This window comes from Opisthocomus hoazin, chromosome 4, assembly GCF_030867145.1.
Source record: "Opisthocomus hoazin isolate bOpiHoa1 chromosome 4, bOpiHoa1.hap1, whole genome shotgun sequence".
Lineage (NCBI taxonomy): Eukaryota > Metazoa > Chordata > Aves > Opisthocomiformes > Opisthocomidae > Opisthocomus > Opisthocomus hoazin.
The window spans coordinates 27,767,599-27,909,529 of NC_134417.1; the positions used below are offsets into that span (position 1 = coordinate 27,767,599).

The 141,931-nt window shown below is 47.3% G+C and overlaps 3 protein-coding genes across 4 annotated transcripts; 2 read left to right on the top strand and 1 right to left on the bottom strand.

Annotated features, from left to right (window-relative positions):
* The first annotated feature begins 8,772 nt into the window (after positions 1-8,772).
* On the top strand, positions 8,773-88,014 carry VEPH1 (ventricular zone expressed PH domain containing 1). Of its 2 annotated transcripts, XM_009939985.2 has the most exons (13): positions 8,773-8,910; positions 10,909-11,124; positions 15,366-15,540; positions 29,865-30,031; positions 31,675-31,884; positions 39,089-39,309; positions 45,891-46,100; positions 47,026-47,420; positions 62,662-62,801; positions 66,719-66,853; positions 72,203-72,320; positions 84,215-84,351; positions 87,720-88,014. In XM_009939985.2, exons 1-13 carry the CDS (start codon positions 8,773-8,775, stop codon positions 87,954-87,956), a joined length of 2,499 nt encoding a protein of 832 aa, XP_009938287.2. In that variant the 3' UTR covers positions 87,957-88,014. The 2 variants fall into 2 exon arrangements, with proteins under 2 accessions (XP_009938287.2, XP_009938288.2); XM_009939986.2 differs by lacking the exon at positions 66,719-66,853.
* Positions 20,942-25,514, bottom strand: PTX3 (pentraxin 3). Its single transcript, XM_075417395.1, has 3 exons — positions 25,367-25,514; positions 24,427-24,960; positions 20,942-21,555 (listed from the first exon to the last, which is right to left on the bottom strand). The coding sequence occupies exons 1-3, from the start codon at positions 25,512-25,514 to the stop codon at positions 20,942-20,944; spliced, it is 1,296 nt and encodes a 431-aa protein (XP_075273510.1).
* Positions 88,015-117,591: 29,577 nt separating the features above from the next.
* CCNL1 (cyclin L1) lies at positions 117,592-130,685 on the top strand. The gene is made up of 11 exons (XM_075418415.1): positions 117,592-118,030; positions 118,233-118,307; positions 118,486-118,595; positions 124,446-124,566; positions 124,991-125,055; positions 126,401-126,500; positions 126,638-126,742; positions 126,946-127,087; positions 128,565-128,676; positions 128,829-128,927; positions 129,900-130,685. The coding sequence occupies exons 1-11, from the start codon at positions 117,758-117,760 to the stop codon at positions 130,246-130,248; spliced, it is 1,551 nt and encodes a 516-aa protein (XP_075274530.1). The 5' UTR covers positions 117,592-117,757; the 3' UTR covers positions 130,249-130,685.
* The last annotated feature ends 11,246 nt before the right edge of the window (positions 130,686-141,931 follow it).

Below are 141,931 nucleotides of genomic sequence, written 5' to 3' on the forward strand. Positions count from 1 at the left end.
GCTGTGCACCGAGCCAGCAGCCTCGCATACCAGAGGCAGGGGGATGGAAGGGGGGACTGACAACTGTAATGGATTTTATCAGAATTTCTCTAAAGAGCGACAATTTGCCTTCAATTATTAATGTTTTTCAGAGGTTCCTCTTCTGAGAGGTATGAATAACTAACTTACATATGCATTCACGTAACATTTTCAATAATGAATAAATTACTGCATGGAAAGAAGTTGAGTAGCAGATCCAAATATTAAATAATGGAAGAGTTTTTTGAGAGTGTAGGAAACGTAGTCTTTAATAGTGTGACTGTTACTGTTTTTTCTGTGACTGCAGGAGCTGTGGTTATTATAATGTATAAATGTATTGCAGTGATGTTTGTGAAAAATGTTTTAAGTTAGCTTGAAGTGCCACAGAAAGGAAAAGCAGTGCCTGCGTGTGGTGGTGTGCGACGGCATGTTCGTTAATCCTGCAGTGCTCTTGGCTCATTCTGGGGCTCAAAGGCATTTTGCTTTCCTGCCCATGCTCTGGACGCACTTTGTGCCTGGTGCTGTAGAATTGTTGCCTGATGTTAGGGGAACTTTGCAAGGCTAGGGAAGCCGTCGGCCCTATTAAAACATGTACTGAAGAGAAACTGGAGTGGATTGCCAGGTACCTGGGAGGAACCTTAGGATATTCAGTGACTGTGATGCTATTTCAGGAGACTCGGAGGGACAGTGACTTTGAATTTATTTCTTGCTGTAATCCAGTTTTCACTTCCAGAATGTCATTCTTATAGACTCTATCCTGTAGTCACTCGTGCTCTGTTCCATTTAGTCTTTCACTCTCTTTAGACAGAAATACATATTTACATGTTTTGTAAAATTTTATAATGAGTTCTTTTTCTGTAACATCACTACAGCCTTTAAAACTTGTCACAGATATGAAAGCTCGTTAAGCCACATTGAAAATCACCAGCTTTTGACAGCATCACCGTGACAATGAGTGTACTGGTATTTGTTATATGAAGCAATTTATTCCATATTAGCAGTGTGTTGTTTATTTTAGCGTAATGTTTTAATATCATTAAGATATTTAGAATTGAAAGTCTTACAAGTCTGTCTTATGTTAAAAAATGCAAAGTCTTATGAAGTGTTATATATAGCATTGGTGTGTTCTGACACAGCAGTCAAATAAAAACCTTTGTGATTTCTTATATATTGAAAATTAGAAAGCTGTCTTGACAGCACATAGGTTATCAAGTAGATACATATATATATATATAAAATTTGATCAAGTTATAAACTGTTGGCAAAAGCAGCACTTAGCAAGTTTGTCAGTACATTCTTACCACTCTGCATCAGTTGGTTCTGCAAGGATTCTGCGAAATGTGGTTCACTTAAAGCAGCATCTGACCTATAAAACCTACTAACTAAGCCAGTTTGTTGCAGGGGAGAATACTCACATGCCAGTTTACACGTCTAGGAAGAACACTGAACTTTGCTCAAACTGAGAATGGTAGTATAGCCCTGGAATTCTGGTAGAAGAGATGGGTCTTAAAAGAGGCTGTATAATTCCTCTGATTATTTTGCAGTTGCCTGCAGTAAGAATACTGCTTCCTTGTATACAAGAACTGGATGTTGGGAGCAAGTCAGTTCACAGCTCACAGGACTGCAGCAAGGTGTTTCATTAGCAAAAAAGCATTTTTAACCCTAGCCTAATTAGTAGACTTCATAATTTATTGTTTCATCAGCCGGTCCAGCTCAGCATCCATGGGATTTCTAGACGACATGAAGTGTGGAAACCTGTCATGACAGAAAAAAACCAGAGAGGCTTGTAGGAAACAATGGTTGTCTTGTGGGAAGAGTTTAAATATATGCAGCTGATCCCATGGGAACTGCTGTAGTCTATTCACCCTGTGTGAAAATGATGCTCTTTCAATATAATCTTTAATCCTTTCACTGAAAAATGTGAGAACTTTATTTAAAAGTTTTGAAAGTGTGCTCTATTTTAGTAAATGCTTTTCAAACATAAAAATAAATCAAATTATTACTGTAACATGGAGGGGAAAAGTTCTCTGAAATACCTTGCAATATTCTGTGCATAAATTGCATATGTGAGTGTTCTTGGGAAAGTTTCAGGCTGAAAATAACCAGGAAATGTATCCAGGCTTTTTTTTTTTTTTTTTTTCTAGATGGGCACATGTGGGGAAGGAATTATCCAGCAGTCTTGGAGATATTACAAGCTTCTGTAACTGTTCGAGACATACTTTTTCCAATTTCACAAAACCAATTTTTCCTGTGAGATGGGGGAGAAGGATTTAAAGAGAAAGGGAATCCTATCATATGCACAGAATAAAAGTTTGCTTTGAAGATGATTCTAATCTTCCTCCTATTCATGGAGAAGTAAAATAAAACTAAATATGCAGTTGTTGAAAACATTTGTCCCCACCCTGAGAGAGAATGGAAATCTAAACCTCGCTTTGTTCAATCCATGCGCGTTTGAATAACTTCATGAACTCCCACAGGGTTTAGCAGAGCTGCTGTCCTGTTGGTTTTTTTTATGGGACCATGTCCTAAATATTAAACCCTGCTTAGTGAAATACAGGGTTGTATTCCTGGAGGTATCATGCAGCATGTATTTTATAGTCTGCACACAGAGTGCTGAAAAGGCAAAGAGTTACTAATACTATTTCGCTTTTGCTTTCCTATAGCATCTTTCATCCAGGGCATCCAAAGCACTTCATACAATCCAGTGTATTAAGCATGGCAACATGTCTGCGAGGTAAGGAAATTGATTTTTTTTTTTTTTTTCTCTTTTTGTTTTTATAGATAGAGTAGTCAAAGCATTGGGCTTTGATCACCCAAGATCTTGCCCAAGCAAGACCTCTGGCCTCTCCTGCCTTTAACACAAGTCTCTCCGTTTAAGGGGCATTCTCATATCACCTTCGTCTTCTGTGTACTTTACTTGACACTTCAAGCTAAGTTACTTTTTTGAACCAGGTGCTCAGTTTATACCTTTTAGATTTCTTTCTTTTTAATATTTCAGGAAATGAACGTTATGTTTTGTTTATTGGAGAGCTTTAGCACCTGTGGTAGCTTGGTCCTTCTGTAGAGAACAAGAAACTCCAGCTGGGAGCTGTGCTGCAGCATTTGAGGAGAACCACGCATGGTGCCCATGGCAAACTGAGTGTTACAGAGCAGAGTGGGGTTTGGGAAGCGCTGAATGAATCTTGGGATCACTCGGGAGCCCTGGCTATGCGGTGGGTCTGGAGTATCATCTGTGCTCGGTGGGGCTCCAGTGAGGGGATGGTTCGTACTCACAGCCTGTGTCTCTCAATGTATTCAACGGCAACTGGCCAGTGGCTTTGAGAGTCTGCAGAGACTATCCCGGATGGTGGTGGGTCATGGATTTTGCTGCGGGGTGAGTTAGCTCAGCACTTAGCACTGCGCATGCTTACCCTCCTCCTGAAATGCAGGATTATGGAAGTTCATGTACAAGATTGGTTCAACAGTACAGGAAGGATTTAATTGCCGCGTGCTTTGCAGTGAGCAAACTAGAAGATACTGTAAGGTTCACTCAACATGAACTCTAGGTGTCCTGCGTTTCCTAAAATTCCTGAGATATAGTGAGGGGTTTCAATTTATGTTGCTTAGCATGGAACTAGATTAACAATGTTATTGCACAGTTCTTTGAAGGTTGCACTTTTGTTTTCATGGGATAGCACCATCCTGTAAAATGGAATAATCATACTTACATTTCCAGTCTTTTGAAAGTTAAGGAAATTATTCTAATTTCTTGTAGAATTTCCTTCACTTTAAATTTAAAAAATTTTATCCTCTCCACTTCCTCTTTGATTTGAAAGATTGTGGGGTTTTTTGTCCTTCTAATGTCATTCTGCAGAATCTGAGTTCCTGATAAAACCTGAAACAATCAGTCTTTTAGTTCAAATTTCAATTGGCTTTTGGATGCCCTTAGGTCCAGCTGCCCTTTTACGTGGAATTTTTACTGTTAATCTTCTATTATTGGGGGAATTATTTTGCAAACAGACCAACTCAATTGCTTCAAGCTCTGAAACCTGTCAGGCTAGCTTTTATTCTGATTGCTTCTGATAAGGAGCTTTGGTAAGAATGCTGTGCCTCCAGCAAGTTGAGAGACACCTTGGAGGGGAACAGTTTCAAGGTCCCAGGGAACATACTGCTCTTTCAGCTTGTCATGAAAAGGGAAACTAGGTGTTGAAAATCAGAATCAAAATGTTGAATTAGGTGCGGGACTCCGCTGTGAACCAGTGGAAATGGCCTGTGTTATAAGCTGAGAATTTTTTTTCCCCCTGCATAATGATGACTTGAAGTTCGCTACAAGAGTTGGAGTCACTGCTTTGCTTCCCAGGTTTTGACTATCGGAAGGTGTGGATCCCTGCTGTGAGCCCCCCAGACGCTGCGCCGATGGAGGTACAAACTGTGGCGAGACCCTCTGCCTCTTTTCCATTGCTTGTGTGCATGGGACACAAATATGAGTCTGATCCATCTCAGACACGGATCTGACAGATGCAGTAATCTCTGTCCTGTCTGAATGAGCAGATGCTGATAGGTGGTGTGGAGGCAAGGTGATGAGACATCTCAGGAACCATACTCAGAAGCAATTTTATTGTCCGACGTGACCCTTTTTTAAAAAAATAAAGACATTTTAGAAGACATGTATTATGTTTTTTGCTTTCCCTCAGTGCAAACTACCTGTTAGTAGGAATCAGTACAACCTTGTAGAGGGCAAGGAGGTGCTTAAGGGACAATTTTTTCCTTTGAAGATCTCTGCAAGAAAAGTATTTTCAGCACTGTTACATAATGTAACTATTGAGAAGATTTGCTGTAATTCCATTTCAAAGAGCTTATAGTAAGTAAATGCTTTTCTGTATTGTCCTTAGTGTTGTCTGAGCAGCTCTGCAGAAACACATCGAGTAGAATATCATCTGCAAAAGGCCAAGAAGGGGCTGCTGTGTTTCGGTGCAGCTGATCAAAGGGAGGGTTCAAATGAATCTCCGTTCCTAGAGCATTTTTCCAGATTATTTGTGCAGATTTTGTTGTGCTATTTGTGAGTGTAAGGTTAAAAGCCAAGGCAAACTTCAGACCCTCTTTTGTATTCGTATAATGTGTTACAGAATGATAGCATTTATTCATTTGGACAGAAAATCTCTTCTGTAGTAAGTTTGTTCACTTGTTCTTTTTCTTCCAAACAGTGTGAGTTTACTGAGGGTATTTTTACCTTCTTCCCAGGGAAGGATAGCTTTCCACTAACACAGAGAGTTCTGTTTTCTCTATTTAAAAACAACTGCCCTCAAGTGGAGTAGGCTTTGTGTTTTGTCCTAGAAACAGAGTGTTTCTTTCAGAGATAAGGCCTCTCTGCATTTAGGTTCCTTTAGTCACCTGACGGAGCCATTGGTAACTTTTAGGCTGCTTTAGTCTGCATTCCTGAGATGCCTTACTCCTGGCACAGCAATTAACAGCTTCAGGTTCACTGCTTGCCACCGGTTCCCCAGCTTCCCGCTTGCTGTGCCCTCCGATGACGCTGCCCGGGGTAGCGGGAGAGCAAAGGAAATGGTCAGGCTTTCTTTCCAGGAACCTGTAACCATCACTGAGGATGGCATTGTGGGAGCGTGAACAGGTAAAAACAGTTTGTGTTCTGCGGCTTTTTGAACTCTTATTTTTGAATTTGAGAATTGCTGAGTACGATGGGCCCAACTTACTCTGTACTTGCACCATGCCCTGCAGTTCGGTGACTGGTGATTCATGCCGTAGCGATTGTCAGGAGGATCTAGCCTGTTGTGCTTCGGGGTTTGCAATCTTATTAGCTCCTTTCTGCTTCTGTCTTGTTGCGAATAATCAAACTAGAAGTCCTGTGTAACAATATTGATAGATTTGGGAAAATTAAAAAAACCTTACAACTGGGCTTATGGTTGATCAAGTGTAAGGTGCTGTCTGTGCTATTAAAATAGAGATTGTTTCACCGAGTTGTTTCCAGAAGGTTCTCAGCATTTTGCATCGGGTTTGACCCTTATTTGACATTTTGCATTTTGTTTTCTGAAAAACAGCATAAAATAGAGTAACAGGGATTGAGGATACTCTGTATTTCAAATAATAGTTATAACCGATCCAGTTTGTGACACTGTAGTACTTTCTTCATCAGCTCCAGAGAAGAACCTAGAGCTGGCTGTGAATCCACACAGGCCATCTGGAAGATGTGCTTGGTAGATATCTTCCTAGCCTCAGGATCAGTAAATATTCTTTATGAGATGAGTAAGTGAAGACAGAGGGAGAGTTTTCCTTCGTGACATAATTTTTGTATTTTAATACGTGTTCTCGTGTCAGGCTATGGCTGTGTTAGATCTGCATCTGCACAGAGCTGCCTGCAGCCACCCCATGCTCCAGCAGGCAGGCAGCAGTGGGCAGGAGCTCTCTGCCTGCACCTCATGGCACGTGCCATCGGGGTGGCCATGGCTGCACGCTATGGCGGGTTCATCTCATGCAAGCCTGTGTGGAGCATGTGGTGATGTTGGAGTCATTAGTTTGTCACACTTACTCAGCCTCTTCGTCACGCCGTCCAGATTACTAATAGCCTATTTCTCATAAGATTTCCTTTTCTACTATATTTTACTTCAGGTATTATATGTCAAATCTCAGACATTTTTCTCCTCTATATAAAGCTACAGGGAAATTTTACTCATTGGAAACACAGACTAGCTCATTTCAGCGATGTGCACAAAGTCAAACTGATACAGTTCTAGCAACTGCTTTTCCAATGCGTAACATTTGAAGCTAACTCAAACTGTTGAATTAATGTGTCATATTTAATGTATGTCTACCTTAATGTTGTAATTTTGTCAGCTAGATAGTCATGTATCTGCTGTATTCCTGCCAGGACAGCCACTAGTGGCTGAGCTGAAACTTTGTTTAGATTGTTGCATATCTAAATGTAAAGGACCTACCTATATACATGTATATTATATGTAGGTCCTTTACATTTAGGTATGTTTACTTCAATTCAGAAAGATGTTTTGATTCATAAAGCAACAACTAACAACAGCCTGCTTCACACTTTCTTTGAATGATGCTGTGTTTATCTCCACACGCTTCATTATGGAGAAAGTACTGATGATGTGGACGACGTTGGTGTTGAAGGAGTGAGAATGATCACTGGTGTACTAAAAGATGGCCAATGCAGATGCAGCTAAAGCTGAAGGGAGCTTGAGGTGGCCTTGTGTGGGGTGAAGACGTTGAGCTGTGCAGCAGCTTCGCTGGGCACGGAGACATTCCCATATGTAACCTCTCCTTTCGTAAGCTGAGCTTACTCAGGGCCACAGCACCAAGTGTCTTTGTGTCCTCTTTGGCTGGCAGAAGCTCAGTGTACTTCTGTCCAGCATGGCTGCTGTGAGTGCTGGTGAGGGTCCTCTGTGTGGTTCAGCCCTTTCTCAGCAGGGTCTCGAACGGCAGGCTTTTCCACCACCCCTCTTCCCTTGCACCTCTGCCTGAAGTGCTAGCAGCTCGTGGAGGGCCCCGCAGCTAGAGGTGCTCTTTGGGGCTGAGAAACTGTGGCTTGCTGGGTTTCTTTGTCATCATGAAAAGTGTTGGTGGGAAAGGGTGGAAGAAGTGCAGTACAATCGGGAGCTGAGGGAGGAGGGACTGCCTTTGGCCTATTCCTACTGGTAAGGCCATCATGGAGACTCTTGGAAGACTCAAGGACAGACATTTTCTGTCTGCATGGATTTGTACCTCTTTTGGCAAAGTCCAAGGGAGGGTGCCCAATCCCTGTGGGATGTTCTGGGCCTGAAGGATCCTGTGCTGTTTGTTCCTTTCTTGTGTGCATCGAGGTTGGCCATGAAGACCCTTGCTTCAATGGTGCATGAACAGAGGGACCCATCAGCATGAGGCAAGTCCCGGCAGTCTTGAAATAACAAATAGCACTTCTGAAATGTGGGGAAAAAGAAATCGAACTTCTATAATTAAGACAAGTGTCTCCTCTGTGGATGCTTTAAACACCAGAGTTTTGGGGCACAAGTGCAGGACTGTCCTTGTTCATGAGCGTGCGCATGGTCCTGAGCCCAGCCCCGCTTGGCTCGGCTTCTGTTAAATTCCCCAGCCAAGAAGTGCATAGTTTCAGCTCAGCAAAGTGTTTGTTTTACATGAGTTGAAAAGACTGCAGAGATCATTTTGGCAACAAAACTTACTGTTTTTTCTAAACAAAAATCATTATCGTCTCAATCTTGCTAATAGTGTACTTCTGGAGTCAAGACACAACAACCCAGAAAACAAAGTGGCTTCAACCGCTGCCTCTAGCTCCGCTCTGCTACTGATCACAGAAAGGCGGTTTGTGATCCTCATCGCTTAGTCCAGTCACCATCCTGCTCAGGTGATGTGCAGTGAAGCCACAAATATGTGTTTTTATTTATTAAAGGTTATGTATCGTTTAGCTAATCTTAGGCTATTTAGTGTTTGAGGGCAAAAGGTCCTTCACCATGGAGTTCGTGGTACATGCCTAAGGACATCCCTGGGTCGGGGGATCCTGTATGCTCCTCACACGCACCATTTAAAAATCTTTGCTAAACTAGAATATGACAGTCAATGCATTTGCTAATTTTTTTTTCTTTTTTTCTTTTTAGATTGGGGCCAAGGAAGTCTTGAAATATGCCCTGGATTTATTCTTCACATTAAATTGATCGCTAGTAGACAGGATTGTTTCCGTTCTGTCCTCATCTGAGTCCTTCATGCACATGGTGCATGCAGAGGTCTGGCGGAGTGGCAGCGAACGCAGCCATGCATCATCTGTTCAGGCTGGTTTTGGCACAAAAGGACCTTTCACGTGCAGGGGATCTTTTCTCCTTAGAGGATGCTGAAATCGAAGGAAGCCTCTCAGAAGCTCTTGAACAAATAAGAATAATTAGTTCATCTGTGGTAAGTGAAACATTGTTCTTAATCATTTTTCATGGGATTAAATGTATTGTATAAATAAAGTATTAAAGACAGGGGTATACACAATTTAAGTTTCTAAAAAAACCCTCAAGAATGCCATGCAAACAATAAGATTTAAAAATGTGGCAGCCAAACCCAGTTCCCCCTAGCTGGATTTCCTTTAAAGATATTTCAAGTTTATAATAATTTTTCTTAAATAGTTATTTAAAGCATATTAAAGATTAACAGGAGGTTACAGGTACACTGCATGTGTAGTGTGTATTCTGTTTGCAGCATACAGTGTGCTGAATGGTGGTGGGCTCATGGATATTGGTAAAGTCTTTAGAAGTGCTATCCAAAAATAAAAGCTCATTATTGTTCCTGCTTCCAGTCTGCTGAAGGGAAGGGAAAATCTTTTTTGAGCCTGAGGACATTCAATTAGCAACACACGCGGGTTCTCACATCTGCACTTTTCTGGCACTTCATACAGCGTGCGATTTTAGAAATCAACTTTGGCAATGTGCAAACCTCTGGCTGTCAGAGCATTGATCACAGCGTTGCTGGTTGCAACAAAAACTGGCTCGCCCATCAGGACAACCACCGTACACGGTCTCTTCTTGTTGGACATTTCTTTGACAGCAATTACATCTGCCCAGTCATTCAGAACATTAATGAAGTTATTTTGGCCATTGCCTCTGCTGTTTGTGATGTACTTCGACTTGCCTAACTGCAGATTATCAGGATTTTTACACAAATTCCCCCTAATGGACATTTTGAGAGAAAATGCCTGAATTCACTAGGAAATGTTTTGGCAATTCCCACCAGAGGGCTCTGGAGATCGGGGACCCGCTCAGCAGGCTGGATTTTGCAGAGCAGTGTGTGTGTTTTTTCCCCAAATGCGAGGAGTTTCGCAGCAGTACGGACAAGACCGCTCTGCTTTCTGTGTCCCCGCGCAGCCAGCGATGGCAGCTCTCACCGGGGTTTGCTCTGTGCCGTCCCAGCCAGCAGCTGTTAGCTTGTTCACCTCTTTACCAATAGGTAGTCTAATACAAAAGAAAAAGTGTAAGGATTTTCTTCTTTTAACAAGTGCATGGATTTTTTTCTGTGACCCCAAGCCAAGCTTGTAGAGGGCTAGCTGTGAATAAAGGTGGAGAATTCCTTTGGGACAGACCCAAACGTCGTGGCTTCTGCCTAGGATGCGCTCTCATGGCACGCTGCAGCTCAGAACCCCCCGAGCTGACTCTGGAGCTGCACTCCTGCAAGCTAGTGCTGACTTTGGCTCCAGCCCTTTGAAAATGACCGTGCTTTATCCAGCAAAACCAATGGCTTTTGGTTAATACTTCAAACTGTCTTTCATCTTCATTGCTTTTTAGGGTGGAACAGCATGGGTTAGACTGAGGGACAGTGATTATGTATTTTGAGTCTTTTAGTTATTGCGAAGCAACGCCGTTTCGTATCCATACAGCATCTGTGTCGGGGATTACGAGGGATTACAGGATTTTGTGATAAAGCCTGTTTAATTAACTTTTATTCATGTTACATTGATACCAATTGAAACTAACTGTTTACATCAGGGACTTGACCTGATGTGAGGTACTTGGGACCCTGCATTTGGCTATATATATATATATATTGGATGTAACAATTCCAGTTTTAGTTTTAGGACAGTTATGGGAGAAGAGGCCTGTGTGAGTGGTTCTAAGGTTTGTGGCTGCCATCCCTGGTCGGGAAGGCCATGCTTCAAGACAGACTACTACAAATCATTTGATAGCATAAGTACATACTCATTACTTTACAGTAATGAGAATGAAGACCTAAAACAGTGAATTGTCTATTGGATGACTAATTTCTGTGTTTAATCATGCTAAATGTTCATTGTAAAGGTGGAAGTGGAAAAATGGGCAGCGGACAATTAAAAAAACTTTGTGTCTCCGGGTTAGTTTTGTGGGGTCCTTAAAAAGGGGGGGCATTCACTGCCAATTATCTTTTCATTTGAACTAGGACTACCAGACCAATGACAACGACCAGGCCGTGGTGGAGATCTGCATCACTCGCATCACCACTGCCATCAGGGAGACGGCCTCCATCGAAAAGCACGGCAGAGCCCTCGTGGCTCTGTGGGAATCGTGTCTGGAGCACAACCTGAAGCCTTCCGGAAAAGATGAGGACACGCCACATGCAAAAATTGCATCCGATATCATGAGCTGTATCTTGCAGGTGAGACTGAGCTGAAAGCCAGGGAGTGTCATGCATTTGTTGGCTATCGGGTTTTATCTTTTAAAATGCAGTTGTACTTTGTTTTCTGAGGGTGCATGGGAGTGGTTGCATTTGTTTAAAACCAAAAATATGACCCCAATTATTAATGTGTATTGTTACATGCTTACGGCATCTGTTGCACTGAATCAAAAGTTTTGCTTATCTTTTGAAGTGTCTTGACTGTTTAGTGCCAGATTTCATTATCTTAAAGCTCCATTAATTCTAAGTATTTGCATTTCATGTAAATATTAAAGTGGGAGACATGGGACTATCATTTTCTGTGGTTACAGAAAGGTTTATTTGAAAGCATTTAATATCAGGGAAGAGGTTATTCTTTCGAATTATTCTGGAAGGCAGCAAAATGCCGAAGCAAGCTTAATGACATGAAATTTAGGTCATTAGATATGCCGTCAGTAAGGAGGATCTCCCATAACATTTTGATTGTGAAAACTGAGTCCAGATACAACACAGAAAACTGACTTCTGAATTAAAATCTGATTGCTGCTACTCTAAAGAGAGGACTAGAAAGAAGTTATGCTCTGACCAGGAGTACTGGAATAGTTTTTTTATAATATTTTACTAAATGTTAAAGGCAGCAAGAATAGGACTGAAAAAGTATTTAGGGCTCAAAAACATTTGCTGAAATAGGGTGCTATGTGAACTCGGTAGTCTATGAACTATCGATCCCTGTGAATGCAAGACTAAAAAGAAGATGTCAATATATAGCAGCCTTTTGGCAATAGGAATGGGCTATTCCAAGGCTTTCTGAGAAAGTAAGCTGAGGGTGAAAAGCTATTTAAGGGAGAGGCAGGAATCTGTTATTAAAACAGGGTGAGTTTGGGGATTTTTGGTTTTGTTTGTTTGTGGGTTTTTGTTTGGGTGTGGGGGGTTTATTTGCTTGGGGTTTTTTTTGACGTTTTTAGCCAGGACTGCAGGCAATATCATTCATTGTTGGGAAAGCAATAGCATGTATTGGAGAGACCCACAGAGAAATCTGTGTGCACAGTTATCTAAGTGGAAGCAGAAATCAGGGCTGTTTCCAGAGTTTCAGCTGTGGGTACAATTCAGGGTGACCAGCTCCATGTCAGATGGGGAACAGTCGTTATGAATTGCCTTTCTATACAGACTACCCGGGGGGAATGTTCGCAGTATGTCTGCTGTTTCATAGTTGCTTTCTTTACTTCTGCATCTTAAATCAGATGTGGGGTTGTTTTATTCTTTCACTGTAAAAATTCAAGTGATAGTGGCACAAGTACATCGCTGTCCCATGAAAAGTACTGTTTAGCCCCTTGGAGGATATATTGTTCCACAGGTGTATTCAGATTCCTCATCTAGTTTGGCTGAAAGTGTTTAAAGTCCTAAAGAAAAGAGTTTCAGAAAAAATAACATCAATGCTGAATTTGCTTCAATGAATTTTTACTTTACAATGGCCAATTCTGTTTACCCCTGGTCTGCCACTCTGCGGACGCACAAAAAAGTGTATTATAGCAAAATATTAAAAGAAGGAAAAGAACTCATTTTCTGAAGCCCAGGTTCCTGTTGATTTTGGCTGGGGAAGCATAGAGGTTTATTCTAGCCAGACATCTGGTGAAGACCGTGGATGAAGCTTAGCAAGATTTCTTCTGCACTGTGCTGGCATCCCTGAGCTGTGACCCATAAGCTGCGCCCCGGCGCAGGGCACAGTACCACATCCTATGAAGGTCAGCGGTATTTCAGGGGGCTGCAGCCCCTCTGCTTTCCTCTGTTCGTGGCTGGCTTTGGTAAGGGCCGTGCTTTCTGATGGTCAACGTGTTCCTGGAGGTGTTGCCTAAGCTCCCGTCCTGTCCTGTGTCCCCAGAGGTCAGATGGTAACTGGATTTGGATACCAGTCGCAGCACAGCTTAAACTTTCCAGACAAGAGACTGAACATTGTAAAATCGTATTTTGTCTTTGCAGTACTTTAGAAATCATATTTCATGAGAATACTGCAGTATGCAATGGCTTGTCTAAGCTTTCAGTTTGTGCTGTTGGCAACTGTGTGCCTAAATCAGGCTAGCCCATATCCAAATGTTTTGGGGATTGCACTGCATTGCAAATTGCTTTAAGAAAGGAGTTCACTGAAATGAAATGAGAAAGTTAGGAACGTACTTTTACTGCTCTCTGAAACAGCTATCAGCTAGTTCCTTTGCATAAAAAAGAAGGCATAAAATGAGGTTTTTATACAATACGGGAGGGATAGTTGAAGTAGTAATGAACATCTGACAGCTGGGTTGAATCTCACAGCATGTTTCTGTTGATATTAGCAGCAGGGAGGTCCTCTAGGTTTGCAAACATCGCTATATCATATTATTGAAATCTGTTTTTCATTGTCACCTTCACATTTTCATAAGTGTGCATTCATGCCCTGATCTTTATAATGTAACAAATGAAACCTTTCTCCTTCCATCTGAATTCAAACCTTTTCTTCACTAAGTATTTTATCTTTATTGTAGGAAAAAAAATTAAAATATTATTCTTGGATATTTTCTTAGATCTTTTAAATAGTAGTCAGAGGGCTAAACCTTATCTTCCTGTTCTTTCTGTGTGGAATCCTAGAGTATAACTTGGAGGCAGAATTTGGCTCCCATGCAGTAGTGCCTCTCAGCCAAATATAATGAGGCATTATGTTGATTTAAACATGCTGTTGCATAAAGCTCTGTTCATTTTATGGGCTTATCTCATTAAAGATGCAGTTTTTGGTCATATGGCAGTTGCCACGATGAGCTATCTTGACACCTAGGAGTGGCTGCAGCCCCTTCTTCCTTAGGGGCTGGCAGAAAGGGGCTGTCTGGGAGTGGCTGCAGCACCCCACTGCTCGGCACATTTCTGTTGCAAAGAAAAATCCTCACAGACGGTTAAACTTGGCTCTTTTGCATTGGTGAAGTGGCACAATGCAGCCTTAATTAGGGTCAGTCCTGCTCCCTGTGAGGCTAATGGCAAAGGCAATTACTACTGCTGGAGACAGAGCTGGCCTAGGAGGCAACATAACAGGGTAGATGGAACAACAGAGTTGTTTTTTCTCAAGTCTAAATTTACTTTTTTCAGTGCTGATGCAGAATGAGCATGTCTGAAGTCTGGACTGCATTTCTTTGTGCTATTTTCTTGCTTTCTGAAACATCTGGGTTCCAGCGGTGGCCTGTGGGTTCAGATGCTAATTAAATATAATCATATTGCAGGATTATTTTCAAAAACAATGATGTACTCCAGTTTCAAAGAGATGTTCAAAACCGAGTGAAGATGAGAGAAAAGCACTGATTAATGAGGCTCCAGAAAGAATGTAGGTCCTTGGTTATGCATAAACATATCCTAGTTTCAAGGACAGTTCTATATGGGACCTTAATGGGCAATAGATGCATATAGTCTGTGCACACCATTTCACATATACAAGTAGTTGCAGAAAACCTTTTCTGACCTTAATGTCAAAACTTAAGTGTGTGTGCAGATACTCCTGAGATCACTGAAGCTTGATGCCATTTGGAGGACAGAAGTTAGCCGTCTTGAAAAATATCTCTTGACCCCAGTTCAGAGAAATTGACTGGAGTTTAAGAAAGGAAATCAAAATGATTATTAGATTAATTTTTATTATGTTAATCTAATTATTATATTTAACTCATGCTTGAAATTAAGCTTCCCTGAGCCTTGACTCTGTGCCTGCACACTGGGCTGCCCTGCTTGGGGCTGGGCATCGGCATGGGCACTGTGACGCCAGAACGACAGGCAGCAATGTCTCTGTTGCTGCAGGGAGCAATATTCACCAGCCAAAAGCACGAGTGACTGCTCTGAGACGTTTCCTAAGCTTTGGGATGAAAATCACCGACTTTCTGTGGATGATGGATACAGCTTCTGCTGTCTCCTCTGAGAGCACCAAACCCAAAATACCTTGTTAGCAATGTTACAGCAGTTAACATTTAACTAGTGCGCTTGATGTTTTCTCCTCTTGCAGAAGACAAAAGTAAGTGCATTATTAACATCTCCTGGTGCAGTAGTTTTAAATTTCCTACTCACTCCTTCTTTGAAGTCTGCCTTCAGTGGTGCTACCAAAACATAACCTTTCTTGACATGTTTTTTGCTTTTATTCCCCTGTTGGTTTGATTTTTGTTTTTCTACTCTGATCAACATGAGACTTTATTTTAATTGTTTTTTTTCAGCTGCTTATTTTTCAGTGGTTTTTCATTTTTTTACAGAATTATAATCGACCTCCAGTAATGGCCTTAGCTGTCCCAGTGGCAGTGAAATTTCTTCAGAGGGGGAATAAGGAACTGTGCAGAAACATGTCAAGTTATCTATCCTTGGCTGCAATTGCTAAAGCAGATCTGCTGGCTGATCACACAGACACCATTGTCAAAAGTGTCCTTCAAGGTAGGAATGCACTGAGATTATGGATTTAGTCCTGCAGCGTGCCCTCCATTAGATTGGTTAGGCTGTATTAGGCGTGTGTACAAACATGTTATACGTAAAAACATGTAGGAGGCATGTATGTATAATGCATACATATGGACATATCTATAAAAGTGATAAAACATGTTAGACGCAATCTAATAACAGACTATATCAAGGAAGACCTTTCAAGAATGTGTGAATTTACTGAACCTTGTTGACTAGGTAAGTTTCATTATAGCTTGGATGACCCATAGGGCAGGACATACATCTGTGCTTGTTGGTATACTGTGCTGGTGGACTTCAAACTATAAGCTATGATATGAGCCTTGTTTAACTTCTTCATCAACGACCTGGATGAAGAGTTAGAATGTAGCCTCAGCAAGTTTGCTGATGACACCAAACTGGGAGGTGTGGTAGATACACCAGAAGGCTGTGCTGCCATTCAGTGTGACCTGGACAGGCTGGAGAGCTGGGCAGAGAGGAACCTGATGAGGTTCGACAAAGGCAAATGCAGGGTGCTGCACATGGGGAGGAACAACCCCATGCATCAGTACAGGCTTGGGGTGGACCTGCTGGAGAGCAGCTCTGCGGAGAGGGACCTGGGCGTCCTGGTGGACGACAGGTTAACCATGAGCCAGCAGTGTGCCCTGGCTGCCAAGAAGGCCAATGGCATTCTGGGGTGCATTAAGCAGAGTGTGGCCAGCAGGTCGAGGGAGGTTCTCCTCCCCCTCTACACTGCCCTAGTGAGACCTCACCTGGAGTACTCTGGGCTCCCCAGTTCAAGAAAGATGAAGAGCGGAGGGCTACCAGGATGGTGAGGGGACCGGAGCATCTCTCCTACGAGGCGAGGCTGAAGGAGCTGGACTTCTTCAGCCTGAAGAAGAGAAGGCTGCGAGGAGACCTAATATATACTTACAAATATCTGAAGGGTAGGTGTCAGGAGGATGAAGCCAAGCTCTTTTCAGTGATGCCCAGTGACAGGACAAGGGGCAATGGGCATAAACTGAAGCACAGGAAGTTCCGTCTGAACATGAGGAAGAACTTCTTCCCTCTGAGGGTGGCAGAGCCCTGGAACAGGCTGCCCAGGGAGGCTGTGGAGTCTCCTTCTCTGGAGATATTCAAGACCTACCTGGACAAGGTCCTCTACAGCCTACTGTAGGTGACCCTGCTTCAGCAGGGGGGTTGGACTAGATCACCCACAGAGGTCCCTTTCAACCCCTACCATTCTGTGATTCTGTGAGCCACTAGTGACTGGGCTCTGATCCTTTCTGTTAGTGTCATTGGCAATGCTCCAAAATATAAATGGGGATGAGACGAATCCCATTCTGTGGCAAAATAGTCAGATGTAAGATATAAAAGTTTTGTAGTGGTTCTTTAATTTTGCCTACGTTATTAGCTTTACATAGGATATTGTTACTAAACTCTGTGTATTTTACTTTTGTGGTTTAAAAAGCCAAAAATATTCATAGCTCTGCAAAAGGAGGTCTAATTTAGTTGAAGTAATAAAGTTCACAGCATTTGTTGCAATACAGTGCTACTGCAGTAGTAAAATCACTGCTTGCTTTTCTTCAAGTATGGGTAATAGCAATGGCTGTCTAATTATTCCAAGAAAAGTGTTATGAAGATGTTAAGCCCTCAAATTAAACGTGTGCCTTCTATACTTATAAAAATATAAATGGAATGTAGTTATTTTTAGATGTTTTATGGAGGGATAGCTAAGCTAGAAAGTAATTTTGTCGTTAAGACATTATGGTAAGAGTTTTTGCATATTTCGGTCTGCAGTGTTTAAGGACAAATGTGTGATAAATATGATAATGATAAATATGTATGATATGTGATTATACTAAATGAGTAAAGTCCAAGAACAGAATATTGCTAACAACTTACAAAGCCACAAGGATAATTCTTTTAAGGCTTGTGACATTAGTATTTATGTGTTAACATTGTGCATTACCCCTTGTAATGCAGTGCTATAGAAAGAAAGAAAATAAAAGAGAGAAATAAAGTGAAACAGGTTTTATGGTATAGTCATAGCTTTAGGAATAGTGATTAACACCCACAACTGAAGGTTTCATTGTGACTGTTCCTGCTTGGTTTTGTGTATTTATGTTACTCTGCCAGCAGATGTTGCTGTGGACATCAGATTTGGAAATTCCACACTGGAAGAGGGCCTCTGAATAGGCAGAATGCTCTGGTTTGCATACCAGCTTAATTGCACTGTACATGATTTGTATTTCGGGCATGAAAAGGTTGGTTTGCAGCAGGCTAAGAACCGTGCCTAAAGACCGAGTGTTTGTTTAAGGGAGCAGGGAAGCAAGAGGAAAAGCTGCTAAGGATGGATTTACAGAGCAGTGCAGAGACAAAGGGCCTTGTTCTGGTGCTGCGCAGACGGGGCTCAGCCTAATGGCACCAGTGGGACTGATAGCAGACTTTGGCCTGTCGCCGGCTAGCGTTTGAGAGCTAACTGGATTTTTTGATTACTTGGGGCAACTGTTTGGCTGCATAATCAGTTTCTTATCTTATTAGCTAAAGAAGAGCTCTTTAGAATGTATAACAACTCTGTACCAGTTAGTGTGAACTCAGCGTCTGAGCATGCAAATGTCTGTACCGTGCTCACGTCCGTTTCATCAGCATAAGGGATCAGGCAGATTTATTCCCATTTCCAGGGGACAACAGCAAAACTACCCTGCAGTCATAACGGTAACCAGAGTCCCACGGCTGCTCCACCTTCCAGAGGAGCTCAGGCAAGGGATGTGGATGTTGCATGCGGCAGAGACTTGTTAGAGAGCAGAACTGAGCTTAGCAACATACTCCAGGCACGCATGTCTTGTGCTCTCTCCTTCGTCTCTGTTTGCAGCGCGAGAGCAAGGTCACAGTCACTTTTCCATATTTGGAGCCCAAACTCCCCCAAAATACTGTTTACTTGGTGTTTTCCAAACAGTCAAGGAAAAATACAGTTAAGCTAGGAAGGAGAGAGAAGTGTGCTGATGGAAGTGACTTGTGCTGGGCAGGAGGGGACTAGACTGTGGGAAAGCTTTGCTAGTCCACAGAGGTGATAAAGGAAGAGCAAAGCAGCTGGGGAGAAGAGAGTTTTCCAGCTGAATCATTGAGAATGAAAGGACTGACTTTGCATTTGGGCAGCTGCCAAAACTGAACAGAGATACGAAAAGGCTACTTCCAAGACAAAACATTTCAGGTATGAGGTACAGTAAGAAAAGCAGCCAGGGAGGACTTCTGGTAATCTTTTTGAGGATTTTTCTTCTGCTGCTGCATTTCACTGACACTTGTTTTCATTTAATGGAAGGCACTGTATAGAAAGGGATTTGAGAGTGAATTTGCCCTTGCACAATATTGGGACCTCAAGTGTTTTTCTTAACTCTGAAGATCTGTTTTCTGGCTGGCAACAGTCAGACAGAGGTAATCTTTCATTGTTCTGTTGTTAAGGTTATTTGCAGATGTTATTTAGCAAGGGATTTTTGTTGTACTTACCACAAAGTATTTATAATTTAGATAGATTTTAATTGCAGGGTAATAGGAGAAATTCCAGCAATCAGGGCACTTCTTTTTACCTTAAACACTGTTGCCAAAACTTTGGAGCAGATCATATAAGTTTAGGTATGAAGCACAACCCCCTTGAATGGCACAGTAAAGAAGTGGAAATTACCTTGTCATAGATTTTTCTTACTATTTTTGCATCGTGGAAGGAAAGATCTGGTAGCTGCATCGTATTCAGGAATAAGCATAGCAGCAACATGTCAAGACACTTTTCAAAGTGCGCTCTTAGGACATCTGTAGAGAATGAGAAAGACAAAGAAACAAGTGAATAGAGCAGAAGGGTGTGCTGCTTCCAGTGGAAATGAGGATTGCTTTGAATAAGACGTTCTCCACGATAACTTGTTCAAAAGCTTCAGCAGGTAGTGAAGAATTGTTCTTGTCATAAATGGTTACATATCCAGCCAATAACGATTCATCATTGTCTACTTTGGCTCGTTGTTCTACCCACAAATCACCACCAGTGTCTTGGCTCTCTACGTCTGCTTCTTATGCACTGTATCCAGCCCTATATTTTCAGTGGATTTTGGATAAGGGTGCAAACTTGAGAGAAGAAAGCTGCTGCCGTCAATTCTGCCTCGTACGAACATCCTGTTAGAATCAGACAGGCTGGTTACTTTGGCTATCTAAAAGTATCTTAAAACAGAGTATGTCCTTTTCAGAAGGCCAGTATTATGCATGGGGTACTGATTGATTTCTCTTTGGGGATATCTCAAAACCAATCTTTCCTTCAGCATCCAAGCACCACGCTAGCACAGCCTCAGCTCACGGCACGTGTGACAATATGTCAGAGCATCTCTTCTGCACAAGCGACCACATCCACATGGGAGAGTGGCAGGTCCTTGCGCGTGGCAGCGTTCACAAGAGGGACTGTTATCATGACAGGCCTTCACAGCCGTCTCTGGCTAATGCTTGGATTTTGGTCCTCTGAGGGTCTCCGTATGAGATGTTGATATTTATGTTCTTTTTCTATTAGCAGCTAAACCTGCATAGTTCAAAACATGGAAAAATTCCCAACTGGTACTTACTTTCAGAGTTCCAGTTCATGGGAGGCGTGGAAAGTTTTAGCTTAGTAAAATATCTTTATTTACAGAACAACTTTACAAAAATAATTTCAATAAAATTATTGCAAAGTCAATTTACAATATAATACAGCTGCATTTTCTCAAAATGTAACATCAGAATATGGTGGCGGATATTACTTTTATATGTTAGGTCAATCTGTGGCATAAATAATGCTTTAAACAAGGAGCTAGTTTTGTCATACTCTACAAATTAGTAACAACGATTAATAAACACCACGTTTCTTGGTTTATGTGGTTCCTCTGTACAATTCACATCAGCACTATAAAAGCCAATGACTGGAGGAGCCAGGAAGATGCGCAGCCCTATGTCTGTTATGCAGAGACTGGTCAGCTGGATACCCGATGTGTTTGCTGCAGCAGGGATGCCAGGAGCACTGTTCGGGTCCGAAACGTCCGCAGTGGCACTTCTATAAATCAGAAAACACTATGCTAGAGAGCCAGCGGTTGTCTCGCCGTGGGAACAGGTTTGCCAATGTCACACCTTGATATGCTTGGGTTTTTTCAGTGTTCTGCCAAAACAGCAGGCAGAGATCAAATCCCATCTCCACAGTACCTTGTTTTGTAAACCTGCACTGCTAATCTTCCTTGGGAATCTGCAAGACGCAGGCTTCTGTGACTCTGTTTCCTTGTATGTGTTGGCATTCTGCGAGACGCAGGCTCCTGTGGCTCTGTTTCCTTGTATGTGTTGGCATTCTGCTCTTCACGAAATACGTTCTCTGCTTTAGGAACTGCCTTGTCAGAACTCAAGAAACGTACTGGGCTCCTCCGTATGGCAAAACTTCTGTGACTCCCCACCCGACGATGTTGCCCCTGATACTGCATGCATCTTCTCCGCTCTGTGCTGCTATCTCTTTGGCACTGAGCACTCTGTCCCACATGTTAAAGCCAGTTAATTTTCCAGAGAAGGCTAAAGCTTCATCAAATCCACCTCCAATGCAGCAGCCGTTCTTTTCTTGACCGATCTGCAAAATCCCTCCATCTGGAATGGCGTGAGCGTCAGCAATGTCCGAGGCCATGGCTGCGAGCTCTCCCTTCACCCACAGAGATGCGGATCCGTTCTCTGAGCTCCAGGCACCGCAGAGATGGATCCACTTCCCAGGAACAACTACATTTTTGACAGCTAACTTGTGCTGGTCACCACCAACAACAAGCACTGCAGCCTCCCGGCTGAGATAAAGCTGGATTTCATACGGGTTTAGCTTGGTTCCGTAAGAGAAGACAATAGTTTTGTCCAAAGCCTCAGTCACCTTGATCCAGATACAAGCAGTAAAGGAGTGAAGGGTCATTCCAGCAGTTGGGTGAACGCTTCCAAATATCTTTTTCGAACGCATGGGGAACAGAATTGCTGTTTCACACCCTGAAAAAGTTAGAAAGATTGTTAGGTGAATAAAAACTGGTCTGTTTGTACATGCACAGTTAGGACCCTTGTATTATGCTCACTCGCGGGCTTCTCAAAGGGAGCTGAGAGCTCAGCTCATCCACTGGGCTGGAGGTTTGGAAGAAGCTGTCAGATCTCATGGATGGATTTGCCAAACACGACGGCAATGGGTCTAGGGGCTAACCGGGCTGCGGGAGTAAGGCCTGGCTCTTCCCTCACTGCAGAAGTAGTGTGTTGTGTAGCCCTGTGCCATGCAAAGTGTCGCTGAGCTTTGATGCTGCCTGTCTGCCCTGGCGCTTGCCCTGGGAAGCTGGGCTTCCCTGAGGATCTCTGCTCTGATGCGCCTCCTAGGAGAGCTGCTCTTTTGCTGGGGCACCTAGAGAAATTAGCACTTTAGGTAATTAAAGGAGGTAGCTGTGTCACGAGTGGTTACACAGTGGCCTGCGGCTGTCCGCTGGATGACTGCGCAGCCGAGGAGGAGGGGACAGGGGCTGCAGGAAAGCAGGCGCAGGGAGCGTTGGCAGGAGCATGCTGAGATGTGTGTGTTGATTATTGTGACTCCCTTTTCTGACCCGGCACTTAGGGCTGTTGGGCACTAACTTTCATGGGCACTCGTTAAGTGTGGGAAATGTATAAGGCAACTGATATTTTCAAAACAGCTCATCTCCAGCTAATCACTATGTTGATAATAGGCATCAGATTAGTTAAAAACCACGAACAGAAATTTACGAAACTTGGAGAAGTAACTCATGATGACTAAACACAAGCTATATTTGGTATTCTATGTACTATTGCTGAGTTGTATAGAACTTAATATTCTAGATGGCATGGGGGAAAAGCAGCCCCCTTCTACAATTAAGCTGGTTCATTTCCTGTTTAAACAAGCTAGAGAGTCTAACATGTCTAAAACATGTGTGGAAAATTCTACTTCAGTGAATGAAGGACTCTTTGTGTCCTCCAGGACTGCGCTGCTGTGTTATTTCATAGACTGCTTCCTTCCAGCTCTGAGCAGATTTTACATTTCTTCACCGGCCCTTTTGAGGAGGGGCAGAGTCAGGGAGCAACTGTTGGGGGTAGTCCTTCAAATGCTACTTAGGAAAGCTATTGTGAAAAAGCCTTTAATTAGCAAGCTTTCAGGCTTTATTATCAAGGCCTAAACAAAATTAAAACCAGCCTCACTGAAGAACAAAAAGTGTGATTAGAAAAACCCTCAAGAGTGTGGCTGGCAGTAATTCAAGATGTGAGAAATTAAAGTCAGTTGCTAAAAATTCCCTTGGAAAAAAATTTCCAGAGAGAGACTCTGGAAGTACTTAAAGTGTGTCCTTTAAACTAAAAAATAAGAACATTTTATATAAAACTGTGTAGGGACCAGTGGAAATAATCTGAATTTCCACTGATAAGACTGAGATCCTTGATGCTGATCAATTTTTTTTACTCTCACCTAGTGCAGAGTAACTCACTGCGAGGCTGGCTGTGTTACAGGAGGGAGATAAAGAATGAGATCATGCTTTCTGGAAGACAAGAGTCATGTGTTAGAGAAAAAAGGAATATGCTGTAAGATCTGTTCCTAGTACACAAAAATTACTGAAATGTTATGATAAACAAAGGAGTAAAAGTAATTTACTTATAAAGCTGAATCCATGCCCTACATGAAAGGATAGATTCATGCTAGATTGTAAAACGCTTTGATGTAAACTCCTGTTGTGTTTGTGTTGTAACAGGCTTGTGGAAGTTGTTGCTTCAGCAGCTGCAAGAAGCGCTCCTCCTTGCTCACCTGTGTAAGCTCATGCTGGTGGTGCTGCCAAGGGTCGCTGGCAAGGCTGGTGGAACTGCACCCCTAATTGCTATTCACACGCACTTGCAGGGTTCTGCCAGTGTGGATTGCTGTGGGGTTTTTAAGCTGTAGTAACTTACGTTTGTGGAAAGTGTGGTTGTTAAAGACATGTCAACCTTTAGAAGACACGCAGTGATAGCTATCTGGTAGGCAGAGTTATATTCAATGTAGTTATATTGTGCATGTAGCAGTTTTGCACCCACACTTTAAATAGGTGGGGGGTTGCTCTGCCATACCCACGTTGCTCTACCTACTTTTTGGAGGTCACATTACAGCGCACAGGAAAAACTGATGCAAATTTTGAGATATGAGCTTGTCTTCTATGGCCACTGCAATGCTTGCTGACCAATGCAAACATTTTGGAAGGGGAAAAAAAACCCTCACCCAAACAATACCACAGCGTTACTGATATTTCTGTGCTTGAGGAAATATTCTGTCCTGACAGCTGCATGCAGTGAACCTGCCCTCCCTGCTGCGGGAAGCGTGCTTAGCTGGTTGAGACCAGCAGCGTGTCCTCGGCTCGAGCTCTGCTCTTGGGCGGTTGGAGCTGGTGAGGAGACAACATTTAGTTTAGGAAGGGGAAAGGATGGGTATATGCATGAAGAGAACAGGAGAGCTCAGTGGCTAGTGCGTATGTGTAGGAGTTACCAGCTGGGAAGGTAAAAGGTGAGAGAACATAATTTGCACTTTTAAAAGATGTTCATTGCTCTCTGGCAACTGTTTTGATCTGGGGGAGCCTGCAGAAGGTGGGATCCTAGCTGGCTTTGCCCTGTGCAAGGACTTTGATTAAACCTTTCATTGATCCCACGTTTGAAAAGCTCAGTGCCTCTTTTTTTGAGAACAGTTAAGGGTTTCCTCCCTGCATGTACAGGCTGCGCAAAGCTGCTGTGCTGTTTGTAAGATTGCTCTGGAGTTGTGTGCAGAGGAAGATGCTGAGGAGGAGTGTTTGTAGGATGGCTGTTGGGACAGGCCCACCAAAGAGAGCTCTCCATAAAGCATCACGCACGTGGACTTACCTGCTGGCAGCAAGTGCTGAGCTGCCCATTTCTGCGATGCCTTCAGTTCTGCTCTGGTTTGCTGTAGTTCCTTCCACAGAGAGTTCAAAATGAGATTGTCTCCTCTGGTGGGACTGAGTTTGTCCTGCTGAAAAGCCGTCTCCTGAGCCTCCGCCTCAGACCTCCTCAGCCACGCACTCTCCAGCCGGTCGAGCCCGATGGACACATTGTGGCCCAGCAGCAGAATGTGCTCGAGAACCTTTCCTCGCTCGGACTCGTGAAGCCTCTGGGCTTCTTCAGCTTGGCCACTGTTCCTCGCAAGTGCCTGCTCTACCTGTGATGTGGCGTGGGAGGTGACTTTCTCAACAGCAGTGGTGAAGGTGCCCGCGAGGTTGGCAGCAAGCTGGCTCAGCTCCACTTTCAGGGTCTGCAGGTCCACCTTCAGGATCTCGTCCACCGCCTGCAGCATCATGTTCTCTTTCATCTGCGAGTTCTCCAGCATGATGAAGAGCTTGTCCCACTTGGTGTGTTCTCGCTGACAGTCGCACGAAACAGCTGGAATGGAAGATACAGATGTTGCTGCTCCTTTGTACTTACTTTTTTAAACAGGAGGAGTGTTTGACAAATTCTGGCTCTGCGCAAGGCTTATGTGTTCCAGACTGTCAGTGTGTTTCCCTTTATATCAAAACAGAAAAGTACTGTGTATTATAGCAATTTTAAAACTAAGTGGCACCGGCAGTCTTTTGCAGGAAAACTGAAAAATAAAGAATATAAAGCAATTTCAAGGCACACCATCCGAGTGCTTTAGCATTTGCTGTCCATAATAATCTACTAATACAAGCACATGCGTCTTTCTCTGGAAAAAAAAAGAAATTATGTTTGTGGTAATAACTGGTACAATAGCTAAGCAACAAAGAATGCAATTCTGCACCTAAGAGAAATTAAGTTTAAATTTACTTACTTTCCTCAGTACCCAGAACTGGACCTTCGATTTCATTGTCCAAATTCACGTACATGAGATCATAGTCACCATCTTCATCCAGAACAGAACCAGAAGCCCTGAAAACACAGAACAGCGTAAGCAGAGAAAGTATTTCTTGGGGCAGCATTCTCTAGCCACTTCCTGAAAATAGCCGGGCTGCCTGGAGCTCACGTCGAAGTCGGGCTTCAGCAGAGACGAGCCTGCGAGCGAGAGGCAGCGAGCCCCTAATAAATGCTCCGAGCGCCTCAGCGTGAATGAATGAGCAATGCGAGCGGCGGTGTTGTAACCGGAGCGCTTCTGACTGTTGGTTTTGGCCGAGCAGAGAAGGGGCGTGCAGCTTGCTCAATCCCAGCCTTCCAGGTCTGCGCTGGGGGGACATGCACTGACTCGCGGAGGGGAAGAACCGGGGAAAGCTGCCCCTCCGAGAACAGATTGCAGCAACGCGCGGCGATGCCAGGGTGAGAGCGGGGGATGAAATCACTTGGAATTCGCTGCCTGCGAGCGCCGGCTGCATCGGTTACCCTGTTTTGAGTTATTTGTGGAAACAACAGGGTTCTCTGCAAACTCGTTTTGCAGTTGGTGCGTGCCAGGGCTCTGGAAGAGATTGGCAGAAAAGTAAACATACCTTAGTTGGTTTGGATACATGTGTATGGTTTAACCTAAATATTGTAGCTTTTTTGATAGCTATGTATAAAAACTTCTATTACATATTAGCAGTTTATTGCTTTAAGCGATAAAGTAGAACTCATAAAGACAGCTTGTTAGACTTTTGTTTTTCTAGCCCTAATTACCAATAACAACATCACAACGACATGGCTAATATGTTACCGCTAGTACCTTGCTCTGGGAGCATGTAGATTAGCAGCTGCATGATTAGAGTTGTTTCTGTTAACTGTGAAAAAAACCAAAACAAAGCACTTTTGGATTAGACATTAATCTGGTGCTAAGTATTATTGGTATTAGGTGTTAATCTGTTTTAAATTCTGGAAAGCTCATCAGTTCAATGGGCCATTAATTATTTCAGACGTGCTTTGCTTAGGTGAGGTTAGGGGTAATATGGTACAAATTATATATTGGCTGTGAAGTATTCAGAGAATAGTCAAAAAAACCCTTCTGCCTGCTCCTCCAGCCTTGTTCCACTGCACCCCAGGGCCGCCGGCTGCTGCTCCACACGCCTCCCTCACTGGTGCAAACCTGGGCTACCTGTGTGCTGGGCTGCTGGCCACGGCACTGTGCTGTGCCTCCGTGCCAAGCTGTCTCACTGTGTCACCCTATGCCTATACGAGGTTCCGCATGCCAGCTGCTCTCCTGCAAACGCAAATAACAAGTGGTAACGTTGAAGCAACACATTAGAAACCTCGAAAATTTGGTAGAGGTGAGCGTTTTTGTGGAGGTATGTGCCTAAGTTAAGTCATCCTGGGGAAAAAAAATTAGTCTTGGTGCACGGGCTTTTACCTCCGAATACTCAATCTGGAGTGAATGTAAAACATGGCTGTGTAGCTTAGAGAGCTCCTCCTGCTCGTGTTCAGTGTGCGGTGTGCTACCAGGCTCATGTATTTCACAAGGGCTCTGTGCCGCTGGGTCGGGCAGAGCAGTGACTGAGCACGAGGCAGCCTTTGCTCGTCGCTGTGTGCAAGGAGCATGGCCCAAACACACCCGGGGCAGGGTCCTGGGGCAGCTGGGCGGGCTGGCACCATCCCAGCGTGCGGTGGTGGTTGGTCCCACCGGACCTGCCTCCTCCCTTGCAGCCAGCCGTGCGAAGTCATCGAGCATCCCCAGCTGCATGTTAGCGTCTGCCTGAATTGCAGAATTCCCAGCGTGTGGTCTGCGTGGAAAGTCTGAGAAAATCGAATCTCGAAAATGTCGGGGGTAAGGGTGGTAGGGGAAGGAAGAGGGAAAGAAGGTGATTAAGGAGTTGAGCGTAATGCTTTTCCGTTCTCGGACAACAAACATACTTTTCAGGCTCAGTTTAGGCTGAGACCAATGAAGCAAGATGGAAAAAAGTGAATTACTTGGTAAGGGGCTCAGTATTGCCTCTGACAGCCCGAGCTCTGAGAATCAAAAGACTGGTGAGCTGCGTGTGGGTAAATCCCTTAGAAACTGGAAAGGTGTGACAAACAAACGGCAAGAGGTACTCAGAGTGAACTCAAACATGAAAATACAAGAAAATAGTGAATTGGGCTGTGCTTCATGACCTTTCTTAAGTTGTATGAAGAACAGACACAAACTGTGATGTCTGCTTGGATTGTTTCCGAGTTTGTATACCCAGGTTATTCAATTAAAAGTAATTCTGTGTCAGGTCATTTAAATATCACTCCAAAGTGATGGTGTTTCTCTAATTTGCCTTTGCTTTTCATTTATTTTGGCTAGTGAATGTAAACCCAGTAATGCTTGCTGTATGATAACCGGAGGAAGCTGCCCAAATTTGCGTTTGCACGAGGTGTGTTTGTTCAGAGCAGTCTCGTGGCTGCCATCCATCACGTTGTGTCATGTCAGATGGCATCGCTCCTCTAACGCAGCCGATGCCTCAAAGCCTCGTTTTCTCAGACTGAATGATTAGCCCTGCTTTCCAGAGACCTTCCGACCTGTGACGCCCTGGCTTAGGCAGTAGCATGGCTCAGGTTAGCGGCCGTCTTTCCTCGTTTAAAGCTGCTAGTTTTGGTTCGTCTCTGCTGTATTCCTACCCTCTACACTTTTACAGCTGAGATTAATTTTGCCCATGCAGGAACATGGGAATTTCATCTTTTGCAATTGTTACCATTGCTGAAATTCAGCTGGAGCTTAAGAGCTCTGTTCCATATGGGCAGAAAACCTCCAGTGGAAACTAAGCGTGTGGAAGTGCAAAGACAGGACTCATTTCTGTAAGCGCTAAATTGTCTGGAGAAGAAAATAATCGTTAGTGCATTTAGTTACAAAATTGTTCAATTTCAAGCTCAGTCTAGAAAAGTTTAAGTAAATACATCCTTTTGCCATTTTAGTTCTAACTTTGGGTGAACTGGCGCTTTGCACGAATCCCACGGTACGTTAGTGACATTCATAAAATAAAAAGTGACACATTTTTACAGACTCACTTGTAACATCAGGAAGAGATTTGCACAAAGAATGTGGCTAGAAAATGGCCAGAACTCCACAGCTTGCTAATCTGTTTAGATGTTTAGAGTAATTCGTCAGCAAATATCTTTCCTTTGCAACTGGCCTTTGTGCGTTATTCGTAGATCAGAACAAGACAGGAATTGGCTGTGTCCGTGGGACTAGAGGTGGGATCTGACCCTTGCCTTTAGCACGGCAGCGGCTGCACGAAAGGCTCAGCGCTGCCTTCAAGGAGAAGCCAGCAGCTCTTCCAGCAGGATGAATGCTGCGGGATAGGATGCCGAAGTGTGGCTGGCTGAACAGCGCAGAGGCCCCCTCCCGAGTATAAGGACCCCGTCGGGATCGTTACAAGCCGTTCGACTCAAAGTTGTCTGAACCTGCAATGAATTATGTGTTAGTTACTTGGCTCGGATGTGATGCTGAAAGACCTAACGGTGTCTTGGGGTGCGTTTTCTGTATCTGGCAAGAGCAGGATGTGGTCCGGTCTGACCCATATATCCTTTGTCTACCATCCATGAAGTGACCTGCTTATCTTCCAAAACTGTAAAGCTCAGATTTAAATGGGAGAAAAAGCAGCAGGCCAGAGAGCTAGTTCCTATTGGAAACCAAATCCAGAGAGACCTTAAGGACTTTCAAGGGTTTACAAAAAGGAGCTATACTACATTGCAATAGGCAGATGTGTTCCATATGTTGTTCAACTGAAACTTCAATGTATTGAGGCAGGCATGTAGAGCAATGTGAAGTTATATATTTTGGTATGAGCCTGGACTTCAAACTGAATTATGCACAGACATCTTAAGAAAATGTGTGAGAGAGGGTTTTACATATCTTTGTCTGTCTGCAGTTGACTCTTTCTGGCTCCTTTCTATTCCTGGAAATGGCATTCTTAACTATTTATGTTCCAATTTACTGTCATGCATGTTTAGTTCTCTTAATAACCAACTATACTTTCCATATGCTGCTTATTTAATTTGAAAGTCTGAATTTCAACAAAGGGGAAATATAGCTTTTGTGTGCTTTCTAGCTGCCTTTTTGTTGTTGTTGTTGTTAATTTAAATGGCACTTAGTTTGGTGTAGGACTCAACAGAGTATCATCCAAATCTGAAAGCTCATTAAGCAGCCTTCTCATGATATTGTACTTGCAAATGAAAATTGTAATTAATTTGATTTTCTCTTTTTTTTACACCTACATTGTTATGCCTGAAATGATTCATTCTATTTATTTTATTTATTTGTTGTCTTGGTCCGGTATATGCCTCCCTGGTTTTGTGCTGATGACTCTTAAAAACTGGTGCCTCCAGGTTTGTGCTGATTTTCTATGGCACTCTCTTGCTGTAAGGTATGTACATACGGTAAGGCCGTGGCCTCTCACTTGCTCTGTTCTCAGGGAACTGGATGCTGCTGCGTGTCCTGCCTGCGCTGTACGAGAAGCAACCGCAGCCGATAAACCTCCATCTGAGGGAGCTGGTGGCACCGATGGCTCAGCTGGGTCAAGCCGAACAGCACCACCTCTTCAGGCTCCTCCAGATCGTGGCTCGGAAAAAAGAACTGGGGGTAAAACCGTGTTTGGAAGGTCTTACTGCTAAGTGCTACACCTCCTTTTGGAGGAGTTTATTTGTTTCAGATGACTTGGCAAGGTCTGTCTGCTAGCTGCTCTCCAAACAGTGAGGAGTCCCGTAACATGCATGACAGTACTTTCCTACGCTAATTCCTCATGAATTCTTTAATTCCATTCCAAATTCTTTATCTAATCATAAAAAGAACATAACAATGACTCTGCTGGACCAAAAAGTTTGTGTTAAACTAGAACAGTTTTCAACCTTTTTGGCTCTTCCTCTGTCAGCTGAGTATGTATTCCCATAACAAAGTTTCTGTTAGAATATATGAACTGTATTAAATTATATCTCAAGGAAAGTTAAAATGAGTTAGGAATTGATTAAAGTGAACTGGAGATTAATTATCTAAGGCAAAATATATCATGTTTTGGAAACTGCATGTCATTGACGGCACCTAGCTCATTAGAACAAGACACAAAACTACCTGCTTTGTGAATTTATGAAATTCATAAAATCTTCGGAAAGGAAGAATAAACAGTAGTTAAGTATCTTCCCCCAGGTAGCCAAGGAAGCGTTATTGCAATACCCAGTCCCAGATGAAACAGAGCTCCTTTCGGAAGCAAGCAACTTGTCAGCCGGAGGGGGCTGGGGTGCACCGCTGGCTACTGTGGAGCTCCACCCTGGAGCTGCCATGACTGAAGTTGTTTTGTATTATCATTATTATGAGTATTTATTACTACTGGAATTTATTCAGCCACCCTCCTGCAGTATTTTGCCAGAGCAATAGGTATCAGCTTGCTAAAACCATAGAATCATTAAGGTTGGAAAAGACCTCTAAGATCACAAAGTCCAACCTTCAACCCATCACCACCATGCCTACTAAACCTAATAAACCATGTGGGACATGATAATCCTCAAAAAAATAACAGAAGGACGGGTCACTTTATGCTCCATCTGTTGTCCAGCCTTTCACGCTGATGCAACCATTTTGCTGAATCAGAGGTATGTTAGTGTACATGTGTGTTTATATGAAAAATAATCATTCAGCAGATAGATGTATACACTGCATCCTGTTTGTAAGATGATTTTAAGAACTACACCCTCGACCTCTTGAAAATTGTGGTGTTGTAAGAAATTGCAACTTACCTACAGCATTTTTTTTTTCAGTGAGGATCTTGCCTCTTATTTTTTATTCTGTTCCATCTATTAACCTTGTCACGTTATTTAGTTTCCGGTAGAAACCAAAAATTTCTACTAGTATTTTAATTCACTGTATCATTGGGGAAGGATAAGTCTTATGTTGCTTTAATCAATAAAGTAGGGGACTGGCCCAGAGCAAGGGAAATATTTGATGAGGGCTTTTTTTGTCTTTTTTAACAGTTGGGCATTTCCTTACTTATACATGCATAACTGCAATATTTCAAGGCTGCAGCTTACCCTTATTCCATATGTTGAGCTGAACTTCATTTGACCTCAACAATAGCTCGTGCAAAGGTCAGCAAGGGTGGAAAACTATTCTACTAAATCAAAGTCCAGTGTTTTATTTTTGTCACTCTGGTGTACAGTACCTCTTTTGGTTATATGTGTTCACAATTTAAAATATATTTAAAGTTTGTTTCTCTCTGATATTTTTTTAAATAGGTGCTGAAAGAGTGTATCCCGTTTCTACTTGGACACTTGAGAGACCCTAACCATAGTGACATTATTCTAAACATACTTATAGAAATATCCAGCTATGAACCAGCAGCCTTAGCTGCTTCTCTTCTGACACTGAAAGAAATTGGTGAGAGTTTTCCAAGTTTGATTGGGCAAATAGCAAAGATCTTTGGAGCTGTTGGACATATTGATGAGGTAAGTTTAGAAGCAAAAGAAGTTGGTGTTTGGTTTTAGGGGTGGGTGGATTGTTTGGTTTTTTTTCCTAAACTGTGTATAAAGTAATACAGCTAAGTATTCCTTTCTTCACAAGTAACTGGACTGCCCTACAAGAACGAATTCCTGGATATAAGGCCACAACAGGTCTAGATTGTAACACCACCAGTATGGCTAGGAGAGCAAGCAGCACAAAAACCAGATCTGGTATTTCAGTGACTGAAACTGCCCTCGGGCCTTCTGACCAAGGAACAGTCATGTAGTAACGAGGCTCTGCAGAAATGGGGTTCACATTAGTGGGAAAGAAAGAAACTTTGTAGAGGAGCTTAATGAGCATGAAAAAGATGAATACTTAAATTCTCAAAACTGTAAAGAGAAATATCTAAATTATTATTATTATTTGCTGTATATATCTTTCTGTGCATGTATATGTTCTGTTTGTATTAATTGTCTTTGTGGAACGGCTAAACCTCCCATTCAATAAAAGCACATAACTGTCATTATTCCAGGGGCTTAGCTAAGCTAGGCTGCAGTGTATGTATATGTGAAATGAAAGGCACAGAAAAAGAAAAAGGTACTTTGCACACCTTTTGTATCATATCATATCATATTTTAGATGCATTTAGCCTTCAGGAATGTTGTAATCATGCAGTGAAATATGAGCTTCCTTGTATAGTGTAATCCTGATATTTTGGCTTTGTAGCTGTAGTTAATTGGATACTTATATCTTTACAATTAAAGTGCTCAGTAGTGATGCTGGGCTCAAGTCTCATCACAGGAACACCTTCACTGTTAACTTGGTTTGGGATCTGAACCAAGGAGAACTTTATGTCTAAAAAGAATTTATACTGACAAACTCCTAAAAAAAAAAAAATGGGAGTTTCATGGCAGCATAACTAATTTGCACTGCAATTTCTGCTTTAGTCATAAATGCGCAGCCTGGATGCAGGAGTGATGGTCACCTAATCCAGATGCCATGGACAGACTCAAACACACTGTGTACAGAAATGGTCGAGCAGATCTCGGGTCCCAGAGCTCTCTGCCCTCCCCAAAATACCAGCTCCAACAAGCAGCCTGGAGCTCTCCACCACTTGGGATGCTGCTCGTGAAGATCCGACATCAGCCCTGTCCTGTTGGGACTGGGAAATGCCTTAGACCCTGATGAGACCCGTCTTGCCCTGCTGCTATCCCCCACTCCTAAAAATGCAGCCTGGAGGAGATTATCACCACGAGCTTGTATACTACCTGATTGCTCAAGACCCTGGGTGTCCTGAGGACACCAGACTGGTTAGGCTTACTTAGGACAGGTCATGGTTTTTAATGAGATTTTATTTGCATTCCCAGGTATGAGCTGCTGTGTCTTTCACCCCTGATTTCCTTCCACCTCAAATCACGGCTCTGTAAATGCAAAAATAATGTTCTGCTAAACTTAAAAGTGTTTCTGGTGAATGAGTCAAATTTTTATGGCTGTGACAAAATTAGCAGAAAATGAATGGTATGCAATAAATCTAACCATTTGCTGAAGTGTGGCATTGATGCCTGCCATACAGTAACCTGGATAATTTATTTCAGCAAAGAGCTGAATCCCACAGTTCCCATGTCCTTTCAGTGATCCTTGAGGCCAAATTTACACAAAGTGAACTGGAGTTTGTCTGTGTAAAGGCTAGAGATTTCACTGGAGCTTTTGCTGTTCTGAAGCAGACCGTTTGGTTGTCCTTCCTTTGACTCCACTGGAGGCCACTTTGGAGGGGGGAGGGGAGAAAAGTGGCATCGTTTTACTGTGTGGGGGAAAATCCTCCACATGTTCGTCTTCTGTCTTTAAGATGACAGTTCTTCTCTTGTTTAGATACAGATAACGATGTGCTCTCATCAGTGACAGTGGTCATCGGAGAATCTCCATAGAGACTTTCCTCTCCCAAGAAAAGAGTTTCTTTTGGCCTCTAACCAAAGTTAGTCCTTTAAATCTTGGGAGTGGAGGGTGATGGGGGGTTAGCTGTACCCCAGCTCGCCGGCAGCTGCCCGTGCGTCCGGGCAACGGCTCTGCTCGACGGCGAAGGACCAGCGGTGCAGCTTGGAGCATATCGCTACCCTGTGTAGGCACGTTGGGCAAACCCATTGTAGGGTATCAGGGTATGTTATGCCCGGTTACGTGTTGCTGAAGGTAAAACTAGACACGTGAGCAATGCAGGGAAGCTCAAGGAGAAATTTTCCTTTGCACAACCTTTTTAATAATTCAGAATTGTCTTGGTCATACTCTTAGATGAGGCAGTTGCACTAATTTCAGGGGGTATCATGGAGCGGAGGAGCCTGGTGGGAGGCAGGGAGAAGGCTGGGGGCAGCCCCTCTGCACTGCCCTTCACCGGCATGGATAGATGTCGTGCAAGTCTGATTTCACTTGTTGCAATAAGGCCAATCCTTTCTCCTCTGGCACTTAGTTTTGACTGGGTACTGGCTGGGCGATGGGTGTCTGATCCTTGTGGGTACTACGCAGGACGACACTACACTTGCCATTTCCACTGATCTTGAGCTTTATAATCATTTAAAATGAACCAGATTTGTCTTGGCTCTGTAAATCTCATTTCTGTCGTGGGGGGAGAATCCAAAATCACGTTCAAGAGTGTGAGCCAAATGAAGTTTGTTGTTCTCTCCTTGTTTACTTACATCACCCCAGCAAGATTTACCACTGTAAGAGCTGCAGGTGACCACCTTTAGTTCTGCATTTGGTACTTCAGAGTCAACATCTAGAAGCTTTACAGCTTGTGACTAGCTAATCCTCAAATGAGCTCTGCTGGGATCAGAATTTAGGGATTTAATACAGATTGTGTATTTTAGCATATTCTACGAGCTTTTCCCATGTGAGTGTCTCTGAGGCTCGTTTTCTGCCGTGTTCTGCTACTTAAAAGGGACTGAATTTATTTTACCTTTTGTTGTTGTTATTGTTTTATACCAATACCAAGAATAAGCAAGGAACCAACTGGACATGTTGTGTTTCATATATTGTTGAAAATTATAGACTACGGTAAAGTTTACAAAGCAATGATTTGCAGAATATTTTCTTCTTACATTTTTTTGTCTGTTGGTTTGTGCGGATGCACATAGCTAACAAGTATTGCACACGCAGCCTGGACAAGCCTGCATTGAATAATCTCCAGTCTGTCTCTTGTAAGCGTCAGGTAACTGGCATTATGTCCCGTGCCATGTGTCTTATTTTTCTAAGAAGCTGCAAGCTGCGGACTTAGCAGCAGACCGCATTCCAGCCAGCTCTGCCGCCACGAGCGCTGCGTGTTTGCAGAGATGGCACACCTCTCATTTGTTTGTAGTGGGCTCTGCTTTAGTGGGATCCGGAAGATCTTTCACTAGATACTCAAAAACATTGATAAAAGCAACGTGCAAAGGGTGGCAGAGGTGAGATTTCCGACGTGAGACGCGTGGCTCCCCTCCTCTCTTGTTTTTCTAAAAAGTATCCAAATAATGGAAGGTCTGCCCTGACTGAAATGTCTGAGTAGTTCCCAGTGCTCCAGGGACTTGATTTTGTTTCTGCAGTCCCCGTTGAAGCAGTCTCAGTCGTGAGGCTGCTGAGTGGTGATGTGGGGCTTTCTGATGGTTCCCCTGCACTGAGGCTACCAGAGGCTCCTGCTATCAGTGCCAGGCTTGCACAGCCCTGTCACCTGAGTGCAGGTTACACACGATGAATCCTCACCGCTGGATCTTCTCCAGAGGTTGTCCCCACTCTGCCCAGTCTTCTCTGTCCTGGGCAGAGGATCTGGAGTGGCAGAAAGAGGCTCTTAATGCCTCAAGCCAGGGAGAACGTCTTGGAGAGAAAACAAAGTCAAGCTCTCCAGGTGAGGAGAGGTCCAAACACAACACAAGAACATTATAACTGATGGTCTTTCTCTCACCTTGTAGTTCTCAGTTTTGTCTCTCTACCCTGAGGATTTTTTATGTCAGGGACCTCGAGTGCTTTGTGGCTTGCAGTTCTGTGGAGGTGTGAGAAGCTTTTTTGACCTTCATTGGTCCATGATGGCCTGGGGTTGCAGCAGACCAGACATGGTGACCAAAGGGTCCTTGCAGCTCCTGTGTGTTTCGTAACACAGTGGATCTCTCATAGTCTTCCTTTTCCCTTGTAAAGGCTTTGTTTGCTTTACTCTGACAGCCCGTTGTAGAGATTTTGCCCCCGCCATATCGTGAGCCAAGAGGTGGGTCCTTTCTCTGGGTACTCCCATGCAGATCAAGCTTTTTGAAAGGAAAAAAAAAAAAAAGCCTTTCTGAACGCCCCATGGATTTCACTGATGTGTGGGGCATCACTCACTGCAGTGCAGACACTCAGCCTGCGATAAAAGAAGTGGAAACACATCTGGCATCAGAAAAGCTGGACAGATCTTAAAGGCTAAGTATATAACAATGAGTGCACGCACAAGAAAGAACTAAAATAATACTCTGATCTAAGCATGACTGCTGAGTTGCAAGCATTACTGCAGCCAGTTCATTGATTTAGATCAGGTCCAAGTAGGAACGTGCAAGCAACAAAATGGTCCCTGCAGACACAGGCGCTGCTGCTGGTCTTGTCTTGCAGCCTACTGCAGCAATGCCTTCCTGAAAACCTCTGTTGTCACTTCTCCCCCTCTTCCTTTTCCTGTAAGGCAGCCGTGTTGCAGATACGCTGCCAGTTCTATAGGCATGAATCTGCACCCCTTCCCAGCCAAGCAAAACAAGTGGGAAATGAAACGGCAATGGGAGTGCTGGAATTTTATTCATTGACATTTTATTTCAATGGGAGGTTTACTTGGGGAAAAGAGGTGGCAAGGATTGAGGCTTGGCCCTTTCTGCTATAGATTGCAGATACGAGCAGAAAATCCTTTCTGCTGGCTTCTAGAAGCAACCTCTTGTGCTTTCACTGAGCTGCACTCTCCACCTTGGCAGCTCAGACAGACCCCTGGAGAGATGAGAGGTTTGGCTGAAAATAGATCCCTTTATTTTGAAGGCTCCCTGCTTGTTTATACACACCGCTTCTGTTGATGTCAGTGACACTCTCATGGGTGAGGCTGAAATCAGAACTTGTCCCTTAACCATAAATTTATGCAAAGCAAAACAGCATCTTGGAGCACAGGTCAGTCGAACAGTTTAATAATTGTTTTTCCAATAACTGTATGTTTTGAACCAACTGGAGATCAGAGTTACTTCTGAAAGCCTTGTGATCTCCTGAAAGCCTTGTGATCTCCTTTTGTGGTCTCCTGAGCCTGATTTTAAGACAAAGCAAAATGCTTTGCCACACCTCATTGCTTGCATTTTACATCTTCACCTACTGGCAGATGTAATGCCAGAAAATGCAAGGGATGCTTATGAAAAAATATACGAATACATAAAATATGCATTGTTAAAATAACAATGGGTTCTGTATATCCAGATAGGCTTTCTGAAAATTTTTGGATAAAAATTGTGGCAGGGATAATGGCTGCTTTCATGTTGAGCTATTTTGCTGTAATTTAGTTTTGTATAACAGTTACATATTACATTACTCAGTAGAGTTTATTGTTCTTTTACCTCACTCCAGGCGAGTAGCAGCATTGCAGCATGGCTGGAGACACTCCAGCTGGATCAAAGTGACATGAAAATGGTCAAAACTTCTCTTCCAGTTACGTCTGCTGCACAGTTTGTTTAGGAAACAAAAATGTGTTTTAAATGTTAATTGAGCCTGTGTTTATCTCTTGGAGGGAGGATCGTCTTCCAAATAAACTAGTGAATATGTAGCAAAAAGTCAAGCTCTTTCAAACCATTGAGAAAAAAGCTCGTCCCGTCACACATCTGAGGATATAGCTGGAGTTTTTCCCCGTATGGCTGAAGGGAAGCAATTTGTCTGATACGCTTTGCTCATTTATCTCTGTCACGGCACAGTGGAGCAGATCCTCTTTTGCTTAAGAGAAGTTGACTTTTTCTTCAAAAAATGTCTCGCTTGTGATGCTGAGGCCGTGTTCTGCCAAATTCCCTTGTGTATTTTTATGGCCTAGCTGTACTTGGAATCAAACTTTCAGCAATTTTTTCTCGCCTGTTACACGGTCCCAGAAGAGAAGAGGTAATAACGGTATTGCCGCGCAGTCTGAGGATGCGTATGGCGCATGACTTCCCCTCCTCTTTTGGGAAGAAGAGAATTTTATATTTTCCTGAAGTGCCTTTGTTTGTGTTTCAGCACAGGCTCTAAAAGCAAAATATTTCACAATTTCTGTAATAATCTGCAGAATACCAAGTGGGTTGCGCTCCATGGAGCCGTACCCGGCTACCCCCATGGAGGATCTGATATGAGCTCCTGAGTTAATTGCTTCTTTCTCTGATGCTTTTCCCACTTAGATGTTTTTAGGACTGTGGAACCTAATACGCTTAGGATAATTCTAACAAAACCTTGCCTGGACAAGGTCCTGTGCAGCCTGCTGTAGGTGACCCTGCTTCGGCAGGAGGGTTGGACTAGATGACCCACGGAGGTCCCTTCCAACCCTGACCATTCTGTGATTCTGTGAAAACGGAGGAACCCTAATGCGTTTCTTCACTTTCAGGGTTTGTGTTTTAGTATGTGAATTTGTGCACATACGTACAGAAATAGTTGGGACTGGAATTGTGTGCCCTTGCCAAGCAGCGATGATAAAGTATCTTTGCTACAAAATATTTGCATGTTTAATATTATGATCTGAAACGGCCCCTTTAATCCTGATTTGTGGGGGATGCGAACTGGCTGATAAATTGGTGAGATCACATCCCCCTGATAAATTGGCTAGCAAAACTTTGGCTACGGAGGGCATATCAGACTTCAGTGCGTTGGCAGTGATTGATACAGCTGCCAGACCGTGCCTTATCGTGTGTGATGAGGTCTTCAAACGAAATCTCATTTTAAACTTCTCTCTGTAGCAGTGTTAGTCACGGGTCTGATCTGAGTGTCGCTCCTAAATGAATTGCAATGAAAGGAGAGAACCCCCGTGATTTACGAGGCACTTTAACCTCTGGCCATTAGCAAGAAGAGGTGCTGATAATCCCTCCACTCCTGCCCGCTGCGCAGTTGCCTTTTTGGTAGTTATCATGGGGTAGCTACTGTTCCCCGATGACAATGTTTTAATCAGCAGCACACACACAAACCTCCCTGGCACAAGAAAACAACAAATTTATTTGTTTACAATTGTTTTTATCTCCTTGTGTTGTCTAGGAGCAAGCCAGAATATGCCTGACATATTTGGTGAACCAGCTGGCCAACATGGAGCACTCATTTCACCATATTCTTTTGCTGGAAATTAAGAGACTCACTGACACCTTCTCGAGCATCTTGGGCACCCAGAGCAGAGATATCTACCGCATGAGCAACAGTTTCACTGCTATAGCCAAGCTTCTCGTCCAACAGCTAGAGAACGACAGTGCATCAGGAGCCAGGTAAATCTAGTGTCTGTGTGATAAAGCCACAGCCATCTCTGTGCCTGGCAGCATAAATTTGTATTATATATATTGAAGTTGCGATGAATGAACAATCAGCTGGAAGTAAGATGTACTGCAGTTCCTATAAATTGCTACTTTGCCATTTTCAAATCGATATTGATATCCCTCTTGTATTGTTCCAGTACGTAGTCACTCAGCCATTGGTTTGTGTAATTTACTGGGCCAGGTAAGCATACAAAATAGTTATAAACACCTGATGGGCAACATCCTTACTTGTAGAAGTAACTCGATGAATGTGTTTCAAATGCAAGCCTCAGGACACTGAAACAGAAATCTGTAAATTAAAGGGTGGCAGTAAGAGCTGTGGCTGCACCGCAGACACCAGCTTCCCACTACCAGGCAGAATGACCTCTGAACATCATCAACAAGAATTGCACCATTTGGCACTGAAGAATAAAGAAGCTGTTCAAGTTTTAGCACTTAAAGAACAGGAAGAAAGCCGTGTCTCAGAAAAGGAGGCTAAGGCAATCTAAAAAGCTTCAGTTAAAACTAAATCAGCGAAGTCAAGCTACACAATTATCGTTGAGTTATTGCAGAAGATAACCACTGAAGCTGATGAGAACAATGACTGGCGTAGCTCCCTGATAAGGGTTTGCTAAAACAGTCTGAAAAATTTCTCAAGCTTGTATAAAATGATGTTCTGCTCACTCAGCTTCTTTTAAATGTATCCTAAGGTTAAAGCATCGGGAGCGTTGCTGCATTAGTCACAGTAAGAACAGAAGTGTTATTTAAATATATGGTGGTAGTCACTTTTAATTAGGGAGAGACTTATAATTAGCATTGTGTGTACTGAAATAGGTCAAGAGGGCACAAAGGAACAGTAATTCTGTGATAAAATTTAACACAGATGTCAGAAAACTCATAACCATGAAGGATAGCCTTGGAGACAGACTAGTAGAGTTGGAGACAAAACATTGAGGTCATGCAAGAAACAATTGATTGGTATCCTGGAGAGAGTTAAAAATGAAAAAGGAGAGAAACCCTGATATAGTCCCCCAGTTTGCAACCAGGCTGTAAGAAACATCCGAACTTCACCTGGTGGCAGAAACCTCTGCTGCAATCAAGCCCTTGGCACTTGTTTTCTGAAAAGTTTCACTGAAGAGAGTGAAAAAGCCTAAATGGAGGCAGCAAAGTGAGCATGAAATGACCTACATGTTCTCGAAACTAATCCAGTTCAACTGTGAAGAAGAGTATGCCAGACATCACTTAGCAGAGGGGACCAGGATGGCAAGTATTCTGGGAACTGTAATGGAACAGTATGGCAATTCAGGCTTCAGTAACAAAACATAATAGTTACTCACACAGCCCGTCGTGGTCCCTTGATTTACAATAGAAAAATTACTTTATTTGATAAAATGTTGTGACATGCCTATTTCGTATTGTCTTCTGTGCTTAATATTTGTCTCTAGAGCTGATAAAAAACAGTAAAAAACAAGCAAATATTTTCATTAAGGTGGTGTTGCTGTGTTTTCCCCGTTTGTCTCTGAAATCCCCCCTTGTTAAGGACTTGCTTTCCTGAGGAGTAGAAGCTTCTTCATCTGCAGGAGTGTGCCTACAGATGGAAAATACTGTTTGGGTGTAGAGTCTGAGGGAGGAGAAGGGAGGAAATTATCATATTTTGTGGTGGATTTTTCAGAAAACCTCCTCCTTTTCCTTCAGGGAAAAGCCTCTGCTGATTATACTGAGCATGAAAGGAAAAGGCTTTGGTTGTTTGCTTGTTGAAGTTGCATTTGGTTCCAAGCGACAAGTTTGAACACAGCCATGCATATGAGCAAATGAAAATGTAACTGCTGTCTTTGGAATTTAAAATTTGCCGTGAGGCCAGACTCTGCGGGGCAATACGGAGGGGCAGACGATGGAAAATGCACCCACCTTATCCCAGGGCTGCCGTGGAGCTGCTCGGAGTTTATTTTGGTTTAAGGAAGGGCAGAGTTTGGCCTTATCTCTGCGGTGGAAGGAACTTAAATAGATGTTCCTCCACACTGTTTGTTTTGTTGTTAGCAGTTTTTAACATTTCTGTGGATGAATTGCTGATTTGTAAGACAGGACAGTCCCTGTAGTATAGCCGTGCTCGCCACAAGGCAGGTGTGAGGAACAAAAACCTGTTCCTGATGCTCCTCGGAGTGAGGACCGGTGTCCTGGGCCATGTCTGCCCCGCAAGTAGCTGTCTCGGGCTGGTGGCAGGGCCTGGACCCTTTCAAACAAACCTGTCTGAAATCATTCCTTATTCTGAATCTGCCGCTTGATTTTTATTTTTTTTTAATTATGTTTTTCCTGCTTCATCTGCCGCATCCTCTGTGACCCTGATTCCCTGTAGGCTTGCAGCTGCCATCATCTTATCTCAATGTGGCTATGAGACATTAGAGTGAAACACTGATTTTTCACAATTACAATTTTTAGATATTCTTTGGGTTCACGTTTCAGGCCTGAATCAAACATAGTAGCAGCTAGATTGGACAAGAACAAGTATGAAGCAGCGGTTAAGGCTAAAATGGGAGTTCTCCACTGATTTAAGTGGAGTTTCTTCTGACTTGTACTAGCCTCAATGGGACTGGTCCAAATGTTGACGTAGAAATACTCTCCTAGCTCCAGAGCTGCTGCAGTTACTGGACTGCAGTGTTTTTTAAAGAGCAGCAATCCAGAGTATTTATGCTGTGAAAGGAAAACAGGATTTTAAAATGTGTGACTGGATTATAACCATTCCTTCCAGAATCATGTGTTTACATAAGAAGAAACTGATTTCTTCAGAGCGATGGCTGGCTTGGAGTTGTTTGACAGAGGGAATTTTACATGCAGTTAGTGGAGAGTATAATTAAAACCATGCGATGCTCTGTTGCTCCTTACTGTCACAAAATTTCAAGTTAGTCTCAGAGGTGTTTTTTAAGAACACATACAGAGTTTTAATGGACTGATCCAACCTTGAAGTATAGCATGGTCAATCAAAAGAAGGAAAGAAAAAAGAGAAAGAAAATTTAATGAAGCTTCCAAGCCCTCGTTCTGGGTAAGAACTGAGCAGAACAGGCTATACCACCATGACTCATTTTAGTGTAGTGCCTGGATGAAGCAATCTTTTCTCCTTAAAGGAGATGGGTCTAGCACATGGCATCACCGAACTTCATTTGAACATTTACAGTGCATTTGCTTTCATTTTCTACTGTATTCATCCTTCTTTAAATCAACATTTTTAGTGATGAGCTGTAATAGCATGTAAGACTTTCCTATGTTGGTAAGGGACGACAGCGTGACTTAATTTGGTGCAGGTACCAAGAAGCCTGTCTGCACGAAGCATCCCCCCCTTGCCGCTGCCTCGGGAGCCGCAGCCCCGCAGGTTATCAAACCCCCCCCCCGCCTGCTGCCTGTGTCCATCGCCATCGGCTATCAAACTGTCCTGACCTCCGCCATCGTTAGTACCTGCGAGGGCACCGGCTCCCGGTGGCACCTCGGCCTTGGACGTTATCTGGCTGATGATGTCCTCGTGACTGGTTACTAGCAATGTTTGGAAGCTCTTGATGAGGTTTTGAGGTCGCCATCTTCCACTTGCCTTCCTCATGCCTGCATGCTGGTCGTATTTGAGGTGATTATGTCTGCACGTTGACGAACCACATGGACCCACACTAGATCCATGCATGTTGCCTCTATCCACACAGAGTTGAAGCCCTGGAAGCAATCCCATCTCGAGTGTATTTCCAGCAATGTCCATTTGTGCAGGCTCTTTTTCCCATTTTAAGCACCTGACTGATGATGTTGATAATGGTGCTGGTGGTCCGAAGAAATGCTCTTCAGATTAATGTATCGGTCTTGACTTGCTGACCTGTATAATTGCATCTCTTTCTACAGAGAATTTAAAAGCAGTGAAATGATGAGTAGCACATACTATCTTTACATGCCAGATCCTTATGATTTCATGATAGGTTTGTGCATCCCTTTCCTCTCGAAAACAGCCTGAGCTTTGGTGTAAGCTGATCCTGCTCCAGCAACCTCAGCAATGTACCGAATGTCTCTTGCCAAGATTCCAAACAATAGTTTATTTTACTGTTGCTGGAAGGGGAGGCCAGCAGGAAGGCCTGCCAGGCGTCCCGCTGGGTGTGGGGTGGAGGTTGCGTTGAACGTTTCGCTTGGGATGTGTGCTTTTGGCTTCTTGGGAATCGATGCGAGCAGAAAGTGGGTACACGTGAGAGCAAGCAGTCCCTGGGGACATGCCGGGGCTGCCTCCCACCCACAGCTGCTTGGAAATCCCGGGCACCGAGAGGGTCTGAACCAAGGAGGGGGCTTGAGGAGCACCAGGCAGCGATGAGCCCTGTACGCACTACCTTACTGCGGCTTTACGTGTGGCAAATGGGATTCACTAGTACATTGCTTTAGCAGAAGCATTTTCTTGGATTTCCTTCACAAAACCATCAGAGCTCAACCGGAGAATGCTGGACAAAAAGGTGCTGTTATAAAAGGCCGTTTTCGTCTCCAGCCATCACTGAGGCTTGCTGGTTTGGGGCTGTCATTCATCAATCCCATCAGTCCATCAATCCCCTCTCTGTAGCCAGAGGGCTTTATATGCCTGTACGTCCGTAGCAGACATTTCTCTTAGGGCTTAGGTCCCACAATGGGAGCAGTGTTGGGAGTTATGTTGGAGTGACAGCTTTCTAAGAAATTAAATCTTGTCCCATTTCTCCAGAAAGGTTTGTTAGTAAAGGTCATGCCAAGGTTCTTTATTACAGAAGAATATTTTTTTTCAAAGTGTTCTACAGTGTTAATATATTATGAGATCTTGCCTAAATAAAAACAAAACAAGACAAAACTTGCTAACTCCCCTGAGAAATATCCTGAACTGGCTTTATCAAAACAAATGAAAAAGTGCATTTTGTGATGCAGTATTCATGGTTGTTTTTTTTAAACATGCTTTGTTTCTACATTTGGTAATTTGCAGTATTTGGGAGTTTTTAATTGGCTTCCAGACTGTGAGCATGACTTGTTGAGAGTCTGCTGCTTGGAAAGTGCTGTGTTAAACCTCTCACTTCTGGCTTTCCATATCCATATTTTGTAGATTTAGCTGTTCAGATGTTTGCTCTTCAGGAAAAAAAAAACCAACAAAGAAATGATCAGAAGCAAAACGAGCTTGTTTTAGAGCTGTGCGTAGAGTTTAAACAGTAAACACTGTCAAGTGCCCCTTAATTCTCTAAGAGATTTCTGGTTGTCTTCATGTACTGCCTTTCATGATTTTTCGGTCCTGTTCCTGCACAGTTGCAGGAGCAAGACGGGAACACGTAAATCCCTAGCGGAAGGCACCTCCCTGGAGAAGGGGGGAAGGAGCAACAGTGCTTTTGCCGCAGCGTGCTGTTGGACCCCTGGGATTGGCATGAAGGCCAAGCAGCATCTGCAAGGGGAGGGTACCCAAGGCTTAGGTGTCTGGCAAATGGCCCAATATTTGGAGGTGCTGAGTCTCGCCGCGGGCTGTGAGCAGCACAGAAACCCAGCAAACTCCATTTTCGGGAGCTCTGTTTTGGGGGAATCCAGCACTCAGACTGAAAACCATAATCTAGGAAACGTGGGTTTGGGCAGGGGAAGGGCTGTGCTTGGGGCAGGGTGTGACATCGGTGTGACGTCAGCCCTTGCACTGGCTTGGGGTGGTGGATCTTTCACCCTGGGAGCCTTCTGCGGAGGGTTTCGGCTGTGCCACGGGGCTTTGGTGGGAGCGACTCCCGCCCCCGCGGTAGCACTGCTGGGCCTCCAACGAAGACAGCGTTTTTTCACCAGTCGGAGGATATTTTAATCACTAGAAAGCAAATTTTTACCAGCAGTATATTTGACAGCAGATTTCTTTTTGTCCTTTAAGATTAACAGCTTCCCTTCAATTTATTTTGAAGTTATCTTTGAATTTTGCATTGAAAGGTTACATATTCTAAGACTAATGTAACAATCAAATTTAAAATAAAACAGCTTGTCCTGCAGTATTACATTTTAACTCTTCATTTTCTTTTTCTTTTTTGCTGAACTTCAGCTGCATTGCTTAGAACTTTTCCTGAGCCTGTTTCTGTCCATGTGCTGAGTTTTAAAAGATATTTTTCTTACTCAGAATACAATAATTCAGTAGGAACTGCATGTACTTTCATCAAACCTTTAAAACCACAGACTTCTATAAACTCTGCAATTAGCTTGACTTTTGGTTTATGAAAATCATGTAATAAGTCCCTGTTCAGCAAGCTTGAGGAAATGGTTTAAGTTCCGTTGAAAAACTTTTTGCTGTGGGACTGTGGGGGAAAGAGCTGGGTTTTGCTTGTGCAAATAGAGCACATGCAGTTTCTAATCCAGTGTTGTCAGAGATGTTCAGCGTTTCTGATCCATCTGACAGAGACATTGATCTAGGAAGATGTTATTGATAATAATTAATCAACCTCTAAGAGAATCTCTGCTGAAACATAATTATTTTACCAGATATACAATACGGGTCAGAGACAGAAAGGCAGTGTCAGCACCACTGTGAACACAGCGTGCCAGCATTAAATCTCTGCTTTCTACTTCCTTAGGATGGAAAATGATACTGAAACAGAATCTTCTGTGCCACTCGATGATTTAAAATCTGTTATGAATGGGAATGAGGAAGATGAAAAGCTTCAAGTTAAAATACAGGCTTTTGAAGAGAAAATAAATGTTGACACCAGTACTCCTGGCTCAGTGCGGAGATACAGTTTAGGCCAGGTTTCTAAAGAAGAAAGGAAGGATATGAGATTTAACAGGTATGGCTCTGTAAAGCGTGTGAGTGGTTTTCGTGAACATCAGTTTTGTAATAACACTTGATCCAAACATTGAGAATTTGGTCCATTTTCATGATACCTTTGGGCATCCTAAGTCTAATTTTAACCAAGTCTTATATCCATGAATTCAAAGGCTGGATAAAATCTTTCTAAATTACTTCTTTAATCTCTTCTGTGCCCTAAAACAACGTGAAAGATAGGAAAATATTTGCATACAGATATTACTAGAAAGGAAGATACAGAGACCTCTCCTGAGTGTTATTGCTAACAATACGTATCGTGTATTTGGATCAAATTTTGCGTTGGTTGCTGTGCCTGCGTGCTGTGTGGAGATGAGCGCGACTCTCCCGGGCCCCTGGGTGAGATCAGGGCTCAGACAGGAACGTGCACCCTGTCCTTAGGCTGCCTGTGCACTGCGGCTTCGCAGCAGGGATTTTCTCTTCCTGCTCCAGTATTTGCCGTTTCAGTCGCTTCACTGCTACCCTTCTTACTCTTACGGTGGCTGAACTTCACCCCCAGCGCATAGGTATGGGGCAGTGGAGACTTGGGGGCTGACTCTCTGTTCCGTTAAATGGCTGCTGGATGGCATTTTTATGATGTGATCAATAAAGCATATACGCCAGTGCTGGGCTTATGAGTTACTTGCAGATAGCTTGAGTAGCTCCATCCTGGGCGTGCAGATGTGATATATGGGTATTATTTAGTTTCATTTGCTTATTAAAGCTGTGGCTTGAGTTTTGCTTTTGAAATGCATATTTATCAAAAGATATTTGCCTCTGGCTAAGTGAACCCCGCGCTCGGCTCTGAGCCAGCTACACAGAGGTAACTTGGAAGAGCGCACGTTCAGATGATTTTTGTGTCCTACCTCTATTCCAAAACATTTTTCCTTTCCTTCATCACCTTCCAGGTCCAAAAGCCTCGCTTTGCATGCAGTCCGCATGAAGGGGGTAAACTCAGAGAGTGGGCACGACGAGGAGAATGGGGAGATGACTGCTGGTATCTCCTTCACCGAGATCTACATTAGCCAAGAAAGTGACAAATTGCCTTTTAGTGGTGATACTGAAGCAATGCAACTGGGAAATTCTTTGGTTTCACACCAAAGCGCCGATTACATGGAATCAGAAAATTTGCCAGGATCTGCTAAAGAAAAGGCCCACGAAGGAAGCACGGAGGCAGTGATGAACCCCGTGGAATACCAGGACAAGCTCTACTTGCACTTGAGGGAAAACCTGGATAAAGTGAAAGCGTACGTCATGGAGATGGGGAGGAAAATTCCTGTCCCCGATCAGTGTGTTATTGAAGGTAAGCGGTCTGAGCCTTTCCCATTGCGAGAACTTCAACACCACGCTGAAAGTCATCACAGGGTTCAGGCAAATGGGCAGCAAAGATCCTCTAGCGCAGAGCTCGTGGATGGGAAGGAACATTATAAAACAATGTTAGTCACAAAGTGCAGTGTTTTGAAATCTTCCAGGACTGTTGTTCTTTTCCTTCAGGGATATAGCGCAGCTCTCGGCTATCCCAGACTTCCGTGAACATTATGTGAGGACTGCCTTTTGGCTGTCATAGGGAAGGAACCCCAAGCTCTCTGGGAGAGGGCAGGAAATGTCACGCTGAGCTGAAGATCCGTGGCCATTGGCTAGGGCAGGCAAGGGGAATGTCACCCAGCTCCAGGCTGTAAGTTACGGAGCTGTGTGAGCAGTCGGGGAGCGTTCGTGCAATGGAGTGCACATGCTGTGGGGTGGGCTTGGCCACGCAGGTGTGTGGGTGAGGAGCACATGCTAATACTTAAAGCTCCTTCTTGTTCTGCTAGAGCAAATCTGGGTATCCTTTGTCATTAACAGGATAATATTAAATCAATTGACTTACAAGATACACCAGAAATGAAGCAGCTCAGGACCCTCAGGTCAGCACATTCTAGTCCAGACAAAAATCTCCTTGAAGGTGCAAGAGAATGAGATCCCCAGTGCTTTGGGTTGGGTTGGAGCCTATCTCACCCCTTCCCCAGGGCTGTTTAATGTTTGCTGCTTTCATCGAGGGTGGGGACTTGTTTTCAAGTGTGAGAAAGCTGGTTTTGTGAGACTGCGGGGGAGATGGGCGATACATTGCAAGATGGGTCTTTGATGCTCCTCTTTGAAGTAAATTGGTTAGGTTGGGTTGTGAGCCTCTTGCTCATACTGAGCAGCAGCCGCTCCCTTTAATGCGAGTTCCTGTGCATCTAACCACGTGGTGATTGTGAGCTCTTTACAGCCCAGCCCTTCAGTGGGCCATGTTGACTCCAAAGAGTAGCTGACTCAATAAATTAAATTAATTTGCAGTCACTTAAAATGTCATCTTCTAATACTATGTAACTTCAGGTCTATCAAATATCAACTTTTGTTGATAAAATATTTGTTTATTTACTTTTTCAGTGGTCAAGAAGTTGAAAAGCAGTTTCCACTCATAAAAGGGATATAACTACATACGTTTTAAAAGCTTATGTTTCTGAAGATTTTCCTAAATATCTTCAGTTCCAGGTTTACTATTTGAAACAGTTATTTGGTAGAATTAGTGATAAAACTTTTGTTTCATAAAATTACAGTGGAAAGAAAAGAGCGAACAATCTGGAATTGAAGTGCTGAGTGCTATGACCTTGTACTAATCAAATACAATACGTTGGCTATTTTTAAACGTATTGCTCAGTTTCCTTTCTGAAGTACCTAGTATGATATGTTCTAAGCATGTGACTATTTCTAAATTCATGCAAACTATTGTAATTTCCTGAAAATCTTCAACTAGCATTCTAAGGGAAATTCTTTGAGTAGGGACACGTGCAGAACAGGAGATTTCTGTGACTCATTATAAACATGCTGAAGAAATGCAGGCTGGCTCATTACACAGGGGACAGCTTTGTTAATATTTCAGATATTACATTAACGACTCCAACAAAAACCTTGCAGTTATTGGCGCTCCGTGATTCCTGCACATTATAAAGGTCCATTCAAATGCATCTGGTTTACTTTTCAAATAAGACGTTTAGGAAATTGTTAGAAAATGTTAGAAGATATATTAGTATACATAGTTGGGTAATTTTATGTTGGTTATGTAGGAGTTGGAACTGGAAGTTTAATATGTAAAACAGGGAAAGATGAAAAGAGAGGCACTTCAGAGCAATCTCCCGTGAAGTAGAGTACTTGAAGGAAATAGTGACAAAACACATTGCAAGAAAATGGCACTGCAGTGTGCTAATAACGGAGAGTGCTCTTTCCCCACCCAGCCCTTCGCTGGGGTCGTGCCGTTCTGTGGCTTTCAAGTGGCCACTCACACACAGCTCAACAGAGCGTTAAGGTCAGTTGTAAGAATTTCTAAGTAACGACGGGCCCCATTCTGCCCACTTCACTGAAACAGAATTCAAACCCCTGCTTGCCCTTCTGGTGACGGTGATGTCTAACCTTTCAGCAGACTGTCTGTGAACCTGGTGGATTCCTTACTGCTGGAAACCGAAACTGGGTGGCATCCCCGAAAGGATGCTGCGAGGACATACTGGTGAGGGCAGAAGAAGCTTGTGTGCCTTCGGACGCATCCAGAATTGGCGTGCGCAGCCCCTGCCAGGTCTGGGGGCATTAATACCAAGAGCAGTAGGCATGGAAGCCAGAGGCTGCTGACGTTTTCCCAATACGTAGTCATGGCCTTGCACAAAGAGAGAGGACATTCAGTGCAGGGCTCAGTAGCTGATAAAAAAGCAAACAGCCAAGAGAAGAATTATTAAGAAAAATAGATACCTCATGATGACATCATTATGTCATGGTCTGCATTAATGGGAGCCTGAATCCTGAAGGAAAAAGTAGACCTGTAGCAGGAGCACGAGGATAATCAGAGAACTCCGTATGAAGAAAAATGGACTGGGACTCCACAGTGTGGCAAAGAGACAGCTGGTGGACATCTGCAGTATCATAAATGACTGAGAAGATTAATTGGGAATGGTGGCTCACTGTCTGTCCTGATACAGGTACTGGAGAACATGTAGTGAAGCTGTCAGGAAGCAAATTCCAAATACACAAAATAGGCACAAAATTATAGCACATAATTAGATACACGTAATTAAAAGGCAGAACCGATTGCTACAGTATGCTGAAAGGGTACCTGGTTTCAAAAGTGATTAGGTAAATTCATGGATTAGAGCCGTTCAAGGGTTATCAAAATAATACCAGCCCTGACCCTGGAAATGCCGGAGCCACAGATGGAGGTATCAGGAGAGCAGGAGAGAAATGACTGCCATGTGCATGTTCTGTGCTTGCACTCCTTGCTTACAGCTCTTTTACTCTCCTGTTGCAAGCTAATACTGGGATAAGGTACTGGTGGGACTTTCTGACTCGAATCTCAGAACTGCCAGAGCAACATCCCTCAAAAGGACAAAAATCGAGAAAACTTGGTTTCTTAACCAAAGTAGGAGAAAACTGAAGGAGGATTTGATAACAGTCTTTAGCTATATGCAAGACAGTTAAGGGAGCAGCCCGTGCTGGAAAAGGCAAGAAACAGTGAGCTTAAACACCAGTAAAAAAGTTTCAGCTTAAACAGTAGAAAAAGCTTTCTAGCTTGCCCTGGCAGGGGAGGTTGTGGAGGTTAAAAGCACGATAAAGAAACCTGACTACGTGGTTTGACAGATCTGAAGGAGGGTTGGCACTCCCTAGAACATGTCTTGTTTTTTCCATGTGTGCCAGCTGGATTAATGTAAGATTTTATTTCTTCTGAAGCTTGCCTTACACCGTCAGCCAGCTGTACTGCTACTACAAGTCCAGTGTGGCAGGCACTCCTGGCTGTGAGTGTGGGCACGGGGGCAGATCTGATGACCCCGCCAGGTCCCCTGCGTGTCTTTGATTGCACCCTTTGCTCTGTAACACTCTCCGTGATTTGCAGATTCTCTTTTTTGCTATTGATTCAGACATTTGCTGTGTAGGTCTTAGCCCTCACGAAATATTTTTGCTTTACAGGGAGTGTTTTTTCAGTCTCCTTGTTGATTTATAAGCTCATTTGATTTATGCTGTATGTCAAAATTTATGTAATACTGAGCGTTTGATATTACAGCTGTGAAGGGATACAGGTTAAGAATTGTAAGGGTGGATCCGTGGTCAGTCTGTGACAGTTAATTTGAAGCTGCCTCCTATACACATTGTAAAAACAGACATGTCCTCAGCTGTGTTATCTCGTTTAGTATTTGCTATTTTTGGTAGCATGTGCTTCAGGCAGAGGAGAGCTGTGAACTGGGTGATGATCCTACAGCGGGAGCGGAGTGAAAACTGGGCTGTTTGACTAGAATGTCTGCTACTGAGCAAACGGTCAGGTTGGGTTGTTTTGAAGAACAGGCAGGCTACGACAGCTTACCAGATGCACGGGTGTATGTGTAGAAGTGAATCTTTCAGAACTAACACTGCAGTCTGAGAGGGGATTTAAACTGGGGCAGAAAGAAGGCATCTGAAACCACAAAAATCCATTTATTTTGGCTTGTTTCAGTTTAGCGCTGAGGGTTTGGTTCAGTTCCTGCTTAGTTTGAACGACTTTGCCCAGATTCACATCTCTGCCGTACCTTAAGCAATTTGAGGAATTCTTTTATGTCATATTCATCACCTCAGTCCTCTTAATCCTGTGGATCTTTTCCTCAGAAACACCCCAAACAAATGCTACCATATTTGTCAGGCACTTCAGCTTTCATGGAGCAAAGCAAAGTAGTTTTCATCAGCCTGTATTTTTCCAGATGATTTGTGATCTTACGTCTTATCGGTACCTCCAGGATTTTGCTGATTACAGTGGCCCAGAGCTGTGCATTTATAATTTCCTCAATGCTCCTGAGTTTGGTTATTGGTTTTCGGCGTACGCTGGGCAGGATTTCCACTGCCTCGGAGTGGCCGGGGTCCCAGTGATTAAGGGCAGGACATTCCCATGTTGCATTTGCCGTTTCTCCACTGGCTGCAGTAGGTGCTCTCTGAAAGGTCCTCCAGCCTTTCTGCTTTTCTAGGTCTCACGTACCCACCTGGGGACATAGGGCTGGCAATGGTTTGAGTGGGTTGCTTTGAAAGCCTTAGGTGAAAGACAACGTTCCTGTTTTATGTGGTTTTGCCCCAGTTAACCCCACATGCAACACAGGGCTCTTGAGCAGCTGGCAGGCTCCACTTGCTCTAGCCTTGCTGAGTTTCACCCTGAACGCTGCGTGTCGAACGATTTTTGACTTATTCTCCTTGTTTCCCAGGAGCGTAGGGATGGTGGATGAAACACATGGCTGTGTGGACCCTGCCTCTGGGAGTGGCTGCTGTCAGGTGGCTCCCAGACACAAGCCCAGATAGCTGCTGGCTTTGGTTATAACTTCAGGGCAGATTCTTGTTTTCCACTCTAGTTCTGCTTGTTCTTTAGAAAATTGGGATAAAAAAGCCACCATTAATGCCTACAGCTCAGAGCACTGAGTGTCAAATGAGCTGTTGGAAAGAATGCATTTGATAATATCTGTGTGTAGAGGATACTGCAGGATTTGCACACCTCCAGCCTGCCTGGCCTCCTTTCTGAAAGGATAGAGCCCAAGGAGATCTAGTGCATCGTTCAGTCCTTGGTCACAGAATCACAGAATGGCGGGGGTTGGCAGGGCCCTCTGTGGGTCACCCAGCCCAACCCCCTGCCGAAGCAGGGTCACCCAGAGCAGGCTGCACAGCACCGCGTCCAGGCGGGGCTGGAATATCTCCAGAGAAGGAGACTCCACAGCCTCCCTGGGCAGCCTGGGCCAGGGCTCCGTCACCCTCAGAGGGAAGAAGTTCTTCCTCACGTTCAGCTGGAGCTTCCTCTGCTTCAGTTTGTGCCCGTTGCCCCTTGTCCTGTCGCTGGGCACCACTGGAAAGAGTCTGGCCCCGTCCTCCTGACACCCACCCTGCAGATATTTGTAGGCATTTCTAAGGTCCCCTCGCAGCCTTCTCTTCTCCAGGCTGAACAAGCCCAGCTCCCTCAGCCTCTCCTCGTAGGAGAGATGCTCCAGCCCCCTCATCATCTTTGTAGCCCTCCGCTGGACTCTCTCCAGTCACTGAAGCCACATTCAAAATGCAATGACATCCAATGAAAAACGCTATGACCATTTTGCAGTAGTTCTCGGTGCCCTACAGAAGGCAATAAAAACAGCAAACATTTTGTGGGATTAATGACAGAATGTTGAAAGAGGAGGCGGTGGCAGGGGAAACAGGTTGCAGTATGCTGGCCCGAAATCTGGTTGTTATTGTATTTTATGCTGTGCTGAGAGATAATCGGTACCATATGACGGCGTAGATGGCAAAGCTCATTGCTCCCCTGCAGTGCTCGCCCCTGCACCGGTCTGATAAATTCCAGCATTCCATAAGCCAAATGTTGATTTGGAACAGATGGACCTCTGCTCCTCCAGTGGGACCACAAAGCCGCATAGGCTCAGGTCAGCGTTTCCAGAAATCAACTCTGCTGCTGCTAGGCCAAAAGAAGTATTAGCTGGCATTTTATTCCACAGGACTGGTATTTCAAATGCATCCCAAATGTGAGGGTTGGCAGTGAGGATGGAAGTGCTAACTCACAGGATGGTCATCATGCCTCCGGTGATCTGCATTGTCAGACTGCAGAGAAACTCCCAGCGCAATGGCGAGCGTAATAGGAACGTGAACACACTCATAACTTGCTGCCCTCACACACGTGATAACAGGAAATCACGTATGCTTCCCCCGAATCTGGAAGTGTTGGCTTCAACTGGCTGGTCTCCAGCTGCGCATTACCTGGTAGCTGGGAGATTCCTGGTGGGGTGGTGGTACTGCTCTCCTGTGGGGAAAGCCGAACCAGAGGGTTTTGACTTCTGAGGTTCTGGGTTGGACTGGGACGGACCTACTCGTTCCCGCGGGAGCTGCGGGTGCTTGGCAGGAGGGGGACGTCTTCCCCTGACACCTCACGGGCTCTTTGCACTTCAGCCCACCCGTACAGGCAGTGGGAGGGCAAATGCTCTTCTGCTTCTGAAGATGGGACGATGTGGCAGAGATGTTTTACTGTTGTACTTCCCAAATGGCACAGGCTTTCCATCCCCCCAATGGCAAAGGGAAGGAAGACAGAGGGGTTTATAAAATTAAGCTAACTGTGCGTTCTCAGATGTGGCTTTTGCCACTCAGATTCGGACTCTGTGTATTGAGTGCATTGTAGTGGCTGCCCAGACCCCATTATAGTCATGCTTTGCTGTTAATTTTTGTGTGACTTACTAGAGGTGGAATCTGTTGGACTGATTCATGACATGCATGCAAATCTAGCAGTGTGAAAAAACATATAAATCGGCATTTCTTGAAGCTAGTTGCTTTAAAAATTACCCTTTTCTCCTGCAAACGTATTTATTGTTTGCACACTTATTTGTAATCCAAATTCAAGACATCAGGCAAAGGAAACTGAGGAAACTGAAGAAGGCTTAAAAGAAATTTAAGAAGTTGTATCCATTTCTTATTCCCTGGTTTCATGTTTACAGGTGGGTTTGATTCTATTTGGGAAATTTATGAGCGTACTTCTATTAACAGATTTTATTTAATAGTAGAGGATTACCAGTGTAAATCAAATAATGCATTAATTGTTCCCAGAACCAGTCACTCTGTACCTACTTGCCTGTGTCCCTCCTGGTTTAGACCAGCATGTTAAGCTGGAAAAAACAACAATTAACAACTCTACTGACATTCTTCTGTTTATGTTTTGTTCTTTTTCCCCAGGCACAACCACTTAGTAGTGAACTTTCAAATTGAAACGTATATTCTCTTGTTTCCTGTAGGAAACGCATGTTGTTGCTTAATGTCTTGCTAGAGGTTTGAGACTTGCCAACAGGTGTGATGAGAAATGTTTCTTGACTGGGGGAGCGTTTCCTGGGGACCTTCATCAGCCTCTGCCATCTGGGGCACTTGGTGACTGTGTGGAGTTGTTTTTGTGCCTTGCATTGCTTTTTGTGCATTCTTCATGTTTTAAACTCCTTTCCTTGTGTTACTCGGACTCTCCTGCTAAGCCAACCCAAAGCTGGGCTGAGGAAGGAGGAGAACTCATCTTTCTCTATGGAGATGTCCCCAAGTGTCACCAGCTGCTGCCAGCGATGCAGGAAAGCAGGATGTGGGCGCAGCCAGGTGCGATGCCCAGGGGATGCTGAGATGAGGAGCTGCTTGAGTGGAGGGATGCACAGAGCTCTAGAATGTCTTGGCTTGGGTTTGCACTTAGGTGCTCATCAGTAGGGATAATTCATAGTAATTGAATAAAAAAAGCACTTGTTCTGTCTGTCCAGTGCATACCCCAGATACTCAGCAGCAGTAGATACTTCTTTGTTGCTAATGAGATGAAGCAGAGCTGTGAACTCTTCTCCTTCGCCGAGTTAGCTGAGCCAGTCTTAGCCTAAACTCTCATCCGCATGCGCAGACTTCTCACCTAGTAAGCCTGCTTTGCACCGGAGCTCACCGGCCTCTCCCTGAGGAGGGAGCTGGCCACCTTTCCACCCGGGTGTGGGGGCACAGGCTGAGATCCCAAGTGCCGAGAAACTGGATTTTCCTGGCCCAAGCAAAGTGCTCATATCCATTGTCCAGCTCCAAGAGCTAGCGCTCTTAAATAGTCATAAAACAAGTCTGTCTCTGGGTTTTTCTCTTTCCTTTTTCCACAATCAAAGCTTCTATGAGTCTGTACAGTGTAGAAGTGCTGTTAGAGTTGCAAATTTAGTAGTCAAAATGGTGTTTCCATAAATCTTAATTTAGGTCAGATGGGACAGGTTACTCAGTGAAATAGGACTTGGCATAAACACCCTGCTTCAAATTTGCTTTGCACATTTAGAAGCGACAGTTGTACAAAACTGGTTCTAGAGTCTGTAAATGTGTTGCTTAAATGTGACCAATGTAATAGGCTTAATGTCCTCAGGGAAATTAGTTAATTTTTTCTTCCTCTCTCCTTACATACTTTTGACCAATTATTTTAAAGAGTTGCAGATCCATCTTTGCCATGATTTGGGCTTCATTGCTTTAAATCACATCAAAAGGACCTTTAGTCAGCATTGGATTACTGGCACTCACCAAGATGTGCAGTGTGCTGGGGGAGCTGTTGCAGAGCAAGTAGGTTTTGTTGACAGGAATCTACCGTGTGTTGTATCTTACCAATATCCTGAAAGTTTCTTTGGGGCTAAATTCATCTTTCCTTACCAGGCAAAGTCAGGGTGACTGGTTATGTGTTTCCACATGGGGAATTACACAGAGATGCAGGGGACTAAGTTTTCTCCACTTTCATAGGCTGAGACTGGTTTCTTTTCACCTCTAAGCTTTTTAGCTAACTCAAGCCTGCAAGTGATTTATTTTTGTTCTTCCTAGCAAAAATTTTTATGTGCTCCCCTTTCCTAACTAAGCTTACAGACCTGTCCTTGCTCGCTCATCAGATTCCCCTTTGTCAGCCGCCGTGTATTGTCAAGTGCAAACGCAGAGTGGTTTTCCCGAGAAATGACTGCCCTCAATGTTTCACAGGTGTCAGTAGGTCTTGCTGTGTTGTATTATCTCTGCTTTAACTCCTCTGAAATCCACTGGGATTACGCAAGGTTGGTATTTGATTCATGATATTTTATATAACATTGCAGTGATGGACTGGGAGAAGTATGCAACAGAACTTACCGAAAGTTCAGCCAGTTTATGTACGTGTGTTTTAGGAACGCCCAAAATGTATCTTCTTAAGCTGCATAACGTACTGAGTACATAAGTACGTGCAATTCGTAAATACTACAGTGGTTTTAAAAGCACCTTTCTCATTCTCGGTTAGAATGTGTCTGAGCACAAGTATGAGCATGGATGTGTCACGCATGCTTTGCTCCTAAATGATCCTGCCACACTTCAAACTTATCCACAAGGTACAGCAAAAATGACCTCCTGGGGTGGACATTCTGAGGTTTAAATAATGGTTCTGTGGGATCCCTGAATAAGATACTATAAAAGCACAAAGTGGTACTAGAAATATCAAACCCCTCCTGAGTGTTATTACTCTGCTACAGTGAGATACAGCGCATAGACTGAATCAAAATTGCTACACGAGTGGGGAAGTACTTGTAAAGAGTAATATTGTGACCTCTAGAAATATTCAGTGCTCTGGTTTGGCTTCTAAAAAATGAGAATGTAGCATACAGAAGTTAGTGTCTAACAGCAGCTGGCTGTTAGGATACCACTTGCCATATATAATACGGGCGTTTTGGGGAATATTTTGAGCACAACAGACTCTAATAACCTGTTGAATATTATTTACTACATCTGCAATGTTTTTGTATGGAATGTAGTATGAGAGAACTTGACTGCCATGGTTACACTTGAATATAAGTTTAAACCTATTTTATTATTCATAATGCTGGGAACAGAAAGCTGCAGTGGTTAAAGAGCTCTCAAAACGCTGGCTGGACACGTGAGCGCCGGGTTAGTTGTGAGCAGAAGTGTCCATTTCTGGGTGGGAGTGCTCTGGTGGGCAGGGCTGCGGGAAGGCAGCGCTTTCCGCTCTGCTCCTCCGCCTTCCATGGATGCTGTCAAATTTTGGAAGACCACAGCTCAACCCATGTGACTGTCAGAAGTCCTGTGTTTAGTTAGAGGTCTGTTTCTGTGCGGGAGTGAGTGATACCACGGGCCACTGGTGACTCGGCAGTGCGTGTACACCCAGTGTGCCGATCTCACATGCTGTGGGTCCGTCCCTCACGATGCTATTAATTGCAATGATCAGGTCTTTTCCATCATGAACTTTTTATGAAATGGTACAATGTAGATATTCTTCTGATACATCATTTTCCAGAAAATGTGCCCAGCTTCATTCTGGGCAGCTTCATGTCCCTAGGTGATGACAAGAAATTCATTTTGCCTTGCCTGTCTGTTTACAGGTCTCCCATGACCATAAAAATGAATCCCCATGGTACTGGCATGTTAGTTTGAGTGAAATACAGTGTAGCAGTGCTAGACATGGATCAGGGTCATTTTAGTCTTCATCAGAAGAAGTTTGTTATTTAAATACTGCTTTCCGCTGACTTTGGGATAACTGAGGTTAGCTGTTATATGTTGGAACTGGCAGTTCATTGCAAACCATTGAAAACCACACGTAGTAAACATTGCTTGTTACCAGACATGGCCAGGTTCAGCATTATTAAACGTAGCAGAAATAGCTATGAGTAATCGCTCATCTCATACCAAAGGATTGAACATTGTCTGAGTAGGAGGCTTTTTTTCAGTTGGTATTGACAAACAAGCACTGCTTTTTCCAGGAACTAACATTTTGCTCAGCCAGCATGGACTCCAGCATCTGAGCTGACATTTATTTTGGCACGTATTATCAGCCTCAGTATTTTTCTCCGTGTCATCTACAATGTCTCACTAAGCAATTCATTAAGTTTTTTGCGTCTCTCCATATATCCTTTGCAGTTTTTTGTTCTGCAGTGTTTAGGAACCTCCTTCACAGTCCCACCAAACACAATCCCACCTAGCACTGAGCACCCTTTCTTAATTGCTGATCAGGGGCTGATATCCTGGAGCTCTGGCACTCTCTGCTAGCAGCTGCAATGACTTCTGTGGGACAGTGCCCGAGTGGGGTTTAACCAGCTTCGTGGGGACTTACTTGGGGTGACAACAAACCTAGCTCTGGACTCTGCCGCCTTGCATGGTTGTTTAATGCACTCCAATGTTTGCCTGCAGCCTTTAAATGGTCCCAGGTTTCTTGTCAATTCATAAATCTGTAACTGAAAAAATAACTGCTGTACTCGCTGGAGAGGAGGCGTTGACTGCCAGCTCCTTTTTGTAGTGGCAGTACATGGTTTATGGTCATTTTTAGCAAAGAGTGATTTCCCGTAATGAAGCATTAAACTTTTCACGTACATGGACCAAGGCCAAGCCTCTACTTCTGGTTGAGCGTATTGAAGTTAAGGTTCTGTTAGCATCTGTGATGCATAAACCAGGGGTCTTTAGTTCGGACCCTGCTGTTGGAAGAGCATTCTGTCAACAGCCTCCTTGGAGACGTCATTTAGTTTTGTGCTTTAATGTGTCCCAGGATTTAGGGTCTCTCTAATTAACCCCTTCAGTTTCTCAGACTCCTCCCTATATTGAACATGAATGCTGGCAAGTTACTGGTTTGGGTAATTAGATTAAACTCAAATTTTCCCCACAGCTACTAATCCAAGAGTAGTGGATTTTGTGCCCCATCCTTTTCCTGATAAGGTGAGTGTGTTGCTCATGGGCATGATGTACCTGTGATCTGCAGCTAAGTTAGTTTTCTTTTCAGAACTGTCATCTCAGTTGAGCAGCATGTGCATCTTCATTGGTTTAACTGTAAGCCTTGGCTTTCTACTGCTGAAAGCTTACGGTCATACGCTTCTAATATTGTCCCACTGCAGATGTTAGAGTATGTTTGTGCTCAGGCGATTGACACGACCCAAAGCCCTTCCACATGCCTCAGGATTTAGCCAACATGCACAGATCAATATTGTTGTCTTCAAAGAGCAGCCTACAAATGCCCAATGCTTGGCATCAAGCCACCACTTCATGCGGATTCTTCCCTTCTTCAAGGCAATGTTCTGTAATATATTCATTTTTTTCAGGCCTACACGAGAGGAAAGAGTGGCACATTTCCTAAAACCAACAAGTGTGCCACTTTTTTTGGTACATTTGGTGAAGCCAAGAGTAATGGCCCCACTTCAGCTCCTCTTTCTATCGCTGCCTCAGAGCAAAGGAAATGCCTTCAGAGTTGTCCTCTGCTGAATGCTCTCCTCAGAGACAGACAGAGACGGGTTTTCTTGTTGGCTGACCCATGGGTTAGGAAAGCTGGGGCTGGTCTGGGTCCTTCCTTGCGTCTCTTTGGAGGGGAGTGATCTGGATTATGTTTGTAGTCCTGTTCAGCTCAACATCATTTTGACGTGGTTCAGAAACTCCCTGCCTGGGAGGAAAGCTCGCTGCCTGGTCTGACCCTCTGACCTCCTGGTGCCTGTGGCTTCTCTTCTGATTTCAATATTGCTCCTTCTGGCCCCATATTGGCGTACGCACCTGCCTATGATTTAAGATTAATGAACACCCCATGAGTTTCCAGATAATCCAAGCTTCATCTGCTGTAATGTTGCTGATTACACCATGTAAGCGTTCGTCTGAGGAAGGAATGCTGTTGTCATCCCTTTCTCTACAGCCAGTACAGTCTGAGTTGGTTCTTGTGCTCATGTCCAGGCATTATGCGTTGCCTTCACTTGTGCGTGTTTCTCCAGAGTATGTGCAGGGACTCTTACCATTTTTTGTGGAGTCTAACTTTAATCTTCCTGTGCCTTTACATCTCAGATCTCTTCTCCTGCACTGCAGTGGAGTCTCAATGAACTCCGCAGCCCCATCTTGCGACTGGTGACTTCCTTTTCTCAGCAAATTCGAACAGCTTTGTCAGAGGAGAATAAAGTGGTTTTCCTTTGCCGGCTTCTGAAGTTTTTTCCCCCAGCTGAACAGCTATCTGGCCTCTCTGTAGCATCTTAGGCAGGTTCCAACATCCCAGTTTTGAATTTTCTGTGTTTTCAGTGACAGTCTGATCCATTGATACTTTTGCTCAAGGGACCCATCCTTTTGTACCTCTGGTAAACTCATTCCACATACGTGGTGTTTTTATGTGAAATACAGAACTTATTACATTTATCTCCTGTGCTTTCACATCTTGATTAGATGAAAAAATGTTAAAAATAAGTGTTTCAAGATGGTCTGTTGTTGGACAGAAAGGCTGTCTTCTGGTATCAGTCTTCCTTGTTGCTGGCTGTCATTGTCGGTAGCTCCAGAAGACTCTCCTATTTAAACTGTCTCCCATTAGCCACATTTCCTAAATAGTTACAACTCATTTTCCCAGTTAGGATATTTTCCTATGGCATTTTACTCCCACACCTCCACCAGGATAGCACGAGACCCTGAGTAACGCTCCCTGCCAGCCAGCTCCACTGCGTGATTTATTCTGCAGGAGCCGGCGCGGCTCCCTTCTCTCTTTGAAAACGCTTTGGCTTTGGCGCTGCCGGTGCTGGCAGGACAGGGCTGCAGGACAGGCGAGCAGCGGTGGCTCTGTGCACGAGCAGTCCAGCGGGCTCATCGATCTGTCTGTCTGTCTGCTCTTTCTGCCTTTGGCTAGGAAACAAGCGCGGCAGCAGCAGCTGGGTGGACCAGTGGGTCCCCTCCCCTGCCAAGTTCAACTCTCCATCTGGGTGAAGAGAGTGCAGCTCTCCCCTGTGTCTGCATCAAGGTCATCGTCTAAGGATCTCCATCTTTTGTTTTCCATGCCTTTTTACCTCGGATACCTGCACGGTCCTGTTCAAAGGGGCTATAAAATGATAACACGACTTTAAGTTAATAAAGAAGTCTGACTAGGTTATGCCTAACATGCTGTTATCATTATGAGTAGTCATCCAAAGATGGAATATGAGGGTTCAAGGTCAATATTTTGCAAAAGCAGAATTGTGCATCTCAAGGGCTTCATTTCCAGGTAAAACCAGCACAGGAAGTTCAGAGTCAGGTAACATTGCGTAGCGTATAGCTTTGCACTGAGCAGCTGATCCCAAAGGACGCTTTCAGGTTGCATGTAACCGCTGTGGGATTTTTATCAACAGCTGACGTGACCGCAGAGGGCAGAAACGGTCGACGTCTGACAGAGCAGTGAGAACTGGAGATGCTTTCTCTGTCTGTAGTGCACTGGAGCTGGGGCTGTGAGGCTAGCTGCACTTTTGGAGCAAGCCTGTTGAGTGGGTGACACGCGGCCGTGAGCGGACATATCCCACCTCCTTTCCCGGTGTGTCACTGTGAATGCATTTGCAGGTCCGGTTGGACCTGGAGGTCCACGCCTTTTACTTCTCCGGGTGTTTTTTTTGCTGCGCCATCTGTTGCTGTGCTGGCAGCTGTGGCCCTTCTTTGGAACCGTGGTATTTCTGATGATGAGCTAACAGGATGGCCTGTACAGCAAGCACGCTACATGCACAGTAGTGTGGTAAACTGATTTATGCATCTTGTGGCTGCTGGAGGATCCATTGCGAAGCAGGGAAGTACGGTGGCTTTCCCCTGCAGCTGAATGTGGCCGTAGCTGGGTGGGAGCCGCGCGCTGCACCCCTCCATCCCTATGGACACCAGCTCTCAGCTGTGCGAGGTGGCAGCAGGGATCCCACGGATGGCTGTTTCCTAATACGGGATGTTTCTTCCAACAAGCTCTTTAAGAAGAAGTGATACATGGTTTTGACAGATCTGTCTGGTTTGATAAGCTAGACGACGGTGCCGAATGCATGAGAAGGCACAAAGAGGATAAAGAGCCTGACCGTGTGCTGTCTTGCACCTTTGCATTTGGGAGTAAATGTTTACTACGTAAGACTTAAAGCACTGGAGACTAAATTTCTTTAGTACTGTCAGATAGCTTGTGCTAAATTTAAGGGCGCAGACACGGCGATGCCCTTCTGAACGCCACCGGAGTTGACCCAGACTGAGATGGCCCAGCAGTGGAAATGTGTGCCCACGCACTGCTTGGCAGTTAGCTTTCTGTCTCTTATGTAGTTGATTTTAATGTTCTGTATATTTATTTCTAGATACTGTTAGAAGTTGTGTAGCAAAGCTGTTCTTCAGCTGTCCCCTGAAGGGTCATTACTGCCTGTACAGTAAATCCAGTTTCACCCTCATCACCCGGCAGCCTCCACTCTGGATCCATCTCATGTTCCTCTTCCAGCAGGTGTGTGCAATACAAATTAGTGGCACCTCTCTATTGCTAACTTTGTACTGGGGAAAAACTGTTCTAATGGTTAATCTCTTTAAATACGCTTCTAATCCACAGTGCTTTGTGACCCTTGTGATTTCTCAGAAAGTCGTTAAAGTAGGTTGAAATGATTTTGCAGTTTACAAGTTTTTATATTTATATTAAATATAACAAATTCAAAATGTCTGGAGAGATTACAAAGTCTGGGGCTAAAAAAGTGGGACCAAACCTTACTGTCCTCATTCAGGCAAAAATTCCAGTAAGTCCCAGGTGCCTTGCAAACACACAGGGACATTGCAGTGGATTTGCAGGGGAGCAGAATCAACCCCCGAGGCTGCAGGCGGAGGTCAGAGGTGCAGTACCCACTGGGAGTTTTTGGTACAGACATTTCAGCTGAGCAGGATTTACAAATCTGATCAGTGCTGTTCTCCGAACCCTAAAGCTATTTTCTCATGTTTAATACCGTTTCCAAATACAGCCCAGTAGTTGGACATATGTGGAATCTCCTAATAGGTTACAAACAGTATGAAATTGTAAGAGAAAACCCTACATTCACACTTCAAGATGAAACAGATGGCTTTTGCATTAAAATAGTAAGGTTCAGTTTCTTAACCTATGTAGAGCTGTTCACCACAGTTCATCCCACCCCAATGCAACCTTAGAAATACAAAGGATTTATCTGAAATTTAAAGCATGCCTGGTGAGTTCTGCTGTGAATTTAACAGCTCAAATCACTCTTCCCCAGGAAGAAATAAATACAAAAAATATTTTTCAAAGAGGCAGGTCAGTAGGAGTGTTTGGGTGCTTCATTGCAAGGAGCGGTGCCGGTGTGAGCTGTGTGTGGGGACGGCGGCTTCGCTGTGGGTGAGGAACGAGGGTGGTCAGGAGCCAGGCTGAGACGTGGTCAGGGAAGGGGGAGGACAGCGACAGAGCAGAGCAAAGGAAGCGAAGCAGAGCAGAGACAGAAGCAGGAATGAGAAGACAAGGTGAAAAGTTGAAAATAAAGGAGATGAATTGCTCTGTAAATGAAAACCTGAAGAAAGAGGTTGAATTTTAACAGGACCTAGAGAGAATAAATTAATTACGTTACGAATGTATCATTTTATTCCCGGTGAGAGGAAAGCAGGTGTGAAAAATATGGACAGAAGTACTAAAATGCACAAAACCAAGAGACGAGGAGCAGCAGGAGAGGAGATGGGTGGCAGAGCTGGCACGCCTCGCTCCCCGCTGCGCAGCCTCCACCGCCCCTGCTGCTGGATTTTAACTCCATGACCTCTGCTCTGTCTGTGGTTCATGGTTTGAATCAGTTGCACTGACAATTTGATCACTGATCAGCCTTTAATCCCTAGTGCCTAGCCTCTTCGTGATACATTTTCCACTGAAAAACCTCTCCCTTTAGCCCCACCCCAGATTACTCTGAATTTGGCCCTGCCAATTCTGCTTTTTGTCAGGGCCACTGAGCTCCGCACGCTTCCGGCTCACAGGGGCAATATTGCTGTCCTTCCCCTTTCCTCTGCGCTCGGGCATCCGCTGCCGCCCTGCCCCATCCCTGCGGGGCCCTGCTGGGTCCTGCTTCCTTTGGATGCTGGTCCCCCCGCTCCCCGCAGCTTTCCCCACCCTGGGCTGGGTAATTGCGTTGGTCCCACCGCAGCTAATCTTTCCGAAGCTTTGCTTTTATTCCCTACGGTCTTGGCGGTTTGCTGCGGCTGCGCCAGTGCCACGCTGGGCTCCCGTGCCAAGGACCCCCCAGCAGAATCCCCCCGCGCTGCCGGGGCCAGGCTCGAAGCAATGCAATTCAGTTTTGTGTCTTTGCAAACATGGCATAAACGCAACTCTTTATATGCTCTTTGTGGAAAAAAATGGTTCCTCTTGTGTTGCACCGAGCGTTCGAGCCTGCTGTGCATCAGGGTGGTGTTTAATGTCAGGTAATTTCTGGTTTTCTTTTGTTCAAAATCCTAAAGCTCCTAAGTACTGGATATATAGCTATTATTAAATTAAATACAGGGCACTAAATTCAGCCCTGGGATAATGTTATTTAAGCCTGTGAAATTGTCTAAGAGATAAATTTGACATAAAATGTATTTATAGTGTGTTAATAATAAGTTAAATGAAAGACTGGTGATAAAAATGTAGTTTTCAGCAGATCTGTCATAGATTCACAGACAGACAACTAATATATGGTTTCTGAAAATTTCAATACCAGTTGCTGTATTTTTATTCCTTTTTTTGCCAGTCGCTCCATATTCTGTTTGACATTGCATTCTGCAAAAGTAAAAGCAAGAGAGACTTTTCCTCTCAGGTCTCCAGAACAGATCCTTAACTTCCTGACACTGCTTTCTATTTAATTTTAAAAATATTAGTGAATAGTTGTATTGTGTTTCGAAACCCTTGGATGGAAGTTGTGAAACGGCAAATTATTAGTGCAGGGCAGTGGGAAGAGAAGTGTATGTCAGTGAAGATCCGAGAAATTGTCTTACAGCTAAGTGAAGATTAACAAAAGGAAAAAAATAGACTAGAGGGCGGTTAGAGAGGTGATTCGATAGAGAGGATGCTTAGTGTCACGGATTCATTCATTAAAATAATCCTCTAACGCTCTACGATTTACGGTTTAATGTCGGGGCAGTGCCGCATGCGGTGGTAGGACCAGCGAGCAGGGGGCTGCCCGGCGTGTCCCTCCCGACGCCTTCCCGAGAGTCCCTCGCAGATCTGCCGAGCACAAGCTAGTCGGGCTGCCGTCCTCTAGTGCCAGGCGGCTGCCTGGAGCTGGCTGCTTCCCCCTTCGAATCTGGACAAAATGATCCGGCTGTTTCTGACAGCTTAGCTGGAAAAAATGCATTGCCTCAGCCACGATAAAATTCCTGGTTGAGTCTTACTGCAGTGTGTCTGTGTCGGTTGGATGCCAGACAGCAGGGCGAGGATTGCTGGGTGTCTGCTTAGAAAGAGAGGAGGAACGTCCATCCAGGAAACCTACGGTAAAAGGACATTGTCCATCTTGCGAAATCAAGTACTTGAAATGTGGAAAAATCAGATTTGCTTGTGCACACTGAATTTGGCTCCTGCATGCAAATGCATTTTTTGATTACAAGATCATGTAGCAGATAGAGGCAGAAGTACTAAGCTCCCTCAGCCGCAGTTCAACGCCACATTACGATGTTCTCATAGCATTGACTTTGCGTGCAGGTTGTACAATGAAGAACTTGATGCTCTAGAGTAATTCAAGGTAGGATGAGGTTGTATCCTTGCTGAGCTTTGGAGGTGAGAGCACCCAACCCAACACAGGTTTCATCTTGTTTTGTGAATGTTCAGGGCATGAAAATCCTGTCCTCTGCCAGAAAAATCTGTACCGAATGTGTTCTGCGGAGTCTTTTCTCCTGCATTTCATCCTGCTGCCTGTTCAGCGCCGTCGCAAACGCTGCACTGATCCTCTGCCCTGCACAAGAGCTGCGGTCAGGTGCAAACAAACATACCCAAAGCTGCAGCGGTGCCAAGCGTCTCTTCGCACTAACTGGTAAACGACCTGTCTTTGCCAAAAAGATGCATGTGGCCGAGCTCTGCACCGGGTCCACAGAGGCCAGCGCTGCGAACCATTTGATAAACTAGCCTGTCAGTGCAAAAATGACGTGCGAGTTGCTATGCATAGTGGTAGTTGATAGATCATCTTTGCTGAGCTACAGACCTTAGAGACATGTAATGTGCAATCAAAAAAGCCCCAAAGGAAATGAAATATCTGAGGATGCATCTAATTGTGTGCATGTTGATCCATCCTAACTCCTTACAGAGGAGTGAACTAATCCCAGGTTACTCGCATGGCTGTCCCACTGTAAGAACAAATGCTCTTTGTTAATGGCCAAGTAAAAAAATGCTACAAATCCTGTTGTCAACATTTTCTTCAGAGCTTGTTTGCAGAACCTTTGTCCATACAGAGTAATTCTGTGCAAGTCCTTAAGGCCCTGTGGGAGAAGACACAGCTCAAGGGGACGCACAGTTTTGAAACTGCCATGATTCAGTCTACATTTCCACACCAAAAGGTAAGCTGCTTTTTTCTCCGAAAAAGAAAAAAATAGAAGAACTTTGCCCCGACTTGCAGAACAGCTGTTCAAAGACCTTTACAACAGCTACAGCAAGTCTTTGCTGTGCTCAAACTGTGAAAAACAAAACTCCTTCCCCTGCCCCTTTCCCTTTTTTGCCATAGCTCTGTCATCTTGCGAGCTTTTGCCCTTACTGTGACGCCAGGTCCTCTTCTCCTGGATGGCCACGCAGTGATCCTCAGTGCGTGCCTCTGGCCCACCCTTTCACCAAAGCACTTAGCTTGGGGGGGCACCAAAAAATGTTCCCCAGCCGTTGTGTTTCCAACCTCTGCAGAGGGTCCACACTGTTGTTTTGTGCTGTGCTTTGAAAGGTCTCCAGGCGTGTTCTCCACCTCCTCCTGCACGCTGCATGTGGATTGTTCCCGACGTGATGAAAACTAGTGATGCTACATATGGATTTTTTCCTGTTTGCAGTGTCAAACTGTCGGTTCAGAGCAGCTGGCACTGTGGGCTGTTTGGCAGCCACTTGGAAATTCACCTAGTGAAACACAGGCTTGGGTTTTTTGGAAATGATCGTTTGCGTGTGCACCATTAGCTACCCCCATCAGTTTAAAAGATTACTCTTTCAAAGCTGTTTACTGTCTCTGGGATTTCAGCGGATGCTAGTTCAAAGCTATTAATCAGGCTTCTTGGAAAAGGACGCTGTAGGATTGTAAAACAAATATCTGTTTATTCCTAAACATCGCCATCCAGCTCAGTTGGATGAAATGAATTGTCAAACATGATTTTAAAATACTCTCTCTCAGAATATTGTACGCATTAAGATGTCTGACTGAATAAGATTAATTTACTAAGGTTGTGGGTCATTTAAAAACAGGATTTTTGCTAGAAACACCTTCTGAACCCCCAAGATAATGTTGCCTTGAAGTGGGAACTCCTGCTGCGGCTTGTAAGAGAAGCAGAGAATCCCCACATCTGAGACTCAGTTTATGGGCCAGTTTTACTTAGACACAGCGGAGCTTGTAGTAAGTATTTTAGCTGCTCTCAAAATCCTAGCCTGACTCATCCGAAGGCATTAGATCTGCTTTTCGGGCTTAACTTGAGTCCGTGCCAAGATCTACTAGTCAAAAGTCGGAGCCGGTACAGTGTAAAAGAGTTTGGGGTGAATAACGAGCTTAGGGACGAGCATGCCTACATGGGTAGGATTAGATGTGGTGCATCTTGCACACGCAAGTGTGAGGCTACAAAACATGTCCAACACCCTAGAAATGTGATTAGTCTCCAGCGCATGGGTTGCGTAATCCTGCTACTGCTCGGATGCTAGCATTTGGTCTATTTCAGGAACTTTCATGACTCGGTGACAGCAAGAGTATCTCTGAGTTCCCAAAATAGCGGAGCTGGAAAACGAGATCCTGATCTTCACTGATTTGATGAGCTGAGCAGTGAATGGACAGTTGGAAAGTCCAGGAGCTGCAGACTGCCTGGGAGCCTCGGGAGGCTGAAATGGCAAAAGACTTCAATAGTCAGCCTTGGTCTCCGCAGTGTGCTGCAGGATTTACCTTCTCAGTTTTGGTTTTGCTTGTTAATACAGAACCTGAGTTTGTTTCTAGTGCCATTTCCACCCAGTTTACTGAGAAATGTCCCAGTGAGGTTTCTGGGAGCGAGACCTAGGCCTGCCGTAAGGAAGGTTTCCTTCAGCTTTTACATCCTCAAAAAACCTAGCGGGAGTATTCCCAGCAGGACCTGGTCTTTACTTTGCTTGGCAGACCAAGCTTCTGCAGTAATCTGAAATTCTAATTTCGGAAGTTCTTCCCGTTGCTAATAGAACTTCAAATACTGTGAATGATTTGACGGCATTATTGTAGTTGTTAGTATTATTCCTCTTCCAGTAGCGCAGGAAGCAAAATTATGGGGGTGTGGTGGTTTCAATAAGCGCAGCACTTTTAAATTAAAAATATTTTGAAATCTGTTGATACAAATGCAGAGTCAGCATCCCGTTATTATATTTTTTACCAAGTTTTATGCATAGTGTGACAGCAATGTCTGAATGCTTTATCAGACCTGAGGAACTTCTGTGCTGTGAGCACGTGGGGAAGGTCCGACCCAGCAGCAACACTGCTCTGCCATCACTCCGCTTTGCCCTGGGGCTAATCCGGAGTAAATGAATTTAGACTTTTTTTCAATAGATATTCTAAAGCATTTTGCAAACCTGGAGGAAAATCTGTTACATCAATGATTTATTCCAGAGTAAATTCTGAGAAATAGTTTCAGATTTACATCACTGTAAGAAACTTCTGAATTTGGCCCAGGCCGCCTGTGCAAGGACTCGCAGCGAATACCTGGCTTACAGAAAGCATGTCGTGTTTCACTGGGCAGCCCGTCCGCGCCACGAAAAATATTTATACAACACGGCTCAAGATGTGCCAGAAGTAAAGCAGTTCCAGATGTACGTCCTTACAGATTTCCTTTCGGTTGCTTCATAGTTCTTTATCAAAGTGCACGCAGGCCACAGGACAAAGACTAAGCCGGTTTTAAGCTCGTTGCCGAATTCTTTGTGTTGACTCATGCTGTGTCAGAAGAGTGAGATGGTGACTACTTTACGAGCCCTGTGTGATGCCTGAAGAGAGTCTTTTGTTGAGCAGTGTTGCAAGACAATAATTAACATTTTTAAGCCATTGTTAGTGCTGTCCTTCCGTTCTCGGTTGTTTGCTATCTCAGTTTACGCAGCAGAAAGAAGCGCCAGGTTTTCACAATGGAGTCACGGAAGTTTTCAAGATGTTGGAGCATGGGGATGAGATAAATCTCTCCTCTCCAATTAGGCTTTTTCTCCCATCCTTCCTCTCCTGAAATAAGGGGTTTATTGCAGATCATTTCAAGCGTACTAGAGTACAGAGAGGAAAAGAAAGATTGCCGTGTTGATATTTCAGTGATATTTGTTCTCTTTCAGTCTAGAGATGGCTCACTGCAGCCACTAAAAGATTTTTCCACAGGATGGAGAAGCTCCTAGGCTCTTTGTTCCCTGTGATCCATGTGCCCTGACAGTGTCCTGCACAGACCCACAGAGAGCAGTACCAGCATTAATTTGCCCACCTTGTGTCCTCCCGGATGCCACAGCGGGAGGAGGATCCGGGTGCGTTGCTCTGCTCAGCCGTCCCCTGCTCGCAGGGACATCTGCCCATCTGGGAGGAGAGCCCGGGGGGTTGCCATGGTCCCTCCCTCCTGAGGACTCGGCTTTCCGGCCCAGGATCTGCTCGGGATCCCACACCACGCAGAAAGTATCTGAAGGGAGGGAGAGAGCCTTGGACTGTCGGATCCACCACCCACAGACCAGCGGGAGAAACACGGAGAGAAGCTGCCCAGCACTCCTGCTGCACAGCACAGCGGCCAGCTAAATTCCTCGAATGTACAGAATTCCTCTCTGGAGGAAAATAAGAACTTCAGCAATGTATAAAGAGCAGTTACAGAGCAAAATAATCAAGTTTTACTCACGATCCCTGATGTAAGCCAGATTGAGCATGCTGGGGCAGGGCAGCTCAGCAGCCAACGGCGCAGAGGGATGGATGCAGCAGCAAACAGGCACACAGGGCACAAGGAATCACACAGCCCAGCATTACAAGGGAGCCCACCACAGCAGCCAAGGAGTGCAGGGGACTGCTCTCCTGCAGCCTGGCCGCTCATCTCCCACGTGAGGACGGAGCGAAGAGCTGGGCTGTGGGTCTGCTGCCCACAGCACCCTCTCGCAAGCAAAGCCAACGCGTGTCCGAGACCTTCGTCGCGTGATCATTGTCCTCCCGCGTGTTGTGAAGCCCATCTGTCTGCTTGTTCCTGCTGGAAAGGGATGAAAACCTTTGTTGGTTGGAGCTCCTTGCAGCTCAGGTGATGCAAGTCGTGCTCCCTGTGTTGCCTTACCATCCATCCTTCCTTCAGACATCCTAAAACCTATCAGGAGATGGCCTCTGGTGTGCAGAGGGTGGGGGCACCTGAGAGCCCCCGTCAAGTTAAAACTCAACCTTTGGCTCAGCTGAGCTTGTTATGTGGGGCAATGGCTGGGAGTCTGAAGTGGTCTCAGGTATTTCAGTTCTTGTGAAAAAACCTCTTTCCTGGCCATTTCCCGAGTTGAAAGAGGCTGGGGAGAAGAGACACCGTGCTGCCAGGTCTCCCTGAGTGACCTGGCCTCCCTCTCCTTCGCTAAAGCTTGTCTGGAAAGGCCCGAATTGGGCAACTCCATCCTTTGTACAGCCCTGTTCAGTGTGAGGAACTAATGTCCCTGGCAAGGGTTGGTATTTTCCCCACTGACTGCGTAAATCCGTGTTTTCTTTGGGCTGCTGCGTGCGGTGTTGCAGATCTGTGAAGACCCCATGCAAATAAATAAGAGTGATTTCTGAGCGGTCCTGGCAATTCCCTTTGTGTTTGCAGTGAATAACTTGGTTGCTGTTATTTAACACCAAGGTTTCTTTAAGTGGGAGATCACAATCTGTTTTAAAATTAAATAACAGAGTTTAAAAGACACTGAATTATACAGTGTTATTAATTGCCTCAAAAGGAGTATCCTCTAGCTTTTCCCATACTTGAAGCTGGAAAGCATACTTTCTGTAGGTTTTTTGATCAAGTCAGACATTCTGTTTACTTTGCAGATGGATAATCCTTACTTCCCTGGCTTGTCACTGGCAGAATAACGTCACATTTACCTGGGGGTGTTTTGTGTGAGATAAATCAGCCCTATCATTGCTGCATTTTTGGAAACGTTCATATATCCACATTAAACATTCATGTTAGTGCTTCTCACAGGCGGCTGGGTTCAGAGCCTCTATTCTTTCTTTTAAAAAGAAAGGAAAAGTCAAAATAAAATGGTCCCCAGCCACTAACTAACTTTTGCCCTGACAGGGGATCCGGCTGGACAGGAGGAGGTCCCCAGCACTGCTGGCAGAGCCCAGTACCTTCTGGATCACTGAAAAAAGTCCTGAGAGAGGGCTGGAGGTAATCGAGGTGCTTCAGCTGGTGGGAAACATGCTGGGCAGGACTGCTGAGCGCGCCGCTGGCAGCAGCGTTGAAGAGGCAAAAAACCCCACCAGACCAGTCCTCTGCCTCCTACAGACTTGTTTTATATTTGTGTGTATGTACATACACACACAAATATATAAAAATACGTATATTAGCGGCTACTGATGAGAGAGAGAGAGACGTCCTGCTTAGCACATTTTCCCTGGCAGGTGGTTCGTCTGCAGGAGACAGATGGAAGAGGACACTCAGTGCCTGCTGTGCATTCCTCTCTGATTTCGGGTTACGAGCTGTTAACTGTGCAGCGGTTCACCTCATCAGTGAGTTTGTTTTTTCTCATTATTGGCCTAGGACCTGGACCATGTGCAGATGCACCTGGAAGAAGTGAGGTTCTTTGATTTGTTCGGCTACAGCGAGGAAGCAGGAACTTGGCAGTGCTTCATGTGCAACAACCCTGAAAAGGCAGCAGGTGAGCGCTCTGCCTGCGGTGGTGGAGGAGCTGGGTTGGGTGGAGGATGGAGCAGAGCTCGCAGATAACGCTGTGTCTCTGCTGATGGTGGCAGAGATTGGGGAAAGGGGAAAGCAAACTTTCTAGCATAGCACAGGCGGTGTCTATTTAATTGGAATTCTCCATTAAACTCCTCTCATCTCAGCATCTCTGGTGAGATAACAGTGTCAAGGACAAACCTTATTTGATGTATGCTTAGAGGGATACAACCCAACATTAATGTAGACTCATAAATCCGTATGACTGCTCGCCCCTGGGGAGTGCGGGGCATCCGCACCCATCTTGCAGTGTTCAGGTAGGAGCTGCATCTGCTGGACCACGTCCCAGGTCCTCTGGACACCGCGCAGGTGCCACGTGTTGGGGGAAGTTGGCATAGATACTGCACCTGATTCATGTCGTCTTTGTTCTCAGAGTTATTTGCTTTAATATAATTCAGTCCTTAGTACGCATCTTCTTAGGAACAAGGTAATGCTTCAGAACAGCCCAAATACTTCAGCTATATTAGAAAACCAGGTGAGTGGAAAATACGCTTTTTCCCAGGTAGAAGATCCTGGTGACCTTTTTCTTGAAGCTTTCTGATACTCACGTGTTTTAGATCAGTGCACTGAAATTTAGAGGAATGGCCTTTTTCTTAGATTTTTTTTGCCATTCTGTAAAAGCCTGCACAATTCTGGCCAAGAAATTTGAATATTTTGGCCAAGCCTTCGAATAATTGGCTGTTTCAGCTATTTATTTTAACAACCAGCTTCTCTTTATATTTAATCAGTCCTGAATTTAGTAAATCTTTTGCAAGAGTGGCACAGCATCTGCTGCAGGCCGGGCTGCCTGTGCTCATTTCATGGGTGTTTGACCATCTTCCTCCTTCCACAACTCTCGTGGGACTCAACAACCCTAAAAGAAATCATGTTTTGAGCTGAAATTTCATCTTGGTTCCATGGTCTTGCTGTGGTTTGTCCATCACATCAGCGACAGACGTACGTCGAGCCACAAGGAAAAGGAGTCTGCCTTGCTTAAAATTTCGAAGTTAATAGCTTTGGTTTGAATTTTCAAAGACACTTAGCTAGTCCAAAAAGGGGAGTGTTTGTAGCAAGCTATTGATCTTGCTGGTCGGGCAGCTGCCTTAGAGCCAGCAGACCAGACAAAGGTGGCAAAGGCAATCCTCGGGGGTGGCACGGGGCCGTTTCCTTGTTGATGCTGTGGGTTTCGCTGATGACGCTAGTCTGGAGACGTCAAAGGACAGCCGACACCTCGCTTCCCTGTTGCTCTCCTGCTGAAGTGCTGTGTCCTCCATGGAGAGGTCTAAGAAGGACTGGAAGCAGGACGTGGCGTGGGGGTGTCCATGTGGCACAGCACCATGGCTCTGCGGCCAGGAGTGTGGTGTTGGGGCTGGGAACCAGACCCCACTGGGATGACCAGTATAAAGCTGATATTCTCAGATGGGTCTGAACTCAAATTAAACGGCAATTAAAGACTGCGACAGCAGGCAGCGATTCCCAGCGAGCTCTTCAGTGCTCTTTGGTTAGTACCACCAGAGCTTACGAAAGTGGGGACCGTCTCTGCGCCACTGCCAAGAGGCTCTTGAGTCTGTTTGCAGAGCACTTGAGCTGACATCTCGAGTAGGGCAAAGTGACGCCGACGGTCCTTGGGAAGTGGGAGCTAACGCCTGCCACGGAGTGCTGGTGGCAGGGTGGCTTGGGGCGCTGCCTCTGGCTTACTTGCCGTTGTTTCACGATGGTGAATAATCACGCTCCGGTGTTGTAGGGTGTAGATTTGGTGTCGCAACGTCCCACAGAGATGAGGGAGAAGGTCACATCTCTTCGAAGGGCTCACCATTTCCTCTAGCTGCTGCAAAAAGGCTGCAACGAAACGCACGTGCTGATCCCGCTTCCCTGGGTGTGTAAACGCGGTTCTCCGTTCACACACCAGCGTCAGCGTAAGGGATTAATACACAGAGCTCTGCCCTCCGGCCTGAGCGGTTCCCACCCGGCAGCGCAGCAGTTCTGCCCTTCCCTAAAATCCACTCTGCGTGGAGATGTGCAAGCGTGGGAGCACTTGGCCAGCTGGGCGAGGGAGTTGGCCCTCATCAAGCTCGCCCAGCAGGTCCGGGCACAAATCAGGCTTTCGTTCCTATATGCTGGTACTTATATAGGCCCTTGTGAATTATGCTGCTGCTTCTAGGAGTGGAAAAACAATCAATTTTTTTTAGTTACCTTTTATCTAGCTTGTATCTGTATGATGCCAACTAAAGCCCAATGGCAAAAAACGCAAATACAGTATTAAGGCGTTCAGTGAAATGTTACCTCTGCAGCAGATGTAATAACTTGAGACTTTGCTTTCTTTTTCTCAAGTACTCCAGAGCATGGAGGATGCCTGGACATGTGGAGGAAGGTTTTCCCTCCACAGGCACCGAGGTGGTGCCTGGAGCTTGCAGGGTTATCGCTGCCCGCAGGGGTGCCTGGCTCTGCCCCGCTGCGAAGGGTCTCCGGGCTGTCCCCCTCCCTGCCCAGCCACTGGGCTGCCTCTGCCCCCAGAGCCCAGCAGAGCAGGGAGAAGGCTTTAATAAATGTCAGCATCTATGAAATCACCATTTTACCCTTTGTTTTAGAGCCAGGGCTGAGAGTTCAGGGATGCCTTTGGGGATGGTCAGGAACAGAAGGAACCGGGCACAGAATATTTTTGGACTGTAACTGTCCTTTTTATGAGCAATTACTCTCTCTGTCTCAGTCTAAAGAAAGGCACATTATGAATATCATCATTTGTTTCTCAGCTCTAAAAGCCTGCAGAAGACTGAGAAAATCAAATACTGAATGGGTCTTACAAACCTCAGGTGTAGGAATGGAACGTGGAAGACAGTGCTCAATGGAATTGAATCTTCAGGTGAATGACACGTTCTTGGCATTGGTGATGTAGAGCTGTGGCAGCTGGGAAAAGTTGTACCAGACTGGGAGGCACTCCACAGTCTTTTTGGGTTTGTAAGGTCTGAGACAAGAAAGAGGGTTCGGAGATCTCCTTGAATCGGTAAGAAACTTAAGGGCTGTAGAGCATCCTTCATTTTCATTTCCCAGCAGGACAGACCTTTTGAAACCTCAACTACATTTGAGAGACAAGAAAGTAATTTCTTCTTCTCAGCAATGCTGTGTCGCAACCGAATTCTTCTTAAAGAAGGAATTCAGAGGCAGATTCTTTTTCTGTTATTGTCTTTTGTTACTGTTGGGGTTGGTTGCATTTTTTGGATGGCTTGTTGCAAGATGTCATTTACTCTCCAGACTTAAGAAAGCCTGAAAGCCTGGGTCTTGCCCTAGGATGCCAGATCAATGATGGGGTTTTCTCGGATGTAGCTGGGAGGATTTTCGGAGCCGGACTACACTTGGAGGCTGAGTTTGTGAGGAAAGAGGCAGTTATGCTTAAGTAATGTGGTGGTGGATCTACCCAAAGTGGCAATTAACTCAGAGAAAGTTTGAATATTTCTCATGCATTCTTCTCATTGCAACACATTTCTTATACAACCGCACTTTTCCAGAAGTGCTGTTAAATCATCCCGAATTGTTTCTTCCTGCCACCCCCGAGCCAAGGGGGAAGAGCATTCCCACAAATCCTGCTCGTCTGCTCAAATACACGTGTGTGCCCTGACTGTGCAGCTGCTCTCAGAGCTAGGAAAACCAGGTTACGCTGTTTTTTTTTTTTAAGTGACGACCATTCAAGCACAGATATGAGGCATTTGAAATTTTGGAAAATGCAGTGTGTGCCTCTTGTTAGGAAAAGCTGGCCTTTAAGGACCTCGTTTCAACATAACCTCCTGTATTGACAATTGGCTTCACAAGCTCTTGCACAAAAAAATTCAGTAAAACCTCTTGATAGCCGGAGAGGGAATTGCAGTACATTCCCTATTCTGGAAGCTCACAAAGAAATTGCAGTAATCCCTGTGGGCTGCAGAAGAGACATTGTGCCCATGGGCAACGGTTTGGGTAAAACTGAGGGGTTTTTTATGAATTCCTCTTTATAAAAGCAATTCACTCAGAATAGCCTACACCATATTAACTTCTGAATACATTTATCTTTTGCTAGCAGTAGTGATTATCTAGTGAACTGAAATATCCCAGCTATAATGCTTGCTTGAAAATTATAAAAAGTGGCATTCAGGAACGTGTCCTTTCTAGATTTTCAGCAAAACCCAATGTGATGATTAATGAGAGAGAGTGAATCCATATTCCCTTAGGTTAATTGCATTTATCTTCGTCTGCTTGCCACCCACACATTCCATTCTTTCAAGTTACGAGGAGTTTATTATTACTGAGATCATTCATGATTGGACTGAATTTTTGTGGATGATTTTATGTTTCATCAAATGCAAGATTTAATGCTTCGGGTTTTATCTGTTTTGAGTTCATCTTGGAAGAGTTTGGAGGGTTTTTTACTTTTTATTCAGTACCCAAACTACTTAAAGCTTGCTGTATTGTAGTTCTGCAAAGAAAGCAAGGTACAATTAATAGAAAATAATTCCAGTGGACACTTACATCAGCGGGTACTGTTCAGGGTTAAGTTGATTTTGGAGTTAGTGTTTCACTGTTGAGATGGTTTAAGAAGCAATGGATATTATAGCAAATAATTTTTCACTTTGAGTTTGGGTAATGCTTTTAGCTTTATTGTGTATTCTGCAGGAAAAAAAGTAATGACAAATATATAGTAAATATAACATTTTGAATCCTTTAACTGCTTTTTTCAAGCTAAAGATCTCATCATACATGCCAGCATACCACCACACAGTGATTTCAAACCCAGAGATGGTGCGATCACCTACTTTGACCTTTTATAAAATAATAGTCAAAGAATCTAGTCCAATAATGCTTATATCAAAGAAATGTTTTCTCTTTGATCTGTAATACCTTGGCATGTTTTTCTGAAATGTCTAAACCTGACTTTTAAAAGTCAAGTGAAGCAGAACCCATGACATGCTTAAGCTGTTGCTCAGGTAATTCAACCACACTATTAAAGTGTGGGTTTATTTCTAGTCTGTCTCTAAACACTGCATCACGTTATGACCTTCCCTGCTATGCAGAAAATCTCTATTTGCAGACTTTACCACGTCACATCTTGGTCTTTGCTTGGGCAAATTAAGGAGAATACACTTCATTAGTTTCGCGTGATATGAATAATCATATGAAATACAGTCTTAAATCATTCTTGCATCACTTTTCTGAAGTCTTTCCATTTGTCCTTGTTCGTGCAAGGTGAAGAAATCAAAACTAGACATAATTTTCCAAACATTAATATGTGCACACTCCAACTGGTGGTTGATTGCATTTTAAAAAAATCTTCTAGCTGTATTAGAAGTGCAGATGCTTCTTTCATGTGACCCTGCTCTGCCGTGGAAAGCAGTGGGGGTCAGCAGCTGCTGAATTTGGTTTTGGGAAGAGTTCAGACAGAAGAGGAAAGCTCTGCGTTTCTGAGGCAGTACGGATTTAGTCACAATGTCCCTTGCTAACCGAGCTCCATGCACTTACTCCTACTTTGCACGCAGCGGGTATTGAATGGCTACAGTGGCGGCTGAGCAAAATCCCAGTAAGGACTGGGACAGGCTCCATTGAGGCATCTGGGGGCTGAAGCTTTTGCCCTCTGAGGAGGGGCTGAGGGACAAGGGCTGGTGCAGGCAGAGCTGAAGGGGGACTTCGTAGTAGCCTGTCCATAACTACAAGGAGGTCACCAAGAAAACAGAGCCAGGCTCTTTTCGGTGGTGTGTGGTGGGAGGGCAAGAGACAATAGGCATAAAGCGGGACAGGAGAGGTTCAGACTGCCTGCAAGGGAAAACTTTCCCACCACGAGGATGATCAAGCACTGGAACAGCTTGCCTGGAGATGTTGTTGAGATTTTCAAGTCCCGGATGGATAAATCCATGAGCAACCTCGTCTGACTCCATAGGTCACCTTGCTTTGAGCGGGGGGTTGGATGAGGGACCCCTTGAGCTCCCTTCCAGCTGAATTATTTTGTGATTCTGTGAAGTTAACCGCAATGAAAATAAGCAAAAGGACTTAGAAAAATATTGGAAAAGAGCTTTATTCTTATCTTTCATGAATCTTTTTCTTCTAATCAGACCCTCAGACTTACTGGCATCAGATTCATTACGACGACTTTGCAAGCTAACATCAGAATTCCCCGTGGGCTTCTTTGTGGATGTACATGAGAAGTGCTCTGTGAGTGTTGCTTCCAGCAACTGGGTGCTTAAACAGAGATCAGCATTTCGTTAGTAAATCCTGTTTTTGAAAGATTTTGGCCATAAAAATCCACTTTAGGCCAAAACTGCACATTCACTTCCTTTCTCATGTTGCATTCCCGACCCCCAACCATCTCGGTATCTTCTGGTCCCTGAACTTTTTGTGCTTTACAGCTTCTTAGTTTGGGTTGAAGCATGTTTTGTCTGCACTGGAATCGGTATCGACGCCATTCCCGTGAGACCAGGAGCCAGGTAGATGTACAAGGCCCAGGCACTGAGCAATTCTCTTGTCAGGTCCTTCATTTGCTGTGTCTGGATGTTTATACAGCTGTCATCATGCTCTGAAAGTCACCGTGCACATTATGAATTCTTTATTGTTGTCATGTAGGAGTAAAAATTCTTTTCCTGTCCTATCTTTGTGATCTTTTATTAAAGTGAAGTTCTCCCCTCTTTCTTTTACGCACACTCCAGGGAAGCTGGCTTCTTGGTGCCGCTGGTTTGGGTTTCTCACATTCACAGCTTTGTGCTCTGTCTGGCACTGGGCAGACTTTGTCGCAGCACCTCTGACACTTCGTCCTGGGAGATGACACAGAGTTAAGCCCTGTTACTATCGCCCACACGCTACCGAGATGGTAATTTCCTGACACCAAACTGCACGTTCTCGTGGTGACAAAACGTCCTCCACCAAAAGAGTGCGCGTGTGGATGGCAAAGGATGGGAATTATGGGGATATTACCCTGCGCATCGTTAAGTTAGAAATTTGATGAGGCATTTGCACAAAAAGCAAAATATTCATCAGTTTAGATGCAGTTTAAAACTAAATATAAAAATTTATAAAAATTTAAAGCTTTTTATCTCTTCTCACAAATCTTGCAAATTATCGATGAAAATATAAATGGGGAACAACGTCACAGGGAGGTGAAGTGGCTGGTACAAGAGCATGAGGACTTGCACTCCGAGCCGCTAGGCAGCTGCTGGCCCTGCGGGTCTGTCCTTTGGCTCAGCGCCAGAGAGGAACGACTCTTAAGGACGACCATTATGGCTATCCCAGCAAACCTCAGCTGCAGAAATGCCAGATAATGACTGATACAGCCTTAAAACCCCATTTGGAAAGAAAACCAGCCCTTCTGTTCCCAGTAGGTGTTTCTCCTCCAAAGCCACTGTCGACAGACGGTGTTCCCTCTGCCACGGCACGGAGATGACCGCATGGTCCTGCTCGGGTGGCAAAGCCAAGGCTCAACTTGAGCCTGATGCTCCACAGACCCGGTTTGTTTGCAGAAACAAGTTTATCTGGAAAAAAAAAACCCAACGGCTTCTTCCTTTCTTAAAATGGATTATTATTTTCTTAGGTACTTTTTTGTTCAGTGGCATTTGACGATGCCTTGTGTGCATCTTGTTACCTGTGTGAGCTGGATTTCATCTGCTTTCTACTCTGTTTGAGCAGGGTTTGTGGTTATTAGGGAGCTTCGCCACAGGATATGGTTTTTCTTGCCTAAAAAATGGGGAGCGTGCTTATGCAGGATTTTTTTGCCGTTGATTCACTGGCAGCTAATTCTAAGTGTTTTACATGCATGTAAATTCAGCGTAGACCACATGGCATGAGGCTTCTTCGCAAAGGTGTCTGCCCTGGACCAGTGCTTCGGAAAGCCACGTCAGGGAGGCAGAGGGCTGTATGGTGTTTGGGCATTTTGGTTTTCCCTGCCACAGAGCAAGAACATTCCCTGAGGCCTTTTCCATCCCCCTCTGCACAGCCTGTTCAGCAGAGGGTTTAAAAAGCTCCACCCCAGATGTAATATCCAGCCCCAGAGCCAGCATTTTGAGTCTTGTTCCTGTGCACATCCTCAGCAGCAGGCCAGGGCACGGAGGCAGGACAGAGCTACCACAGAAGCAACTCATCGCTGCACGTCATAAAGGCCTTATGGCCAAGGAAGACTTTAAGTCCCCTTAGCTTTGCATTTTCTTGTTCCCATTTCCAGGAAGTTCATATAAACTGAATATTTATTCAAAACTTGTCTTCACCCCAGCCATGCTTCTCTGAAAGGCTGGGGGGAAAAGATTGCCAGTTGAGGAACTCTTTAAAGCAAACAAGTGAAAATGTGTATCTGTAGTAGTTCTGAGAACAATTTATTTAACGTAATTGCAAAGTTTTTATTAAGGAGCACACTGTAAAAGGAGGCTCTGTCCCACTAAAGAGTCTGTTGTGAAATGGGTGCAGCCCCATATCAGCTTCTCTGTAAATTTGTGCCATTTTGCAGTGACAAAAAATATACGGGGAGAAAGCAAGCCTCTCTCTGTCCCGTGCCAGGCTGGGTGGTGAAACACATTGCTGCTGGCGTGCAGATCTACAGCAGAGAGCTGCTGCGTCGAGCTAGGGATGCAGCGGGCTGCGAGGAGCAGAGCACAACCTGGTTTTATCGTGGAAATCACAGCTGCGGTTCCCCACTGACGCTGAAACTTGGCCACCCCCCTTTTCATTCAGTCCATCTCCTTCCAAAAACTCCCCATCTACAGAGACAGAAATATTTATAGTCTTTCTTGAGGAAATTGCAATAGTACACACTGCAGACCCCCAAAGCCTGCCTCTCTGCCAATATAAACAACGCTGGGGGAAGAATACATTCTTCATCTGAATCTGATGCGTTGTATTTGCGTTGTTTGTTTTTCCTCTGCCAGGCAGGAGGTAGCGACGAGAGGTATGTGCCCAAAAAGCTCTAAAGCCTTTGAAACCCCCGGTGCTACCGCTGGTGGCTGCGCTTGGCCACCCTGCTCACCTCGCATCCTCAGCATCACCCCTACCTCCTGCGTTTCGGGCTCCGAAAGGCTCGTGCCCAAATGGCAGCGAACGCTTTCAACCAAAAGCGTTGCTGGATAAACTTTGATGCTAAGGTATGCGAGCACAGCCAGCCAGAGGATCACTGACCATCTGACAGATGCCGGGAACGGCTCCAAGTCAAACAGCACATCAAGAAACATCCGTTCTCAGACTGCTCACGCCTTGGACTGCTCTTCAGTCTATCGATCTGATCCATCATGTCCTGTCTAGCAGGGTGAAAATAGAAGAGAAAGGAAAAGAAACCCAGCTGTGGTATTAGAGAATTTTTAAATTGTTTGCTCCGTACGCGGAGTGCAATGGCTTGACGTTGCTCTGCGGCCGTGGTGTAAAGCCCGTGGTGACCCCCTTGGTCACTAGGATTTTCTTGTGCTGGAAAATGCCTCGTTGCGTGGAAGGTTTGGGAACGCTCCTCCAGCTCCTGAAACCTCGCAGGCTTCCAGCCGAGGTGAGTGCCAGTGAACACTGATCACAGGTGAGCACCACGCTCACGGGGCTGGTGGCAGAGGTGGCTGCATCCTTGTAAACACGGTGTGAAGGAAAATGCAAGGCTTCCCAATAGTCACTCAGTGCTTTGAATTCTGAAAGTATTTTTAAATATGGCGATCATTTTGCAATAAGGGAAAAAAAAGTGTTTGATTTCTGAGAGACTTTATTTAGGTTTTATTTTTAAGGGAACTGATTGAAGGAAAATCTATAGTGACAAACATAAGTTATTTTTCTGAGGCAAACTGCAGCCACTTTTCAGACCGCTGGAGAAGATGAATGGACTGGAAAGTGGCTGAGCTGAAGGTAAGGTAGCTGAGTGTGCCTGAATTTCTGCTGCCACACCGATAACAGTCATAATAGTTATTGAACTCTATACAGTACACTGTGTGTTTTTAATTACATTTTCGATTATTCTTGGGCAACGTGCTGTAGCGCAGGGCATGGGGGAGGGGCAGAAGCTTTTGTGCCTCTCCCTCTCCTCCTCCCTCGTCGCTGGCTTGGGCAGAGTTACCCCTCCTGAGTATTTGAAGTGGGCTCTGTGAGGATGGCGTTTATGCGCAGGCTGGGCAGAAATGCTGGCTTAGCTCTTACCACCCAGGGTGCAGGCGAGGCAGTGTCGTTGGCCAGTGACACACCGACAGTTTGTAAGTAAATTTTGCCACAAGATGGTAAAATCATCCATGTCCTCCACGGGTAGGGTGATGAAAAGACCCTGACTGTTCCTGAGGGCGCAGGACAGACACCAGGTCCTCAGGGGCTGAGCTGTGAGTTGCTCTGGCCTTTGGCAGTCCAGATGTCAAAATAAATTATGTTATTTTAGAAATGCAAGTGATAGAGAACATCGCATTCCCGGCTGGTCAGGGCTGTGAGATTTACGGGACGTGAGCAACTCTGGGTCCGCTGTCAGGATTGTTTTTTACAAAATGGATTGCTAATGTTAAAACAACTTTTGAAACATTCCTGAAAATAGTACTAGAGAAGATAATAAAGATGTAACAGGGAGTGACCTCTGCAAAATGCAGGGCTAGGTTATTGCTCGAACACTGGGTAAGGGAGGGCTGATAGTAAACACATCCCTTTCCCGAGGGAAGAAGGAGCTGCGTCTTGGGAGGGCGAGGAAGGGAAGGGTCATGCCTGGAAGACAAAGCCCTGGCATTCACCGACCCCTTTCTCAGCAAAAGTCACATTTCTGGGCTGGAGTCACCTACGAGAGGCTGGCGCTGGTTCCAGTGGGATGGTGCCAAGTCTCTGAGCCCACGGCCAGCAGGTCGAGGGAGGTTCTCCTTCCCCTCTACTCTGCCCTGGTGAGGCCCCATTTGCAGTACTGTGTCCAGTCCTGGGCTCCCCAGTTCAAGAAAGATGAGGAGCTACTGGAGAGAGTCCAGCGGAGGGCTACGAGGATGATGAGGGGGCTGGAGCATCTCTCCTACAAGGAGAGGCTGAGGGAGCTGGGCTTGTTCAGCCTGGAGAAGAGAAGGCTGAGAGGGGACCTTAGAAATGCCTACAAATATCTGCAGGGTGGGGGTCAGGAGGATGGGGCCAGACTCTTTCCAGTGGTGCCCAGCGACAGGACAAGGGGCAACGGGCACAAACTGAAGCCTGGGAAGTTCCAGCTGAACGTGAGGAAGAACTTCTTCCCTCTGAGGGTGACAGAGCCCTGGCCCAGGCTGCCCAGGGAGGTTGTGGAGTTTCCTTCTCTGGAGATATTCCAGACCTGCCTGGACGTGGTGCTGTGCAGCCTGCTCTGGGTGACCCTGCTTCGGCAGGGGGTTGGGCTGGGTGACCCACAGAGGGCCCTGCCAACCCTGACCATTCTGTGATTCTGTGATTCTGGCTCTTAACTCCGTGTCCATAGGGCTGCTGCTGCTGCAATGAAATTAATGGAGGGTGATATCCTCAAAATATTCCCATCCAGAAACTGCACAATAGGAATATAACTCTGTAGTGAACTCCGTAGCGTGGATTAAAGCCTCAGAGACAACATAAGTGCCTACTGTCTATTCCATGAAATGACAAATTCTTATTGCAGGGCTGAGGAATAATGGGAGGCGTAATGGTGGGGAGAGGTATGTGATGGCAAAGGGAATAGAAAAAGTGATGGGCGATGTCAACTCCATCTGCTAGACCTCCCAGGCAAAACACGACGAAGGGCTGAAGTGGCTCTCTGCAGCGACAGCTGAATGCTGGCGGTCGGGAGGAACGTGGGCTTGGAGCTGACGTTGCTAATCTGCAAAATAAAACTTCTCTGCATCGCAGCAAAAGCCTGGCTTTCGGTCGGGGCAGCGGGAGGACAGAAATAACCCCCTCGTTGTGTGTTCACCTCCCCAGGGGTAAATCAGGATGGCCAACCTCTGATTGAAGGCAAGCTGAAAGAGAAGCAAGTCCGGTGGAAGTTTATCAAAAGGTGGAAAACTCGCTACTTCACTCTGGCTGGCAACCAGCTGCTTTTTCGGAAAGGAAAATCCGTAAGTCGGAAGAGGATCAGTTTGATCTCCCTCCTTCCCTCCTCCCCAGCACCATTTCCCAGAGGTTTTTACAGCTCAGCTTTGCTCATGGTCTCTGAATGCCGCACGGCTAACTTCAGCCAAGGAGCTGCTCACCAGCTTTAGTTATATTTTCCTCTCTGGCTCAAGAGTGTGAGATTTTTGAGTGTTCGGTTGGCGCTGCTGTTGTTCAGGCAGCAAACGCCCGGGGCTCAGCCCTGCAACTCCCATGTCTCAGTAACTTACACCCTACTAGCTGGTGACCTGCGCCCGAGCATCGTCCCCTCTGCCTCGAGGCATCCCAGGGAACTTGCAAAAGCTTCTGCTTCACGAGGCCCTCTGCCCCTCAAGGAATTACAGTGGGTTAGAAAAGAGTTTCCAATCTTGACCAGTGATTCTTTATTTCCTTGAATAAACAAAAATTCAATAAATTCCGCTCAGGTAAATACCTTTTTTCCACTTGCGAAGCGTGTGGCATGGGACAGCAAGGTAAGTGGCAGCCATGGCCAACGTGCTGCAAGTGGGCTGTCATTTCGGGGTCCCCACTTTTCATGGGACCAGCAGAGTCTGGCGGGGAGACGGTTATGTTCAGCATGGCTGGAAAGTCAGGCCCTGCTGAACACCTCAGGGCAGTCTCCAAAATCAAGCAAGTATTCGCCTTTTTTGAAAGCCTTGCATGCTTTTGTACGTGAATAGCTGTTCTTGAGACGATGGCATTATAACTGGTGTTATTTGTGCAGGAAATACAAATGTGTTTAAAGCAAGGGGATGCTAAAATGCTTTTCTCCCAAAGGAGCAGAGGTTTTTTTGCTTTTACTTCTACCCTCATCTAAAGTCAGAGAAATTCTGCTGAAATTTCTGTAAATTGTTTGAAATTTATACCAATAGGACTCAGAGACAAGTGTGTCCGAGGGCATGGAAGAGCAGGTAATTGAATCCAGTCCTCATTAGTTATTACTTCTCGATTATTAGAAACTAATTGTCTTCAGCTTTTCACAATGAGAATTATCAATCGTTGTGCAAAACAGTCTATTTATTTTTGTTACAAGAGCTCTCTCTTAGATAATTCAAAACTAGCAGCATCTTCCAACTATAGCCAAACCTTAATACTCCTGGTAAATAATCTTTATTATTATAGAAACCTAGTAAAGATCTTTAAGCTTCTTAAATGACTTCCTGAACCCCTTCCTACAAGAAATGCGACAGGGTGTCCTGCTGAGGAGGAACATGTGTCTTTTGTGGGACGACACAATCCTTCTGAAAGCAAGTAGTCCACGAAACAGCCCATGCCTTACTTTCCAGTGACTTTTTCTGGTATTTTGGTTGAGATTCTGAAGACCAGAACGCGGGTACCATAACCCATGTGGACACCGTAGCTGCAGCTTGGTGCTGGCTGATGTTCACTGCTAAAAGAGCGTCAGAATAATTGTCATTTTTTAGCAAGTCAATTGGCTTATAGAAATTTATTTAACGGCATGGTTTTAATTAGGTCTCTGAACAAGCCAGACATGAGGCACATCAGAATACCTTGATTAGTCCTGGAATGCGATTAGCACGCAGAAATCGCCTCAGTGGGTTTGTGCTCCCCTTGTTCACGCGGGGAACGGGCAACGCGTCGCAGGCGGGCGAAGCTGGCAGATTAGCTTGTTGAACAGCAGGTTTTGCTCAGCAGCGCAATTCGTACAGATTAACTTTCCCTTTTTAACTGGCAAACTTCAAGGCTGCTTTGGTTTTTTAAAGCTGAACACAAATACCTGGACTGGTTCGTCAGCGTAGCAGGCTGGCGCCCAGCCCCCCCAGGGCCAGCAGCAGGGTTTTTGCGCCTGGGTGATCAGGCTTTCAAGCTGGTGCATTATATCCTGTTACTTCTATATTTTTTGACCTAAATTTCAAGTCCTGCCATTAACCGTTGCTTGGGTTGCAGCCTGGAGCAACCCTGAGCCCACCAGTTTAGGCTGCACACACCCTGGGCCAGCTTTCGCAGACACCAAACCCCAAATTTTAAGCCCTTTAAGCAGGGCTGGAGGTGTGAAGCCTCACAGAAGTGGCGTGGACAACAAAAGTGTGACTGTTGGGTCCCAGAGGAGGTCCGCTCCAGCCCCACACCTCGCTGGCCGCGTACCGGTGCTGAAAGCATCGTGAGATGCAGGGCTCCAGGCTGCGGCCAGCTGAAGCGGCGGTGGAGGCTCCTGCCCAGCTGCATCTGGTGCTCATCTCGGTCTTCGAGGCCAGTCCTTGCCTGGCTGAGCATGACGGCTCTGCCCAGTCATCGCTGGTGCTGCGGAGCGAGGCTGGGTGCTGCGTGGGCGTTTGGACTGTACGTGCTGCTCACTTAAAGATACAAACCTAACACAGAGGAGGCATTGTGAGATAGCCAGCTGGCTGTGCCTGCTTACTCCTGGAGCCCCACCATGAACCTTCCCTTCGTCAGAGGAACCGTGTGGACAATGTTCGCTCTGTGTAAGCAACTGTATGGCCAGTGGGTAAAGGGGAGGCAGGAGAAAACCAAAATAGAAGAGGTCCGAAAAAGAGCCACATCCTAAACTCCTGGAAAATCGTGGTGAACTCCTTCCTCAGAAAAGTGCCTGGGGTGCAATCAACTCTCTTTAGCAACTGGAGGTCAAACGCTATGTGGTAATGAAGCGAATATATCATTTTTGCTAGACAGCCTTCTGAGTGCAAGGGTCTGGCTCACGGGGTGCAAAGTTTTGGTTCTCGAGTCTATCGTTGCTTTGCATTTTCTGTGCTGAAGTTTTCGTAACGTTTATCCCAGCTGGGATTTCAGCACAGAGCCAGCTTAATACTGCCAATGAAGCCTTAGCCAGTGTTTGAGGAAGCAGGGGAGGGTGGGCCACCGCTGCGGTCCTGTGGTCGTGCGCAGGGAATCAGTGATGGCTCTGGAAACATTTGTTCCCATGTGAAGTTGGAGATGAACTTCATTGCTCATGGAAAATTATTTGGTCAGAATACTTTAGTGGGAAGGAAAAGAAAGAAGAAAACTTCCCAGGTCTGGAATATGGTCACGGATAAAAAATGAGTGAGACAGACAAATAAATGCCCCATTGCAGAACGCATAGCAGCAAGGCCAGGGGATGGAGACAAGCTAGGAAGATGACGGTTCTGTGCTGTTGCTGCCATTCGCAGCCCCAGGACCTCCCGTGGTGTTCAGCAGGGGAGCGTGGCACTGCCTGGGAGGGGGGTTTCTAAATCCCTTAAGGCTCTTTTGGGAAGTCCCCATCAGTGCATTTGTCCACAGGAGCAAGCCCAGCTCTAGAGACATCAATTGTTTATGAAGGCAGTGGAAGCTCTACCAGATGAACTTGGTTCTGTTTGTCTTTCCTGTGTTTCAGAAGGACGACCCCGACGACTGCCCCATTGAGCTCAGCAAGGTGCAGAGCGTTAAAGTGGTGGCAAAGAAGCGCAGGGACCGCAGCCTGCCCCGGGCCTTTGAGATCTTCACCGACAGCAAGACCTATGTTTTCAAGGCCAAAGACGAGAAGAACGCCGAGGAGTGGCTTCAGTGCATCAATGTTGCCGTCGCTCAGGCTAGAGAGCGGGAGAGCCGAGAGGCCACCACCTACCTGTAGAGCTGCTGGCACCTCCATGGCCATGCCAGCAAACCGAATGTGTCTGGGACCGCTCCACCACAGAGCATCCCACTGCCGTTGCATGGACCTCTTCCACCTCCAAAATACGGCCATGGAAAACCATGGGGGAGACTGTCGGTTGGCAGGGGCCAGGGAGAGCTTTGGTGCGAGAGGTCTAAGGTGACACTATGAGGTGATGGAGTGCCACCAGCGCTCCCTGGCACTGCGGCGCTTGCTGGTGTAGAAGCAGCTTCCACGTCCACAGGTGAAATGCAGTTTTCTCCTTCAGCCTAACGGCCTGCAAGCCAGGAGATGTGGTTAGAAACAACCCTGGACCCCAGCACCTCAGCCTTTGCTTCAGAGATGCACAAGGTCTCGGTGGCAGTAGACACTGCCGAGAGCAGTCAGGCGCGTAGGGACTTTCTCTTTCCTCCATCACTTTCTGTCTGTAAAAAGATCATTTTCCTACTTATTTAATCTCAGTGTTCTTTATCCTTTTACTGTTATCATGTGTCTGATCAAATTTGCTGCTTTTTTCAAGTTTGAAATGGAGTAATTTTAAAAATTTAATACTGCTGACAAATAATTTTAAATATTTAACTGTTTTGATTTTCCCTCTTTTTCCTGCTCTTTCTCCCCTTTGTAACTGAATGTAATTTTAAAAATTTATTTTCCTTTCTTTTTTTAATTGTCTTCTCTATTCTGTAACTTTTCAAAATTTTTCCCAAACTGGAAAATTCCCAGTCTGTTTGATATTCTTTGTCACTCAAATGATTCCAAAGTGGAGGACATACTATAGAAACGACTGAAAGCAAAAAAGGAAAAGAGGGGGGAAAAACTAACAAGTCTGTGGGTGAAGAAATTAACTCAGAGATCATTCAAGGCTGAGTACAAATAAAATTTTAAATTTTCCAGTTTGGCTAAAACCTAGGAAAATGTATGTTCTGCAAAAGGCTGTTTCCAAAAAGGGGGAGATAAGGGAAGGAGAAAAAAAAAATCAAGAAAACGGTTAACTGTAATGCTTTTTACTGTAATGTGTGTTTTCTGTTCAGTAGCAGAGGGAGCCCACAGCTTTTTTGGAGGTTCCTCACAGAGCACGGAGATATAATAGGATTTCTGAAATATTCTCCTGTCGACTTTCTGTAGCGTTTGCTGGGCGAGGTCCGGCTTTGCGGACAGGAGGGCAGCAGCGACTGGTGGCAGTGGCAGCGCTGCTGGGGTGCCTGTGACGGCGGGGACCTGCCATGAGCCATCAGACGCCCTTGGGGGACAGGGAGCAAGAGGAATGACCTGGGAAATAGGTCATAGGAAGTTCCAGCTGAACATGAGGAAGAACTTCTTCCCTCTGAGGGTGACGGAGCCCTGGCCCAGGCTGCCCAGGGAGGTTGTGGAGTCTCCTTCTCTGGAGATATTCCAGACCCGCCTGGACAAGGTCCTCTACAGCCTGCTCTGGGTGACCCTGCTTCGGCAGGGGGTTGGGCTGGGTGACCCACAGAGGGCCCTGCCAACCCCAACCATGCTGGGATTCTGTGATTCTGTGAAATAAATTCGGATTAAAGCCTGCTGAGTAAAACGAGCGCCGGTGCTGCTGAGCCAAGCCTGTCCCCAGCGGTCACCACAAGGTTTATTTCTCGGATCGCTGCTCTCCGTTGGGGTGCAGCTTGGGTGACCGCACGCCTCTGAATTTACAGCCTGATTTTTCCACTGTCCGAAACGTTCTCAGCTCTCTTGATTTCACTGGGGCTGCTGCTGCTGCTGAAAATGGGGCTCAGGGTGGCCCAGAAATGTTGTTCTGCCTGCGCTGAACTTCTCTCGCTTTGGGAAAACGGGGCTGGGGCAGGGCTGGCAGCATGGGGCTGGAGGAGGAGGTGGGCATGAAGCCAAGCACGGGCTGGAAGAGGCATAGAGGGAGTGGGATCAGAGCGATTGGACCTGATGGTTTGGTGGCTGCTTCCTTGGTGCGGTTGTTCAGCAGGGTGTGTGGACGGGACTTGGAGTCTCGTCGCATGCCATACAAATACTTACCTGTGGAGTCTGATACCTTGCGAGCACTGCATGCTGCTGGTGTTTGTCTCTCCCTCTGCCAGAGCTCCGTAATTTGTTACACTGACAGGCAAGGTGCAAACATTTGGTGATGAGCATTCACTGGAATTAGAATGAGAAAAAATTAGCTTATGGTACCACAGGAGTGCCTGCTGCCAGCTCAGAGCTAAGGGCTGCCCAGTCCCTCGCAGCAGCCGCAGCTGGCGGCTCCAGAGAGGAACTTCTCAAGCTGATCCATCAAAGCACCATCAAACCTTCTGGGGAGAAACACCATGGGCTTTGGAGCCGTACCAGTGCAGTGAGTTTCTATTTACAGTTGAATAAAACCTAGGCTAAACTTTGAAAGGCTGTTCACTATTTCTGAGTCCCCCTTTTTAGGTGCTTGCACTTGTGGTGATGTCTGTGTTTCTTTGCTGGTCTCTTTTCTCGCTGTTTTTAATCATTTCCCAGACGCGATGAGGATGCTTATGGAGGCCCTGGGAGACTGCGGTGCACAAGGGAGCTGGCAGGACGATGCTGGGACCTTGCGTGCTGCGGTTCTGCTGTAGCCACCCATAGGCAGGGTGCAGTGAGTGCAGGGTGGGAAACACAAGCAAACAAGGCCAATGTTGCTCGGGGGCAGGATTAATCCGAGGTGACCAGGCTCTGATGGTGAACTTCTGGTGGAAGGGATGATGTCACCAAGGCAAGGTGCCACCATGCTGCCCACCCATAGCCTTGATACCACCCTTCAAAACCATCCCTCCAGCATGGAGAGGTCCCCATTCCCCCGCCTGCACTGCCCAGTTGTCCTCCTCCTCCTCGGCCACTGAGCACCAGCTGGACCAATCCCAGATCATGCCTTTTCCAACTCTCCGCATTTTCCCAAAATCCTCTTTGAGACATTGAAACAAAACTGGTAATTCCTTCCTTATGCTCTCGCGCTCCTTCCCCGACTCCTATGGGAGTCTGCGTGTGTTTGTTCTGCTTTGCTCGAGGGTCTCCAGTATTTCCTGAGACACGGTTCCTCCCAACGCCGATGGGCTGGAGCCCTCCTCCGGCCCCGGGGACCCCTGCAGCGTGTCTTGGCCAGCGCTCCAGCCCGGGCTCCTAACGCGTGTCGAACAACTGACCTGGCACCCGTGCCCTAGGAGGTGAGCAAGCCCCGGTCTGAAATGACAATATTTTATTTCCAACATTCCCATGTTGACTGGAGAAGGAAGTGCTGATAGATCACATCACGTGGCCAGTGGCTGACAGCAAAGCGGTTGCTGAAGCGTTCCTGAATGATGGAAAATCAGGGAGGGCTTTAAAGCCAGCTAGAAGTTTGTAGATCTAAAAGATAAATTTACATTGACGATAACGATGCCAGAGGAGAAAGAGAAGACCTCTGCCAATGGCCCATGCAATGCCTTAACCAGCTCCAGACTTCCGGATGCTCTCGGCACTCCAGGGAGACACTGAAACGTTCGAATTCCTGAAAATTCTTCTAACAACTAAAATGTGGAGAGGAGTGCAAGATCATAGCATGTAGCAAAGTGATCAGAACAGCTGTGTCAAAGCTAAATTGAGTCACAGAAAATATTGAAAGCCCACCTGGGACCAGTCTATCCAAGCAAATCTGTGGACATCTGTGTAGGTCACCCGGCCGGGCAGAGTCCGGCTCCCCGATCCTGAGCTCCGTCCTGTTGTTTACGTGCATCAGGCAGCATGTGCCTTGTGACAATAATGCAATATTATAATATTTGCAACTTCCATTACCCTTCATGCCTCTAAAAAACATGAAGTCAAATCCAAGCCTGAGGCTGAAGACCAAAAGCAGTTGTTCTTCCAGGATGCATTAGGAGGAGTGTGGTCAGCAGGTCGAGGGAGCTTCTCCTCCCCCTCTGCTCTGCCCTAGTGAGGCCCCATCTGCAGTGCTGTGTCCAGTTCTGGGCTCCCCACTTCAAGAAAGATGAGGAGCTACTGGAGAGAGGCCAGCGGAGGGCTGCGAGGATGAGGAGGGGACAGGAGCATCTCTCCTCCGAGGAGAGGCTGAGGGAGCTGGGCTTGTTCAGCCTGGAGAAGAGAAGGCTGAGAGGGGACCTTAGAAATGCCTCTAAATATCTGCAGGGTGGGTGTCAGGACGGGGCCAGTCTCTTTCCAGTGGTGCCCAGCGACAGGACAAGGGGCAATGGGCACAAACTGAAGCAGAGGAAGCTCCAGCTGAACACGAGGAAGAAGTTCTTCCCTCTGAGGGTGACGGAGCCCTGGCCCAGGCTGCCCAGGGAGGCTGTGGAGTCTCCATCTCTGGAGATATTCCAGCCCCGCCTGGACGCGGTGCTGTGCAGCCTGCTGTGGGTGACCCTGCTTGGGCAGGGGGTTGGGCTGGGTGACCCACAGAGGTCCCTTCCAACCCTGACCATCCTGTGATTCTGTGATTCCGGACGGTGCACCCCTTTTGCCTGCGACCCTCTATTTGCTGTTATCTCAGTGACACAGGACGGCTTGCTCGGGGTTGTTCGTGCGCAGAGTACTCAGCAGGCTTGAAGCAGACCGCCTGCGCTCCAGGACGTCGTGCAGCACACATGGAACGGAGAAGCAGTCTGCACTAAATTGCGCATTCTGTGCAGACAAACGCTGCCGGGCTGCGGGCCGGACTGCGGCCACCTCTGCTGCCTCTGGGTGTAGACGAAGGCGTGGAGCCAAACCTCGAGCTAAAGGCAGCATTGCAGGGGTGAGGAAAGACATGCGATGGGAAATTTCCATGGCCTCTCTGGCAGACGAGGAAAGGAGATTTCAGTATTTAATTCTCAATACCTGGACCAATAAACCCTTACTTTACCCCCAGGACACACCATTGAGTCTAATGGGGATGAAGTTAATTGTGGATTTATGGACTCAAGGTCCAGAATTACACCCTACACTAAGCACTGAATTCACCCACCGAGGCACGCCACTGGAGTTCAATGGTACAGTAAGTTGGCCGTTAAAAACATTTTTTACAGACAAAATAGTCTGTATTTCTTCATAGAATCATAGACTCATAGAATGCTTTGGGTTGGAAGGGACCTTCAGAGGCCATCCAGCCCAACCCCCTGCAGTGAGCAGGGACATCTTCACCTGGATCGGGTTGCTCCAAGCTCCATCCAACCTGGCCTTGAGTATTTCCAGGGCTGGGGCATCGACCACCTCTCTGGGCAACCTGTGCCAGTGTTTCACCACCCTCAGCATAAGAAATGTCCTCCTTATATCCAGTCTGAATCTCCCCTCCCTTGTTTAAAGCCGTTGCTCCTTGCCCTGTCACAACAAGCCCTGCTGAAAATATTTTCCCCATCTTTCCTATAGGCCCCTCCAGGCACTGGCAGGCTGCTTTGGTACCCGTAAACTACTGAGTCCTCAACTCCAGCTTTTCATGGCATCACTCTAAGGTGTCCCCGCAGCCTTCTCCTGCCCAGGCTGAGCAGCCCCAGCTCTCCCAGCCTCTCCTCCCAGCAGAGGGGTTCCAGCCCTCGGATCATTGCTGGGGCCTCCTCTGGCCCCGCTCCCACAGCTCCAGCTCTGTCCTGTGCTGGGGGCTCCAGAGCTGGACGCAGGACTCCCAGGGGGTCTCAGCAGAGCGGGGCAGAGGGCAAGCACATGTTGTCACCTCTCTGACGGAGTACGGGGAGCAGCATCCACCTCACCGTCACGTGATTTCCAGGTCTGAGTGTGAAATGTGAGTATGGGGCCAGCACGGCTCTGCTTCACCTGCTGTCCCCAGGCTTTGTCACCAGCACTTGGCTGTCACCAGTCCCTTACATCCTCCCTCTCAGTCTCAACGTGATTGAAACAATATGGAATGCATAGCTATGTCGTTAGAGAGACCCCGCGTTCTGTGCCAAAAAATAATTGCATATAATAAGAAGCTTAGCCACACTTCTCCTGTCTTAAATTAAAACTTGGAATAAAATAAAAGTGAAATTCAGCTGGCAACGCATTCTAGTCATCCTGCTACAAGCAGAAACGTAGAAATCATCAATCTGCTTATGAAGAGAGCAGGGAGATTTAAAAAAAAAAATTAAAAATCCCACTGTTGCAGATTTCCTTCTCGAGCAAATATATAAATAGTTTTTATGGGTTCTTTTTAAAAAAACATGTATCAAAACACTGTAGATTTAAATGGCTGCTGCCCTCAGAGCAGGGAACGTCGTTCCTGCTGTGCTGCCTTGTCTTGGTTCGTTCGCTGGTCCCTCGCAGGAACCGTCCCAGCCCGCGGCCTCGCCGGAGGGTCCCCGCTCGGAATGAGGGAAGCAGGCGCAGGGCCACGCTCCTCTCTGCCGGGAACCTGCCTGCCTTCTGTCTCGCACAACCAGCAGCGCAGAAGATGCTGTCGTCTCTCTGTGGAGCGGCAGCGAGTTCACCTTTGCTGAAGAATCCTGTCGTTCCGCCGGTGTTTGGCGCAGGAAAGGAGAGAGGGGCAAATCCCAGCCCCGGCTGTACGGGATGCTCAGCCCAGCCGGTGTCGCGGGTACCGCGCTCCCTCCTGCTCCCCATGGGCAGCGTTTCCACGGGCTCTGTGAAAGCTGGTGAGCTCTGCGGGGTCCTGGCTGCGGTGGTGGGGCTCAGCCAGCCGGTCCCCCCGGTACGGCGAGGCATCGCCCCCAGAGCCCCGGCATGAGGTGGCCCAGTGCCCAGGCTGCCAACGGGGAGAGCTCCCGGCCCAAACCAGCGCCCTCCAGCCCTCTCTGCAAACTGGGGAGACAGACTGAGGGTCAGGGTCTAGACCTGAAGAAAACCAGATGAAAATTCAGACCTGCACACTCCTGAATGCGAGCAATTTCCAAACCTCAGCCAAATTTTACAGATCTGCATAATTTCTCTAGGAAACAGAACTCTTCAAAATGTTGGCTGCAGCTCCTATGAACATTTTTATGTCAGGAAAATAATCCACTTTTTCCTGGAAGAGCTGACGTCCACCACGATTTCTGCGCCTCATCACATGCATCCTTGAGGCATCCAAGTCTGGGCAAGTGCGTGGCCTCACATTGCACTCAAGAACGACTGGTACTTCAGCCTCACTTCTTCGCCCACCCGATGATGAAGGGGAACGAGCCGAGGGTTTTGGCGCAGCGGAGCTGGCTCACACCTTGCGGGCTGTCGACCGGCCTCGTCGCGCAGCACTTCTGCAGAGAGGATGGGAGCGTGGGGCCTCGTCCGTGGGCGAGCGCCGCGTGGGGAGCGACTCTCCGGCTGGCAGGGTGGGAGCTGGCGAAGTCGGAGCAGAGTGGGGCGTCCAGCAGTGGGGCGAGCTGGACCCAAGCCCTACTGCGAATGGGGGTTGGATGGGATGACCTCCCAAGGTCCCTTCCAGCATAAATTATTCTATGTTCTGATATATTTTTGCCAAAAATGTATCAGCAGCTACCATTGCTTCTTCTGAAACAAGCCGGGAAGTGCTGCGTAGCCCCGGGCGCCTTGCTGCGCTGTGCGGGTACACACGCGCACGTTTTTCCTCGAGACGACTGCTAAGAGCAGAGCAAGCAAAGAGTAGACTTCTCCGTAAGCAGTGTGGCTAGCGAGGAGCGGCTGCGGAAAACTCTCATGGGGACAAATCTCTTTCCCCCTTGTTCAGTCAAAGCTGTGCTGTCACGACCATCTTTCCTCCCGCGCTTATTTGGGTTGTGGCTGTTCGCATCTCCATCAGCCCGAGAGGAGTTGCTCCCATGCAGACCCCTGCCCGTGCGAGGACTCCTGCTGTCGAGACATCCATCTGATCGCGAGGACGGACCCGTGCCCCACCAGGGCCGGAGCGGGGATCCGCAAGCGCCCGTTTGCCAGCCACGCAGGGCTCGGAGCGGCCACTGCACCCAACACGTGCAAAGCGCAGGGCCCCTTCTGCTGCTGGCTCCCTCCCTCTTCTCTCCAGAAGAAGGATGCTACAGGCTTCTTGCCTTCCCGTTTCCCTCGTGGGTCTTGCATGGTTTGGCTGCCCATGGCTGTCGGGCGAGGAGCAGCGAGGACGGGTTTCTCCTGGCTCATCTCTGCCGTGGCCACGCAGAGCAGGCGGCACGGGGGGTAAAACCAGAGCAGCTGAACACTGGTGCTGACAGCTGCTGCCCAGGCTGAGCTGCACCACGAGTAGCACCACCGGGTTCGGCAGCTCAGGGGAACATCAACAGCAAGGTAATTCCACGGGAAAAGGTTCGTAAGATACATATGAAGTTAGTAGGCATGGTGGTGGTGGGCTGGCGGTTGGACTAGATGAGTTCAGAGGTCTTTTCCAACCTTAATGTTTCCATGATTCTATGATTCTATGAAGATTAATGATATTTAGCTAGGCAAATGATACCTAATCACCGATTTCTCTAACAGATTTAACACTACATCTATCTTCTCTGTTGCTCACAAGCAATTCATTCTTTGTTTCAAATATATTTGTTCTATTATTCCCTGAGAAATTCTTGGGTTCCTTCTTGTGAAGTTTTTGCAAATGGCTGTTTCTGATCACTTGACACCTGCGTTGTGCTGGTCAGTTTTTACTGCCCAGACGGGTATTTCTGTGCCCGGACGGCAGGATGGTACCTTCTGGAATCAGGCGACAAACAGCAGCGGTCTCCCACAAAACTCCTTTATTAAATTGTTGTTTCCTCCCCAGTGCTGAACTGTCTGTGCTCGAAAATTCAAATTAAAATTTTGAACATTTTTGCCGTGTTGACTAAGTCTCAAGCGGATCATGTCCTCCAAACCAACCCAGCAGCAACGTCCAAGGAAGCGCCGCGGGAGCGTGCCGGCAGGGCTGGCCGGGCTGTGAGCTCCCCAAGCCACGCGCACTTCCACGGGGCCGTTCGCTGCGCTCGGCAGTGTTTCCTAGAAATACGAACCACAGGTTGTACAGCGAAACTGCCGTCCCGGGGCTTGTTTATGAGAACCGAGCCCAGTTCTGGGAAGTTTTCCAAGGAAATTTTACCCGGCAATCCCCTCCCGCCTCCCTGAACAAAGCGTTCCCCAGCGTGTTTGACAGGAACAGAATAAAACAGGCGATAAACGCTTCGGTATTGCATACAAGCATCACAGGCATTGTGGGTATAAACGGAATAAGCTGGACATTATTTTTCCAGCTTTTCCGATTCTGAGCTCAGCAGCCCACGGGAATAACCTTGCCGGCTTCTTGTTGACAAGTCGTCTAATTCATCTCGATACTGATGACTAACACTCCTCGGGTAAAATCCTCAGCCCCGCTGAGGTCAAATCCAAGACGCCCATTAACTCTGATAGGGCCGGAATTTTATTCTGATCGTTGCCTGTCGCGGCGGCACCTTCACAGCTTCCTGCGATCGCTGGACTCTTCCGGCTGCGGAAACGCAGACCCTTCCCTCAGCCCGACCACCCTCAGGCACCAGGTTTGCAGCCACGTCGGTGAGAAAAGCCGCTTCTCTCACCGCTCCCCGCCAGCACCCAGCATCGCCCGTGGCTTCAGCACCCCGTGGGGTGCAGCCACCCTGCAGCGTCGCTTCTCCTGCTTTGGGGCGGTGACGGGGCCCCAGCCGGCTTCTCGGGCTGAAATGGTAGGAGGACATGGGAAATAAACAAATTTTATGGGGTTTGTTTGGGGTTTTTTTCATAGAAACGTGCCTGCACCGCCTAGGAAGTATTTACATTGCACCTGCAGAAGAACTGGGCATTGATTAATTAGACGTCAAATTACAGCAACGCTGAGTTGGCTCAGTTACGCCGTAAATCTCCCTGTCGTCTAATTAGGTGAAGAAAGAAGCAAAATCAGACTTGATTCATTCGACTGCTTCACTGAAATGACCTGGGGCTTTCTAAACGGTTTGTGCTGGGGTTGGCCGTGTCGGGAGGTGGCTGCCCCTGGCCAGCCCCACCCGGGACCCGCAGCCCTGCCCCTGCCCAGGACCCCAGCCCAGGGCCTGCGTCCTGCCCAGCGATGCTGCAGGAGCCCGGCCCGGATCGCCCTGGACCCAGGGAGCCCTGACAGGCTTCACACAGCCTCAGGACATCAGAAGGTTTAGATTTATTTGCTTGTACGAAGGTGGACACTGTCATATAAATGCCCTGTCCATCTTCTGTGGATATCAAGCATTCCAAAGGCAATCCTGCCATTTAACTAGCTGCAACTTTTAGTGCACTCTGAAATCACCCAGCTCATTTAGGACAGAAGTACTACTATGTCTAAGCAATAGCTATTGTTCAAGACCCAAGTTTTGCTCGCTGATCCCTGCCCTTCACTTCTTCTGGCCCCTCCTCATCAGGGAAATCCACCCGGACAAGGGATTTCCGTTCTGTCTTGCCGATAAAGCATGGGGAGGCTGGAATCTGAGGGCGTCCTTACAGACCAGGCAACGCTTTTGCTGGCAGCCAGCCTCGGGGACGATGGCTCGTTGAGGTCGGTGGCCTGGCAGCCCACGGTCACGGCCCGGGTGGTGCGGAGCGGCTGCCGCTTCCCTGACCTCACTGTGCCGCACATGGTCAAAGATCGTTAAAAGAACCATGATCACAAGCAAAAAAACCTGTTTTCTTGTTACTGGCAATTATTCATGGAAAATATGTGTGTGTCTGTAAGAGAGTCCTTTGTTTCTACTTATTTTTTGTAAAAGATAACTTTGCGTTACCACGCAAGGCTCTTGTCAATGGCTACAAACCTGTATTTGCTGGAATGACTCTTTATTTCAGAGTAAACAACAGCAGAAGTCCATGTGTCCCAAGGTGCAAAACCGATCTGCAGCCAAAGGTTCCTGCCTGGCTGAGGTCCGGGGCTTCCAGACCCCGGCAAAGCATTCGGGGCAAGCGGTGTTGTTTTTCCTTTGAAGAACGCAAGTGTGAAGACCCTTTGCTCCAACGCAGGTGGTGTTTAGGCAACAGCAGAGTCTGTTTTTCCAGCTGTCCGTGACTACGCCTCAGTTCCGACACGGAGAAGCCATCGCTGGGTTTCGGACGGCCCAGTTCCATGCCCAGCTCCACGCCGAATCCCAGCCTGCCAGGCTCCGCTTTCCCACTCGATGCACCACGAAGGTCTTCCCCTCTGCGTGGCCTTGGTTCTGCTCTCTTGGTTAGACCTTCGTGATGTCTCGCTCCTGTTGCTGAAACATTCACGGTTCCTTGTTGGGTTTAATGTATAGGAATCCGCCTGTTTTGTCTTCTCGACTCGTTAAGCTTCATGAAGACCTGCAGTGCTCTCTGAATGTTGGTGCTGCTGCTGTTCAGCTACACAGGGTGCCTTTCATTCCCACCATGCTTTGGCTAATCTGCTGCAGCCGCTGGTTCAATGAACTCCCTCCGCATCTAGCTGCCCAACCGGCAATTGGTCGGGACCAACATCAGCATCAGAGAAATCACAGAATCACAGAATGTTTGGGGTTGGAAGGGACGTCTGTGGGTCCTCTGGGTGACCCGAAGCAGGGTCACCCAGAGCAGGCTGCACAGCACCGCGTCCAGGCGGGGCTGGAATATCTCCAGAGAAGGAGACTCCACAGCCTCCCTGGGCAGCCTGGGCCAGGGCTCTGTCACCCTCAGAGGGAAGAAGTTCTTCCTCATGGTGGAAGCACATTGTCCACCAACACCTACAAAAGTACATCATTAAAACATCAACTGCAACCCAAACCACAAGGAACCAAAGCCTCTTTCTAAACATCCCATGTGTGTACGGGACTGTGACGGCTATGCTGGCTCTCTGCCGGAGGTTGTACCGTATCGCGTTCATCGTGTTTTCACCACATGCCTCGCAGATCTGGATCCAGCACGATATGTCTCCAGGAGCACTGGGTCCAGCCAGTCTGAGATTTCCATCAGCAGGACAAGCAGGAGTTCAGAGGAGCTCCATGGTACTCCCGCTCCATGGCTGGGGGGACCAGAAACTAGTCCTGGTAGCACTGCACCAGGCAGATGCCTTACATTAACAAAAGAGGTAAACTGTGTGTCTCAAATACCACGACACCTCTGACAAACCTAAATTCTATCCCCAAGACTTGGGCCTGGGGTACTCTGAAAGACGCGTGTCCTTAACCTCAGTGCTGGGCAAACCTCTGGTTGTCCCATCTGCCACACCACCAAAACGGGGCCGAGCCCTGAGCCGCCAGCAGAGCTCACTGAGGCAGCACCGAGGCATCCTGCTGGGTTAGAGCCACCGGAGCCCTGCGACGCTCCCCAGGGCGACGGCCAAGGATTGGGGAGCGCCTCTCTTCCTGCTGCGTGGGAGCAGCGAGCGGGGGCCGCGGGAGCCGCCTTCATCTCACTGCATCAGCCAAAGCCGTTCGGATGCTACCGGCACGCCTTAGCACGGCGCTACCTTCAGCATGTCTTCTGCTTTAGGGGACAAATTACTCGAAGCTCTCCACTTCGCCAAACATACTACTGGCCACGTGCTGTTGCTTCTGCTCCCGGACAGGATGGCTGATGCTGACGGACAGGAAAAAGAAAAAAAAAGGCAGTAAATGTTGGATAGGGAGAAACATTTGTCCTGTGCAAAGTTATTCCAGCCAGAACTCATCAACAGCTTGGAAAACACCTTGCAGCCCTCCGGATACTTTCGTGGGTAAACAAAAAGCAGCAAACGGAATAAAAGCTGAATATTCAAAACTATTTTTCGCAAACTATTTCAGCTCTGTTGTGTGCCTCACATCTGGCTGTATCCCGCTCCATTTAATCACCGAGGGGAACACGTGAAAAGCAGTCACCCTCTTCAAAAAGCCTATTTCTGCTTTCGGGCTTCCCTTTCTGCTATCTGTTCACTCCCAGTATTCCCAGCCGCTCGCGTGCTCGCTGGCAGCCTCCTGCCGCTCTGATTGCCTTTGACAAGGGCAGTGCCACGGGGGCGGGGAAGGAGGACGGAAAACGTCACGGCTTTATCAGCAGCCTGTTGTACACGCTGTTATGAAATGAGAAATAAAACCCACGTGTGGAATATCAGTATTGGTAGTAAACCAGAAAGGCCGTAAGCCTGCTAACTGCAGGGGAGGCTGCGACGGCGTGGATCAACAGTCTCCGATCAAAGCCAGCTGCCCGCCATCTTGCCTCTGACAGCAACCAGCAGCAGATGCCGAAGGAGAACCTAGGAGAAGACAAACACCAAGTGACCCCCTCTCTGCGCCATCCTCTTTGCTATCTCCAGTAGGTGCTTCACGGACCTCTAATGCCAGACGCTTCTTCCCGATCACTGCATTTAATAACGGGATTTTGCCCAGCCCTTTTTAAAGCCATCCATACTCTTGGCCTCCACAACATCCTGTGGCTACGAGTTCCACTGTTTAATTATGTGTTGCCTGATTGTTTCAATGGCCTCATCTGCAAATCTTCTAATGGCAGCATGAAGGCTCTGGAGAGCACGTAAGTAATTCGGCTGCCCAGCACTGAGGTTTCCTTTTCCTTACACACGAGCCCAGCAGGCACCATGACAGCTTTTTGGGGTATGCACAGCAAGCGCGGCGGGCAAACGGGAGCTGATACGTGAGCTCCTGGACTGACCGCAGGAGAGGCAAAGGGAAGAGGACTCAAGATCATTGGGCTTATCTGAAATCTGAAGTTGCATCTAAGCACTTCAATGCATTCAGGATGTTTCTATCATTTATTTCTTCTGAACCTTTCAGTTGGAAGGAGCAGCACAGGGTCTCACACCACCCAGTGTAACAGCAAACTAGACCACCGAGTCCACTGAAATACGAGCAAAATAGGTCTTTTTCCCCCCCAAAGCAGCTAATGGGTTTTCTAAGCTCCTGAAGAATTCACCGTCTACATCCATCTCAGTTAAAACACTGTCAGCTGCCAGTCCTGTAAGCCTGGCCTTACCCACGCGCCTCAGCCAGCCGAGCGGCTGTGAGCGGCGGTTGGGGGCTCTGGGCATGCTACATTTTGCCTCTTCCTTTCAACCTTCCTCTCTCTAAATCTGTGGCTCTAATGTTGGAACAGCAAGACCTTTCTTTCCACTCCTGCATCCATATCAGTCACTTTCTCCAGTCCACTCCTCTTCCCTTTTTTCTTTGAAAAAGTTTCTCTCTCTGATTTCCATCCTAAAGATTGGATTGTGATTAATGGAGGCATCAGGAAAGCGAGCACCTGAACACCCAGGAGTAAAGTGCGACGCAGCAGTCACCTGTTTGTTTGAGGACAGATCAGGCTTGCCAGAGCAAACCTGGTGGCAGAGACGCCCGTGTAGATGCAGGTGTTGTCTGTTTATTTGGTAGGGAGGAGCTTTCGGACAGATCTTAAAGACGCCGCTGCTACGTGGCTTTTCAGAAGGTACCACCGAGCAGGTAGAAGATTGCAAGGGCACCAGCAATCAGCAACGTTCTCACTCGTCTGCAGGGTGGCATCTTTGGCAGAAGGTCTCACACACTGATGGCACTTTGTGTGACCCACCAGCCTGCGAGGACTTCCCGCTGTAACAAGGGTTCGAATTTCCCAGCTCCTTTCTACCAGCTCTACAGTCTCCATGGGATAAAGCGTCCCCATGGTAGAGCTCCCTGCTCCTAGGACCCGAGTTATCTCAGGTGTCCCCCAGAACAGCACTGAGACAGATATGAAGTGGTAGGAGGTGAGATAAAAGACAGAAAAAAGAGGGAAGGAAGACGTTTCATGGACCTCCATGTAGTTCTGAGGAAGAAAACGATGAGCGAAGTCTCCGTGAGATGACTCGATGGAGTGTGTCTCTGCGTATGCCGTAAATCATTGAGGAGGCACAGGCACTGCCAAGTTATTTACTGCGCACCCGAGGCTGCTGGTGTAACGAGTTGCCTCCTGCAGAGAACATCAACAAATGCTGTGGATTCACTACATTTCCCACCGGGCCTGGTAATTTTAGGAAAAGGTCTAGATATGTGCGTATTGTTTTGATCATTACACTTCGGGTTAACAAATACAGCTTGACGCGAAGTCCAAGATGCCAGATATGCCTTTTGCCCACCAGCGGCTTTCAGCAGCTTGTTAAATGTTCACAGATTCTTTAGGCAGGCTAAAACCCGACGAGCCCAGGAGATGGCCCGTCAGAGACTTCTTTCATTTACCTGGCCTGACGTGTGAGTTTACACAGCACACTCACCCTTAATCATAGCTGCATCCCAAAATGTGACCTGGGAAAAACGGCACTGCAAAGCGGTCAGCTGGACTTTGCCAAAACTGCCTGGGAAGTTCCCATTAATGATGGAGCAAAGCAGGCTTTTTCACCCCCTAAGAAGCAGCTGAACATGAGGTGGGTACATAGAGGTGAGTGCCTGGGCTTACGGAGCTTGGAGAACCAGCTGCTGGGGTTTAGGTGATGAGCTTGCAGATTGCAGCGAGTGGTGGTGGTGGAAGCTGAGGGTTTGCTGGTTTGTGGTTGCTGGCGCAAGAATGAGGTGGTGGTGGGTCACGGCTTCCTCTTTGCGTGGTGGGCTGGATGGTGAGATTTCACGCGGGCTCACAGACTAGACGTGTTCAGCAGGTAAAGTCCACCAAAAGTACAGGGTTATTGGCTCTAGTCCATGAAGGTCCTGAATTCGCTGGAAGCTGGGCGATCGCCTGAAGAAAGCCACTGTGTGACCTGCTTTGGTCTGGGACTCTTCAAAACGAGCCCCACCGCTGCCGGGAGCGGGTCGGTGAGCAGCATGGGGGTTTGCTCTGATCTGGTATGGCTGTTCTGGGGTGACAGAGGTGACACTGCAGTGGCCCCCTCCTCGCAGGGCTGCATTTGCAGAGGCTCCAAGCAGCGGCAGGCGTTGCTTCGCCTGCACGAGTGAAGCAGGAGAGTGGGCACCAGCTGGGTTTTGGCTGTGGCGTGCACGGAGCTTTGAAGGCACAGTGGGTTGTTTCAAAGGAGCCAAGACCTTTAGGGGAGGCCTTGCTCTGCTCTGGGGTCCCTAGAGGGAAGGAGCAAATATTGGGGGGGGGGGGGGGGGCAGAGCATGTGAAATGCATCCAGTCTGAAATCATGTTGTCCTGGAGAGAGTCCAGCAGAGGGCTATGAGGATGATGAGGGGACAGGAGCATCTCTCCTCCAAGGAAAGGCTGAGGGAGCGGGGCTTGTTCAGCCTGGAGAAGAGAAGGCTGAGAGGGGACCTTAGAAATGCCTCTAAATATCTGCAGGGTGGGGGTCAGGAGGACGGGGCCAGACTCTTTGCAGTGGTGCCCAGCGACAGGACAAGAGGCAATGGTCACAAACTGAAGCAGAGGAAGCTCCAGCTGAACAGGAGGAAGAACTTCTTCCCTCTGAGGGTGATGGAGCCCTGGCCCAGGCTGCCCCGGGAGGTTGTGGAGTCTCCTTCTCTGGAGATATTCCAGCCCCGCCTGGACGCGGTGCTGTGCAGCCTGCTCTGGGTGACCCTGCTTGGGCAGGGGGTTGGGCTGGGTGACCCACAGAGGGCCCTGCCAACCCCCACCATGCTGGGATTCTGTGATGAGGCGCGGGAGGATGGGGACTCCCCAGGTACAGGCTGCCATGCTGATGCTTTCAGCTGACCGAATCACTTTGGTCTTCTGTTCAGCTCCAGTGCAGTAAACATGATAATTCTAGCAAACAGAATTTTCTTTTGATAATGATATATGCAAATTAGGCTTAAATGAGAACAATCGAGTTATGCTGATCACTTCTTTGGGTTACACTGTGACACCAAAGCAGCTGCCTGGCATTTTTCAAGCGAGCATAGAATCAGCAGAAGTCTTGCTCTGCTGCAGAAGAAAGCCCAAAGGTCTTTCTTCCAGCTCTGCGAGCAATACTTGCGTATTTGAGCCCAAAAGCACACCCGCTTTCCACAGGTGCCGAGCCGGGCCGTGCTGTGGGTAGAACAGTGACGTTCTCTTGCCGTGGTCCTTGCAGCGTAATATTGTCCTGAAGCAGCATTTGCGGTGCAAAGCCCTTGTCTGGAGAGGTCTCCCCAGACCAGCGCTTCCCCGTGGGTGATGGAGCCCCCTTCTCCCTGCGGCGTATGCTCAGCAACAAAAGGACCACAAAATAAAAATGAGCAACTTTTGAACGTGAGAGAATCCGTTGTGAGCACAGTCCTGTTTGCAGCTAACGCAGGATAAATGTGGACTCTCTCTTCTGAAGGTCTCCGAGCTTCCCACCGTCTCCATGTCACTGGCTCGGCACCTTCTGCCACTCTCCCCTGCGGATCAGTACCGCAGGACCCTCTTGTGACTTCTGTGCAAACCTCTACTGCAGAGAGGGAGAAGATGATGGGTGTTGTTATGATTTTTTCAGTTCAATTCTCTTCAAAATCTAATTTTACCCAAGGTCGAACACAAATGTTCCGAGTCGTGGTTGGTTTCGCAGTGAAGTGCTGCCTCCTGCTGGGTTCCAGGCCCAGTAATGAAGCTTTTCTTCAGGGCTTTGCAGAGATTGCTCTGCTGGCACTGGAGCAGGATATCCATTTTGGACACCGTCTAGCCCAGAAGAAACCAAACTGCCTGGGGACACGAGGGCTGCACGAGAAGATAGGTTGGTATTTCAAGGGAGGGATGTGTTGGTGGGCCACCTGCACCGGGGCAGAGCGCCAGGCTGCTGTCCCCGTTATAACAGACAGGTACGATGCCAGCCAGACCCCTCTGCTCACACCCCATTTGGCGCCGGTGCAAAGGCGAATCCCTCGGGGAGGGAACGGGGAGCGCTTCTGCTGCTGCTGCGGCTGCTTCTGAGGTGGTCGCTGGAGAACACACGAGATGGGCTTAGCAGTAAGCGCAGGGTCCTCTGCACTCCCCCACTTTCCCTAGCCTTTCTGGCCCAGTGACCCCAAAAACCTCTGCCCAGGTTCGAACTAGCAAGCGTGTAATGCTCGTGAGGGGAATGGAGCATCTCTCCTACGAGGAGAGGCTGAGGGAGCTGGGCTTGTTCAGCCTGGAGAAGAGAAGGCTGAGAGGGGACCTTAGAAATGCCTCTAAATATCTGCAGGGTGGGGGTCAGGAGGATGGGGCCAGACTCTTTCCAGTGGTGCCCAGCGACAGGACAAGGAGCAACGGGCACAAACTGAAGCAGAGGAAGCTCCAGCTGAACACGAGGAAGAACTTCTTCCCTCTGAGGGTGACGGAGCCCTGGCCCAGGCTGCCCCGGGAGGCTGTGGAGTCTCCTTCCCTGGAGATATTCAAGCCCCGCCTAGACGTGGTGCTGTGCAGCCTGCTCTGGGTGACCCTGCTTCAGCAGGGGGCTGGGCTGGGTGACCCACAGAGGGCCCTGCCAACCCCGACCACGCTGGGATTCAGTCATTCTGTGACGGGGAGTGGGCACTGAGGATGTGCGGGGCTGTCAGAGGGGTCTGGGCTGGGAGTGTCGTAGGATCATTAAGGTTGGAAAAGCCCTCTAAGCTCATCAAGTCCAACCGTCACCCCAGCCCCACCCTGCCTGCTAAACCATGTCCTGAAGTGCCACAGCCACACGTTTTTTGAACCCCTCCAGGGATGGGGACTCCACCACTGCCCTGGGCAGCCTGTCCCAATGCCCGACCACTCTTTCAGTAACGAAATTTTTCCCAATATCCAATCTGAACCTCCCCTGATGCAGCTTGAGGCCATCGCCTCTCGTCCTGTCGCTGGTTACTTGGGAGAAGAGACCAACCACCCCCCTCACTACACCCTCCTGGCAGGCAGTTGTAGAGAGCAAGAAGGTCCCCCCTCAGCCTCCTCTTCTCCAGACTGAACAGCCCCAGCTCCCTCAGCCGCTCCCCATCAGACTTGACAGGAGCTGTGAATGAGCTGCACAGAGGAAGGGGCCTAGGACTTGCCTCCATGCCCAGGGCTTCTCGCTGGCAAGCTGCGGGGTGCTGCGTCCCAGCCACCCCCGGCTCCAAGGTGCCCGTCCCTGCTCTGCGTGGGGTGATTCGGGGGCCGGTGGGGTGCTTCGGGGGCTGGGGCCGGGTGCAGCCCTCCCAGAGCAGCACCGAGGCCTCTCTCAGCTCTCTTGCACAGCCAGCTTTGCAACAGACGCTAAATTCTTGCTGCTGCATCAAAACCCGCCTGTATTTTTAAAAAGCCTTAGAAAAAAGAGGGGGAGATGAAGGGGTTTACACACTTGTCTTCGATACCCAAGCAATACTTGCCAAAATGTTTTTTTAATTAATTTAGAGAAATGCTAGCAGATGATGTTGTGGGTCTCCACAGAACCTGGATAAGGTTCAGAGCATTTTACTGAATCTCCTAGTTCAAACTGTGATCTGTCACGAAAATGACAAAATTATTCATTTACATTGACAGGAGAATTATATTAGACATAAATCTGACTAATTCATAAAAGAAGAATTATATTGAACATAAATCTGACTAATTACGGTGCTGTACAGTATGTGGGAGCTTTCTAACGACAGCAATCCCTATTACGTCAATCACTTGTGGAGGTGCAGCCGCCCTGCGTCGGACCTCCCGGCGGTCTTGGAACCAGCCAACGCCGTGTTCTCACCTTCGAACAAGAGCAACGAGCCGCGATAACTCCGCGTTTTGCGTGTCTTCACAAGAGCGGTGAGCTGGGGTGGTCAGGCACCCCCTGACCGCCCCTGCTTGATAAATGTCAGAACTGCGCGGTCTGGGGAGCACTGAAATGGTACGGTTGTTGGCTGGAATCACCTCCTACCAACTGCAGGATGGAAATTTATTGGTGACCAAAATCAATCGTCCTGCAACCCTACACACCTGGGCTGAGCTACAGGGACCCTTCCCTCCCTGAGGCTCAGCCTTCGCCCGCTGAGAATCATCTGAAGTGAGCATCTCGCCAGACTCGAGGAGAATTTTGAACAGGTGCTTTTCTTTGTGTGTGTGAGCGGATCGACACAAATCATAAATATTCTGCTGTTGTGATTGCAGTGAATCCTTTCTAATCACTTTGTAAATGCTAAATTAACCAATGATTAATTGCTGCTGAAGTCCTGCGATGCGCTCTTTAACTGCTGCTAGACACACGCAGTCCCTTCGACGTCCAGCTGCGCCTCGGGTCCTCTCTGCGGAGGAGTCTGGAAGGTGAGGGGCTCCATCCCGAACCCAGCGGGAGGGCCTCCCTCGCCCCTTACCTCTTTATTTCACTCTCTGTATAAATCATTCTACCTCACTCCCATCTCAATTTTTTCCTTTTCGTATTCCATTCATTTAGTAAGTAACAGAGTGAACCTTGCCATTGAACTTTGTTAAATCACACTTTTATCAATTCCTGGTTAAATCACTCCTTGCAAACACCTTTGACAGCAGCGATTCTGTCAGCCGCCCAAACCACGCATTCGCGACATCCTTGCACACGATGTGTCCACCCACACTCACACATGATCTGCTAACATGAATTTTCGAGTCTTCCCTTGTTTCCAATTAACTGCCAGTGAAAATATTCTGTAATATTGGTATCCCAAATGTATACTCTGTCTACCTTTCCACGCCAGTTTTCTCTCAGCACTCTGGGGACAGAGAGCTCATTGCTGACAGCTATAACTAATTATTTCAAATGACCAGTTTCTTTTATTTGCCAGTGACTTGTGGTCCATTGGTGGCAGTATCTGTGTGTGTTTAATATTGCTGTTGGTTCTAGCACTAAGCAAAATCCTGTTGATGTATCAGCAATTTAATTTCCTCTCCCTTTGCTAGCGAGGCTCTGGGTGTCTCAGCACCCCTCCTGTGTCCGCCCTGCCGTGTGTGATCAGGGATGATACAGAAATAACCGTCCTGAGGCTCTTCTGCAAGATGGCATCACCCCACTAGATGGCAAGCCACCCCTTCCAAAAGCCCACGGATACAGAAGCACAGCCACAACAAATTCACTTTGGTAAACAGCTCAGGTAACTGCAGTTCTGCCTACAGTTCACCTCACAGAGCATGGCGAAGCTTGTCCAACAACCATTAGCAAGATACAGAATTAAAACCTCTTTCACCTTCTTGGACCGTGAGCTACAAAACGAGCTTTCACGCAGCTCGGATCACCAGCTCCAATGAACAGCAGCGTATTTATCATCATCTTCTTCTGTCAGGAGTGCTAAAGGTGTCCGCTCCAGTGACTTCCTTTTGGCAACGTGATCTATAATCTCTAAGAGGCAGTGCTGGTTTTCTAAGCTGCCCCGCTATGCCCATCAGGCCAGAATTTCACGCTTCACTGCAATCAGTGGGAAATTTGCCACCGACTCCGAGCTCAGTAGAGATTTCACTTGGATGCTGTAGCAGAAATAATGTCCCTGACAGAGGAGCAGAGATGAAGAGGCAAGGGCCTGATGGACCTGATCTTTCTGCTTTGAATCATTCTCTGGGCAGGAAAAAATAGAACAAAAGGCCTCTTGAGGTTAGTAAGATGCTTGAAAATGCTTTAAACTGCGTCCAGCTCTGGAGCTCCCAACACAGGAAGGACATGGAGGTGTTGGAGCGGGGCCAGAGGAGGCCATGGAGATGATCCGAGGGCTGGAGCACCTCTCCTCCGAGGACAGGCTGAGGGAGCTGGGGCTGTTCAGCCTGGAGAAGAGAAGGCTCCAGGGTGACCTTAGAGCAGCTGCCAGTGCCTGAAGGGGCCGACAGGAAGGGTGGAGAGGGGCTTTTCACAAGGGGGTGCAGTGATAGGACACGGGGGAACGGCTCTAAACTAAAAGAGAGCAGATTTAGATTAGATATTGGGAAGAAATTCTTCACCGTGAGGGTGGTGAGGCCCTGGCCCAGGCTGCCCAGAGAAGCTGTGGCTGCCCCCTCCCTGGCAGGGCTCAAGGCCAGGTTGGATGGAGCTCTGAGCACCCTGGGCTGGTGGAAGATGTCCCTGCTCATGGCAGGGGGGTTGGAACCAGATGATCTTTCAGGTCCCTTCCAGCCCAAACCATTCTGTGATTCTATGATTCTATGATAAAGGCAGAAACAGCTTGCAAAACCACGAAGAAACGCTTGAACAGCTCAAGGCCATGACAGCAGTTCCCCCAGTGAAAGCAGGCGGCCAGCTGACACGTTTAACTCACCCCCAGCACCACTGACTCGCTGCTTTGTGCCCTTCTCGGCTCGCCAACTGCTGTTTTAATACTTGGATGCTAGCGGTAGTAGCAGTTCGGTCAATACTAAAAGCAGCTTTTCGCATTAGGTACACAAAGGGCCCCTCCTCGGGCGAACAGAGCAGTGGAAGTGTTGCTGCAAAACGGCAGCCGTAGAGCAGAGCGGGTGTGCGGCCCCTCGGGCAGCCCTCGCACGCTTTCAGAGCGGTTCCCAACAGCCCGAGAGCCCTTTCTGGTAACTCCGGCGTGCACCCTGGGCCAGGCATGCAGTCGCGAACCTTGCACTCATTTTCTGCTGATCCACAGTTCAGTAAATACGAATATGCAAATGGATGAAGCGGCGAAAGATCTGCTTGATGTTTACAGGAGATGAAGCACTTCTGCGCTGACTGTACCGCTGTCTGTAACGGAAACACCTGGTGAAACCGCTGGCTGGCTGCAGCTCGATGTTTTCTAGACTCCTGCAGCCCATCAGATAACGTTTCGGGAGACGGTCCCCCCCCAGCCCCATCCCCGCAACAGGATGTGGTCCCGCGGCCTCGGCGCGCTTGCTGCCGTGGCGCAGAGCCTTCCTCGGGCTCGCAAACACGCTCCAGAGCCTCGCCATGCCCAAGGAGCCCGGCCGGGCTGGGAAAGCCGCCTCTCCCTCCTGCTGCGTCTCGGTGCAGCTGGGCCGGGGCTGCGAATGCAGTCTGATGGGCTCAGCCTGCCGGCTACGCTGCTGCTTGCGTGGGCCACGGCGAGGACAGCGCGCGTGACGCTGGGGTGTGCAGACTGCGAGCGTCGCGGGTAGCAATAAAACCAGGCACCGCACCCACAGCAGCATCTGGGCGCCGGTACGCACCGACGCACGCTCCTTGCCTTCCCAGGGCTGCGCCCGCATCGCTCTGCTCCACGAGAGTGCGGTGAGCGTCACCAGATGAGCTGGCCTCACCTTTCTTTTTCTGTCCTTGAAAGCTGCAGGCTTATGATGCAACCCCTAAAAATAATTCAGGCCTCTCCCCGCAGGGACAAACACCCTCCTGCATGAACCAGAGCTAAATCTGTCTCTGTGATGTGTGCCTTTCAGGACACAGCCTGTTCCTTTCCGTCCTGTGCGCGCTTGCGTCTGTTCACACTCTGTGCTAGCGGCTCCGCTGTGACTTACTCCAGGTTCACACCTTGACCTTGCAACCTCCTTGTCCCTACGCCTACAGCTACCAGACTGCTCAGCTGCGACGTATTTGCGAGAACCGCATCTGCACGCAAGGACGGTCCGCGCTGGAGGGCGGCATGCGAAGGGCGAACTCGGTTCCCAGTTCAGGTCTTTCACCGTCACGATGACGCAGGGTGCGGGAGCCTCTCGCTGAACAAGGGGCTGCGCTGTGAGTTTGGGAAATCTGTCCCGTGCCGAGCGCCAAACTCTCCCATTTAGTATTTTTCCAGTTTTCTCTCCTCCAGATGGAAATACCACCAGAGCCACGGCACCTTCCCCGGGACAGATCTGAGGCAGATGTTTGTACGGGCATGCACGCCGAGCACACCACTTCTTCCAAGCGCGCGGTGACCGGCCGGCGGGGATAACGCCAGGCCTGGCTGTGGGTTCCGCCTGCTCCCAACGCTGGCCGGCAGCGTTACTGACCCTCCAGGGACCGGCTGCCCCGCGGGACAGGGAGAGCAGAGCTCGCTGCTGGCTCCTGCGGCGTCAGCCCTGCCCGGAGCGGGGGACTGTGAGCTGCAGCACACCGCGGGGACATGACACAGCCTGGCTTTTCATGCAACACCCCGCCACGTTTTTGGGTATCACCTCACTGTGCGAAGTCAGACCTGAGGCATAGCAGAAACTGGCTGCTTCTCACTTGGCAGCAGAGACATCGTCTTCACGCTGTTGCACGTTTTGGGTAGTTATCTACACTGGCGCAAAGCCACCGTTACACCCTCTCGGATCTGCCTGCCTGCATTTTACACGTAACTCCAGCTTCTCCTGACCACATGAGGTCCATGCCATGGACACACGTGACCTGTGGAAGACCGAAGCCTGCTAAGCTTCTTGCATCCAGCTTCACGAGATGCTGAAGCACCAGGGTCTGACCTGAAAGGTCATTATCTTGGCATTTCGGCTATCGGGACATTTAGAAGGCATAAAGCTGCTGTGGTTTAAGGCATCACTGTCCAGTCAGCCGCTGTTCCCATCCCTCTGACAGGGTTCGGCATTCCCACAGTTGGAGTTGTTGGCCCAAACGTGCATCACCTCTCCCACCCCGCGGCATTACTGACCAGGCTAGGGTTCATCCGCCTCCTGCTCATGGACCCGCAGGAGGAAGGACCGGCCTGTCCTGGCGGTGACGGTACGGCTGCTGCCAGCCCGGCCCTTTCTCAGGAGCCGCCTACCGCAGTTCAGAGGCTGGTGCACTAAATTCAGGTGTCTGTTATAGCCAGACACATTTTATCGCTTTCTATTTCTCAACCAGTTTACTTAGGGCACATAACTTGTGCGTGGATGAAATGGTCTCTCGCTGATCTGTCTCTGAATACGACTTCTGCTGCCCTACCATTGTTTGGCCACGGTAAGGTCTGGTAAATCAAATTCCACAGGCTTTTTCTTGAACACCAATGTGTCTCCATGAGACAAACAGGCATGAGTTTTAAATGTGCTGGAAAACAGGTTTGAACCAAAATGACTTTAAGCATGATGTTCAATTTGCAAACGCACCAAACCCCTGTTTGCAAATAGGTGAGCTGGTGAACATCAGTTCGTAGGAAAAGCTTACCACCTTTAATATATGGTGAGCATTCTTTATTTAGACTTACTTTCCAGATGCCTTGATGGAATGGCAAGCAATTAGTGTGTATTGTGATGTGAAACCTGGAGCCCCGAGTCCACAAACTCAAATAATGAGTAAACGATGCAGGCTTCGATTAGCATCCAAACGCTGCAGAGCCTGCACTAGCGTCTTCCAAAAAATCCATAAAACACTTTTACAGAAATGCAGCTTTACTGAGAAAGCAAAAGGCAACAAATATTGTATCTCGAGTACAAGATTTGCAGAACACAAATATTCCAGTTCATAATTTTACAGCATATTTTTACATTCTCGATGACAGCATCCTTGAAAAAAAGTTTGTTTCCACACAGGAACAACTTTTTAATTTTTCTTGATAAAGACTTAAAGCCAGTCACCAGCTGCAGCTTCACTGGAGTAAGCAAGAAACGAGTAACGCCAGGACGAATGCGGAGGAATGCCACTGAAACCGACAGCGCGAGAGATCCAGGGAGTGGAAGGTAAAGAACCAGTTAACGTGAGACAGGGAAATGCTTCTACAAAAGGCTGTGGTCATAATCACACTTCTCGTTTCACACCAAGTTATTCATGGTAAAAACTGCAGGATGTAACTTACGCTACTTAATTCCTCTTTTCTCTTTCAAAACCAGTGAGTAAGAGCTTAAACACATCACCCTCTGGGAACAATTTCAAATGATCTTAGAGTCCAAAATCGGAGTCTCTCTAAATCTTTTATAGAAGTGCCTAACTAATTCCTCTTACAGACATAATTTGACAGAGTAAAACACCGTTTCTCCAGCCTGAGTAAATTTCACTGCCAAGTCTTTTGGTGCCAAACTCGTTTATATCAATGCAAACTCAGTATTTCCCCCGTACTGGAAGAGTACTTGCAATCAGAAATCCTATTAGAGCTGATAACGCAGATTTTTATCACTAAGATGACTGATCATTCTAGACTCTTGGTTAATTTATCAGATTCAGTACGGAGAATTGAAGTCAATCTCTTAAACAATTTGATTTAAAAAAAAAAATCAACTCCCTAAAATCTAAGTAAAAAATTAGTTGAATGCAATGAGTAAGTTGATCTAACAACGGCCTCCGTTCTCTTAGTCTGGTCTACTTGCTACGACAGCAGAAACTTTCAGATACCAGCTCACGTCAAAATATTTTACAGCCTAATTGCCTATCATCTTGTTCTCTTACATACTGACATCTATCAGTGCTGAAGGAAATTAGATTTTTCTGTCATCACAGATTCTTATTTTTCCAAACAAATCCTTTCCATTCGGTCAGGGTAACTGTATGTTGCAATTTGCAGTTACAACCTGATCGTGTATTCTCTTTTGCGAAACATTTGCTGACACACCTGTAAAATCCTCAGGGGATTTTGGGCACGGAGGGGGTCTGATTACCAGACTAGAAGACGCGATACGCTGCTACAGCCCGGTGCCAAGCACACTCACCTGCTGGGGCGAGCCGGGCGATGGCTCCCTTCCAGTGGGTGCTCTGACGGTGCGTCCTGGCAGCCCTGTGCTGCTCGGCGTGAGCGTCCCGGCAGCCGCAGGCGCTACGGACGGCGAGGAAGAACGGTGAGGAAGGGCTGGGAGCAATGCAGCATGGATGACAGATCTACCTGGATGCCGATGCTGCCAACACCGTACACGATCGTAGGCTGTTCTGTGTGAACACACGACACCAAACGCACGTGTCCAGTTTAATGCCAGCAGCCATCTGCGCCCAGGCAATTCAAAGAGCAAGCTTCCACGAACTGTACAGTTCCAGGCCAAAGGGCACAAGAGAATCAGGCTCGGTAATGCACTCACATTCATGAATCAGCCAGCAATTACCGACTGCCATTGATTTCCAGCAGTGTACTGTGTCCTGGCAACAAAGCATGAACTTATTATGCTGCTTTGTTAACAGGTTTAATCTCCTACAGCAAGGGGATCACCCCTGTGGGCGCTGCCTCTTGTGGACTGTGCTGCAAAATAAAACATGAGTGTAACGCCATGTTTACCAGTTTGGAGACACCAGCTCACCAGCTACCGCGTGCTGCTCGCACTCTTTAAACACGCTACAGCAAAACCTTCTGGCATAGCTAAAACTTCCAATTGCCTAACAGCTGGGGGGACAACGGGCTGCTCAACTTCATTGAATTCAAAAATATACGTGAAAAACATTAAGAATTGTTCAGAACGGTACAGGCAGGCTGAGCCACCCAAGGAAAGCAAAGACACTCCTCTTCAGGTTTTAAAAACATCGATGGGTAACCTGGCAAACCGGAGCAAATTAAAACCAATACACGATGGGTGTGTGCACAGAGAGAAAAAAAAAGTGGGCAAATTCCACAGCACTGAGTGACACCGGCTGCTCGCATGACTCTTGTTTCTCCTCCTTTCCAGCCCCTTTGGCACACATTGCTAACTGCTGTGAAAACGGAAAGAGCTGTTTGCCTTCTGCACATACCAAGGAACCCGGTGTTTTCACCTTCAGAATAACGAGGGTTAGGGAATGGAGCCAACCGTGGTCATTTTTTCCCAGCTCCTCTTTTTATTACACTTTATTTAATCTCCAGTACTTCCAATGGACTGTAAATCGCTTTTGCCACTGCTGACATGCTTCGCGCTGGCACTGAGTTCACTGGACTTTTCTCGGCTGCGTTCATGCAACGCAGAAGACTGTTGGAGGTTTCTAAAAGGCCAGTGATGTCCCGGGCTGGTGGTGGGATTTTTGTAATCTATATAAAATTGTGTTTAAAATCTCGGTGATTGTACAGTGCACAGCTAAAGGGAGGGAGCTTGCGAAAGGACCATGAAAATAGGGTGAGCAGACCAACCCTTCCAACTAACTAGAATCCCTGCTGAGTCACGACCCTGCAAGTACGGCGCCTCCCAACTAAATGCTCTATTTCTACACAAAGCCCTATTTCAGTGACAGTTACAGACTGGCGCTGAAACCCCAAGCTATGAATGGAAAGGAAGGCTGAGAAGCCAACATTGCGTACTGTGGACTTTGCGATCTTTCTAAAAGACTCCCTTGTAAAACTAGGGAAGTTTGACTAACCGTGACACCAAACACGGCGCTGCACCCAGCCACCCCGCCGCCCATGCTGGCAGCTCTGAGGCAGAGCAGCCCAGGCCACACGCACCTCGGCCTCCCTCGGCAAGGCCACTCCCGCCAACAGCCTGGCATGCTAGGCTTCCGCACTGATTTTTCTTGTCCCCGACTAAAAATCTTGGATTTATATCTCTCCGCAAACTCTTTTATCTTAGGCTTAGCAAAACAAACCCCGGCAGCAGTGAACTACTCTGACCCTTTGCTCAATTAATGATTATATTGCAACCTGGCCCCATTCCACCAGGCTGAGGTAACCTCATGCCCCGCGCACCCTCTGCGCCGATCAGGTTTGCTCATCCTCCTCATGACATCCCCTGCCGCAGCACAGCCACGGTCCCTCTTCCCGCTCGGCAGCCCCACGGCTCTCTGGCGAGCCGCTGCTGGGGCTGCAACAAGAGAAGCGTGGCCAGCAGGTCAAGAGAGGTGATTCTGCCCCTCTACTCTGCTCTGGTGAGACCTCACCTGGAGTACTGCGTCCAGCTCTGGAGCCCTCAGCACAAGAAGGACATGGAACTGTTGGAGCGGGTCCAAAGGAGGGCTACAAAAATGATCCGAGGGCTGGAGCACCTCTCCTATGAGGACAGGCTGGGAGAGTTGGGCTTGTTCAGCCTGGAGAAGAGAAGGCTGCGGGGAGACCTGATTGCAGCCTTTCAGCACTTACAGGGAGCCTACAGGAAAGATGGGGACAATCTTTTTAGTAGAGACAGCAGTGACAGGACGAGGGGTAACGGTTTTAAACTAAAACAGGGTGGGTTTAGGCTGGATATAAGGAAGAAATTCTTTACAATGAGGGTGGTGAAACACTGGAACGGGTTGCCCAGAGAGGTAGTGGAGGCCCCATCCCTGAAAACATTCAAGACCAGGTCGGACAGGGCTCTGAGCAACCTGATCTAGTTAGTGGTGTCCCTGCTCGCTGCGGGGGGGTTGGGCTAGATGACCTCTAGGGGTCCCTTCCGACCCAAAACTTTCTATGATTCTATACGTATCCGCCCGGTCAGCCATCAGGTGCGCTGGCTCAGGAGACGGGGCTTACAAAGCTTAACAGCTCTGACTGCGCAGGACACCGGGCCCTTCTGGGCGGGAGAGCGCGGGTGGGAAGCGGCAGACCGTGCCCAGGCGGAGGACGAGGGTTCGGAGGGGCCCCTGAGGAGAGCCGGGTCCTACTCCCGACGTGGCCTGCGCCGGCCGGCCCAGCCTCATCTCCTCCCCCAGGCAGCAAGAGGCGCCGGGTCTCCAGGGGAACCCCCAGCCCCGTCCTGCCCACCGGGGAGACACCGGCCGGCTCGCCCTCCCCCGGAGCCCGCTCAGCCCCGCGGCCGGGGTACACCTGAGGACACGGGCCGCTGAGGCAATTCCACGCAACATGTCGGCCGGGCCTCGGCGGCGGCTCTGCCATTCAGACCGAGCGAGCCAATCAGCTTCCGCAGCTGCCCGTCGGGGCGGGACTTACCTTTCCGCTCGCGCGCGGGAGTTAGTCCCGGCCAGGGCGGAGGGACACGTCGGGCGGGGCGGGGGCGAGGTGCCGCGCTCGGAGAAGTGAGGCCAGCGGCGGGAAGTTTCCGGCCGGTTGCGACAGCGGGGAGGGCGAGGGGGCCGCCGGGGGTAGCGGCTCGGGTCCCCAGCCCCCCTTCAGCGCTGAGGCGACGGCTGCCGCCTCACCGCAGGGCAGGAACAGCCTTTACCCGGCGCCGTTCCCCTGAGCGCGGCTGGCTGGGGCCGGGACAAGGCGCCGGCGGCTGCTCTTCAGGCGAGGAGCCGGACGTGGAGGAGCGCTGCGACACCCCGGTGGAGTTGGCGGGACCGCAGCCACGTTTTGTCAGAAGAATCACTTTCAGCGGAAGCGTTTATCGCAGTAACGACGCCCCAGCCTGCTGAAAAAGGATAAAAAACCGCTTTTTTTACGGGAAATTCAGGCGTCGCGCGCGGTGTGCCTGCCGGTGGGCGGGGCCGGCGGACTCTTTTTTCCCGGCGTGGCGCGCGCGGGCGCCGCCAGTCTGCGCGTGGCCGGCGGCGGGTGAGGACGCGCTCCGCCATCATGGCCTCCGCCGCCGCGCACCCGGCCCCCCCCGCGCCTCCCGCCGCCGCCCCGCCCGCCGCCCCGCCGGCGCCCGCCCCGCCGGGCATCCTGATCGGCGACCGGCTCTACTCGGAGGTGTCCCTGACCATCGACCACTCGCTGATCCCCGAGGAGCGCCTCTCGCCGACCCCCTCCATGCAGGACGGCCTGGACCTGCAGTGCGAGACCGACCTGCGCATCCTGGGCTGCGAGCTGATCCAGGCGGCCGGCATCCTCCTCCGCCTGCCGCAGGTGGGTGCGCGCCCCGGGGCCGGGGGGGCGAGGGAGGGAAGGGCGGTGCCGCCATTGTGGCGCGGCGGGAAGGGCGTGAGGCGGCCGCGCGGGGGGGGGGGGGGGGGGGGGGGGCGCCAGCTGGTGCCTGACACAAAATGGCGGCGGCTGGGCCCGGCGACTGACTCCCGCTTCCTCCTCCCTTATCCCTCTGCCTCCGCAGGTGGCGATGGCGACGGGGCAGGTGCTGTTCCATCGGTTCTTCTATTCCAAGTCTTTCGTCAAGCACAGCTTTGAGGTGAGCGCGGAGACTGGGCGAGCGGTGGGTTTTGGCCAGCCACACGCCAGGCGGGCGGCTCGCCTCCAGCCTTTAGGCCACGGGGTTTTGGGTGGGTGTTTTTTTTTTTTTAGTTACGTATTTCTAGTTTTATCTGGGTTACAAATCGTTTTCTTACGGGAACTGGGCTTTCTTTCAGATTGTTGCTATGGCCTGCATCAATCTCGCATCCAAAATCGAGGAGGCGCCTCGTCGCATAAGGGACGTGATCAACGTGTTTCATCATTTGCGGCAGTTAAGAGCCAAAAGGTAAGATTAGCTTTATTACGAACGTAAACATCGATTGTCACTAATGTACACTGCCGTTTTCAATTCGCAGCATTTTTCCAGGCTAAGTTCAACGACCTAAAATTGAGCAGGGAGTGCTCGTTGGCTGCTGTGTAGGCAGTACAGTTCAGTGCTGACTACTCCTGCTGTTACTTTTGAACACTTGGTAGACCCATTTTCATTATTTATACAGCTACGAGTCATGAGGAGTGACTGATTCTAGCGTTAGGTCTGTGGCTGTAGTTTTAGGTCTGTCGCTAATGGATTTTAGGTGTCTTGGAGTTCTTGAAAGGTAGTCTTAGGTATGAGGAGCTGATTAGTGGGTTGCTGTGTATCTTCCGAACTTTAACCACCTTCAGTAGTCGGAATGCTTTTCTCTTGTTGGTATGTAGCCATCCAAATGTGGTTATGGTGCCACTAAAGTGCCAGTTAACAAGTGAAAGCTGAACTTCTGCCAGTGATGGCAGTATTACCTTTTAGAAAAAAACAATTTTGGAAAGTATCTGAAAAAAAGTATGGTCTTGGCCTGCAGCATTAATGACACCACTTCAGCAAGGGATGTGTAATTGAGTCTTGGAAGCTGAAGGGATCTTTAAGTGCAAGAAGTGAGAATTGGCGTTTTTCATGGTACCATGTGCTTGTGTCGTTGAAGTTGGAGTGTCAGCTTACCTGATCTTGTGTTCGGATCTGGATAATTGTCTACTCGAGTTGTAGAGCTGTTCTCAGTTGTGAGTTCCTAATGTTGCTTTTTTGTGTGTAAAGCAGTGTATGTTTTTGTGTGTAAAGTAAATCAATTAGATTGGAAGAAACAAGGAAAGACTGAAGGGAAGACATTTTTGAAGTTGGTATTAAATGCAGAATTTCTTTAAATCTGTCGTGCAGCAGCATTGTAGTCTGTGAGATTGGAGTCATCAGCTGTGATGAAGTAGCTTTACTTTTAGTGGCCGATTGCTTAAAGTGTAAGGTAATCCGTAGTTACAGAAGGATTTTGTTTTCAGCTAGATTCTTAAATTCACATTTTCATTTCTGTGCTTTGTATCACTAGGATGCAGCAGGAATTTAAACTTTAGCATTGTGTAACCTGTTCTGTGAAGTAGAGTAGAAATCTCTTAGGGAAACCAGCTGGTTCTTGGTGTGCATATCCTGGTTATGCTTCCGTTGCTTCTGAAACTTCTGCTTTTACTGCCTTATGCTGGTGTTTTCCTAGTTAGTTTTAGATAAGAGTGATTTGATGTTACACTTTGGCACTTAGCTTTGCTCTTCTTTGTTTTCAAATTGTTATCCCTTATGGCCCTGAGAGAGATTTGTGGTGTTACGCGGCGTGTGAACTCGGTGGTATTGTTTCTCACAACAGTTACGATAAGGGAGTCTGGGTATTGGAATTATTGAGGCTGGTTCAGTAATTCTTAACGTTTTGACCTTGATCCAGACAGTGAAGGTTAATTGATCATATGCAGTGCTTTGCAGTGAGAATACAAGTTAGGTGTTTCTTTGTGCTGTGCGAAGGATCAGAGAAACTGAACTTAACCTGTGAACTTAAACCTTTCCAGCTAGCCCGTTCCAAATCAGAATGTCACTTGTGCATGTTACATGGTGTCTAAAATGCATCATGTCGAGAGAAATCGTGCACTTCTACCCATTATTTTCTGCAGAAATGGGTATTGTTGCTCTGAGATTCTGAGCGAATCTGCATGAAATTAATCTTAAAAATGCTGAAGTCTGACATTCAGGCTTGCCTTTTTTTTTTTTCCTCTTTTTAACAAGCAGGATGTAAACGTTTTTCTGTACTTTTTACAAGATTACAATTACATAATCTGTACATGTTATTAACTTCAACTCTTTTTTCCCTTGCAACCAACTATACAGCGACCAGCTACATTTACCAAAGCCTGGGTGATGTGGAGTGGTACATAAAGATGAAGCTGTCGTCATGGCAACAGTGAGTGAAGTATCGAAAATCCCCAAGGAGAAGCCAGTGCTCTGAGAATAGGTCACTGGAATCGGGGGACTAACAGGTTGGCCGCTGGTGAACCATTTGGAAGAACTCCTGTATCTTGTTATAAGCTTTTTTCTTTGCTGTCCAGGTTTTTAGAATACTAGCTTAATCTTTTTTTTATTATTTATCTGAAGCTAACACTTAGGCTGTAGTTAGTTTCTCACACACAACCCGGAACTGAAACAACCAGTTAGGCTGCTGTACTTCCTTTTCGCCTCTAGTCTAGTATTTCTGTTAACTGAAGCTCTTAACCTGCACATGAAGTTTGAGTAGTTTGAGTAGGCTTGCTTTCTACCTTAAAACAGTTTTGGGTCCTTAGTTCCACTTCCTGGCTCTGTATAATTGCAGTTTGAATTCATAGTAAAACATGCCTTCACAAGGATACAGAAGTCTTGAATTTGTAAAGCTATTGATATAAATTATTATGTAAGCAGTCCTTTATATGTACGTGTTTGCAGAACTGGGGATTGCATTGGAATTTTCTTTTTGTAAGACTGTAGTCAACTGAGTTCCTGCTAGGTGATATTTCTAATGCTGAGAAGTAAGAAAAAACTAAAAAATTGTTTTGCACAAGTATATTTTCTTTCTTATCTTTCATGAGCATGTGTCATGTAGTACTGCATGTAAAAATGTTTGTGTGCATGGAGAAAAGCTCGTATTATGAAAATACTGCTTTTTAAAAAATTGTGTGCCGAAACATCTGTGTTCTGAGCGAAGTGCAACTGTTGTTTAACCTGTAGAATGGAGTTTGAAGTTGATTTTATTTATCGTAATGTGCCTGAAAGCTGCAGAAAGTCCTTATGAGGCTGGAACCAAATGTGACTCCTGTCGTCATGTAATCTCACAAATGTTGGTTTGAGATGCTCAGTCAGCTGTTCTTTACTTCTGTTGCAGCAAACAGGTCCATGCAGTGGTGCTGGAAGTGACCTGTATTAATAATACACACCTCTTAGTGTTCTTCAAACTGTTCTATAAATCTGCGATGCTTGTATTTACAATGTTGGAGACAAATGTAGAACTCAATTTATTCTCTTTTATTGACTGGCATAAGAGAGGCTGGGTCTTTGAAATGAGATGCTGATGTTATGCTGTACTCGTCAAGTACTTTGCATTAACAACACGACTACACGCAGGGCACTATTCCTCCAAAGCATGAGACATTGCAAAGACATGAGATTTTAATATTGCATCAAATGACGCAAAGTTCCTTTTTTTTTTTTTTTTTTTTTTTACCCTGAGTGGGAAAACTAAGAAGTTTTCTAAAGGGAAATGTGTGAAGTTTCCAACTTCTGTATCATTATGCATACCAACACTTGGGAGTTAATGGTGAAAGTACTAAATCGGTAAACCTTCGTGCAGTGGGGAGCCTGACTTCTGCCAGTAATAAGGTGCAGTAAAGTCTCCTGCAGATTTTTATTTTTGCACAAGTGGATAAAAGGCTGCGTTTGTCTTCCTGTTTCTGGAATCACTGTCTGGATAAACTGATGTTTTTCATGGCTTCCTTTGATCTGTAGATCTCTAGAACTTGTGTGTTGTAAGTGACCGGAGTAATTCGGGACAACAGAGTAAAGCACGCTTTCTAGTGTCTTAATTTTGAGTTCCCTGTTGCTTTGCTGTTGAACGTGTACAACCAAAGTTTGAACTCTTTGTGCTCATCCTGTGGCCCTGTAGAAGGACAGTAAAAACTTAAATGCAGCAAGGTTCGCAGTGTTTCCTGTTGCACTCTGAGCTACCTTACTATGTTTTCCTAATACTAACTTTCTCGCATAGCTTGCAGAGGATGCAGAGACATGTGGACGATAGTAGTCCTCAGCAGGTGGTTGGATGATCCCATGCAGTCATGTTGTCCCACTGTTGATTTTTTTTTTTTTTTTTTAGACTGGAAGTCATAGCTGCCCTAACTGTTTCATTCAAGATTTGTCACCTCTGATGAAGTGTTCTGCTAACAAGATAAGCTGAGTCTGGACACCTAAACTTGCTCTGAATGATGCTTTGCAGATCCTGTTAATGCCAGTGATCTCTAGATAAAGTTGTGTAAAGCAATATTGGAGGCAATGTTATTGTAAATCCCAGTACAGTTGGAAGTCAGTTGGAAATGAATCGGTTTCACTGATGGGAAGAACTTCAGCTTGGCTCTTCAGTCTCGCACTCCAGAGCATTGTGTTCAGGCAGCCTTTGTAGTGCTGGAGCCTTCAGATAAAATCATAGCCTCTCCACTCAGGTAGTTACCTAAAAGAAGCTTTACCAGTTTTTCTTTTCCAGAGTAATTTATGAAGGGGGGAAAAAAAAAACCAAACCCAAACAAACAAACACAAACTTTGTAAACTTGCTCTGAGGAGTGAGAGTAATACTTAAGTAGGGATGTTACTTTTTTGTAACATGGAAAACATTGCATTCTTTTAGGAAACAGAAGCAGTAAGGCTTGTACTTGAACTGCAGGTCCTTCCTGGCACCAAGAAGCTGCAGTAATTCCTTTCAGACCTCCTGGGAGCTGCTTCTCAGCCCCTTGGCTTCAAGTGCATGGTTGTATGACGTGATGCTTTTATTAGTGAAGTGGATGGCTTGTAGACCAGTGGTAAATGAGCATCCTTCCAGGTGACTGGAGAAGTCTTAGCATAAATTGGGGGTTATTAAAGTTAGGAAGCCCTTCAGCTAGCCTTGTAATTAAATTGGTCCTTGCTTCCTGGGGTGGGAACCTAGGTTTTTTGAGTGCTTTTTCTACTCTGGCCTGTCAGGGAAGAGAATTGTGATCCACTTGAGGAATTTGCACAGAATCAAAAAAGATGAGTTAATAGTGGAATATTTTGTATGATAAAACAGAAGCTGTATTTTGAATCCACTTTGCATTACTTCTTTTTTTTTTTCTTTTGAAGGTAATTTAAAATAAATATGTCACTGTTTATCATGCAGCTAGGTTTATTAGCGTGTAACTAGTTGCAAAACCATTGCATATGGGATATGTGAGGCATATTAAAAACAGGGAAAACCTGGTTTGTCTTTAGGAGGAAGTTGAAAGCTCAAGCCTGAGCACAGACAAAGAAAAGAATAGCAAATGGAGTATGATGCTTGTGCATGAAATATACAGCAAGTTATTTTAGTTAAAAAAAGTGCTTTGGAGAGTTCAGATGTTGGATTTAGAATGAATTAGGACTGGCTAGTGCTAGACTTAGGCATCTTGCTTTGGGAAGTGAGCTCTTGTTTTGCAAATGCAAATAGCAGAAGTGACATGGTACTCACTGAGTAGTGGGTGCGGTGTTCAGAATCACAGGCAGATCTATCACCATTTCAGAAGTTAAATTCTTTGCTTTACTAGGCTTTTGATGTATCACAGTAGCGGAGCCGTCTTATTCTCTGAAGGTCTGAATAATCCTGTCATCCAGTGCATAGGAAACTGCAATTTATTAAGCACAAGCTTGCTACTTTAATATCAGTAAAAAAACCTGTTCTAGCTTACTTTCGCTTTGAAGTCCTACCTGGCAAAGGTAGTTGCATCCCACTCCTTCCCCCACCTCTGTCATGAAGCGCAAAGATTCTTTAAAATCTTCAACTTTATAAAGTTGACTTTTGTTCCAGCAGCTGGACCAGCATAGTTTGCATACACGCTAGCAAAAGAAGATTTCTTTTTTTTCATCTTAGCCATCTAATCTGTAGCTAGTCAGAAGCAGAAACTAAACTAGTTTATCTAAACTTGGACAGCACAAGATTAATGCTTAAACTTGCTTGCAGGAGTTAAAAAAACGGTTTCTGTTGCCATTAGTTGGTTGGAAGGGAAAACAGAGATGCAGCTGGTTTTGGATATGCAAAACAGTTTTGATTTTATTTCTTGCAAACTATAGGACTCCAAGCCCCCTGATACTTGATCAGAACTACATAAACACCAAAAATCAAGTAATCAAAGCAGAAAGGAGGGTACTGAAGGAGTTGGGATTTTGTGTTCATGTCAAGCATCCACATAAGGTGAGTTATCAAAAATAATATAGTTGTAAATATTACTCTACCTTGATGGCACCATTGTGACCTGTGGGACGAGAAATACAGGTGCAGAAATTACCTGATTTCTTCTCTTTATTCCTTAGTAGTTACAATGACCGCTTTTGCCAGAGCACTTGGGCAAATAGTCATACTGACTTTGGTAGAAATTGCTTCCTTGGGAAATGTTAAAGGTGACTGTTCCTGAAAATCACAGAGAAGCAGTAAATAAAGAATTGTCTGAAGGTGATTGGATGGCATCTGAGCTTACAGTGTATGCTTAGGAAAGGAGGAGACCCCATTGTTTCGGAATACTGTTTGGTTATACATAGTTACTTCTTTACTGTTTCTTTTTATGTTGAAACTGAGGTGTGTTGTGTTTTTTTTTTTTTTTTCTCTCCTTATTCCTCAGATCATTGTTATGTACTTACAAGTCTTGGAATGCGAACGTAATCAAACGCTGGTACAGACAGCCTGGTAAGTTGTTTTTTTCCATTCTTTTTCTAGCCAGGAAAATAGTAGCAGAAATAACAAGCCTGATGATCCATATACAGAGCAATGAGATGTAAGTTACTATGCTAAGACATACTTTTGAAATATTTTAGTGCTTGTTTCTGCTTACTATTTTCATGGCTTGATTCCAGTATAGTAATGGAGAACTCAATTTAACTTTGTTCTTTTTTCTACTCTTTAATTAAAGGGTAGTCCATGATGGTAAGTCATAGAGCTCTGCCCTCTGCACCTCAGCCCATGACCTGGGGATGGCCTGTTTGGCTGCCCTTCTCTCCAGCCAACCCAGTGCAAGCTCTCATCCGAGATTCACTGAAGTGGTCCATATCCATCGGGCAGCATCTTCTAGTTCTGTCTGGGTGTCAAAAGGATTTGTATATTTGCTTTTAGAAGTAATTGTTAAAAATGTTTCTAAATGTATTTGTTGCCTAGCTACTGTATACTGTAGTGTATTTAAAGGACACATGGGGTAGACTTTCTGCCAACATTTATTTAGTTGATTTAGCATTTGGCTAAATTTGAGTTTAAAAAAAGAAAAAAAAAAAAGAAAATGACAGTGCATGCAGCATGTTCACTTTAGAAGCTGTATTGGGCATGGTTTGCTATAGAGTCAATGCTTACTGACTGCTGTTCATTTCTTCCCTGTAGCTCAGTGCCTTAGAAACCGATGGAGGTCTCTGCTGCTCACATGTGTCTCTTGGCATGTATTGCTTGGCAGTGCCACCCTGGTGGAAGAACCGTAGCTTAGTGAAGTGGGAGACCCGTTACTAACTTGCAGGTCTTTTTCCAACACTCAGTGAGCAAATTGGATGCTTCTCTCTCTGGATGAAGTTAATGTGGCTCAAGGCACACGTAGAATTTAAATGCAATGTTTTATGAACTTTATAGGTTGCATCTAGCCTCTGGAAAATGGTAGGTTAAAACTACGCCATGCTTTCGTGCTTGCATTTGAGTTTTAAGCATACTGATTTTTAAGTACAAGAACATTGGTGTTTAAAGCAAACAGCTGGGCAGATAAAAAGTACTTGTTAAATTGTTAACTCAATGGACACTTCATGGTATAACTGAACATACCTACCTAGGAAGTAGCTGTTACATACTGTTACTTGCACTGGGGTTTCAAAACAATTGCAACAGTGCAAACTTTGTTACAGGAGTAACAAATATTATTGTCAATTACAGTAATTTGAAAGAAACCAAATGTTTAATAACAGAAAAAATAATAAAGTCAATTGAGTCTCCAGTATTGTTATCCTCTAAATAAAAAGGTGGAACCCTGAGATCCAACCTTTCCTAAATTTTATTTTTTTAGGAATTACATGAATGACAGCCTTCGAACAAACGTGTTTGTTCGCTTTCAGCCAGAGACTATAGCATGTGCTTGCATTTATCTCGCTGCTAGAGCTTTGCAGGTGAGTATTCCTCTGTCTTTACCTGGCATTCCCTTTTATTGCTAGTGATTTGGTTTCGGGAAAATGAATGAAAATATTTAAAACAAAAGCCTGGTTTGTAGCCTCTATTATTAAGCTTTGGGTTGTTTTATTTTCAGATTCCACTACCTACCCGTCCTCACTGGTTCTCACTCTTTGGCACCACGGAAGAGGAGATTCAGGAGATATGCTTAACAACTCTTAAGCTTTATACCAGAAAGAAGGTAACTTTGAGGTGTTTGTTCTTGCTGTGCAGTGTGCAGTGCAGCTTGAGCTTGCATGGCTTCTCCGAGGGGAGTGGGAGAACAAATTATGGAAGATAGTCACATTACTGGACAGCTGATGTAAAGATAATTATTTTTCAGAAATGAGATGGAAAATATGAATTGCGTTAGTTCAGCTTCTTACTACGTTGTTACTTTAACAGCCCAATTATGAATTCCTGGATAAAGAAGTAGAAAAGAGAAAAATGGCACTACAGGAAGCTAAACTGAAGGCAAAAGGTTTAAATCCGGATGGAACTCCAGCACTCTCAACACTGGGTGGCTTTTCTCCTGCATCCAAACCATGTAAGTTTGTTTTCTGAACAGAAACTTGCATAACACTGTTCGATAAGTCTTCTAAGTCTATGTCCCAAGGTGTTAAAAAAGGCTTCTTGAGCTGTTTGACAATTCGGACTTTCTCACAGATGTAAGAAGCAAGACAAGTCTGTTCTAATTTTTTTTGAAACAGAAATTTTAAAAGCAGTTTCAGTGCCTTGAAATAGCAGATTAGAGGGAAGCGGGATGCCTTGCTCCATACTTCCATAGGTGGGAGAGTGATACATTGATAATACGCACCCTTGAGATAATTACATTACGAAAATGTCTAGACCCAGGAGCTTGCTGTATATTAGCGTGCTGTGAAGAGAGGCTCTCTGGAGTGAATCTGTTTGGGGGAGGGGGTGTTGCAGTAGCCTTCATGGTCCCTTCTGCAGCAGGTATCTCTGAAAATTGCTTCTCTGACTTTTTTTTTTTTTTTTTTCAAATGTACTTGTGAACGGTTCCTGCGGTGAAGGAAGACAGCTCGCGGTTGGGAAGTGGAGAAGGGAAGGTCATGGTGCTGTCTTGGAGTTAGAGTGAATAAATTGTGTTCATGCATATCTTGAACAGGCCAATAAATCTGTCTGAACTCTGATGACAGAAAGAACAGGCAGTTTTGTCTGGGCGCATTACCTCTTAATGCTGCTGTTGATCTGTAGATTGCTAACGAAACATGAAGGGTATCATGAGCGTTGGTCCAGCGATGGTAGGTAAGGTAGAAGGCGCAGGCCCTTGCTTGTAGATGTGGCCTCTTCAGGAACTGAAGAAGACATTCAGAGAAAGCAATATCTGTAGCAGTTCTTTCTCCATAAGAACAGTATATCTGAGTTTCCAGAGGTCTTTGAGCTGGCAACTGCAAACTTCTCGCTAAGCCATGAAGCGTAGTAGCCCTTCCGTGGAAAGGTGCATCCGTCTCTGGGCTGTACCAGCTGTCTGTGGAGACAGAGCGACTTCGCGGTGTGCTTGGCTGGACGAGTGACGGCCTCGCAAACAGGAGGAGCTTACGGCCTTGTGCTAGTGTCGTCCTCATTTGAGCTATGAACTAACTCAGGGTTTTTTATTCATTGTATTTGTACCACTAGTATAAAAATGAAGTTTGGAAATTAACTGGGAAGGTAACAATTTATGTATTTGTGGGCTGTAAGGCGGCTTTTGTTTTGTACCACTTGGGCCCTGGCGGATGAAACCTCAGGGGAGCCTGGCTGCTTGGTGTGAAGGTCACAGTGGCCTTCTCTGCCCTCCCGCTGGCAGCTGGCTTTAAACGACTGTGTGTCTCCCCGTGAGCGTCTCGCTCCAGTGTTCCCATTTGTAGTACCCTCCTAGAAGAGAAGGTGGAATGAAAGAGTAGCTGTTGAGTTATTTACCTTTTGTGCAAATACTGGTAAAGGTATATAAAGGATACGATACGTTCGTTACAAAGTCTATGAATAAAATACCTAATTTTGAATTTAAATTTAAATCTTAGCTTCCCCAAGAGAAGTAAAAACTGAAGAGAAGACTCCAGTATCTCTGAATACCAAAACCATTAAAAAAGAGCCAGAGGAGAGGCAACAAGTTTCAAAGAGCCCTTACAACGGGTAGGTAAAAATCCCTTCCCGATGAAGAGACTCCTGTAAGAACCGTTTCTTCAACTGAAGTACAGCGAACGACTTCTGAGCTACTTCATGGAAGTAACGAGCACCTCAGAAGTGTAACCCTATTTTATTTGTTTATTTTTTTTCCCCTCAAGCATGAGAAAAGAAAGCAAGAGAAGCAGAAGCAGCAGAAGTGCTAGTCGATCTAGGTCAAGAACAAAGTCACGGTCTCGATCTCACACGCCCAGGCGGCAGTAAGTAGAGGGCTTTTGTTTGGAGGGTGTGTGTCTTTTTCATCGTTACTAGCTCTCTGGGATGTTCCAGCAGGGCTTTTTATCTGCTGAGAAGTACGGCCTCTCCAGGTAGCTGGTACGTGCTTGGCACGAGCTTCTAGCTGCTGGCCAGACTGGGGTCTGGCTTTAGGCTCTGCGTTCTCAACCTGAAGCGGTTCTGTTGGTAACTGCGCTGCCCATAGTCAAAGCTGCAAAAGCTTTGCTGTAAAATGAAAGCTGAAGACAGTCCTAACTGCACGCTACACGATGGGTCTGTGATGGAGCGAGTGCGAGGCAGTCGTGCCCTCTGTGGTGATCCTCACAAGGTGCCCACCCTAAGGGAGAGCAGTCTCTGGGAGCTCGGGCTGCTTCGAGGTGGTGAGAGGTGCCACAGGAACCGCTTCCACGCGTGGCAGCTTCCTTCGCAGCGCCCGGGAGAGTGTGTCCCCTATCAGCGCTGCGTGGTGTGCTGCCTGGCTCCGCAGTGCCCTGCCTCTGCTGTGACTGGGGAGCGGGGGGAGCTGGGCAGGCTGAGGCAGGGACAGCTGCTGCTGCCGTCGTGTAGTTTTTAAAGACTCTTAAGACTGACATTGAAGTTGGAAACTGCCAACTTAGATGTCAGTGAAGCGTTCCCTTAAATGGTGTTGCCTGTCAGATCACTGAAGGAAAAAAGGCAATAACCAATTCGCAGTCTGGCATTGCGGGAAAGGTTCTTGACGAGATCGAGCAGTTACGGAAGGCGCTGGGTCTGGGTATGGTTTGGGCTTTTTGTTTTCAAAGCAACTCAATTCACGGGTGTGTCCTGGGACAGTCACTGTCATTCTTCAGCTATTGCTGCGGAAGAAATGGTCTCTGATTTCTTCCAGTAACCTGGAAGTTCCTAAGCATTGGTTTAGCTTTTTATTTTCTGCCGCGTGGAGGACCCGGTTTAACTTCTTCACTCTTTTCCGTCAGCTACAACAACAGGCGGAGCCTGTCTGGGACGTACAGCTCCCACTCGAGGAGCCGGTCTCGCAGCCACAGCGGCAGTCCCCGCCGGCACCACAACCACGGCTCGCCGCACCTGAAGCCCAAGCACGGCAGGGAGGAGCTGAAGAGCGCAAACAGACACGGCCACAAGAGGAAAAAATCCCGCTCGCGTTCGCAGAGCAAGCCCAGGGATCATTCCGACGCTGCCAAGAAGCACCGGCACGAGCGGGGGCACCACAGGGAGAGGCGCGAGCGGTCCCGCTCCTTCGAGAGGTCTCACAAGGGCAAGCACCACGGCGGCGGCCGCTCGGGGCACGGCAGGCACCGGCGCTGAGCCCTGCCCGCGCCGGCTGCTGGCTCCGCCTGTATATAACGCTGCACGTGGACTCGTCGTGCGAGAACAAATTAGGATTTGATTAATTTAAACCCGATGTCTAATTTTCTAAACCATGTAGAAGATGTTTTTTTTTTTTCTTTTGGGAAAGAAACTCTTACCAACTTTTGCACATAATACCTTAGCAGTATCGGATTGACGGCAAACGGCGATCAGGTGAAACTGTATGTATTGGAGTTGTGTGTTGCTTATTGGTATGAGAACTGGAGAACGGATTTCTGTAAAAAAGCAAAATGTATCTTATTTTTGTACAAGTCAATTGCAGACACTTATATTTAAGTATAGTTATTTGTTTAAACGATGGTGGATACTTTCTTACACTGGTTTTAGTCTGCATGTGTTGAAAGATTTTTACAAGAAATAAAATATAAAGCTTTTTTTTTTTTTTTTTTTTTTTACTGCCTGTTGGATGTCGAATATATTGAAACTAAACTTTGTTTTCTTCCGTGTTGTCGCTCTGCCCCTTGCAGGTGAGCTGGGCTTGGGGATGCTGGTGTGCTGCTGGAAAGGAGAGAGGCGGGAGGCCGGGGAGGCCGGTCTCCTGCCCAGGGCAGGCGGGTAGGACACCGGACAGCGAGCGGGCCTGGAGCGATCCAGTCTGGGGATTTCTGTTCCCCTGCTCCTATTTTAGCTGAGCTCCCTGGGGCAAAGCCCCCAGCAGAGCCATCCCCACGCCCGCTGTGGCGACGGCACGGGGATGCTGGCCTGAGCGCGTCAGGGGTCCGCAGTGCGGAGCAGCCTGCTGCCGGGGCGATCCTTTGGTGTCCCGCTGCCAGAGCCGTAAGCACGGCATGACCCAGAGCTGCGGGCTGGCATGGCGCTCTGCGCGGGGGTGCAGGCGGGGGAGATGGGTGAGGGGGAGCAGGGATCGATGCGGCTGCTGGAGGAGAGATGCAGTGGGTGAGGAGGAGCAGGGTTTGATTCGGCGGCTGCTCAAGCAGTAACAAAATCTGAAGCCCAAAGGTGCGAGGCGCTTTCCTGGGCAAGCTTCAGCTGCTGATGCAGAGCCCCTTTGGGTGCGAAGGTTGTGAATGCGGCGTAAAAAGATGTTTGCTCTCCCAAAACGCTGCTGACGATGCAGCCGCTGTGGCTGCAGGTGGCCTGGCTGGGTCTGCTCCCCTGGGGCCAGACCAGCTGGTGCTGGGCTGGAGTCCCGTGCTGCCAGGGAGCAGGTGACAGACTGGAGTCCCATGCTGCTGGGGAGCTGGCGCCGGTCTCGTTTGGGCCCCAGGTCCTGCAGACCTTGGAGGGAAAGGAAACAAAGCCGCGGTCGAGCGAAAGCTGGGCTGGAAGTGGCGGGCTGTGGTAAGCAGCCACCCAGCGTCCTGCCGGGCCTGGCCTGTGTCCGCTCTCTGGGAATGCGCAAAGGGAACGCGTTCTTGCAAGGGAGAAGGGAAACGTCTTCCTGTGTTTCTTGGTTACCTCTGTGGATTTTTTAATCTGCAGTGACTCTGTTTCACGTGTTTTGTTGATTTTGGGACACGTTATTTGTTGCTATGGAAATCAAGGTGGCGTTTTTCCCTGGACACAAGTGTTCAGACAGCCTGGGGCAGCGGTAAGAACCTGGGTTAGGGGCGGCAGCACAACTGGCTCAAGCTCTGCTGGGTGTCAGGATCTGTGTAACATCGGGATCTGTGGGTCGGGACAGTGCTGTAGCAACGATGCGAGGGGCTGGGGATGGGCACACACCCCGCTGTCAGGTTCACTGGCGGGATGGTCAGTGGCCCTTCAGGAGCAGCTGCAGGACCATGGTCCTCAGCGGCTGGGGGCTCCTCGATGTCCCATCACTGGCGCGGTGACCACCGCCAACGCCGGTTTCGAGGGCAGTGTTGCGTTGTTTTCCAACTAGACCTCGTATGTCTCTCCCAAGGCTTGGAAGTGTCATATCAGGACACATGATGATGTGTTCATTAAGCTCTAAATCACAAAAATTAATTGTTTGAGAGCACTGTTTGGCCTTTAACCATCCTGATCGACCTCCAGGAGTCACTTGAGGCTACACTGACAAATCTCAGTAGTTGAGAAGTTTTTAACGCTTGTTATTTTTAAATTCTTCGATGTCTTCCCTGCACCCGGATCACAGATGGGAACCCCGCATCCTCTGCAGGCTGTGGTGGCCTGGTGACCCACCGGTGACACCTGGGTGCGGTCTCCACTGCAGCCCTGCCCTGGCAGCAGGCGGTGGGGACGGCAGCCGGGCGTTGTCGAGTGGCGAGCCAGGGTTGTGGGCGCCCTGCACAGAGCCTTTGGTTGTGACCGAGCGCGCTGTCGTCTGCGGGGGCTGCACTCTGCACAGCGCTACGCGACGCGTGGCATGGTGAGATCGTGTCTCAACCTTCACCCTCCTCGAATTGTTCAACAAAACGATGCAAAGATTTCAAGTGAGTAAACTCAAACTGTTGTGGCTTGTCCTTCGCTTCCAGCTCTGCTGCAGACAGCGGAAGGATGTGTGCCGACCAAAAGCTGCGGATGGCTTGGAGAGGAAAAATAACTGAACAATCCGAGAATGTTCTGGATGGAAATTGTCCCAACAGGTACTCACCAGGGCTGTGGCCTCCGCCAGCCCCCACTGGTGAGCGGCAGTGGGCACAGCAGAGAGTGCTGCCGTTAGTGACGGCAGTAAGGGTCCCTTCTGCGGGAATTCCTTCCCGGGTCGCTGCTCCTGCTGGGAAACATTCGCAAAGTCCATCAGTTCACCTCTGCCCCATCCACCAGCCACCAAGTCCGCGCTCTCCTGCCCGTGCTCCCTGTTTCTCGCCCCTCAAACACAAGCTTGGTGTTTGCGAGCTCCTCAGGGCAGGAGCTGAGCCTGCTGCGGCCGCCCCGTGCCCGGCGCTGGGGCGTTGTCGCAGCGGAGCACCGGCGGTTGCACCCCGCTTTGGAAAAAAACACTTCTGTAAAGGAAACAGCTTTCCGCTCCGGGCTCCTGCCTGGCTGCAGCCCAGCAGGGCGTTTGGGGCAGAAAAATGTGGAAAAAAAAAATAAGAAGCAGTTAAAATTAGAAAAGCTGGCCTGAAAAAAAGGTCTTTATATTCCAGTGGAAGGAAAAAAAATTGCGAAAAATACCATTTTTGTCCCAGGAATGAGAACCCTCTTTGCAGGTTTGCTGGCGAGGACAAGGGGCTCGCGAGCAGCTCTGCAGGCGTCCCCCAGTTTGCCCCAGTCCCCCAGCGCAGCCTGGGCAGCCCCCCCAGGTATGCTGTGGACCCACCACCCGCTCCCGCGCCCCTGCTGGCGGCTCCTCTGCCTTTCTGGGTTTCATTCTGTAGGTGGAAGTGTTGCAAAGCGGACACGGGCATCCTGCACTGCACACGCTCACGCACGCATGGACTCACACGTGGACGCACGCGCTGGCTCCGCGGGAGCTGGGCAGGTGCTGCTGAGCACCCCAAAATGCACCAGAAGAGAAGGAGGGGCTGGGGGAGATGAGCCCTGCGGGCGATGCGGGCAGAGCAGCCCCATCCATCGGGGCCAAACGCCCCGAAACGAGCTTTGAGGGAGGGCATCAGTCCCCGGACGTGTGAGGCAACCCCGGTACCGGCCGAGTTAAAATCCGCGTAGAGGCATCCGCACGCAGCCCTGCAGCGGCTCGGGCCGACCGCCTGGAATGACCCCTAAACCCGTGGGGAGTCAATAAATTAAAAAAAAAAAAGGGGTTTACGCGCTGCAGCCCAAGCTCCTCAGGCTGCTGTGTGTGAGAAAACCTCCCCAGGAAGGTGGACTTCATTTTGCTGGTGGGCATCCCTCAGATAAATATGTATTTAAAGTGGCTGGAAGCTGGAGGCGATGGATTTAGTTTACTTGGAGCGACGCTGGTTGAGAAGCCGTAGCAGATTTGCAGGAGGTGAGAGACAGAAAAGGTCTCCAAGGCGTCCCCGCAGCTGACGGCCCTGCTCAGCTGTGCTCCCAGCATTACAAGGTTTGTTCTCTCCAAAGAGGCGATACGCACCTCTCGCTGCCCCGCACGTTCCCCTCACGACAGCTCTGCTCAGCTAATTGAGCTAATTGAGACCCAGGACCGTCGCCCGGTGCCCGGCACTTGCGCCCGGCTCCCCAGGCCGTGCAGGGTCTGTGCTGCTGAGCGCAGAAGGATGGTGTCAGAAACACCGGCAGATAACTTACCCGCTTCCCAAATAATATAAATATCCACCCCAAAGGGCGTCTCAGAGCCGCCGGTGACAGCTGGGCCGTGGGCACCCAAGGGCACCCGAGGAGCATCACCGCTCACCTCCCGGCAGCACCAGCAGCTCTCACCAGCCGATAAACCCCAACGGGACTGCGCCATCCCCAGCTTTTAGGGCAGAATTTCATCTGGCGATGGAAAAGAAAGCCTGCTCGGAGCCGAATCGCTTTCCCCGCTTGCAGGGTTTCCCCACCGGTGAATGAAAAGCCTGGGAAGCCAGGTAAAGACACTGGATTTTAGAAGAATACGGGTCTCGGTGCTGCTTTCCTGCCAGAACTCCCCGCTGTGCCCTGACCACACCGGCGCTGCCCGGCACGCGTCTTCGGACTCCCGGGAAAAGCCATTTTCAGCTGCCCTCCGGAGAGCGGGGGGTCGGTGCCGGAGGGGGTTTCCCGGCCACAGCCGACCTGGCAGCCGCTGGCCCGTCTCCAGGGACATCGCCCACCCGAAGCCACTGCAACAGCCGGGTTCAGGATCGCTGTTCTCCACGGCAGGCAGCGTCCAGGTGAGCGGAGCAGCGGCTGTGCCCGTCTGCCAAAGCAGAGCCGGTGCAGCGAGGGAGGGCAGGTCCTGGGCAGCCGCGGCACGGGCCCTGCGCTGATGAGGAATCACAGACTCACAGCATGGCAGGGGTTGGCAGGGACCTCCGTGGGTCACCCAGCCCAACCCCCTGCCCAAACAGAGTCACCCACAGCAGGCTGCACCGCACCGCATCCAGGCGGGGCTGGAATATCTCCAGAGAAGGAGACTCCACAGCCTCCCTGGGCAGCCTGGGCCAGGGCTCCGTCACCCTCAGAGGGAAGAAGTTCTTCCTCATGTTCAGCTGGAGCTTCCTCTGCTTCAGTTTGTGCCCATTGCCCCTTGTCCTGTCGCTGGGCACCACTGGAAAGAGCTTGGGCCCGTCCTCGTGACACCCACCCTGCAGATATTTGTAAGTATATATTAGGTCCCCTCTCAGCCTTCTCTTCTTCAGGCTGAACAAGCCCAAATCAAGGGAGGCAATCAGCACCGAAATGGTCTTAAGCCAAGTGAATCTTCTTAAGGGCTTGCACAGATCCAGCTACACCCATTCGGTGCAGCGGTGGAGTCCCCATCCCTGGAGGAGTCCAAAAACGTGTAGATGTGGCCCTTCAGGACATGGTTTAGCAGGCATGGGGGTGTTGGGTTGATGGTTGGACTTGATGGTCTTAGAGGTCTTTTCCAACCTGAATGATTCTGTGATTCTAAGATACCTACATGACCCAGGATCCTCAGGTTTGTTTTGATTTAACCGGGAGTGAGGTACCCAAAGGCCTTCTGTAGCCACTTTAAGTCCCACTTTAAAGAGTTATCGAGGCTGAGGAGCTGAAGTCTTGTTCAAAGCCTGTAGCCACAATACCTCCAAAACAAAAAACCCCTTAAGCATCTTACTCCAGCTGGCAGCATCTGAAAATTCACTGCCTGAGCCTAGAAGATGCCTGGCCTGGCAACATGTGGAAGGCTGGCAGGTAACTACAGGAGAGCAAACCGGAGGGGAGAGGACTGGAGCTACCGCTGGTGTCTCCTTCAAGAGACTGGAACGCGTGCTCTCCGGGTGCCGAGCCTCCCCCTGCCTCCCCCCGGCCCCGCGGGCACCTCGCCGAGGGCTCGCAGCCCTGGGCTAGCCCGGCCCCCAGCAAGCACTCTCGGTCTTTCGTATTTTCATCCACAGCAATTTTACCGACGAGTCGGGCGCTGAGGGATCAGAGCACGGTAGTTTGCCATCAAGGAAACCGCAAGCAGCAGACAAAGATGTTATCTCTGGCATATGGTTCTTATTTGAGGAAATCTGTCTGGTGACTTTAATTGACACGGCATGGCTTGGGGCTGCTTTTTGTTTCATAACTCCTGGTGGGTTCCCCTAGCAACAGCAAAGCCGGTGACACGGATCCCAGAGCCGAGAACACCAAGGCAGGGCTGCGCACGGGACGTGCCTGGAGATCAGCTGTGGCCTTAAAACGAGCGCAGTTACGTCCCAGAGCAGGGGTCGGAGAACTAATTACTGTTTGTTGTATCTGGAGATGAGCTGGTAGCACTTCAGTGCTGAAGAGGAAGTGGGAGCATCGGTGACCTGGGCTACGAGGATGATGAGGGGACTGGAGCATCTCTCCTACGAGGAGAGGCTGAGGGAGCTGGGCTTGTTCAGCCTGGAGGAGAGAAGGCTGCAAGGGGACCTTAGAAATGCCTCTAAATATCTGCAGGGTGGGTGTCAGGAGGACGGGGCCAGACTCTTTGCAGTGGTGCCCAGCGACAGGACAAGGGGCAATGGGCACAAACTGAAGCAGAGGAAGTTCCAGCTGAACACGAGGAAGAACTTCTTCCCTCTGAGGGTGACGGAGCCCTGGCCCAGGCTGCCCAGGGAGGCTGTGGAGTCTCCTTCTCTGGAGACATTCCAGCCCCGCCTGGACGCGGTGCTGTGCAGCCTGCTCTGGGTGACCCTGCTTGGGCAGGGGGTTGGGCTGGGTGACCCACAGAGGGCCCTGCCAACCCCTCACATTCTGTGATTCTGTCACCTTTGGGCTCGGCTGGTTGCAGTCAGGGCTTCTTAATCCATGTTTAGATACCAAAATTAAGTGGCCTGATCTTCAGAAAAGCCAAGCACCTGTAGCTTCCAGGAGTTTCGCTGAGTTCCGTAGCAAATATATTTCCAAACCCCAGTTACTCTCCTGTAGGTACCTAAACAAGCATCTGGGACCCTGGCTTTGGGATTGAGACTCCAATATTTTTGCTTCGTGTGTTACAAACAAAGGGAGAGTTATGAATAATTAGTCTGATGTTAAGAGAATAATTTCTCACCTGAACCCCCACCCTCTGCGGCAAGCAGAGATGGGCTGAAGGTGTTGGGATGCCCTTCTTGGTTAGGAGGCTGGCCCAAAAGCGGACAGGGTGACACAGCGGTGGGGTGAGTAGGGGCAGGGTGGTTGTGAGTAAAATTCTCAGCGTAGAAAAATACAGGAACAGCTGTTAATGACACATAAGTAAATGATCTGAGCAACTCCGTGGCAAAAAATGAACGCAGGAGTAAATAGTGAGAAAGCATCTTCTGGGCTTCCTCACCCGGGATGAGCCAGGCTCAGCGCCCAAGGGGGAACAGGAGCGGGGCGGCAGGGAGGGCTCTTGCATCTTCCTCGGCGCGGAGGGAAGGCAGGTTCCCAGGGCTTCCAGCTTTTCCAGTGGAAATTCCTCTTTCCTTGCCCTCCAGCCTGAGCTGTACAAAATGAAACGGTGTGGCGCGAGCAAATTTGGAGAGTCTTCTCAGGCAAGATGATCTCTGCAGGAGCGCTCTCTTTTCTCCAGCCCTCAAGGGACCTACTTGAAACAGACACTGTTTTCCTCCGATCAGATGCTCTCAGGTCACCTCTTGCCTCATCCTCACCCACATTTCTGGGGAAGCAATGTGGACTTTCAGCCTTTATACTGAACGTTTTCATCTTGCAAGGACAAAACCAAGCTGCAGACCCCGGAGCACCTCCCACGCTCAAAGATTTATGAGTTTTTTAGGATAATGCAGGGGAGGGGTGGAAGGACACCAGCAATCTATGTCATCCACACGGTCCCAAGGGCTAGCACAGCAGCTTCCTTACATCTTCAGCAGCTTCCTTACATCTTCATCAGCTTCATTACATCTTCAACAGCTTCACCACATTTTCTCATACGTTCCTCACCACGTGGCACCAGGAGGATGGTAAATGAAGCCGAGATTTTCGATTGCCCTTTAGTCTCTCCTAAGAGCATGCAGGACTTTTAGGAGAGCCTAAAGGCTCTCTCCTAACGTATAGAGACTTGGTTGTTGGGCACAAAGCCAGTCAGGTGAAACGAGAAGGAACGCCCTCATTTTAAGCAGGGGATGCTCTTCTCCTAGCCCTGACTCATCTCGTTAAACTCACATTCATCCAGCCCTGGGACTGAAAATCGCACAGACAGTTGACGAAACCCCAGCCAACGAGCTCCCTTTGCACCACGTCCCGAAGGCTGCCCAGCCGCGGCGCTGGCACACGGAGAGCAGGGTGTCCTCTCCAGGGCAGAGCTCCTCGGTGGAGAACCCCTCTGCCATGCCCGGCTCAGCCCCTGGAAGCGCCCGGAGATGGGCAGCACCGCAGCCATGCAGAGGGAGACCGAGCGGGTGGGTCAGCTTCGGTTTTACCGAGACAACAGAAAAATATGTGGCATGAAAGAGTGTTCAGGCCATTGAAGGACAAGCGTGTACGTCTGAGGGTGTGTCTGAACATACTTTCTGTCGCAGGAGAACTGGGTGGAAAACGAAAATTACCTCACGCCACGCTAAATCCGAAGCACCCTGATGTCAGACTCCTTTTTCATGCGGGTCAGTAGGCGATCTGCATCCCGCTGCTCGTCACACAGGTTGGCCCAAGATGGAGTTCGGAAGGTTGAAGGTGGGGACTGTGCAAAGAGGCAGGCGCGATGCGGGTGTTAGAAATGTGACCCAAGTCTGCTGCATGTCCGCGTTGTCTACGTGGGAAAGGATGGGGTGTGGAAAAGGCGGCATGAGCATAGCTAGCTGCAACTGGCTTACACCTTGCTTAATCACACTTCTACAGAATCACAGCATGGCAGCGGTTGGCAGGGATCTCTGTGGGTCACCCAGCCCTACCCCCTGCCCAGGCAGGGTCACCCAGAGCAGGCTGCACAGCACCGCGTCCAGGCGGGGCTGGAATATCTCCAGAGAAGGAGACTCCACAACCTCCCTGGGCAGCCTGGGCCAGGGCTCCGTCACCCTCAGAGGGAAGAAGTTCTTCCTCCTGTTCAGACGGAACTTCCTCTGCTTCAGTTTGTGCCCATTGCCCCTTGTCCTGTCGCTGGGCACCACTGGAAAGAGTCTGGCCCCAAATTTTGCTGATTAGCACAAGGCCAGAAATGAAATTTCACGCCTAGATGCACCAGTTTAACCAAAGTCCCCAAAGCAGACACCAAGGTCACACACCACTAAAGGCAGGGCTTTGGGTGGGAAGCACCAGCCCACCATCCCGGGGTCCTGCCCACGCTCTCAGGGCTACGTTGGTCGCGAGGGTCAGCAATCATTTTCCCCAGGCTAAGAGGGCTCATTGGAGACTTTTTGCCTTTCGGAATCTGTGCTGTAGTCTGGTTTCCATACTCTGTGCACCTCCTTAACGCAACCTCTCCTGCCTCAGGAGCCTGCCAAGGCTTCTGCTTTCCCCCGTTATTTACTTACGGTGCTGCCATTTCAGTCGTTTCTGTAGATTTACTGGTTATGATGTAAAACGTGAATTGAGCCGTGATCGTGGTGAGAGGACATTCTGCAGACCTTCTGCACGACCCTACCCACCTGTGGATTCCCACGTCTCCGTTGCCGCAGCCGACGCAGACCGTGCGCCCTGGGAGCCGGGCGAAGTACGTATGGCTCGTCTTCTTACGTGAGGCCCTTCAGGCAACGGACTGTTTCCGTGAAAGATGGACGCAGAGGAGGTTTGTAACATCCTTGCCCAAAGACAGCCAGAGGAAACTATTTCTATTAATTTCTGTGCTTACTAATTCATAGAAAAGCCCGGTTGTCAGAAGCACCTTTTTATCCTTCAACTTTATAATACAAGAATGAAAAGCAGAACAGTTCTAGCAGATGAATTATCATCTCGTTCCACCTCCAGTATCCTCGAAGGAGGTGCTATTGTTATTTTTAGAAGGAATCCACAAAAACAAAACCCAGAAAAGACACCGGCAAACATAATGAAGTTGGCAACTGCTGATCTATGAAAGCCCTGAGGCAATATTGCTACTTGGTTACACCCCCAGCGCCCATAAATCATTGTCCACATCCGACCTCTTGCTGGAGGCTTCTCAGCTGTTGCTGATGATCCTTTTTTGGGTACTTTTCCCAAAATACACATGTGGTCCTTTGTTCCGAAATTTACGATGGTTAAAATGACCGCTCAGTCCTGGTAACTTAAAACAAACATTGCAAATAGTGCTTCCCATGCACAGGAAACAGCTGGATAAATGGAAGCTGGAACGAATTTCCATCAAAACCAACAATTCATGAAAACTGGTGCTCAGCGAGCAGGGACAGCCTCGGGTTCCTGAGGAGCTTCCTCTGCTGGAGACCGACTCCACCACCCCGTCCACCGCTCTGCGCGCCATCGCCCTCCCGCCCACCCTCAGCACCGCGTGCCACCCTGGCAGAACAGAAGGAACTTCCAAAATACAGCCTTGGGGGTAGGTTTCATCTACATTTTTCTGCTGCTAATTAAGCGCTTCTCAGCTGACCGGGGCACAGAAAAAGAAAAAGTGATCTTGTAAGTCAAGAGAGGGCAACCCACACGTTCCAAACGCTTCAGTTGTTCCGTTTCTCTGTAAGTGGTTTCATCGACAAGGACGCTTGGGCATGACCCTCAAACCAACCCCACCAGCAGAGCAGAGCCAGCTGCGCTTGGAGCGGATCTCGAGGCTCCTCTCTCGGTGCCTCTGCAGCCACCAGGTTTCTTGCAGGACTCTTTACCCCAGGTTCAAAGCAGGGACTTGCCAGCTGGGTATTATTCATTGTAGTAAAGGGGTGGTAGGCCAAAATAAATCACTTTCCATGTCACATCAATTGGGAGATGGAAAATACCATTTAGGTCATACGGTTCCTCAGCTCCTGCCAGCGCAGGGCTGCTCCTGACCGCACATTTTCCACAGCTTTTTTCCTGTCCGCTTGGAATGACTCGAGCACAGGGGCTCCACCGCTCCGCCCCGAGACCTTCCGTGGCCAACACAGCTCCACGTGAGGACAGTTTCCTCTGCATTGCACTGAAACTTTCCTTCGCTAAATGTCATCCCACTCCTCCCACCATGGACCACCCTGATTTATTCCGCCCTTTCGCTGACGTTTACCACCCTCAGTTTTTACTCTGTGCCTGTCACCATGGTGTCTGCGTGCGTCTGATCTGCAGATACATCCCACCATAGATAAAAGCAGGCAGCGTGGTGCCCAGTGCTCAGAGATGTGGCCACAAAGACATCTTGGGCAAACCATCTTCAGTCTGTGCCTCACGCAAACCCAGACAACCTCTAAATGAATGAGCTAAAGCATGGCATGGCTGTTATAGAACAGCTCAAACACTTGATGCCCACCTAAATTTAGCAAAAAGAAAATCGGTCGCCTGAACTGCTACAGCTGATGAGGAAGATGAGGGAATGGTTTTCATCACCCTGAGAAGTCTGGTGGCCCTCGTGGGACTTCTTTTCTGGTTGTACATAAATGAAGTGAAGATGTGACCACACAGAACCTGCTTCCAGCTGTCCGTCCTCCTTAAGCCGCAGAGACATGGGCTCCACGCGAGATCTTCTCGTTGCAAAGCAAAGGTGTGGGACGGGATGCTGTGAAACCAGTGGACGCTCACGTAACAGCTGGGTGCGCAGCCCGGGATGAACCACTAATTTTACATGAAAACCATCAGAAACTTGGCC

Coding starts and splice junctions, on each gene's coding strand:
- VEPH1 (XM_009939985.2), top strand. CDS start 8,773: ATGCATCATCTGTTCAGGCTGGTTTTGGCACAAAAGGACCTTTCACGT. Junction 30,032..31,674: donor CTCGGAAAAAAGAACTGGGG/GTAAAACCGTGT, acceptor TTTTTTAAATAG/GTGCTGAAAGAGTGTATCCC. Junction 66,854..72,202: donor CTACATTTCCACACCAAAAG/GTAAGCTGCTTT, acceptor TTATTGGCCTAG/GACCTGGACCATGTGCAGAT.
- PTX3 (XM_075417395.1), bottom strand. CDS start 25,514: ATGCTGCCCCAAGAAATACTTTCTCTGCTTACGCTGTTCTGTGTTTTC. Junction 24,961..25,366: donor AGTTCTGGGTACTGAGGAAA/GTAAGTAAATTT, acceptor CTTCCATTCCAG/CTGTTTCGTGCGACTGTCAG. Junction 21,556..24,426: donor TCAGCACTTGCTGCCAGCAG/GTAAGTCCACGT, acceptor TAACTTTTTCAG/GGTGTGAAACAGCAATTCTG.
- CCNL1 (XM_075418415.1), top strand. CDS start 117,758: ATGGCCTCCGCCGCCGCGCACCCGGCCCCCCCCGCGCCTCCCGCCGCC. Junction 126,743..126,945: donor AGCTTTATACCAGAAAGAAG/GTAACTTTGAGG, acceptor TTACTTTAACAG/CCCAATTATGAATTCCTGGA. Junction 127,088..128,564: donor TTCTCCTGCATCCAAACCAT/GTAAGTTTGTTT, acceptor TTTAAATCTTAG/CTTCCCCAAGAGAAGTAAAA.